The sequence below is a fragment of the Athene noctua genome, chromosome 2 (genome assembly GCF_965140245.1).
Source record: "Athene noctua chromosome 2, bAthNoc1.hap1.1, whole genome shotgun sequence".
Lineage (NCBI taxonomy): Eukaryota > Metazoa > Chordata > Aves > Strigiformes > Strigidae > Athene > Athene noctua.
The window spans coordinates 16,422,235-16,566,413 of NC_134038.1; the positions used below are offsets into that span (position 1 = coordinate 16,422,235).

The 144,179-nt window shown below is 39.0% G+C and overlaps 2 protein-coding genes across 3 annotated transcripts in view; one reads left to right on the forward strand and one right to left on the reverse strand.

Annotated features, from left to right (window-relative positions):
- Positions 1 to 856, reverse strand: part of UTP23 (UTP23 small subunit processome component) — a 3,477-nt gene extending 2,621 nt beyond the window's left edge. Inside the window, exon 1 of one of the 2 annotated variants that reach the window (XM_074897600.1) lies at positions 632 to 856. In XM_074897600.1, coding sequence (XP_074753701.1) covers positions 632 to 819 — 188 coding nt within the window. In that variant the 5' untranslated portion in view covers positions 820 to 856. Of the gene's footprint in view, positions 1 to 268; positions 406 to 631 lie in introns of those variants that run through there. The other variant, XM_074897602.1, reaches the window with a different exon arrangement.
- Positions 857 to 11,852: 10,996 nt separating this feature from the next.
- On the forward strand, positions 11,853 to 98,069 carry EIF3H (eukaryotic translation initiation factor 3 subunit H). Its single transcript, XM_074897603.1, has 8 exons — positions 11,853 to 11,996; positions 32,371 to 32,527; positions 81,140 to 81,307; positions 82,798 to 82,897; positions 84,264 to 84,413; positions 92,574 to 92,694; positions 95,273 to 95,405; positions 97,810 to 98,069. Exons 1-8 carry the CDS (start codon positions 11,877 to 11,879, stop codon positions 97,905 to 97,907), a joined length of 1,047 nt encoding a protein of 348 aa, XP_074753704.1. The 5' UTR covers positions 11,853 to 11,876; the 3' UTR covers positions 97,908 to 98,069.
- The last annotated feature ends 46,110 nt before the right edge of the window (positions 98,070 to 144,179 follow it).

Below are 144,179 nucleotides of genomic sequence, written 5' to 3' on the forward strand. Positions count from 1 at the left end.
AAGATACCACAGCGTTTGATTTTTGTAGCCTAGGGTATACATCTTCCTGGTATTTCCGTACTTGTCTCCACGGTGGGCAGTTGGCTATTCTGCCATTGCAAAATCCATGTGAGGGAGACTTTATTATATGCAATATACAAAGCCAAGCGAAAACAAAGCCAACTGCAAGGCAACTTAGATATTCAGAGTGCATGCTTTCCTTCCAGGACTTTGTCTAACACATCTCTGCTCTCCCTTTATAGCAACTCCTTTGGAAACAATCCCTTACTGGCAGGCTGGAACTCCAGCGAAGCAGGAATCCTGCCGGCCCAGAGATCCGAGCCCGGCTCCCTTGTTCCCACACGTCCCTCGCACACCGGGGCTACCCCTCACCCGTCTCATCCCTCAACAGTTTCTGCCATCTTCCGAACGGCGGGTGCTACTGACAGCAGCTGCCCCCCTCCTGCCCCGAACTCCTGCCCACAACGCTGCCCCTCGCCGCGGATCCCGCCCGCGGCCCCGCCACCGCGCGCATGCTCCCCGCGGCCGCCCCGCCCCGCCCCGGGCATGCGCCCTGCGGCTCCCGCCAGCGCGGGCTCCCTCCGCCGCGGGCTCCCGCCGCCGCCCGCCAGGCGCGCGGGGCCGCACGCACCGGGTGGTGCAGAGCTGCGTGGCGCCGCCCAGGTACCCGGGCAGCTGCTCGCGGATCTGGATCTTGTTGCGGAGCGCGGCCTGGCAGAAGGTGCCGTCCAGCAGCACCTGGAAGGGCTCGCGGAAGTGGAAGTTGTGCTTGTAGAAGCCCATATTCTTCTTGGCGTGCTTCTGCCGCGTCAGCTTCATGGCGCCGCCGCCGCCCCCGCCCGGAACGGCCGGCGGCTCCCCCGGAAGCTGCGCCGGGCCCGGCCGCCGCCGCGGAGCGGGGCGGGGCCTTCCGCGGCCCCCCGCCCCCCCCGCGGCGTGCGGGAGCCGGAGCAGCCTCCCCCGCTCGGGCCGCCCTGCGGGTCCGCTCCCGCTGCGGGAGGTGCCGGGCAGAGCACGTGTCCCGCTGCGTTGGGCCCCCCGCTGCCGCCGTGCGTGGCCCCCGGTGCGTGGCCGGCGGAGCTGCGGCCTGCCCGCCGTGCGTGCGGCCTGCCCGGGGCCTGGCGCACCCACCTGCCGCTTCGCACTGATGCCCTGAAGATGAGTTCGTTACCCTGTGTTTTGCAGTGCCACGCCAGCTCCTGCCGTTTGCTAAGATCAGAAACACACGATTCTGTTTTTTCTAATTCACTATAATGATTAAATTGCAATTGCTGTCCCAGAAACTATCCCAGAATCATGCATCAGCATACTTGCCTCGGGAAGGCCTGTTCGATGCCTGCCTGTGTTGTTTGCCGTGTTGGCTGTATCAACGTAAACTCCCTCTGCACGAAATTAAAGTTAAAGGCTTATATTCTACATTTTAATACTATTACTTTTTTTTTTTTTTTTTTTTTTTTTCCATGACAAATAGAAAATTTAATTTCACTATAGCTGGGGGAAACAGCTGTCAGAAAGCTAGATTGCACAAACTCCTCCCTGTCCAACAGAAAACATGAGTGCACCAGACATTTGGCAGTTAAACTGAATTTGATGCCTGTATTTCCAGGCAGGCAAAGAGATATGATGTCTTAGCACCATCAAAATGATAATTGGAGACATCTGTCCTGCTATGCAGGTACATCTGGAGGCATCTTTACCAGGGACAACTGAATTGCAAACAAAAAATTGCAGGTACCTGCCAGTTAGCTGTAATCAGTCAGACTTTATTCTAAATACCCACCTGTCATACTGGTCTTTTTGCTTGCAAACAGACATGGAAAACATCTGCTTCCAAGCGGGTTAGTCAGTGTTAGGAGAAACTGAAAAATAATGCATTTAATTACTATTCTAGAAATTAAAATATTTAAATGGGAAGATATTTTAAAGTACTTACAGGACAAAAAGTGTGAAGAACATGTGATTAAGAGTATTTTCCATGGGATATCATTGCACTGTTGACAGCATTTTTCTGTCATTAAATCCTTCTTTCCAGCTGTCTTCAGGAGACAGTTGCATATGCTCTTGAGTATCATGAACATACATAGATACACACCTTACTCTGTGAGCTAAGTGATGTGTTGAATTCATTGGTCTTTATTAAATTTCAGTCCTGTGGCCAACATATTCCCATACTGGCGTGGTATCTCAGTTCTTCTATCTAACTGCATAGTTTCATTATTTAAAAAATTAGACAAAAACTTTCAGCAAGACTCCAGAGTAAAACCTTATTAATTACTTTTTCTTCAAGTAGTTTTTTTCTTTTTTTTTTTTGTGGGTGGGATGAGGACTAATTAACTGTCCAAAGACAGGCAGTTGTTCCTTATTAAGAACACTTCCCACATTTCACAGCTAGAATGCAAAATCTACAATGATAACAGCTGCTGTTGCAGAATGGAAATAAAGAGCAGAAACAAGTAAATGAGAGCTTGAACTAGCCATCATTTTGACTAAACGCAAAGTAAGATATAATCCAGAGTAGGGTGTTAAATATCGCTGTGATGAGATACTTCTTCCCTGTTCAGTTAGTAAATGGTATCATCACAGAGAAGTTGTAGTGTTAATGGTATGGTGAAATATGTTCAGAAGGCTGGCTGGCAGGCAAAACAACAGCGCAGATTTCTCCTCTGTATTGTGCAGAGGATAGCATTTATTGTATGATAAACTACTTGCAGTACCATTGTGCAAACTGTATTTCACTTTTACACATTTCTTTAGATAAATTTAAAATGCTAGAAGTAATAAGTATAAGAATAGCGGTACAGAGAAGTACAGTTTTTTCTGTATAAAAAAGCATTTTTTATACAGAAAATTGTATTGCATTTTGATAGTTTGACAGTACTTTGCATATAATTCACCATGTTCCTTTCAAGTTTAATTCGTTTACTATTCCCATGAGCCATCTGTAAAGTGGATTTCTTATTAAGTGTAGGGATCTTATGGGAGCTGCTGAATCCAGTGGTCTTCAGGACCCAGTGATGGCTCAGCCAGCCCAGCTGGCTGCTGAAGTCCATCCATGTACACTTTTGGACCCAGGAGGATTCTTAGGTTCATGTGTGTCTTGGACAAGCATATGCATGCACACACACGCATAGAGGGCACTAACACAGCCAGCCATGCAGACTACCATGGCACATTACATTTAACTCTAGCAGAAATCATATATAACATGAGCTCCCTCTCTTCAACTGATGAGGAATGACATTCCCAAGCGACCGCTCACATGCCCTCACTCCCTATACTCCCACACCCACGTTCACAGGTCCCTCAAATACCAGCCATCAGTCAATCTAATACCTGTGTCTGGACCTTGGCTTCCCTAACCCGTCCATGCATGTCCATCTCTTCCTACTCACTGGCTAGTCCATCTTAAATCTGCTAGTGCATTACACATCCACAGGATTAGATTCACTGGGAAAAGATAACTAGTTGAGAAAGACAATTAATTAAGAAAGGGGCTTAAAAAGAGGATAGACTGCTGTGATCAGGCAGAGAGCTCAGTCAGACAAGTGTACTGACTGCTGCCAGCTCATATGTGAGCCCCCTCCACCCCATTGCCTCACACATCTCATTAGATCCACCCTGATCCTTCCTTTCCCTGCCTTTGGCCAGTTCTGTGAACATCTCATAGGACGTTTTACATAATCCCACAAGACCCTGCTGATATCCCTTAAGAAGTTTTACACAGTCCCATATGCCTCCTCAAATATCTTGTGATGCTCATGAAAACCATGTTTCCCCCTTCTTACAGAGATGAGGCTCAGGCTGACTGACCCTCTTCAGGGTGGCTTCCTGGACAGCTCGTTTAATGGCATGAAGAGTTCTGCTCTTCACTATTGTCTTTGTTACCACCTGCTCATTCAGCATTTTATTGTGCATCTGTGTGTGTTTAATATATCACTGTCCTTCTTATTTCTTATTTCTTTCATACCAAACAGTCCTTAAACAGATGACTTAATGAACCAAATGTTCTTACATCCCACATACCCTTACAAAAACTGTAGTACAACAAAGCTTGACATAAAACTCAGAGGAAGATACCTTTATGAAATTGCTTGCTACTATATTTTTAATGAATTCATCAATTATCTGTCTGCACCACTAAAAGACTTTGAGGGTGTTGGTTTGGTGGTGGGTTTTTTTTTGGGTTTTTTTTTTTTTTTTTAAGCGAGTATTTTATTGAAGAACTAACAAACCACTTGTGTTATCAGTAGGCTGCCTATGGGGAAGTGAGCCTGTGGAGGAGGGTGGAAGGTGTTGAAGCACTGCCTTTGCTAATGTGACTTCTTTTTTCCAAAGACAGGAAAAAGAATTTGAAATGGAAACTTCTTTTTCTGAAACCCAAGTCCCTGACCACTGCCAGACAGGATCCTTACTGGTCTAGGGTACTGTTCTGATCTAACAAAACTGTTGCTGTGACATTATTGATAATACCAATAACTCGTGGGTAGATATAAAATATTTATGAAAATAAGTTGTCACACTGAAGGAGATCTTCTATGTATCCAGAGGAAGTTCATACTGAATTTACCAAATTTAAGCAATGATAGGCATCATAGGAAACCCATCTTCATCAGTTGCACTGCACACAAAACTTGCTTCAGCAGAGTATTAGCTCTTTACAGAGACAACTATCTCTTGACATATATGAGTTCAGCTCTGGTTTTGAGATGCTAGGTAATGCAGTAGTAGAATTAAAGAATATAAAATTGCTGTGACATGTGAATTACTTGACATGAAAGATGTTCTTTAATCAAAAGAGCTTTGATGTAGGCCCACAAAGTAAAAAAAGATTTCCCTTAATAGCTGACACTTGGCAAATGCTTGGTAAGAAAAAGATCTTAGCTCCTGATTCTCCCAAACTTGTCCTGTGTCAGACATTTTTCATCTGAATGTGTTGCTTATGGGCAAATGTTGTGCTCTGTGGTTATCTCTAGTAAGTCTTAGCACCAGATATGCTTAAATACAAAAAATTAACTGATTCACAAGAAAGAAGAGGGTAGAGTTTTCAGAACATTTGGTAACAAAACTATAAAAAATAAACATAGGACAGTAAAACATTGTTGAAGTGTGTCTGAAAATATTTCCTTAGGTGTATTTTTTAATTTTTCTGAGGTATGTATTGGCCACAGAATAAGATTCAGCAGCATTTCATATGCAAAATTATATTTGTCAGAATGTTTATTATTCATGGCTGGTTCCTCCTTTCATCGCCTTGGGGCTGGTTTTGAGCTTTTGAATTTTAACCTTCATCATATGCATTCATCTTTTACAGTACCTATTTTTCTATTACCTCATGGGAATGCAGCATCTGGTTTTATAATAAACATGGCTGTGACAAGCTCTGTTTTTTCTTTATGGATTAGTACAAACTCAGCAGATGAGAATTTTCTATATGGTAAAGCTTTCTGCACCTTTCTAGCTCTACTGTTATCATATTCCTTAGTTAGAAAATTGCTTCTGCCTTAAATACCTAACTGCCCATCACAGTATGTCTCACATTAACTGTCTTTTAAATTGTGTATCATAAGAAGCACACATTTAATGTAGAGGTTAGGATATTTAGTTTCACTATATACTGGTGGCTTCCATGGGTCAGAAATAGAATATAGCAGATATCTAACAGGCCTTTAAGTGACTGCTTATAGTAGTAAATACTTTGAGACTCTCTGGAGAATAAAGATTTTGCAAGCAACTTTATCTTTCTTACTAGAGCTGAAAGAAATTATAGGGCTGAAAATAATCGGTGGGATTTTTGACAGCTTCTCAAATGTTATACCAGCTTTTCTTTCTTTTTTGACCTCAAGCTAAATACACATGAATGATGAACAGAATCAGATCTTATCTAATTTAACTACATCTTTTGTCTTTTTGAATAGATACAGATCACTGATACAAATCACTTAGTTTATGCAGCATTTTTGGTTGGTACAGCTCTTTAAGATGTACATGTTAAACAACTGGTTTCATGGTGCTGTATGGACACACAAGGGCATCCTTTCGGAGCGGCCCTTCCTCCCTGTGCTGTTCGTCGAAACCTGCACTAGTTAGATGCCATTCAGCTCCCTCTATACTCACAGAGCTTGCAGAAGCAATTAAGAGTGATGTAAAAGTGCCATAATCTAGAAAAAGAGGAAGTCTCCATGGAGTACCCAGGACTGAAATTGTAACTTGAGTTTGGGGAGCCAGAAGAATGCAGAAGACAGAAAGTTGCCAAACACTGATTATGTGGCAGCTGATATGCTAGGTAGATAGAGGAGAAGATTGGAGTTTGCTTTACGTCTTGTCTTCTGTTGTGCTTATGAAAGTATCCATTGCTTCATTTTGAGCAGAAGGAACATCCTTCCTGCCCTTTTAGTTAGTATTTCTGATGGAAAGTAAACATATCAGGTCCATTTTAAACTACTACATGGTTTTGCTTTGGAGATTATAGGAAACTGGAAGACATAAAACATTTTAGATGTTTGGTATGCTTACTTCCATTTGTTTCCTCATTTCTTGTTCTCCTTAGAGAAGGTTGTTCTTTTGGGTGTGGGATACGTTACATGTCATCAAGAATAAGAAGGTGCATTTGTTGATTATGAAGGTAAGGCAGAACAAATTGACATCAAAAGAGAAATTACATGGGAAGTCTATCTCAGAAATTAACTTTATGGCCAAAATTCTGGTTTGTGCAAGAGAATTCAGTTCAATTGCCTGAGATAGTCTAAATCTTTTTACCCTCTCATCGATTTCAGAGAGAAATCACTTAACTGGGAACAGAGAAGTGGAATTTTACATTGTGGTGGTAAATGATATATATTCTTTATACTTACTTAATTTTCTAACTTTGTACTGTAGCAAGATTCTGGCTCTGCTTAGAAGCATATAAATTTGTGAAAATAACTTTTCTTTGTTTTACAGGCCAAAATTAGCACTTAAAATGTCTCAGTCTTTTTCATCAACTACCAATTAGGTAATTTTATTGTTAATTCCTTCATATTTTTTTTTTCCTTCCTGTTAGCTGTATGCTAAAGGTTTTGAAGTGCTATAATAAATGATCCATTAATAATAAAAAATATAAATACCTGGAACATAAAAAGAGTGGGTAAGAATAGAAGCTAACTGAAAACATTTATTGGAAAACAGTTATTGAAAAAGCAGAGAAAAAGTTGCAGTGAAAAAAAATACAACTTTCTGAAGAGAAGAACTTATATTTTAAAATATTTCCTTCATGTGTAGAAATACCTTATTATGCTACTCTCCAGGATAGCTGATACATTTTTGCAATGCTTTTTACATCTAGTCAAGCAAATGCTAAAAGGTTGCCTGTCTAAGAGCATGGCTGAAACCATGCATGGCCCCTGAAACCTCCATTCTTACAGAAGATAAATTGAATTTTCAAAGCTCACGTTCTGGTCCTGTAGTTCCTTTATTGCATTTGATGTTTGTCCCTGGGGGTTTCTGTACTGTTGCAGCTCCCACCTTTACCATTTTTTCTATCACTCCTGCACCTTATTACTTTCCATTTCCTATTTCAAATTAAAAAATCCAATAAAACCAATTTCTTGACTTTCTCTTGAAGAAAATTAGAAAAAAATTATGGAATGGCATTCTGTATTAGCACCAGTAACTTCTAAAATCACAATTAGGCTCATGACAAATACTGGTACTTAGAAATTCTTTGACACAAATGGCACATGCTGTTATGTAGACTGATCTTAAATTTTCACATTGAGCTCCTCTGTGTAAAGTAGTAAGCACTGGAATATTTGACAGTAAAGGTTATTATTTATCAGTGAAACAGAATCCTGCACATGCTGTAGACATAAGTATACAAAGGGCCTCAGTTCAGTGGCTTGCATCTGGTGAAGTGATCCGTGATCGGTGAAAATCTGAACAAGGTGGGTGTACAGTGCTACCTTATTTGTCAGGGACAACCTTTTTAACATGGAGTTGATACGCCAGGGGATATTTAGTTTCCTTTAGATTTAAAATGTTGTTGTCAGCAGAACACAAATGGCTAAAACCTCTGAATTACATGGGATTTCACACAGTGCTGCTTCCTGCAGTTGTAGTTGGTATTTGGAATTGCCTGCACGTGGCACACAGTGCTACTGTCACTGTAGTTAATGGAACAGTAATGCGTCTGCTGGAGACCTGAGGGTCCCTGATACATCTTCTCCCAACTGCTATTTTTTTTGTAATCAAAGAAAATAAAAGAATGAGCATTTAAGAAATCTTGTTTGTCCCATGGATTCTGAAACTTCATTCACAAGTCTTCTTGCCTTCGTCCTGTTCTCTCCCATCCCATGGGAGAGGGGAGTTAGTGAGAGCCTGGGTGGGTGTTTGGCTGTTGGCTGGGGTCAACCCACCACCGATACCTTGAAACAGAGTCCTTGAAACTTCTTGACATAAGGATTTTCACTGGGGGTGGTATGTATGTGAGAGGCTAGTATCAAAAGGCATCCACTGAATAAGAAAGGGATTTCAAAAGGAGCAGGGAGACCATGCCATGTGTAGAATTATGTAGAATAAGCTTTTTACTTGAACATAGGGATTAAGTACAGTCTTATATTCACTACATTTCTTCCTAATACAAGCCTTTACTTTACACAGAAAAGATGTTAGATACTCCACGCACTCGCTTGCTCAGGCAGAGTAGGTATGTTACATATAATTGCACACTGAATAAGGTCAGTGGATATTTACATGGAGTTGTGCCATGTGCCTGTGTTCTTGATGTTGTGAAGTTTAAGCCTGAATAGCTCATCTCTTTGAGAAAACTCAGCTTTTCCAAATTTCAAACTCCTGCAAGGGTGTATGATATCACAACACAATTTTAAGTCTGTGTTAGGAGAAACTGTTGAGCCACGGAGGTTTGGAGATTATTTTACTGGAAACAATTTCTTTTTGTAGGTAATTAATGTTGTTTTAGGCAATTGTAGTTATTAGTGCAACTTTGTATTTGGGCTGTTATGTCTCAGTGCAAGTACAGACTGCTATATGTGTATCCTAAGTGATTCTTCCCTATTCCTCCATACTTTGTGATAATGAAATTAAGGTGTTCGTCATGCTTAGAAATATTTGGAATTGCTGAGAGGGTAGAGAGGAAAAATACAGAATTCAGACATGACCCACTTACCAAGTGGTAACAAGTCATTGCAGGTTAGCCAATCTCAGGTAACTATTCATGTGCATGGTCTTAGCCTGCAGCATACACAAACCTAATTCAAGTTGGTTTAGCCCTTAGGGTAAAGTCAGTCTAACAATTTGGAAGGGATTACATCTTTGAACCCTTAATCAGATAATTTCCATTTAGCAACACTAGTTCTGCTCATAGCACTGATACGGTGCAGCAGTGCTGTAGAGAGAAATGACACATCTGACTTTGACCAAGGTTTTTACTTTAGGACTGGGAAATAAAAAGGTTTTGCTTGGTTCCAGCTTTTGATTTAGAGTATCATTTAAAAATGATTAACGGAGTTTGTGCACTACTTGAATTTTCTAAAATATTTTGTGATGGAAGTCATCTGTTTTGTGGTTTTCCTGAGTGGGTTGAGCAACATTACTAAAATTTTTTGGTCTGACACCCTTTTTATGGCCTCCTCTTCAATAATTCAGTATTTTCGATGGCGAAATTTTCTATGGCCTCTTGCCTCCAGTGGTCTGGTGTAAAGTAGAAAGTTGATATTTGTGTTTCATTTTTCATGTTAACCATAATTAACCAAATTATTCTGGCAGAGCATTAAGTAATGTGAGCCCTATGCCAGTCCCTTGAATAGGGCTATTTTGGGTGCCCACAGCAACCTCTTTGAACACGCTGATGTTCTGTGCTGTAGCTACTTGTTTTGGGGTGGATGGTGGGGGGTTTTTTTGTTTTGTTTTTGTTTTTTTCCTTTTAAAATTAACATTGCATTTCTATTGAAAAACTGATAGGCAGGAACATCTGTCTTGTCCCAGGAGTTCTCATTCATTTTCAGATCCCTAAGAATTTGCCAGTGGTAAAGCACTGTGCGTTTACTGACAGAAGTTGTTTTTTCTATTTAAATACCTTTCACCAGCATCTTTGACGTAGTCCACAGATCTCCAGCAGAAAACTACTATATTACCATAATACTGTTTTCTAATTTTAGTTTTCTTTAATTAATACTATTTGATCATATTTGTAAATTAAAACTGGATATGTATGTGTATATAACAGCAAAGCAAAATATTAATATTGAATCAACCAATTTTTTTCTCTAGAAAAACTTCAAAAGGCAGTGCCAGTGGGAGTGCAACATTCAGTCATGGAAACCTGTGAAGGGTTGGACTCAAATTTGCAACACCTACGTGATGTTTGAGCTCATTGGCCACAGCATACTGCTGTGAAACTCTGGGTCCCTATTGCATCAGCCTCTCTACAAACCTATTTTTTAGAACAACGCCCTAATCCCGCTCCACATGCACACTCAGTCTCTTTGCCGCACAAGACACATTTGACCTCAGTGGTGCTGCAATTCTATGCTTCACCCTTAATCTCTATTTAACGGATTTTTCCTAAAGGGAAATCTAAAGTGGGATTCATCACAGCTAACTTTAGACATCTATCGTGAGGTGTTCTTAGCTAAACTGGGTATCTAGGTTTGTTGTTAGTCCATGCAGATCTGGTCAGTGGTATCAGTGCTCTTTAGGTTTGCCTGGTGCAAATGATTATTATTATACTAGATGCTTTTCTTGAATGTGTTGCAGTCCTGATGCAGGCAGCTGCAGTGAATACTCTCATGATGTTAAGGCCATTTTATAGGAACAGGCAAACGCTGGGCCTCTGCTGGCAAATGCAGCTACATTTTTGTATTGGTTTTGTTAAATATGTTCTCCTCCCCCAGCAAGAATTTAGTGTCACCTACACTGTTGAAAAGGTTAACGGTGAATTTTTATGAGGTCACATACTTGGCATAGTGTCTGGAGAGCTTTGGAGTGTTTGGTATGTCTACCTTTCACAGCCCACTCCATGTTTCAGAACAATGTGTAGGGTTTGAAATACTTGAAAAAAACCCACAACACTGAACAGAAAAGATCAGCAAAGCAAACCCAACAGTTAACTTCTAATACAACACTTAAACCCTTTCCTGGCATCAACCTGAGTAGTTGAGAGTTAAGGGTTTTGTCTGTATCTAATGTTAAGACTTTGTATCCCTTCGCAGTGCACTGAGGACTTATTACTCATCCTCAAGACAGATACTTGCCTAACTCCATAGCAGGCTGCTTTTTTTTTAAAGCTAAAACTCAAAGCTTTCAAATCTATTCATCGCTTGGAAGTGCTTCTCCCTCAGTATCAAGCTGGTTTATTAGGTGTAAATGCTCCCCTTGAGCAGAGCCTCCCTCAGCCCTGCTGGGGGACCCTCACTGCACACCCTGGCCAAGTCTGGCCCGGTGGCATAGCTGTAACTTTACAGGACCGTTGCCATCAGAACCGCCCGATGAAGCCATGCACAGCCTGAGGTGCCCAGGTTGTCAGAAACGGTTTGCCAGGCGCCAGCCGCCATGTGGAGGCATGCGGAGAGGAAGGGCCCTCGGCCCCTCTCCCGCCCCAGGCTGGGTGAGTCGGGATGGCCACCGACTCCTTACACAAAGCACAGGGTTCCTCCCGCTCCAGCCGTGGAGCCTGCGCCCGGGGCCGCCGTGCCGGCTGCCGAGCCAGGGCCGACCCGCCCCGCCCGGGGCCATCACAAGCCGCCGCCATCGCACCGCCCCGCGCCGCACTGCGCACGCGCCTCCCGCCGTCCAGTTTCCGCCCGGCGCCGCGTCCCTGCGCGCGGCCGCGCCGCCGCTTCCGGTGTTTCGCTTTTCTCTTTCCGGCCGGTGCGAGGGGAAAGATGGCGTCGCGCAAGGAAGGCTCCGGGGCTGCCGGTAGCGGCTTCGGCGCCTCGAAAGGCAAAGGCAAGGCCGCCGCCACGGGCGACTCGGCCGTCAAGCAAGTGCAGATCGACGGGCTGGTGAGCGGAGGGGCCGGGGCCACCGCCGGCGGAGGGGCGGGCGGGCGGGCGGGGCAGCCGCGTGGAGCCGCCGGCGGGGCTGGTCCTGTCTGTGGCGTGGTGATGCGTCCGGGGGACGGTGTCGCTGTGGCGCCCCGAGGGGCAGAAGCGGTTTCATGCTTCCCCCGAGCTCCCCAGCCCGTGGCCTGGCTCCCCGTATGCTCATCCCTGCGCGGGGAGCGACTCCCTCCCCTGTGTGAGCGAGGGCTGGGACAGGGCAGGAGTTTATTGCTTTTAAATATTCCCTTTCTTCCTTCAGCTCCCCTGCTCTGGTTTTCTGTTTTCACCTTTCGTAGCTCAGACTGTTGAAAAGTTGTAAGAGGTGACGAGCACGGTGGGATTTTTCCCTCATCCCTTGTGTTGTTTGCCTCCCCTGTTAGGACTGCTAGAACCTACTGTGTGTTATTAGTAAGAAATATAAGAAAACGGTGGGTTGAAGGAAGCCATCCTAATAGAGGTGACCTTAAGTGGAAGAGTGTCTGCTGCAGTTGATTTTGGTTCTTGGCTTTGCAGCTGGACGTTTTTGTGTCAGTTCATGTCTCATACAATTGGTATTACTCACAATAATATAAAGTGGGGAAAAAATGGTTACTTGAACTTCTCAAGGATAGAACCATTGTTTGTTACTTCTTCTTTATCTTTCCTAAGTGTCACCAGGACACTGTATAGGTGAAGCGTGAAGGAGACTCAGTATACTGGTAATGAGAAGGAAGATCATAGTTTTGGGGCAAGCTTTGAAGCCTAGTTGGCATTTATTAGTGACAGTCCGCAGTCATTATCCTGGAGTTACACACTATAGTGAATGCTGTATAGTAAATGTTTGGGAAGAGGAAGAATAACTTATTTGTGTATAGTGGTTCTTATGAAAGAGAAAATTTGAATTAATTAGAGTATTTCTGGATTATTCTGTTCAACTGCCCGTGTATCTCTGGCTCTGGTGCACACAGCAATTTCAAGAAGCGATGAAAACTGACTGGTTGTGAAACATAGCACTAAAATACAGTAGCTGACAACAGACTGCTGCTGTTAGAAGCAGGCTAGAGCCAGATAGACAATGAAGCATGTGTGGCTTTTTATTAGCAAATTTGAGGGAACAATGAAAAAGAATACTTAAGAGCAGGATATGGGTCGGCACTTTTAATTCCATTTCTGTGGATGTAAAAGCTGTTTTATCATTTTTGTACTTAATAACTGTTAACTTTGATTTCTTTTGTTCCTATTTAATGAAATAAAGGGTGAAATAATGAAATAAAAGATGTTTCAAAACTGTCCTCTATCAGATGTGCAGTCTGCTTTGTGAACTACTGTTCATTCAAATCGACTGTTGAGTGGCCCTGATGGTCTGCTTCTGACAGTCCAACAAAGACCTATGAAGACTTTTTTTGCTTTATGCTTTTTTTTTAAAGTCTTGTCCTTGTGTATTTTTCTGGTACAGCACAGTGGTGCCTCTTGCCTGGAGTTTGTATGAGTAACTTACTGAAAACGGTGGAAACATTTCCACCTGCTGAAGATGTCTCTCAATGGATCTTACACAAAGCATTTTCAGGACACTAACAGTGTGGTTTGCAAACTTCTATGACACCTGTAGTGAAGAGAAGTGTTGGCATGAATTTGCTTGCTTGGTAAACAAAGTGGGTCCCATTGCACGTCCTCAGAATGTGTTACTGAAATTCTGCTAAAATATTTCTAGTGTCTTACTGATTTAAATGTGTTGTCTGTTCTCTCACAAGACTACATCAGTCAACTTCATGATGTCCAGGGTGATAATGTGCCAAAACTGGGGATGGATTTTCGTGGGTGTTAAGGAAGTTATTGATCTCTTTCTCTCCACTGGTGCCTCATCTTTGGCAGCTGGCATAAGCAATCCTTTCAAATGGGACTGCTTTGAATGCCGTGTATGTTTTGTGTCTGTATATGCAAAATAGAAGATGCATCAGTCTTCTGTATATGAGAGAGTGTGAAAATACTTTTAGAAAGCTTGTTATTTCAAAGGAACAGTAAAGGAAAAGAAAATAATACTAATAATTCTCTTCATTACTAATGAAGAGAAGTTCTGAATGTCAGTATGTTACCTTAAAACATAATAGATAACAATGCAACAATACCTACTTTTCTGGCCTCCTTTTAAAATTTGGTACAAGTAGAGCATCCTATAGTTAACTTCTTACTTTAATCTGATTAATTTCTTAATTTATTACATAATGATGTAATTTGGATATAGATCAAATGCAGTTTTGTTTCAGGTAACACAATAGTAAATTAAAAAGCCCTGGTGTATGTCAGGAGTAAAAGCCAACAATGAAACCCTAACTAATAAGATAAGCTAAATTTGCTTAAGTCTTAAAAATGTTTGCACTGTTATTCTGCAAAAAATAATAGCCCCAATGTTTAGGAAGATTGAGGGAGAACTCTGTCATGCTGTAGACACTTGATAGATTGATTGAAGTACCTGAATGTTTGTTTATAAAATGCTTCTGAAATGAAATGTGAATGTAGATTTCTGATCTTTACAGTTCGACAAAAAGAAGAGGAAAAATACAAGTCCGTACCCTCTTCTGTCAGCTTTTCTGCTAGACAGTTAAGGTCTCAGTCATCAAATGATAATATGGCTAACTACTGTATCAGAATGACAATGAGGTTCCAAGGATTGTACTATGGTTTTGGTAGCTTGAATGTGGTTTTGTTTTCTGATTCATTTTTTGAGAGATTTGTAGCAGACGTTATCTGTGCATGCAGTTATATTGGCAGTTTCAAATTTGGAATGCCATTATGTTTTTGACTAATCCTGAAAAAAAGATCAGAAGATGAGTTCAATCCATCATGTTTTGTTGTCTTTGCTTCCTGTTGCAGAACTTTAAATGGAGATTCCGTTGTGTTCTCTCCACTTCAGTAGCCCAAAGAAAACTGGTGTTCACAGTTGCGGTGATCACATGCATAGGATGTTTCTGGATTTGTTTCTGTATGGCTATGGCACATAGGCAACCTTTTAATGTTTCTGCTTTTTTGAGAGATTAGCAGTTAACATGATCACTCAAATTTGTGATGATTATGACTACAAGGATACAAGGAGCTTTATGAAGACTCTTAAATGCCTTATGGAGTTCTTAGAAACAGTAATTGTAAATTTTATAGTGAGTGTCCATGTAAATTAATCACAGAAGAACTAATTATGCTTTTGGTGCTTTTAATGTAAGAACTGTTTAAAAAAAAAACCAAAAGCAAGACTTAGTTTTTGCAGCTTGGTTTGCATTTGGCTTTTGGACTTAATTAGAGCTCACACCCTCTTAAAACCGTTTGTCCATTTGGAGTGCTGTAAGCTTTTTTACCTTGTGCAGATTGCTTTCTAAAGTCATTTTTAGAAGTTGAGTGAGCTTATTCTTCAAATAGTCTCTTCACTCAGCTATCTACTTGGATGGCATCCCTAAGAAAGAGAGCTCTCTTGTAGAAATAAATTTAGCTTCTGAAGTTTACTAAAATCACCAGCAACTTTGGAAGACATGAGCATGGACATCATAAGTTTTCCTCTGTAGGGAACAAGACTAATAAATCTACTGACTTAGGATCTTATGTTTTTGGGATGTGTATCTGATGTGGTCCCCTCAAACTGTTTTGTAGTTGTGTTTTAAAAGAAATACATGGTTAAGATCACCTTATGATCATCTTTCGCTGTTTGAGAATGTGACTTTAAACAGAATTTGGGCATATGAAGACTAAAAAATTACGCTGGTTTATTATTAGTTCTGGGACTTCTGTATACTGTCACCTGCTTGGTGATAGATCAGGGCAGCTAGTTCCAGATGTACCAGCTGTATTCACAGTTGATTGCAACTCTAATTAATTGCAGTTATGCCACTCACATTGGAAAAGTTGTTGTGGCCAGACATCTAGGAGTTTGTTATAGATAATTGAATTTTGTCTCTGTTCACTTTTTCATTGAAAGAAAGGATATATAACATATGCTTTTTATAAGCTTTATATATGGAGGAGAGAGGGTAGCACAGCGCTGGGGGGTGTGTGTGTGAGGAATGCATGGAAGGAAAGAACATAGGCTTTCTTCCCAGTTGCTTCTTTGCACCAGATTGATCCTTTTTTCCTGCTGACTGGGGAAGTGGCAACAGATACAAAAAATGTTGTAACTTGTAGCTTTTACTTCATTTGCTGGAGGCTCTTCTGAATTTTTTTTATCAATAGTGGGGTCCAGGTATAGCTTGAACTGACAGAACCATGTTATAGCTTGAACAGGCTATTTCTGACAAAATTCATGGGCATAGTTTAGACTAGGTTGTGCATGACTTTGCAAGAAATCTTCAATGCTTATAAGCTTGCTAGATTTTCAGTTTCACATTTGTATGGCACTTCATAGCAAGGGACTCAAAAGCCACTCTCAGGATCTTCCCCAAAGGGGTAATAATTATCACATGCAGTCTGAAATAAATGTAAAGCAGTGCCATAATTTGCTTACTATTTTGTTTTTTTTTTTGCATGAGGTGTTAATGGACTCTTGTTTATTGTATTTCTAGAAATTCTTTAGTAGAATTGAATTTTTTTTTTGAATTAGCTGCTGAAATTAATCAGATTTGGTTCACTGACCTTATATTTTCCTTCAGTAAGGTAAAATAAATTTCAAACTATAAGCTGATGGATTTTTAGAACATAAGCAGTAGTTATTCCTTTGGAAAGAAATTTTCAGCTTAGCTGAACAGACGTGGCGGTTTTCTTTTATGAGTACCTACCTGTGCAGTCAAGTGACCTTCCGTGTTAATGTACAAAAAAGAAAGATGCTTGTGCATTCATGTTTCTTGTAAGAAAGCAGGGAGAAGGTTAGGTTACCAAATGATTGCATTTAGTTATGTCAAAATGCAGAGTAAAATCCATACATCTGCTGGAACTTTTACTGGACTCTTGTACCTACAGTTATTAGTCTGAGTGGTCTGAATTTGTAGATTTGGGTATAAATACTAATTTTCCTTATTTGTATGAAACTGATGTTAAGTCTGAAGTTCAAACTTCAGTTGCATACCCAAAACTTTTGTAGCTGTCTCTAAAAATCACATATTTTCTGGGAGTGTGGTTGATGGGGCTGTATGGTTGATTTATACATATAGCTATATTGAAAATAACCTCATAGAATCACGTGAACAACTGCTTTAGGTTTTTTCATATCTTGATGTTTATTTCCTTAAAGCTAACAAACATCATCTTTCCTCTTTTTCATTTTTTGTCCTATAAGCATTTAGGCTCTGCATTACACCATGAAGATAATGTAACAACAACAACAAAAAATTGTTTTTGTTTGGTGTTATGGCTGTGCTATGAAACACTACTCTGTTGCATAGGGTTTCAGACACAAACCCACTTGTGGAACATTGCTGTTTTCTTCAGAACCCTGTTATTTGTTTTCCAGGGGAAGATTTCAAATGAGAGAGGGTGAAAAGGAAATACTGTGTTAATTTTGGGTTTATTGGATTAAGGATAAAGGTACTTTGATTTCTCGCATCTGCAATTTTAAATAAGAGCCATTATAATCATAGAAGAGTGTGTAATGAACAATTCTGATCAGCTGCATTTCCTGATAGTTATTTATTATCTCTTAAATTGTAAGGGTTTTTTTCCAAAATTACTATTCTGCTGTTGCCATTTTTATTTGGCCTCTTTTGCATATGCAGTGGATTATAGCCTTTAACTGTATAAGTGCCAACTGTTTGCTCTGCAGTACCTTTACATCCTTTTCTCACACAGCAAAGTGAGTAAATGAGGCGAAGAGTACAGAGAAACCCTGTTACTAAAGTAACTGTACTGTGACCATGAGAGCAGATGGAGCGCGTGTTTGTCATTAAAAAAATCTTCCAGTTTGCTGCATTAGTACAATGGAATTTTGCAGGGTAACCTTGTCTTGTGCTTATAGTAACTCTTTAGCATTTCCTTTTGCAGTATTAGTGTTCTCTTCAACAAAGTAATGAAATGTATATTAACATTATTTAGGCTCGGTGTTACATAGTTTTATTGGAAGCAGCAGGTTGATGGCTGTAGGGTGGTGTGAGACTGGTTTTCTTCATTTATAGACTGGTTTCCTATTTCTACATAGCCTACTCTTGCGAACTTGTATTCTTGGGAAAGCTCATGCGTGGAATACCTGACAGTTTGGTTTTGTATAAAGAAGCAGCATACAGATTCTCCAGTTTTTAAATTGTCAGCTGTTGGAAGTACTGGGAAACGGTGTAGTCCTAATAAGAGATTCAGAATTTCCATCGAAGGTGACTTTTCTAGAATGCTTTTTTAGTGACACTTCTAATCCTACTCAACTACCTGAAATTGCACTTACCAAGGGCCTCCTCAGCATATTTCTGCAGTTCTCACAATTTTAGTAGTGATATCAAGCAAGATACAAAACTCTGAAAGCAGAGATGATATACCTGGTGTATCACTTGGAGACATAAGATCAGGCAGAATAAGTAGCAATTTTACTAGATGAGCATGAAACCTTTTGTAATACAGAAATTGAGCTAATACTCAAAACCAGTGTTACTCCATGTGGTGGATTATGGGTTGTGTCTGGTCGTATGTAGATAATATATGTAAACTTTCTTTGGGAAAATAACAGCTGTGGGTTGGGAGTTGGGGGATCTGTTAGCAAGGCAAGTGTGCTGGCTGCTAGGCCAAATAAGTGGGTTTTTTTATTGATCAAGTTTGCCTTCAGAGTAGTCACAAGGAAGTTATGTTTTTACTTGGATGCTGTTTCATTCTTTGCAAATCCTCTGTGTGAGGATATTCTAGGAAGAACAGCAAATGTAAAGGAAATTCCTCATCTAAATTTTTAAGCACTGATACATGACTTTTTTTTTTTTTTCTTTTTAAAATTCTAATCTCTTGAATTTAGGTATGCATTCAGAAAATTATATCCAGTAATGCTTTTGGTGAACACAGTGTTGACTGTGGGAATTGTTCCCACATTAATGGGAATGATGTTCCCTTCTTTATTAAACACCACCTATGAATTCTTTTTACACTTTATGTGCCCATTGCACACAAATGTTACATATTGTAGAAAGTAGCAAAAGTTTTGAAGGCTTCTTAAAATGACTCTAGGTTTCTATTCCTTTATCTTCATAGCTGCTAATGTGGAAAGCCTTACTACTAGTTATAAATTGCCAGTTTGTAGTTATTGAAAATTGCTAGAGCTTTGAACAGAAGCCTTTATTGTTAGCAATGTGTGAGGGATACCTGAATCTTTAGGCCATCAAACTGTGAGATGAGATGCCATGTTAATACTCAAGATGATCTTCTAATGCCAGGTTAATATTTGTTCCAGTGACTTAATACTGTGAGTCTTTGAATATATACTTAGATGTACTTCTTAAGGTTTAACTTATATTCTATACAAACTTTAAGACATCCTTGTCAGTTTACTTATATTAAGTACATTGGCTAAAACATAAATATGTCAAGAAGATGGTTAGAACTTCTCACTGTCTGCATTTGTATTTGCACCAGTGTGGCTATAGTGTAGATATTTGTCTTGTCAGATATGACTGATTTAATCAAAGATTATTACTTTAAGCTTCATTATATCATCCCTGATTTGGTGATGGTATAGTGTGCCTAACAGTTTGTGTTTTCTTCTGTGGTATGTAGAGGTTTATTTTTTTTATTATTTCGAATGTAGATAAAAACATGTGAATCTATGTTTTTTAAAACACCATAACATTATTTAATTGCTTTTCAATAGTTAGTCTATCCATAGTTGTGGTATTTAAGTTGCTTGTGCCTTGTTTTCTCATTACCAGTCACTTTTGTCCTAAAGGCCTATGGTAGATAGGATTGTATCCCCAGCTGTTAATAGGGAAAGACTAGTTAGCTTCTTGAGTGAGGAGCTCTTTTGGATGGTATGTTTGATCACAGTAAATGAAATAAGGTACCACGTTTACTGAAAATTAGTTTTTGAGACTCATCTTGCAAGTGACTGTTTAAGGACTTTTTATAATGACAACTTTTGACACTCTTGGAAAGAAAGGAATAAATTTCTGTAGTATTTGTGTATTTGGTAATAATAGTGAAGCCTGTGAGCTGGATAAAAATCTCTGACATTTCTTAATTTGTGAAGATTGTGCTTTCTGTAGCTTTTCTTGTGGTTTCTTCTCTTCTCCTTTGCCCTTTGTGAAGACTTTGCAAGAATGCCCGGACTACGTGTTCTGCCTGATGTTCTCTGTACAGTTCCTTGACATTGCAGAGCTGTGGAATGGGGTTTTAGGATATAACATCCCTCAGGCTTTATTGTGTTTTGTGTGTCTTCCAAAGGAGTTCATATGGAATTTTAAGTTGAAGTTTAATCTCTTTCACTTTTCCTTGACCCGTTTCCCTAAAAATTTAGATCAGATTATGCTGGCACTGAGAGTTAGTGTGCAAATTGAATACTAGCTTGATGGATATCTTGAACCATGGAGAAGACAGAAGCATTTTGTATTAGTAGGGTGATACATATATACTTTCTATTAATCTTCAGGTACATTGAGTTGCATGAATCTAACCCAGAGGGAAACTTCTGACATAAAAATCCATGCTTACATTTCAAAGAGAAAGCCTTGATGTGTACTAGTAAGTTGAAAAGTCAAGAACCTCCTTGGACTTTTCAGGCTTAGTGAAGATTTCTTAACCCGAAATGGGTAAAGTACCCACATTGTGGTTGTTTGAGGATTAAAGTTTCAGTATTTTTTGTCAATGGATAGCAGGTATGCTTGCTAACAGAGCACAAACTTTAAATAATTTGTAACAGTGCATTGGTGTGCTCAGCATCTACTAAGTATCATAGTAAGTATACTCTAGTGAGGGATTTAAAACTACAACATCTGGTATCACTTCATACCATGAAACTAGTGTGCTGACAAAAGGAGTTAATCTAAATGTGGAGGTGACTTAAATGTGTTGAGCAGTGTTATACTTAAAGACTTGAAGGGGAAAATATTATTTCAAAACAGTCTTTTTTTGCTCTGTGCAAGGAGAAATAATGTGTTGCCCTTTACACTGCTGTCATTAACAGTTAAACTTCTCATTACTTTTTGTTCCAGTTTTGTGCATATCAAGTTGGTCTTTTGCCTTGTAATTATGTATGTGTAACTGTTGAAAACAGTAAATCGTGCTCTTGTGATACCTCCTTGGCTGTGTTAATACTAAGGAAAAGAGTATTTCCACCAAGTATCTTTCAAATAACTTAGTACATTTTAATGATTAAAATGTTACATCAGAAACAAACGAGATAATAAGCATTACTTTTTTGTCTTGTTAGGTGTTAAATTGTTGTATCTGTGAGTGGAGAGGTGACAATTACTGGCTTTGTTGCTGAGACAATTAATTATTCCTATTGCACACTGAAACATTGTTAAATATTCTTCTTTGGTTTTCAGTTTATTGTAACAAATTTAGACTTTTGCACCTGACATACAGCATGGTGCAGTTGAGAGAAGTACACAAGATATGCCAGGCCACAGGTAGAAAACCAGCAGGTACGGAGGCTGAAAGGCCCTTTGCAGTATGTATAAAATTAACCTCTTCTGTGCCCTATTATGTCTTAGGACTTTTTCTTCCACCTTTTAAATAAAACTTACAGACCTTATGAGAGGCCTTGTAGGAAGAGAAGTATTTTAATTTTTTCCTAATATTTGAAAAAAGATAATGTATTTTCAACTTAGCATTGCTATAGGCTTTTTTTTTTTAAATTTATTTATCTTTGCTAGGGACATTTTTTGGATATGATTATTTTGTGTGTTATTTTTCCATATTTGCACACACTTAAAATACATTCTCAGGTGATGGTACAGTTTTGAGTGTGCTGTTCTTTTTTTTTTTTTTTTTTTTTTTTTAATTTTCAGGCAGTGTTGAGATTGCGGAGATGTGATACCTGCTTTAACAATAATGCTTAGGAGTTCAACTATGTATAACATAATGGTATCATCTTAATGGAAAGTACATAAATTGTTAATGTAATAAATCGGAAAATTTCAGGCTTGTATAGTAAGTATTTGTGTTGGCATTTTGTAAGATTATTCAATAATATAAAATCAGGAGTCCAAAACAAAGACAGTATAACTTATTTAACTTTGATAATGTCTTTTCTAAGATGCATACATGAAGTTATTTAGGAATACATGTGGGAATATGCTTGAATGACTTGTATGTGGGTGCTTATTTCAGATAAACATTTTATTAATTTATTTTGGCTTAATCTAATTTTAAAGTTACTCACTGGAGTTTGAAGATGCACCTGAATTTTGCTGTATGCGTGCAATAATGGGCTAATTCTCTCTATAAATATTTGGTCTTTTACTGGAAAAGGAGGATTAGGATGTTGCTTTGAGCATACAAGGCTTGTCAGTCTCTGCCTTTGTTCTGCTTAAACATTGTATCCTGCTTTGCAATCCATTTGCTGAGCATCCTTCCTTTTCCATGGAACCCCATAACTGTGCAATACGCAATATACATACCTATTCAAGTTAAACAAATGTTGTGACCATTTGGTGTTTAGGATCTTAGTTGGATGTGTCACTCCTTGTCAATGTTTGGGGTTTTTTATGTGTATCTGAGGAAAATAAGCAATCTCCTTGACAAAATTATTCATTAACATAGGGCTGAGTTTTGAGCACTTAGGACAGTTACTTTTTTACTATGACATTTTTATCAATGTAAAAAATGAACTGATTAAAGCTTTTTAGACTTTAGATGACGTATAGGGTATTTACTGCAGCTATCATCACTTTTTGGGAACAATTTAAAAGCCATACTGCCTCATCCATTGGCACTCTCAGTGATAGAATGGTTGTTTTTAATCTCGCTATCACAGTAGTGTTACTAGCAATGGAGCCCTCTTCTGGAAGTGGTTTTCACATGGACACGTTCAGATGGTGATATGAAGGGAAGTCTTATCTCTGTTTGAAAGATGGGGAAGATGAATCTTAGCAGCAATAACTGACTTTCGTGTTTTTTCCTCAGTTTTATACTTTTAAGTTAGCAGGAAAACTGAGATTCAGTCCACGCTCAGTTCTCTGGATTGCACTACCTGTTACTAGGAGGATCTGTCTCTGTTGTAGCCCCTTAGCATATAACCAAGCATTTTCCAGAAGGGATAAGTGCTTGAATGTGGAAAAAATCATGCACAAAAGGTTATAAATTATTAAAATGATATGGAAGTCGTGTCCAGTAGGGATTATACTGGTTACTTGGAAGGGTCTATTGAATGCATATGGAAGTCATGATTTTAAGGCACACCCTTAAATAGTATATGTATTCCAGTTCTGTTGTGCGGCTATGGTCTTTGGAAAAAGATCATTAGCCTCAAATCAGTCCTCACTCCCTCCTCCCCATCTAACTCTGCCCTATTTTACTAATTTTTGAAGGTCAAATAGATAAAGGTAACGGTCTTGCAGTTTTTCTTTAGCTTCAAAATTATAGTTTGGTACAATCATTAAAAAATACGCTGTTAAATAAAATTTGCTACTGCTGCTTTTGGCTGTCATCTTTAAATCATTTTATGGGAAGCTGCTAGAAGCTGATGCTGAACAGAAAACCTTTTACTTGCAAATACACGACTAGCTTAGTGAGTGTTGTGACTATTTGAATGATGGTGATTCACTAATACACAGAACATATGTATCGACTGTATGTTGAAGTATAAGCATAAGGCTCTGGTGTATCAAGTGGAAAATATTGAAACTGTGACTGCCTTTACCACTTCTATATAATTTCCATATGTTGTGCTCTAAAGGAGTATATTCATCAGCTTTCATTCTTGAAATGATGGTTAGGTACTGAATTCATTAAAAATAATAAATATAAATTGTATTGGCAATTCCCAAAAACTAGCTAAAGTACTGAATGTTTTCAGAAATATTTGAAATCAGTGAGATTTGTGAAATAAGAGAAATAATACACTAAGTAATCCTGGGGAAATGCTCTGTCCCACTTGGAACTAGGGGAATTTTGGATGTTAATCTTATTACAGCCCTATCACTGCCTCATAACAATGTGCTAATAACATCTAATGCCCTGCTGCTGGAACGATTGAAATACTGGGGCTGCCTTACAGAAATGTTTCTGCAAGGAAGTGATTCAGCAGTGCCTGTGGCCCTGATGGTTTCCATGGGAATGAACATGAATCCATGTACTGTGAAATGTGCTATGAAACTTTGTATTGCAGAGAAATGCATTATAGAAGTGTGTGAACAGGGTAATGGAGAATTAAAATGCACCATTACATTTCTGTATTTATACTTACATCGCAGCAATATTTAAAGTGTACTAATGGCTTGTGAACAGCCATGGAGATGATTGTTAACCTGAACTGTTGTACAGTCAAAAAAACCCCCCAAAACAAACAAAAAAACCCCAAACAAACAATAAAACCCCCCAAAACAAACAAACAAAAAACCCAAATGAAAATGTAGTGGGACAAAAATCAGGAAGAGATTAGTCTGGTAAAATACACCTTGATTAACATTTGGTATTTTTCTATGTTTCTTTGTTTAACAAACTTAGCACTGTTTAATGACTTTTTCCTTTGGTGCACTGCACTTTGTGTTTAACTTCTTCCCTTTGCAAGAGCAAGCAGCTCACTTGGGCATGAGTAAATAAATGACTTAAACAGATGTTTCATGGTACCTACAAGACATTAGCTGATTAATGTAAGTTCCTGACAGACTCAAGGAAAACCGCAGCCTATGAAAAACCAACAGGCCTCTAACCAAAACCCAGTAATCTCCGTTTCTAATGTTGTATTTGTACAGAAACAGGCTTAGTGTCTGCACTATTTCAGTTCTTCATGTAGAATTCCACCACCTATTTATATCAGTAGCAAAATCTTTTTCTTTTTCTATTTTAGATAATTACTAGTTTTAGTTCTAGGTACTAATTAATTGTTTGTTTTCATGTGTCTGGTTTTATATAAAATCAATTATTTTTACAATTTGGAGTAGCTTTTTTTTATAGGCTTTATGGGTTTTGAGGGGCTTTTTCTTTTTTTTTAAGTCCCTGCAGCTTTTGAGGTGTCCCAGTAATAGAATGCAAAGGTGACCCATGTGTACAGCAGCTGGATGTGCTTCCGGTAAATATAGTGTATGTGTCAGTCACTTGGCAGTGTATGTAGGAAGCCTGGACTTGCACTGTGTGAGCAACCACCTTTGCTGGAAGACTGGGATTGTGGGAAGGTGTGGGCAGGCTGTATCACCGTAGAGGAAGGCCCTCCTCTACTTAGACTTGTTTTCCCTCTTGCTTGAAGGGATGTTCTAGAGCTCTTGCATCACAGCAGTTTGGAAGTAGTTCTTAAGAAGAGAAATAACAAAAAAACTGAAAGAGAAGATATTTATGAAATATTTTATATGGGGTATTACCTGATGATGGTTTAAGCTTTGCATTCAGTTTACATTGAATGTGTTGCTGAGATACACGTTATCTGTGTAATGGAGTTAAGGGAAGTGAAAAAGGAACTGAATGTTTACTTTCTAGACTGAGCTTCAGGGTAAGCAAGGTACATCTTTTCCAGCCATGCCCTAAAGAGTGCACATAACCAGTTGATGTTCAGGAAAGAGCGATAAAATGCTTCTTGGCCTGTTGCTGAGTTTGAGTTGTGCTTTGAGTCAGCCACTTACTGAGATAAAGTGGCAAGGTATATTCTATCTAGCTTAATGCTATGTGTGGATGTTGTTGCCTTCTTTGTGCTGTTGGAAAAAAAAAAAACCCACACAGGAAAGTGTTCGAGTTAGATGGCTATAAGCACTTTATGAGGCAGGAGGTAATGCAGAAAACCATTGAGGTTCCTATAATTACAGAGTGATAGGATTCCTAAACCAAGTAGAAGTGACTGAAAATATTGACGTTAGATCAATAATCTGTTATGGCTTGGGTAATTTTCTTCAGCCTAATGTGGGTCTTGTGGAACTGCTCTCCTTTTTGAAGGTTATGGATGGTTCCCTTTTGTACTATAATAATCTGAAATCTTGAGGTTTACAAACTGAGTGGGTGATAACGGTAGCAACTGACGTAATCAGTCACCCAGGGTACAAAAAGCTTTGTATGCTTTTCATATACTTTCTGATACTCAGAAGTATTCAAATAGTACAGGAGCATATAACATTCCCTCCCTCCTCCACCCCTTAAAACTGCCCTACAGTTCAAGGTGGAATCCTTTCCATTCAATGTAACATGGACTTCCAAAATTATTTGGTACTGAGGACCTACATGAGACAAAACCAACAGAGCCCTATATAATTTTTGTGTGAAAATGTATGTAGGTTCCCCTACTTGAGGACCACCTCACATCAATATGCATTGTTCTTAAGAGTTGAATTCAGGCTCAGCTCCAGGAAACTTCCACACTCATGTCAAAAAGGGATTTTGATATTTGTAACCGATGGAGATAGTATGAAATGCAATGCATCATTCTGTTATGCCTCCTATATAATTATTGTTTTTAAGCCCCAAATTTCTGTCAAGTTCAGAAATAAGATTTTAACATCTGGTGTTTATTAGCCGTTGAGTGACATAAAATATAAGCTTACTCTTCCAAGAACTGTATTTTCAAAGGCTTTGTAATGTTGCTGTTAGGGCTCTAGCCAGTCAAGATAAAGATAAAACATTGTAGGCTGTTTGAGGCCTTCTGTCCAAAGAATGACTATTATATGTGCTAGACAGAACAGTGAGAGGTAAGATTTGTTATTTCTGAACTTGTTCAGAAACAGTATTTCTTAAAGTTACCTTGTTTTCCAGGTCCTCTTAGTCTTGTCCTTTTGGCTTTAGATTTTGTTCAGATTAACTATCTTTCAGATTACTTGTCAGGGAATTAAAATGCCTTTTCTTTTTGGCCACCAATTTTAGGATTGAAGATATCTGTCAAAACAATTATTTAAAGATGTTGAAGGTCTTAATAGAAAACGATGGGGTTTTTTACTTCTCCTGAGATAAAATTGATCTAACAGTTATAAACGCTTTTATTCCGAAGTTAAGTATGAGGAAGAAAGAATAAATGTTTAGACATCAGTCATGTCAGGAATGGTCAAAAAATCAGCACCCTTGAATAGGGAAATCTAGAAAAATTTAAAAGATCTCTACAGATGATCTAGAATATGCATTTAAGTGAATTCAGGTTTTGATTGTCAGTAGAGATTGTCATATTTCTCAAGATTAGTATAACATGGAAAATTCAGTTTTACCTCTCATCTTCAGTTCACCTCATGGCATGACTGTATATACCCAAAAGTTTAGGGTATCAACCTGCTGATTTTGTGCTTTTGACACATTATCTGTCAGACAGTGCTTTCTAGAACATGTTTCTGTGGACTGCACTGATTAAGTTGGAATTTTTTGTGTGCCTGTAAACATCTGTCTCCTTAATCATTTGGAGGTGAGCGTTATATGTATTAGACATTTGGTTTTTTTACTCTTAACTGTTGCAGTGGTGTCTTTAATTTACTTCAGAGTTCCTTCTGACAGGAAAGTTGAGAGACTTTGTTACAGTCTTATCAAGTGGTGCTATAGCCAGGAGACAAATCGGGTCAAGGCAAGTTTTCGCTTGATCGTCTTCCAGAACTTGTCTTTTGTTAGTGTAGGATAAGCATTTATCTGTAGTGTTTTTTAAAAAAGAAACAAAGCAAAACCCAAAAAACCCCTCATGTGGAACTATTAAAAAAATGTTAACATTGCCTATGTTTCTCTATATCTTGCTCCAGTTTTATTTTTTTCAAGTCTTTGTTTAAAAACAAAGTCATTCTATGCTTACCTGAGGATTTCAGAACTGTTAATTAAATTTAATTTTTGTGTAGCTAATTGGTTAAGTTTCAATATAACGCACGTTGTAGGTTTGCTTTTGGTGTAGTGTGTGCTGGGGAAGCAGGCTGGGCCACTAAATTAGTGTAAAATTTGATATGTCTTCATTTGGATATTACTAAATAGGTGAACTAGCTCTCTTTTTCCAGAGGTGCCATATATGCATTTTATGTGTTCTGGTAGATGTCTTAATTTTAGGCATCTCAGATTTTAGCACAGTTCAAACTCAATTACATGAGTTATTGTTAGTCATGATAGTTGAGATCTATCCATTTACAAAAATACACTAATGATTCTCTCTGTGCTAGGATTTTAAGTAAAACTGCTCATACTGTAGTGCCTAAATCTAAAAGTGTATGGTTTGAGTTTTGAGAATTCATTTGGAGAAGGCTCCATATGTGATATGGATGTATCCAAAATATATCAGACACTATTAGCAGTAATAGCTTTTAAGGCTCTTTTGCCAAGCTAAATACTGATCACACTTTCACTAGTGTTAAATATTGAGAGGATGTGGGCGTTGTGGCACCTTCTACATTTGATGTACATGTTGGTTATGGTTGGTTTGAAAACAGCTACATAACACGGTGTTATTTAGACTCTTTCCCCAGATGCTGGCAGGTGGTGCTAGTGGTTGTGCTGACAGTGCTTTCTTGGGTGGGAAAAAAAATGTTAGGCATTCAAAAAGATTTAAATACTTGATTTAAGACTGTAAATCAGCTTGTTACATCATATATCCAGTGGGCCAACAGAAACTCTCTCTTCTTTGATATTGCATCTGTAAGACAGCACAGGTACTGGAAATCTGGTTTCAGTGTGGTGACTCCACGGCTCTGCTCTCTGGAACACAATTGTAAATATATCTTCAGTGCTTTGATTTGCTGATGTCTTTCTTCAAAGAAAAGGCAGAAATTTGTATCTTGGCATATTCGTGTCTTTACAGAGGAATCTTCCCAGGACCCCCTCAAAGGCTTACAATAATTTCAGCTGATGGTTCATGTTATAGGTATTTCTGTAGTGAGATACAAACTTTTGAAATTAACAACTGTGATGTCAGGATGTAGCCAAAATTAAAATTTGGCATTATACTCCTACAGCTAAAATATGTATCTTTGAAGTTTTTAATAGTTTCAGAATGTTTTTTTTGTAATATGACATCATTCTTAACATCTGAGTAGTGCTTTGAAGATCTGCAGATTAGAAGCACTGCTGAATTGCAAGTTTGTGGGGGTTTTGTGGGTTTTTCTTTAAAAATTGAGGATTAATGGCCATTAAAATCTGGTAGGTGGCTACTCCAAGTGATTAAATAATTGCTTTGGTATTTTGAACACTGAATTTACAAGGCTGGGGGACTTGAGGGTTTTTTAGGAGTTACTTGTATATCCTTTTCTAAAGGGTTTTTGTGTACCTCAATATTTCTTACATACTAATTGTATTTACTAAATTAAGCTTCATGTGATTGTTGACTTATGTGCTCAGAGGTATCAAATTTTGAAATCTGATTTTTTTTTTTCTTAATGGTAAGTCAAATTAGTTTATACATTTTCTACTTGAGTACATAGCATTTCCTACCTGACCAGCTGCATTATGTAAATAACTGTAATACATGAAATGTGGTTTGGTTACTGTTAATTTCACATAGCAATGGTATGTATAGCAGGGAAGTGTCTAATGGTATTTTAAAACAATTGCAGTTTGTACACAGAGACAATATCTCTTAGTAGATGAATAGGTGGATGGGAGTTGTAAATAGTATTTGGAAAGTGAATTAGCATTGGATGAAAGATAGGCTGTTCGTTTTGGTTTCTTTGGAATATTTTTTTCTGTGTCATTTGGAAAAATGGATTTGTATTTCTCAGTGTGTTGTGTTACTTGCATTATTTATCACTTCTTGCATTTATTTTCAGACCAATAAAACTATTCATAAAACTATTCTGATTTTGTTCTGATGCTTTATAAACATATCTTTTTTTTTAAATGTCTAGATACAAGTTAGTGTTCATTTTTTTGGAGTGTGTATGGTTTACTCAATATGAAGTATTGGTTTGTGCAGTCAAATCAGGAAGTATCATGGCATTGTCATTTGTATAGTGATCAGCTCCTGCTGTATCTAGACTAGCAAACAAATGGAAATGACATTTTTAATGTTTGAAACTGGTCTTGTTGTCACTAGAGAAATAGTTCTACTTTACACCTGAATGTCTGTTTTTAGTACTGAAACACAAGTTCTAGTGCATGTTTGCTTCTTGGTCATATGGTAGTATTTTGATGGCAGGTTTTTCAATCAAATTCAAGAGCCTGCTGCACTAAAGACTTGTGTCTTATGTGCTAAATAAAACTCTCCAGAACAAAGAACAAAATGAAAATAAGAATCATGTGTCATTGGATGCATTTCTCAGATTTGTTCGTTTATCTTTATAAATGATTTCGGTAGCTAATGTATTTTCCAGTGCAGTCATAAACCTGAACTTCTGCAGCTTGCTAACGGGTGTGAAATTTAGAGTAGTGAGTTCATGACCTTCTCTGCTAACTTTCTCAGGCTCCATTAGTAAACAAGCTTGCAGGTAGGCCTAAATGGGGCTCTGTATCTCCTTGGATAATATCTGCTGTGGTCTTAGGCTGGTGATTGGAAACTGCAGGCTTGTGTAATAACTTCATTATGTATTGAGATATTTGGTTAGCATTTAAGGCTTTTGAACTCATATTTTTATGTCCCAGAAAAGTCGTTGATACGCTATGACAACCCATGCTCTCTTCATTTATTGCTGCTTTCTGTGAGCAATTATCATCAGAAATGCTGTGATAAAATTGGCATCGTATCACAAATGCTCCTGGAATGGAATCAAACAGGCAAACAGGATTCACAGTAACAGGGACAGTCAGCGTGCATAGAAAACTCACATCCAGGTGATCTTGAACTGGTGTTTGCTGTTCTGCTTTCATGGCTACATTCCACTTCACTGCCCAGTGATCTTAATTTCCTTACTGTTTTCCCATGAAATGAGTTTTATATAACCAAAGTATCTCTTTGTCTCTCTGCTCTGTAGACCTATTTTAACAAATTGGATGAAAAGGTATGGCTTCGAAGGACTTGTGGGGCAGATGTGAGGGTGTATTGGGGTGAAACGGTATTATCTACCCATGATTGAGAAGCTTCAGTGCAAGTATGTTTAGATGCAGGAGAAAGCATCAGTGGTACTGTGAATGAACAAGGAATCTGTGTATGTTAGTCTTGTTTGATACTTATATCCAATTTATTTAGAAAAAAGTATTCTTTTCCATTCTTCCCCCACCCTCCCAAGCAGGCTGTATGTGAAGCTCTTGTCTTCTCATTTTACCCCAAGAAGGCAGTGTATTTGTAAATAATTTATTTTCTAGTCACCCATTTGTTCCATTTAACCTCTATTGCAGTACTTTAATTCATTAATGATGGTTTTAAAATTATGACGTAAAGTTCTGCTAAACAACCAAGGAAAAAGCTAGGGACAAATACATGTTCCTGATGTGTAAATATGGTCTTAACTCCCTCCCCCCCCTAGAATGTTCACTAAATACCAGTATTTGTATAAAATCTCTTGTCAGTGTGGTTGAGCTGAAATCCATTAGACTAGCCTGTTTGCCAACAGACATTAAAGTGGTATTGCTTTAATGACACCATAGTCATCAGACATTTTCTGTTGTATTTTGCTTGGATGGATTAGGGTTTAGTGAAATAAAACCCACTTATGTTGGACAAAGCATAAGCACTTTCAATTCTGTGTTTGTGGTTAGTGTTTTATCTTGTTCTGGTTTTTCTTGTTAAGCATAAAATTTTATTTAAGTGTAAAGCATTTCTATCATATGATTGGCTATTTTTGAGTGGTTTTCTTCATAGTCTTCTAATTTACAGTATCATCTCATGAGAATTATTGTAGAGTTCAGATTTAGGGAAGGAAGTGAGAATTATTAGAAGTATGATGAGTAATTTGTGTTCCCTTTTTCTTTTATGATTCATTATCCTTAAATATCCTATGACACAGTTTACAGAAATATAAATTACGTTATTGTCTGAAGTAAAACTGCAATGAGATATAATCTTGAAGGTTAATGAAACTAAAATTTGATGCATTTTGTGCTTTAAAAAATTTCCTACCAGTTTCTGCAGTTACTTTCAAGGTGTTTTGATAGTTTCTTGTGCAATGTTTCCCTCAGAAGGGAGCTTATTGCCCCTGCAAGATAGCTTTGAACAGTTACAGCAACAACGTAAAGTAAAAAAGAAAATCAATATTTCATTTTAGAAGGGTATTTGAGAAAATTGGTCTAAAACTGCATTTTGACCATTCATTTAATGGTGGTCTTTATTCTCCTGTAATATTAGGATGGCCTCCAGTTCCTCAACCTATATTAAAATTGCTGGTGTTTAAGCCAGTAGCTCACTTGGTTTGCGGCTCTAATTCATGCAACACTTCAGCAGTTTAGAAGTTCTAAATATATCATTTGAGGACAAAGAAACCCCATTGCATAATATGGTTTTCTTGTCTTTCTGTTGTAGGTTGTGTTAAAGATCATTAAACACTACCAGGAAGAAGGACAGGGGAATGAAGTGGTCCAGGGAGTGCTGCTGGGTCTTGTGGTGGATGACAGACTTGAAATCACAAACTGCTTCCCTTTCCCTCAGCATACAGAAGATGATGCAGACTTTGATGAAGGTAATCTATACAGTTTTGCAAAAATTCAGGTTAAAAAAAAAAGCCACATGCAGAAAAGGATTTTTCTTTTCCATAATGACCAGAAGCTTGTATGTGATCAGCGACTGCTTTTGTTTGACTTGAGGTATCAATGAGTCCAGCTGTAATCTTGTCAGTGTAAGGAAAGTTATAGGCATAAATACTGTATTATATGAACACACTTACTTTAGAATAAGACTGTCCACACAGGAAATTACATGTTTCCAGTCTAGCATTTATATAGACTTCAAAGCTTTTTATGAAAATGGCTCTCTGTGTGTGTATGTGTATATATATACATGTATACATATGTAGTCAGGCAGGTAGGTTGCCTCTCTGTGGATTTATTTGTATGTATTTAGTACTCCTTGAAAGCCTGGAGACAGAACTTTTTAAGCTTAAGAAGTACTGGTTAACTTGAAATCTGGGTGATATTTTTGCTTTTCCAAGTGAACTAGAAGTAACATCAGTGATTTCTACCTGTCTTGGTGTTTCCTTGCTGGTCCTACTAATGTTTTGTAATTGCCACTGTAAGTTAGTCTAACTGGCTTGACACAGACTGATATAAAATTGATAAAGTAAACTTAAAAGGCTTGCAATTCTAATCTTGGTGATATGTGTGTGTGTATGTAATGATATTAGTAGAAACGCTTCTTTGTTAGGGCTTAGAGAGACAGATTAACTTCGAGAGTAAGTAAAGAGGCAATGTAGTCAAAGTAGTTGAGGTTGGAAGCTTGATTTTTATCTAATTTTGATAATTCAGTTTGAGCAAGATTCCTTAATCTTTTAAGCATAAACTGCTTTTTCTTGTTTATAATGAGATTAGATATTATTCAATTAATCTTTTATCTTATTACAAAAGCATCTCAGACCTTGCCTTTAAAACAGATTGTTTTAAGAATTCTTTGGAACTTGGTAAGGTTTCTTAGCTGCTTATTGCTCCTGTTGTGGGATTATACTATTTGCTATATTAAAAAAAAAAAAAAGACAAAATTCAAGGGAATCTTAGTTGTCCTACATTAATGTGGTGCTTGAGTCATACCTATGTTTTATTAAAGCCTAAAAGATGTTTTAAAGATTCCTTCTCTTCTGGAGCTCTTCAAAGGGTTGGAGTAATCTAAATTTTTATTTGGAGCCTATGTTTCAGTTTTTCCTGTAGAAAATGGCTGCATTATTTCCATGTAGTTGACAGGCAAACAAGGAGTGAAATAAATTCAGTTTCAGAAATTGGTTATCTCACCATATAATGACTACCATGCTGAAGCTGTAAGCCTGGGATCTGGTATGCAAGGTCCAACTGTTCCTGCTTGGGAGAAACTTCATTCTAAGAAAGTGACTCTCGTTACCAGTCTGACATTTTCCCTTTTCAACAAGTAGGCAATAATCCTGGAATTAATTAAGGTGCAAAAGGCAATGCTTGTGGAGCTTCCCTCACCTGGATGCCTCAGCTTGTCAACCTTCTGTTCCTGTGCTGCAGGCACAGAAAAATAGCAAACTCTAGCCAGAGTGTTGAAGGTTAAACTTCTAGAACAATGTAACAATATTATGCTTAGGTCAAGAAAGATGTCTCTGTTAAAGCCAAAGGTATCCCTAATCAGAGCAAGTAGATAGCCTTCTTTGAGCAAGGTTATCCCAGAGCAATTAGCCCTTGCAGAGGGTACCTTGCCAACTTGGCAACCAAACTCAAGGTCCATGTATCCTCAGCTGAACTACCCTCATTATAATATTAAAAATCATGCCTGTAGGTCAAGAAGACCCTTGCCCAGGTGAAGACCCTTCCCCTAAGCATGCATAGTAGTAGAAGTATTGTGTCAGCAGTATTATAATTGTATGTAAATTGCTAACCAATCATCATAGGCCTGGAAAATTGCTAACTGTGCAAGTTTTGTGTATAAATACAGAGCAGAAAGTCTGGAAAGTGTGCATGTTAAGAGGAGAAATCCCCCATGCACCCAGCACTGTAATAAACCAACGTCAACTTTCTAAACTAAACTATCATTTGGTTTGGAGAGTTTTCTTGGTTATGGTTTTTCGGTAACAAGAGTGGAAAGTGAACCTGTCACAGTGATGTTGATGCATGCCTCTAGCAGTGGTAGGGAATTTACAGCCAGGTCAGGGGAGCTTGCCTGTGCTGAACCCTATAAGCCAACCTCAAGAGCCATTTTGTATTGGTTTTCATCTTCCCTAGCCTCTACTGTATGGGTCACAGAGAGGTTCCCTCTCTATTCTTCTCAGTGGAATACAGTTAAATAGACTGAACCATTCAGAAAACTCACAGCGCTCGTGTTCATTCTGCCTTCTCTTTTCTTAGGGCTTGTTCAGCCATTTGACCTATGTGGTAGAGTCTAGGGAAGATGAAAACCCAAACAAAATGGCTCTTGAGGTTGCTAGCTTGAGTGTTAGGTACCTTATTAGGCTCTATACAGATTTATCTTCTGTTTTCCCATTGTAAAAACCAATAATATTTTATAAATACTCCTTGTTTGTTTTCCCTGGAGCTGTGTTTCCCTACACAAGCATCCTGCCAGATTTTCAAAGATTCTTTTTTCTTCTAGATGCAGATATTCCAGCAGAGAAATCTTGTTATATGCCAGAATCTTAACATTCAGGATAATAAAAACCAAACCAAGCAAGGCATTTCCTTCCCACCAAGATTTGTATGTTATGTCAGTAGCATAACTGGCTTTATATGTTTGCACAAATTCAGATCCAGAGATTTGGAAGGGAAGTATAAGGATCTTGGCACTTAAGTACCTCCATCATCTAGAACATCACTTAACGTTGTTCTCTTTGGTCAGAATAATGTTGTATTGTCTTCTTCCTTTCTGTGTATATTTCTTTTTGTAAATTTTTTTCCTCCCTTGTCTAAGATTCTGGAATAGGAAAAATCCTATTGAGATTCCAGGTTTCTGGGCCTGTTTCTTAATGGACTTTGGTCATACTTGATCTTACATTAATGCAGGAACTGTTGCACTGGCTGAGGGGCCACACTACCCCAGCTGCCCTTCTCCTGAGGGCTGGAAATGAGGAAAAGCTGTGGTGTGGATATCTGCTGGCAAACTCCTAATCTGCTATGATGAGAATTGAATGAATACACCCCAAAATATAATTTCTTCTATATCATTTTGCAGGAGCTCTAGGAACATATCACCTGAAAAATACTGATTTGCCTTGTGGTCTTGAGGTGATCATTAAGAGAACTGAACTTATGTACAGGAGGGTGATACTTGAGCAAACAACCTGTTGGATAATTGGAAAGACACATTTAAGCTAATGTTTTCCTTTTTTAAACTGAGAAAATCTAATAAAAACATATTTTTGAGGATGCTATGAAAATGTCCTTAATTTGAACTTGAAATAGGTATGCATGACATCTAAGAATCAGTTTGATAAGGAGGTATTTCTAACTTTTTAGCAACAACAGTTGCTTCAGATATGCTCAAATATGCTTTTGTTATGGTGCCATTTTGTCTCTTGCCATTAATACCTGAGTTAATATTAAAGTTTTTGCTATTTGCTGCAACAGAATTCCTTCAAAATCAAAATTTTTGATTTAAAAAAACCCCCCACGTACCCTACAAGAACGACTTGTTCTTTTAGTGCAAGAACATTTTTAGTGCAGTTTGAATTGGACTATTTCTAGAAACTACTGAAAACATGAGAACTTTTTTTTAGCTTTAAGTAATTGTTATCACAAATCTGGGAGGATGGTTTACCATTTATGAATCCACAGGTGTTTTTCATCTTAGTTCTCCTGCAGTATCATCTTCCGAAGATTCTTTTTGCAAAGTGTAATCTCTTCTGGTAAGATTTCCCTGTCTGGAAAGGCTTAAACACTTAGTTGACTTGCTGCAGCACAAGATTTTTAGAAGGAGTGAGAGGGTTTGACCCAGCTCTCTGTGTTAGAAATCTGTAGGTGAAGTTTAGTTGATGAAGTGTGAGCTAATGGAGGAAAATTGCAGAACAGGTATGTTGTTGAGTCTTCAGCAAAAGATGCTTTGGCTTAAATGTTAGATATTTTGGGGCCGCACTCTGGATTTTTGGTCAGGCATTTACTTTTCAGATAACTGTTATTACTGGTGCACTTACATTCAATACCTATGAGGGTTTATTTCTCAAAACACAGATCTTTAAGAAGATACTTTGTTATCTACACGTCCAGTCCCTATTCCTGTGCCACCTCCTCACCGCAATGGATTCAACTTCTTGTTTAGGAAAAATCAGATTTCTGCTGTAAGGATTTTTGACTTGGGCACTTCTGTGAAATGATGCAGTACCCCAGCTTGTCTTTGTGAGGGTAGTTTTCTGACAATTACTTTCACTTTAGGGCACTTGTAAGCTTTTGTCCAAATGTAGTTCTTTGCTCTCTTTCAGTTAAGGTTTATAAGAAAGGTGTAATGCATGAAGTATATTTTCTTCCTAAGAAATAAATGTATTATTCTTGACTATAAATTGTGTCTCTAAGTGACATGTTAAGTTCAATGCTTTGCACTTCATTGTTTTTATCTTCACTGCTATTCACTGAGTAGCTTTTCTCCTTGTTAAAAGGAAATTTGTATTCCTTTCATGGAAAGCAACAGTTAAAGTAGTACTTACAAAGCTGAGATAATAAATTAAGTGCTGTGGTAATTATGCCAATAGAAACTTTGAGACAGTTATATAATTATACATCAAAATAAGTTCTAGAATGTTGTAACTTTTCCTTCTTTTATAACTATTCAGTTTTTATTAGATTCCTTCTGAGATGCTACAGATGAAAAGGTGATGCCACCTTCCCTCCCCCCACCCCGACGTGATTTTTACTTTCTTACCTGAGAAGGTTAATTTTCTTTTTCAGTTTTCAGGTTAGAAGTATCTTATATAGATGATTAAAGATCCTAATGCCTGTATTTTTCTGTGCTGTAGGTTGTATTTAGTTGTATCATCACTCAGTAGCAAGTAAAGTAACATAATGCAACATTTCCACAAAAACACTCACCATTTTCTTTGTTTTGTGGCTTTTATTTAACCTCAAACGAATGCAGTTGTCAATGCAATAACATGTTGTAGCTCCTATATAGTGCTTTTTCAGAGTTTTTATCAGCCACGTGTAGCAGCAGTTTGTACTGCTGAGCCTTACCTCTAGTGTTGCCAGTACAGTGACCTGCTATATGTGGTCATTGCAGAAATGGAGGGCTTCAGGTAGCTAAAAGGAACACATTTAGATAAGTTAATTTAAGATAAAGCAACAAACTGAATGTGTGCTTTTGAACTGTTGCCTACTGCAGTGAATATTGGCTCTTTTAAGGCCCCTCCTGTTTTACTGGAGGACTTGGTCTTGAGGTTGCGTTTCTTGAAGTGAAGCCTGTGGTCTGCTCCACTGGTTTGGCATTATAGGGACTTCAAGACCAAAGTCACATGAGTTCTTTCACTTTACAGCATACTGTCTCTCAGTGCATAGGTGGGGTGCTGTTTGGTGGACTGTTCTGGCTTTTTAGAAAGCATCTTAATAAAAAAAGCTACTGTGTTCTAAAGGTTTTTTTTTTTTTTTTCATTAAGTTAATAGTGCAGGTCCACAAACAACCTTGTGAGTACAACTGGAGAGGTAGTGTGAACCCCTAACATGCTTGAAACCCCTTTATGGTCAGACCAGAATTCTCCCAGACAGTATGTAGATACCTATGGGGACCAAATGGACTCTCTGAAGTTTGATTTCCTTCGCTGGGATTGCAGAAGTCCTGATGTCATTAAATCACAGCTCACTAGCAGTGTTGATTCATGTACTGTCTGTAAAAGCTTCTGTCAAGGCTAAATTTTGTCAGTTTTTCTTGTGGAACAATTTCTAGTTATTCCCATTTTAAATCTTCTGGTATTATAACTCAGAGGTTTATCATTGCAGACATATCTTTTATTTCTCTTCTATTGTTGCAGAACAGAACTTTAACATGCTGTAGCTCAGTGGTCAGATGCAATTTTAGCTGACAATTCTCTGATTTTTTGTTTAGGCTTATTCTCTTTAGGTATAACAGTTGACAAAAAAAGAGGTGGTCATGTATGTTGTCTTTTATTGTAAGAAAATGGAATGTTTCTGAAATGCTGAATCCAGTTAAATGAAATGTAAGTTTCGTTTCACTAAGGACAGGAACAGATGACCTAAAAGCTCCTAAATCACAGCCTTGGTTCTGGCTCCAGTTGTAGTCTGTTTATCTGAATCCTTCAACTGTGTTTTTCATAAGTTCTTGTAGTAATTTAGGAAGAAAGCTATACTGTGTAAATGTTGACTTTTCAATTACTAAGTGCTGGCAAAAGCCCATCAGGTTTGTGCGTGCATTTATGAAGTTTCGCTTCGTGCTCTATGTAAAAAGAATATTGAATTTTAAGTTGGATTTTTTTCTTTATCATTTCTGTGTAAAGAATTCGTTAAATAATCCGTAAACTTGATAAGGATGAATTTAAAAGGATTTCAGATGATTATGTCAGACGGTGGGTAGTCAATTGTTAAACACACAAGACAGTCTTATCTAGTCTTCCGTATTTAGGGTTGTTTTGGTGGGCTGCCAGAACTGATATTGGAATATACTTATTGACAGATGCTGGTTATTAGTGTGCTTAATTGTCATGTAGTAAGATGTATCACATAATCAAGGCTCTTTAATAAAGCTGCTAATCACACCTGAGTCATTTTATACTTTACCTGTCACTAGTGCAAGTTCTTGATTTGTTTCCTAAAAGGAAACTAATATTGACACAGTTCACATAATTGTACTGGTTCAGTGGAGTAGCGGGCATGCAGCATGTGTAAGGTTTTGTGTGTGTGTGTAAGTTTTCAACCTGTGCAGACTTATCTCTACTGGAGGGTGTTGTCTTTGTTGGGACAAGAAGAAATCCAGATTGAAAACTACTTTTCAGGGCACAGTCTGAAGTGCCCTGTATGTGCAGATACGTGGATTTGTCTAGATCAGATACAGCAGCGTATCCCAAAGTATGCTTCTGTAATAAAAAGTCCTAAGAAAAAGTGCTTTTAATTATCTTAAATGCAGCAGAGAAAGGTGAAGAGTGGACGTGCGAATCATCATCCCGGTTTTCAAGCTCTGTCAGCTGAGGCCGCGGGCTGGGAGCGGCGTGCCGGCGGGCGGGCTGGGAGGAGCCCCCATTAGAGGGCACTCGTACCCAGCACACGGCCGCCGCCGGGGCTGCTGCTGAGCCAGGAAACCTGGGGCTTGCAGACAGGAGAGGGATAAAAATGATTTTCATCTGATAAGGTTCATGTAATCTTTTATACAGCTGAATTCCGAAAATATGTTACAAAGTGCTTTGAATTAAATACGGCTCTACTGACTCAGTGTTTTTTTTTTGTTTCTTAAATCAGCCTAAATGTGCTGCTTGTTCTGAGGAACTATATAGCTTGGTAGAATTTGATTCAGAGACTTTTGTGTGTGTGTGTGTGTGTATGTATCCTAAAAGCAGAACAGGAGCTTTCTTGTTTTGCAGGTTCTTCACTTCCCAATTCTACCACATGTAACTAAGAAAGAGGAGGTAGTACTTGTGGTGGAACTTCTTAGCTTATTTAAGTGGGTTTATACTGCTGGGCTGTGCAGACTTAAAAAAACCTCACATAAACTATTCCTTCTCTGGTAGTATTACACAAAATGCCTGAAATGCTTTGTTTATTGCATTTCTGGATTTTCAATTTGATTTTTACTGTAGAGGCAGTGCTTTGACATGGTAGGTAAATCCTTTTGTTCAATGTCTAATTTTGAATCAAAAAAGAGAAATCATTTTGCTCTTTAAAACACGAGGCATATTAAAGTTTTATTTAAATCCAGTTCCATTAATCTTTTTCTGCAAAAGAAGTTACTGGAATTTGCTTTTAAATGCAGAAATGTTGTACTGTCTCTTTTTTAAGACAACATATTTCACGACACTTCTTGAGTAATTTTAAACATAAAAGTCTTACATCTGCCTACATTCTGATAAATCTGTATTAAAAAAGTGTTTTTTTAAAAAGAATCCATGATTGCAATGGATATTGTAATATCTAATAAACTTTCATGATGAACTTTGCTGAAAATTATGCTTAAGTATAATCATTTGTTAATCCTAAAAATGAAATTATAGAAACATCTATTTTAAATAAGTAGTTTGCTGTATGTAACTTTTAGCAGAATTAGAATGAGTTGGAAGATTGTATCCAGCTCAGTTTTGCATTTAACCATTTCACTATTTACAAGTTTTGAATTTGAAGCTAGGAGATTTTTATAGCATTGTATGTGTTCTATCTTAGCTGTATTCCTTATTTGTAGTCATGATACATGATTGCTTAGTTTCCTATATGGATATTTCATATAGTTCTGTAACACTTGCAGAAACTCATTAATTTTTATGTAATCAGCAATATGAATGTCCAGTTTTTAACCTGCAATTTAGGTAAAATATTATAAATTATCTATTCTGAATTTGATTTTTCTTTCTAATATAATCAGCTCAACTTTCTCTAAAAAGTGCACAGAAAGAGGATAACCAATTAAATAATAAAAGTACATTCAGATGTTTAATATGTGTTCTATGATTCCAGGCATCAGTCTGAATTTTATGCCTGTATTGTACTTTGTGATAGTGATTTGAAAACATTAAGCCTTATACTTACTGTTTATTAGGGGAGAGAAAATGTACAGGTTTGAGTACCCCGAGCACTCAGATGTTTTTAAAATAATTTTTTGTGAGTAACAAAGAATCTGAAGGTTATTTGATTTTTAAAAATTCATTTAATGTATTGCTTGTTCAGTTTTTGGAATATGGAAGAACTCTGAAATATGAAATTATTTTATGTTCCCCATACTTCAAATTGCACAGATGCAAATGACTTCGTGTTTGTATTTTATCATTAATTTGTGGAAATATGGTAAACAATGTAATGTGTTTGTTCCTATTAAAAGCAGACACTCCCAAGTAATTTTTTTTAGCTGTTCTAGTTTATAAAACAATATTGCCGTGGATATATGCAAAGGTGAAACTTGCTGGCTTTTTTTTTTTTTTTCCAGATGTACTCTATCTTTTACTAGGCATTTGAATTTTGCTGTGCCACAATTCAGGAAAAAAAGTCTGGATATAGCCATTTGTATTTTAAGGAAAAAGTGGTGGTTTTTTTCAGGCAATTGTTAGAACATATATATTTTTTATGTATATATATAAAAAATAATCCTGGTAGATCTTGTATTCATCTTACCCAACTGAGGTACATGCTGTCTTGGGTGCCTAAAAGTTAGAAAATTATTAGTTTTAAGCTACCTCTGCGATTGGAGGAAGTGAAGATTCATAAAGAAGGAAGCTCGGACCAGGTAAAGATGGCATTGTCAGTTCTGCTAAAAACTTTCTACTTCATCCTTGGTTATGATTCTTTGGTCTTGGACAGTGTGCTACAGGAGTAGACATTTCCATTGGACTGCCTGGATCACACTTTGTGCTTTTTGCGTGTCTTCTTTGCGTCTGTAGCATGTCCTTTCTTAAGAGACAGCTTGCTTGTGGTCTCCCATAGCTTTGGCCAGGTATCTTGACTTTACACTCGCTTCTTCTTCTGGTAACACTTCTCCTAGTGTGAATGGACCAAGAGGAAGAGAGTGTTCTTTTAACACCTTATTACCTCTTTCCATTCCACCTCCTTTCCTTTTTTGCTAATGGGTGTATTTGGCCATTTCCTTCCCTAAAGAACGCTGTAATAAACTTGAGGAAGCTGAAGAAAAGCACAGCAAAATGAACAATATTTTTTTCTGAGATCCAAAATGAAGGAAGTGCACATAGTTCCATTGAACAACAATTCAAATCGATACATCTGGCTGAAAAATAATAGAAACTGATTGAAGTAAGTAGTAGTAATAAATTAAGAAAAATATTTTTGTTTCTCCATAATGTTTTATGGATTTCTCAACTGCACAATCTGGAAAAATTATGTAGCATTATTCTCTTCTAGAAGAAAATTATATATACTCAAGATACAGAACACATTAAACTCAAGTCACACCTTTTTTGTTTATAGTATTTATTTTATTGATGGAAAGACAGAGACATATTACTGGCCCAAGGTTCAGTACTGAATATTGAATACTTGAGGAACAGACTTGAAATCTGTTTTGCTAACAGGAAACCTGCTGCAGCAGTGGAGTTGAAGGGATAAGAAATTGATTCACAAAGCTTATTAAACTTAAAAATACTTTCTAGCAAAATACTAGTCTTTGATAGAAAAGAGAACAATCCTTAGTAAAGTTTGTTTAGATCTGTATTTTAGCATTATTTATAATTAATGTATGTTGTTAAATCCAGTGTTGCAGTGAAAAATATATGAAGAAACTGAGAAAGCTCAAACTGAGTAAATCTTGCATTTTTCTGTAGTCTGGTAAGTCAGTGTATAGAATCTTAGTAACAGCAAAATTGAAGGAAATAAAAACTTCTTTAAAGCTTTACTGAAGACAAGTAGTCTGCGCATAGCTGCAAGTGTAATAGTGTATAGTAGCTTATATTTATATAATTCCATATTGACTGTATCTACAAAATGTATTTATTGCAGATAAGGTTGTTCTCACCCATCTAACTTCAAGACATTTACTGTATTTTGGTTTGTGGTGTGTTGGTTGAAAAGTTGCTGTAGTATGCAGCTTGTTTTTTGTTTCACTGTTTGCTGAATACACAGTTTGATTTCTTTTATTGGATTACATGCTTCAGTTCAGTGTAAATTCATGCAGTAGAAAAATACACATTAAAATAGATTGTTTACCCTTCAGTAAAATACTCATACTTTTTGTAGGCTTAGTGTGATAAATCCTTGATGCACATATTTATAGCCAACATGCGGCATTGTGGAGTTTTAGTCAATAATAGAAATGGAAAGATTTCTTAAAACTTTTTTAGAAAACAAGACAGGCATGTTCTTTGTCGATATATTTAGGTCATAAGGGACATCTGCTAAGGATAATTTTTTAACACTTGCTAACAATCCTAATATAATATGGCCTATTCATCAGTCATATTGTTCCTGACTTGGCTGGTGTGGATTTTAGTGATTCCCGATGTGCATTCAGACTCACTTAATTGCTAGTTTCTTGCTGTTCTATCTTATTGTTTTGTAGGACAATGCATAAGTGGGCACAGAATAATCAAAATGGTTTCCCTGGCCATATTCGGCACCTAACAGATATATTTGCTGTGCAATGTGTGCTTGTTTTTGCAAGTGGAAGTCTTGTGGAAACAAAATAAATCTTAACGGGGAAGTAATTCAACAAGATTTGAACATGCTATTCAATATCTGCGTGTGAATGTATATATTAAAATATATATTTATACGTGTATATACATCTTTTAATATATTAAATTTAATCCCTGCGATACATCTTGGAGCTCTTACAGCATGCATTTGTGCAGCAGAGAAATTAGAGGGGTAAATTGGGGAGGTACTACAAACATCAGGATTTTAGAGTTCTCGATAAACTGTTACATTGTGCCATTTTTGTGCATTGGGTTGAGAAAGAAAAGCTGCTTCAGAGATATTTGCAGTGTAACTGAGATCTAATCTTTTACGTTGTCATGAACTCAGAATTTCTCGTAGCTGTAAGGCATTTGACTCCTGAAGAGGTGCATGTAATGTTCCTTGAGTAGCACATGTGAGGCAGATAGCAAGTGAGATGGACAATGCTTCATTGTTTGAGGGGAGGGAGGTTATGGTGGCTTTTAGGTTTTGTTATTAGTGAAACAGGAAAAATGACCAGTTGAAGTCTGGCAAAATACCGAAAGGGGTATTTGCAATTTGACTTCCACATGTAGATGGAAATAGAATTTTTTTTCTTCCCTCCCCTAGCATGTTTGTTTTTCTTTTTTATTTGTAGCAGTTTGTGTTGCTCCATACAGTGTTTTTACCTACTGATAGAGTAATAACTGTTTAATGCTTTAGGAAAATAGTTTTAATCATTAAGTGTTTTATCTTAATCCAGTTTGTGTAACACTGAACTGTCTGTGATAGTGAAAGAAAGAAAAGCAGAAATTGTAGCTTTTGCAGCAGGTTGGGGGAGGCTTTCTTTATAGCTTATTCAAGGTGTTGAATCTTGTTTAAACCTAAGTCTTACCTCTCTGATCAATTTTAGGAGGAAACAAAAGGACTTTATTTGCTGTCTTTGTTACTCTCGTTTTTACTCTGTTTTCTTAGATGATCTCTAAAATCCTGCATAGCTGCCAAAAAAGTTGGAATTTTTTCTAATTCAGTGATTTTTAGTTCCACTTTAACAAAGCATGTGTAGGAAAACTGATTGAGACTATTAAGCAATACCAGTGATTGGGAATAAATCAACTTGTGGCTGTTAAGTCAGTTGTTGAGTACAGTTGAAACGCCATAGTCTATGCAAATATTGATTTCATTCGGAGTTTAAATCTATAGCTGTATGGCTTAATTGAAGTATTTTATTGTCTTTGATAGTTGTTCTCCACATGAAGAAGTTGAAAATTTGATTCATCTACGCACTGTTGATTAAAAGAGTTTGGCACAAACTTTATGTAAACTGCTTTAAGTACAGTACACTTTATGAAATGTACAGTTTAAGTATAGAGCTGCTGATTTTCTGTGGCTGCAGCCTGGGAGAAAGGAATGAGGGAACACTGAAAAGGGAATTGAAGACGCTGTTGTAAGGATGCAGTTTGGACACTGGGTGCCACTCCTGGTACACACTGAGGCTCGAAAGCCTTTCTCGTGCAGTGGAACAACAAGCACTCTTAAAAATGGAGGCCTTTGTTACTAAGGAAATTCTGAAGGTCTTTGTCCCCTGAGCTTAGTGGTTCTTCTACTTGAAAAACATGTTCCTGACTGCTACAAGGAGTAACTAAAGCTACAAGGGCAGGACTTTTTAAAAAATTATTTTCATTTTACTGAGGATGATTTTCTAGACTTGATGTATTGCGCTCGAGTTATGTAGTTCTCATCATGTACAAGAAACACGAGGTTGCAGCACCAAGTATTTACGAATTACACCAAGCATGGCAATTCTCCTCAGGAATAGGAAGAATAATTTCAAAACAAAAAAAATAGGAATGAAATATCTCTTTGCAAGTGTGTATAAATATATATATTTATATTTTGTCTTTTTGTCATGTGCTTGTTCGAATAGTACAGTGTCAGAAAATCATTGATTAATGTGTTACTGATGGAAGACTAGATGAAAAGACAGTTGAGGATCTGTTTGGGATTGATCAACTTACAGAAACTAGTATTGGAGGCATATAGTGATGGTTCCCAATAAGCACCAAGCACTGAAAATCAGAGGAGTGCTGAGGAGGTGATGAGGAGTGGGAGTAAGAAGTGCTTAGATGTGAATTGGAACAAGGTTAGTGCTCCCATCCTGAAAGCTGTGTAGCTCTCAAACTAGGAAGTGCAACGTGATTTATGCTTTACTGTGCTCATGCCCGGAGGCATCAGCTGGCTATGGGTGTCCTAAACTTAGTACAAACATATACTTGCTCAAAAATTTTAGAAACGGCATAGGAGTTTCGGTGTCCAGGTCTTAAATGGCTTTCAATAGAATATTGGCATCTCTACCTGGCTAATTTGGAAACTGAAATTTCAGTTATAACTGAAAGGCATATGTGGGTTTGGAAGTCTAAATGCCATAGCATTTAAAAAATGTTAGACTTTTAAATGTGATTTCTGTGCAAAAATTTTTATTCTCTCTTCTGCTTGGAAAGGAATTGAAATAGTCAGAAATAAAAATGTGCTTGGAGCCGGGGGAAAGCAAGACTTTACTTGAAATAATGAATGTCAGGGTGAGGGATGACAGAGTTCCCTGTAAAATTCTACTTCGATGCAGTGGTGTAGAATTAAAAACAAAAAGTCTCCATCCTCAAATGTAGAAATTTAAGCTCTTGGTTTTACTTTGTACAAATACTTTTGAAGATGGATTCCTGTTATTCACAATGTTCCGTTCTGTGACGTTTGTCTGAATCTTCCAAGCCACTTTTCTTATAATGATGTTTTAACTGAAAAATTGATACATTTGGATGCATAGAGTATGAAGTTAAAATGAAAAATAAGTGTCAAATCATCTTTTTTTGTCTGCTGTTAGAGCTTATACTCCTTTTGAAGGTAAAGACTCTGGAGAGCAGTTAAATATATTGACTGTTTTTAATTGAAACTTGCAGGTTAAGTCTCTTAAAGTTGCCGCTAAATTTTTTCAACTTTGCAGGACAAACACATTGGCCCACTGAAAACGATGGCAAACATGAGTCATTTGGTATCTTCTTTGTAATTAGCTAAGCTTTATGCAGATAGTGAGTAATACAAAAGCACTTTGGTTTCCATGGTTTTGCCAACTGTGGCAAAAAGTCTGACTCTGAAAATAAGTATTTTTAAACTTTTTTTTCAATAGACCTTCTTATCAAAATGCACCAAATACATAAGCAGAGCCAGAAATTAAAGAATTGACACCAAACTGTCTTTTGTTTTCACCTGAAAATCCATTAAATGGGCCACTTGAAGTAATGGGTATGGCATATGATAATCTAGAGCCACCTGGCTTTTATTTGCTACTTAATGCTTTGATCACAACTTCATTTAAAGAGTTGTCTGTCTGTAGTGTCAATGTTCCTTGTCATTGCTCTGATTTAGATTTTGGTCTGACACAATACAAAGAGGGATTGCAAAGACCAAGACAGTACTCAAATCAGATATTGGTATGGGAGAGCTGCTAGTTCAACATGTCAACCTTGGAACAAAAGCACCTGTTAAACAAGACCTGTAATCTGACAGAAAGCCACTAGAGGATTTTCAGTGGATGTGGGACACATCTGCATGATGCCATGGAGAGCAATAGTAGTAACCCATGTTTGCTGGGAGCAGACAGAGGAGTTCACACGGAGTGGCGCGCTGCCATCTTGTGTGGAGGGGTCATGGTGGACATCAATAAGGATGTGTGTATGTTGGCGTGCTGCAGCCAGGTCTCTTAGGAGCTAGTGCAATGAGTAAGCACGGCTGTAGGCCATGTGCACAGCTCTGCATTGCACTGTGAAACAGCTGGGTTCTGGTCCAGCCTCAGCTTCCCAGCACTGCCTTCTGCACCATGCAGACTTACTCCTTATGATTTTCCTTTGCTTTCTCTTCACCCATTTAAGTGGCACTTTAACACGAAAGAAGGAACATTTAGGTCCATCCTCTGATCCTGCTCATTCCTGCTAATAAATTAATAAAATCTGATCCATCTCAATACCGAATATGGGAAATAGCTGTCTTTATTCTTAGTAAATTATTGATGCAGACATTAAATAAACCCATCACTATATACAAAATACCTAGGCTGTAACTTTTCGAGGCCTTTCTGATTGGCAGAGCTAGGAGAACTGCTTGTTTGATAGCAGCTGTTTATTTGGTTTGGTCATGGATAGCTAAGCATATTATTCGGCCTTTAACAATACTACTTTTTTTGCTGTGTTTATCTGCTCCTGAAAATTCTCCCCTCCCCTTTTTAGTTTATAATAGTGTTTAATAAACACTACCTGTTTATTATTATTAATGACAGTAGCTTTTAGGATTTTCTTTGATTCTCTTGTGTGGTTTTGGGCTCTTAAGAGCAGACAGGGTGAAGGGATGTTTCATTGTCTCCATTAAGAAAAAGATTTCTGCAAACAAAGAAGAAAATATTTTTTCCTGTGTCCAAATGGCTGCAAGAAGAAGCAGTGGGTTTAATTTTTGTCAGGGGTGAGTCATGAGGAGAAACACTGCAAGGGTAGTGGTACACTATTGCAGGTTGAGGGGAAGTCTGAGGAAGTCTGGAAGGATATGTTAGCCAAATGCTCACTGTGAACAGTATATAATGGGAGGAAATGGCTATCAAATGACTTCTAGCTCTGTCCCTGTGATTTTGATATCCTATTTATCCTGAATTTGAAAGAGACTTAAATTACTAAATTCTGTACATTTCAACATCTGTAATTTGATCAAGTTGTTTGGTAATATTTTCCATATACCCCCTATATGTGGAAGTCTCAGTTTTTGCAGAGGTTGATGTGAAGGCGGTTTGATTTCATTAAAAATATTTAGGGTTATGAAATGGAAAACCAGAGTTTGCATGAAAACAGTTAAATGGTGTACTCAGGTATCTCAGAACAGTATAAAGAAGAAATAATGCGTTGCTTTTCATTATTTGGCATGTTACTCATTTATATGTGTTGCAGTTTTTTCTCTTTTGACACAGAGGAAGGTAGTTGATGTGAACATGGTAAATTTAATTTACCACAGTGTAATGTCCAGATGTGTTTGAGATCTACCACGTTATAAAATAAGAACAGGTCACTTGGAAAGGATTATTGGGATTGGTGTGTTGGGGGAAATAGGGCAAATACTCCCCACTTTTAAGTTTCTGAATTTTTTTGTTTGTTTGTTTCCATATTATGTACAAAACTTAGTTTTCCTGTAAAATCTAATTTTTCCTTGATATTTTTTAGCAATTTCAGTGTAAAATTGAATGTTTATTAAATATTTGCAACTGTTTCATTAATCCATGTGTTCTCTTTCAGCACAAAGTTTAATTATTAAGCTGTATTTTTAATTAGTTTTACTGTTGACTTTTTTGTGTTGAAAGAAATGCTATAATGTTAGTTAAAATAGCAGTAGGTCTGTATTTTCAGGTCATGTGCATGTAGTGTATATATAACCTTCTTGCTTATTTCACATCTGCTTTCTTCAGAAGTTCTCATCATTGTGTCACTGTCCTTAAACTCACTTCAAAGCTTAAGCCAGCCTCTTTAAACATGTGTCCGCAGGACTGACTCGTATGGACCTAAGTCCTGTAACTCCTCCTACTTCGCTTCTGCATTTAGCAAGGGCTCTGGCTGGTTTGTAAGTGCTGCTGCGGGGTCCTGGGCAAGCAGTGGTCCTGCTTGCACAGTTTGTGTGAGCAGTTACTCCAGCAGATCTGTAGCCAAGATCTTGCTTGTACAGGCGTATACTGGAAAGTGCCATATAAATGGGAACAGATCTGTGACTGCCTGTGGTTATCTGGACCTAGCCCATGTATTTAGGAGACTTCCAAATATAATTCACAGTGAGTCCATTTCTATCTGGATCAGTTCTCAAATGTGGTACACTTCTTAATGTTAAAAAGGTATTGGCCAAATAAAGCAAATGGTAGTGGTCAATTTTTATATTCAAGTGTCAAAGCATAATATTAATGTAGACTCCCAATCCCCATTAACTCTGTTTTAAAGTTAGTTAAAATAGTGAGACAGCTTCCAGGACACTCTTAAGTCTTTCTGCCAAATGTATGCATTTAAGTATAGAAACTAGTTGATCAAATGATTTGTTTATTGCAAACTTGGATAAAAATAGTGGTAGTTACTTTTAACAGCACACTTTTGTATAAGCTGTTGTTAGGAAATGTGCTGCTAAATTCTGGGCCTTCAGCTCAGGTAGACTTTGTTTTCATTTGCTAGTAAGGTCTTGAAAAGGCCCATCCCCGTGGGTGGGTTTTTTTGTTTGTTTGTTTGTTTTAATTTCTGGAAACTGTTACAGGAATAAAGTAATACAGCGTCCACTCTCATGAAAGATCATGATTGTATCTTGATAAAGACACGATCACCATTCTGGTTTTATGACGAAATGGCTAGAAGTGTTAAGAGAACTGTAGGTGTGGACTAAAGTTTTCACTAAATTTATTTACTAATCTGTTTATTTACTAAATCTGTTCAAACTCTTACAAGCTAACAAAATGACTCATTTTTGTTATATAGGAATACAATTAATATATTGGGACATGAACAACATAATTGATCAGGTGTTTTTAAACACTTCAGCAGTCTTCCAAAAAGTATTAAATATTTAGAAGAACCGTTGGTATTTTTCTTCCCAGAATACTTTTCTTCTCCAGTCAAGACTTATGTAAATATATATGTGTGCTTCTTTTTGTCTCTATATAGCAGAAAGGTGTATAGCGCACTGAACATCCATAAAACACTGTTGCTGTTGGCTCTCTCAAAAGGGAAAAATATTCAAAAGAGGCTTGGAAGAAAAGAATGGAAAGGGACCTTGGTTTCAGGCCTGGGGAACTGCAAAGCACTTCTGAGCTGCTGGAAGGAAAAAAAAAAAAAAAGGCTTTGTTTATACTAGTAAATCATAACTAGAAGCTATAGTGAATGCAGAACTAAAGTGGATTTAGCCAGTGTTGTGTAACTTTGATCATCATTAGGGTTTGTTTTGCATTTCCTTCGTAGTGTCCCACCAGGCTGTCTTTGAATCGGCTTTGTTGTCATCATGTCATCCACACGTGCAGACTCCGAAACTGCTGTTCTTCTATCCAGTCTGGAACCTTGCAAATGCTCTATTTTCTTTAACTTTCTGAAGTGTCTTGCTTTTTCTTCAGACTTTTTGTATGGAATATCACTTGATGGTAAATGCATTTTTACTGTCACCTCTTTTCTAAAGTCTCTCCCATCTCCCATCCAGATTATGACATTAGGGTAACAGTTGTTTTATGACTATTTTTGTCTTTCTCCTTGATCTTTCTCTTTCCTTCCCCCAGCTTGTCCTATTAACATAGAGCAGATCTGCCCTTGCTTGCGCTGTTGCTCTTTTTCCCCTCCACTTCCTGCTTTGAAACCTTTTCTCTACTTGATCTTCTGACCTGTAGACCAGGCTGATTAAAGCACTATCTCTTTGCTGCATTGTCCTTTTTGCTACCTCTGCTGCATCCGTATCACTGGTGAATCATGACTGTGAATTTTCCAGTGTTTATGTTACTGCCTGCTCCAAACTTAACACCATTTTATTAATTTAGAAGGAAGTCTTCATCTAATATTTAAATAGCATTATGATGAATGAAGTGTAAACATTCAAACGTTATAGAATCAATGAATGTTTTAAAAAGCATGCGATTAGAAGCGAAACTTACAAAGATGGCTAGTGGTCCTTTTGCTCTTTCTATGCTACAGCTTTTACTCAAGTTAGATGGTATCTGGCAACATATCTGTTAACATGCAGCTGACAGAAGTTTTCATGGATCTTGTAGTACTGCAGCCAAAAACTCAATGTCTGTATGAAGCTCGCAGGCTGTGTATTTGGGCAGTCTACCTGAAGCTACAGATGTCTTGAACCAAATGCCTTGTTTTATGCAGGAAAGTGTAGGTAGCTGAACCACAAAAGTGCACTGTGTCTAAGGTGTCTGCTGTGGGGAACCTAGCCAACGTGTGTAGTGGAGAGTTTAAATGGTTGTAAAGCTGCCAACGCTAGGTAGAAGGTGGGATAAGAGAATGATTTGTACCTAGACCGTGAGATTAATACCCTGCACTTGCATAGCACCTTTCATTTGAGGATCCTGGCACACTTTATGATCAGTTAATTGCCTCATAACCTCTCTGTGAGGTAAACTATCACTAGTTTACAGTTAAAGAAATGATGCATACAAGAATTTAAGTAACTTCCTTGGGATGCCTCGGTAGTTGTGGGAGAAATTGTGAACCTTGTCTCATGCTAATTTTGGGATGTCTAACATCACAACACTTAATTTGCCTAAACAAAAAGCAGTAACTGATTCTCTTTCTTGCTCCTCTAGCTCTTCAGTTGTGTGGGTTCCTTTCCTGTGTTTTTTTTTTTCTAGGTGATCCTTTGAACTGTGGTCTTACAGGTGACAGCTGTAGGGAACTGTTGGAAAGGGAAGTGCTCTTTTAACTATAAGCATTGCAACTTGTCTGTCTTTTTTAGATGCTGAAGAGCAGAGTTTTACCATTAGAAGTATTGAAGTCTTTTGACTTTCTTCCTGTTCTCTTCAACATACAGCTGTCTTAAAGCTTCTCCTTATGCTCCTTATTGTTCTTGTCACTTAGAGTGATCATGAACCAGTAATCCAGAGTGCCTGAGTTACCATTTGCTAAATGTGTGTATTGCTGATGTCGGTCTAGTAATGGTGAGCTAGAGACTACTAACCAGTAATGCTCATGTTAAGGCATGGCTTTGTCTCTGGTAGAACTTAAAAACATTAAATAAAATTGCATTTTGGTTTTAGTGTATAAATGCACCTCTCTGTGGTCCAAAGAGAACTTTTAACAGTCAATTTTATTCCTAACATGAAAAAAGGCCATTTAGGACTAAACTGTCAGAACTATCTTTCTAATTGTTTTAACCATGTCCGTATAAAATTCCTGCTTGTCTATACAAGACAGAAGTAAGTGCAAGTTAATATGTAATGGAAAAGGTAACATCGGGTATTTGGTTGAAGGGGTGCTAGAATATGAAAATTAAATTTATCTTTTAGGGAAACAGTGCTACAGGCTTCATCCTTCATAGTAGTATATATAAAATCTCTCTTTAGAAGGGTGACTGAGAGTGGCAATTCTTAAGACAGAAAAGTACTTCAGGATTTTTTGAACTGTGAGAATTTATGGTCTGGTTTAAAGTACACATGGATAAAAATGGACACTGCAGAGACACCCCCCAGCTTCCTGAAATGTGATTTCCATGTTACATGTACCAGTTCTTGCTAGTGGAGACCACCTTCTGGTTGTAAGACACTGAACTTGTGAAATGGTGAAAGAAGGCTGGTATTATCTATATGCTCAATAAGCAAAACACAGTTTTTGACCTCTGCTTTGGAAAAGAAAAAAGTAAACAGGACTTTCCCTTAAGATACTTCAGACTTGACAAGACAGATAATTGGTTTTAATCTTTCATTTCGGCTGCTGTTGCCTCACAAGATAAGGTATTTTTTCTTATGCTTCTTAATAGGCAATAATGCATCTCATTCTGCAATGCAAAATCATGAGGTATTCAAGATAGACAAAATTTTTGTTACATATTTTTTTACCCCAAACCTACTGTTTAATTGTTCTGTTTTTCTGATCTGCTTCTCATTTAGCAAAGCTATACAGTACTTCTTCCTTCAAATAAGAGCAACTAGAGCTGAACATAATTTAACTAGTTTTTTAAAGAGAGATCTTTTGAAACAGATGTACAAAGCTTGTCTTTGTTAAAGGACAACTTTTTAGAAGCTTTAGATAGTAGGAGGACTACTGTTGTGATGGGAAAGGTAATGGATTGTTTCCAGGGAGAAAACTTACCAGCTTTAAGTTCAAAAAACATGTTGAGTGGTTTTGGGTTAGATACATTTGGTGATGCTGTTTTAAAAATGATGCTTTTACTCCTGTAATGTATTGTGTACATGTAATATTAACCAGCTCCCTCTAGCTTATTTTAACTCCAGGAAAGTTAATTAGGGTCACAAATTTCAGAGGTTCATACTGGTAGGTATTCAAACTTGCATGATAGATAGCTGAGCAGAATTAATCCCTTGTCTTGTAAGTATACCTGCAAAGCTTCTGACCATGTCTGTTTTCTTCTGATGTTTAATGACACTTGTTCTGCATTTGGGATGTAAATAAAGAGCAGGTGTTACTGGAGTACCTGTTGCTGTAGCCTCAGTAAAGTATGGTTGTCTTAAACAACCAAATATGCTTGTTTTTCTTCTTCTCATCTGTGTAGTACAAAATGTATGGTGGTGTGGAGGTTTTATTCATTTATGTGATTCTTTCTGTGTGGGGTTTCTCTCCAACTGACTTGCATACATTTTTCATTGTTGAAATGGTATTGATGCATCGCCCATTTTCAGTGCTCAGTTAATTTGTCACACGGAAGATAACTGACTCTGCTGCCCATAAAATGTCTTTTATTGCCAATACATTTAAACACTTCTGATTAACTTTTATTGGGGTCATTTTATTAAATTTGATGCCTGCGAGTATCATGCTGAGGTAAAGATTGCTACTTCAGATGATGCGGATTTTATTAAATTGTTATCTGAGAGCATGGTAGATCTTCATTCCTGGCCTGGTCATCAAGTTGATTTGGAAACTGGCAATAGAACATGTTTCTTTCTTTTAAATTGGTATCAAGCTAAGTAATAGGGCCTCCCAAATGCTTTAAACAATTATTTTTAAAAGATGCAGAAAACCCCAGAAATATGAAGAGACTTCTTTTAAAAGCTTGGATGGCTCATCTGAAGGACAGATTTATTTGCTTTGCCTCCTATAAAAGAGATCACAGAATAATAATTCCCCAGAAATGTACCTCTTTGTAGGTAGTTTTATTGTCTTTACAGAAAATAATCCAGTTGACCTATTTGAAACACATATTTGCTGTTTCACAGTGGGCTAGAAATGAAGTTTTTAGTAGTTAATGATTCAGCCCTGGAGGAGATTTCCCCCCCCCCCCCCCCACTGAACTGGTTACTTTTAGTGCAAGTTAATTAGATTTTAATCCCAAGAAAAGTAAGACAGTAGTAGTCTCACTGCAACTCAATATTGATTTGAAGATTACGGTTTAGTAATTTATATTTTAAAAATACGTTTTCATTATTTAAAAAAACATTGCTGTTAGAAGTAGATGTTCTTATTTTTATTGGTAATAAATAATTTTTATATAATGTAATGGAAGTTATATGATTCTGTATCATGAAGATTTTATGTGGCAATTAATTGGTATCATAGCAGTCAAATAGTATTACAAGTCCATTCTGCTGAGGAATAGAGATGTGCCAGACAGTTACATACTGAGACTTGAACAGGCCAAGTAGGTAATTTTAAGTAGTGAATGGGATACTAGGTAATGTTTACCTGCAATTTATACTGGGAAAAAGAATGTCTTTAAGTTTTTCAAGAAAATTTTAGATTAATTAGCCCTGGTCCCTAGCAGTAAAGAGAAAGGCAAAGAAGGGTTAGTAAAATGTATCAGAGTAAGTTTGAGATGTGCAGATGATGATAGATTACTACTTTCATGTTTACAAGATGATAATTTACTACTTTTGTATTTACTTGGTGAGAGTTGCATATGTAAACAGGCAATGCTTAAGCAGCAGGGACAATGGAAAGAAATATGGGCATTAAATTGGCTGAGAGAGATCACAGCAGTAAGAGGTGGAGAGAGAGAATTTATGCATGTAGAAATAAGGTATTTACTGTGGTGTGAGCTGTAATTTGGTGTTACTGGGAGTGAAAAGGTGATGGGAAGTAGAAGTTACAAGGCAAAGTATCGTCTGTCTTTTTGAGCATAGTCTCTCTTTTCATAAGCATAAGGCTAATATGGGTAAATTTATTTCCTACATTGTAAAAATTGAAGGATTTGATTCAATGCATAAAAACAGCATTTGAGAAATTTGATGAACTGTGTGCTAAGTGATTATTTTACCTCCACGAGAGACCCTGAAGACCTGCAAGTTTTTGACACTGAGGGAAATATGTAATTCTTTAAAATAACTCCTGCTGCTAACCTAAGTAAAGAGAGAAATTTTGTATGGAAACCTAATACGTGTATTCCCTTAGTCATGGCAGAAATGCAGATATGGTGTTTCATTCTGTGGCTCCCAGTAACGCAATTGCTGAAAATCTGACAGCAGTGAATGTATTTCACTGTAAATTGGTAATAATTTGTGCTCTGGATGAGAAGAGGATAGTAATCTTTTGCTTGTGTCACGTAATCTGATTTTCAGTTCTTCAGTTATGTAAACACTAGAAAATAAAAGCGTGGACATCTGTTCTAGAACATTTGGTGATTTCTTTTTTAACAGTAGTATCTATCTTCAGTTTGTGTCTTCTGTTAAAAAAAAGATTCTTCTCCCCCCCCCCCCCCCCCCCCCCCCCGGCTTTCATGGACTAATTCTCTCCCTTCCTATTAAACCATGGCTTCCCTTTTCTAAAAATTAAGGAAATAGCTGAGAAATGTCTAATTTCTTGAGCATTAAGTAGTTCTTCATGTGAAGGACTAAAGCATACCAGCCCCCTCCCTTTTTTTCAGAGGAACATGCTTTGTGTGCTTTCAAAAAATTACTAAAAATGCTTTATCCATTGAGTGCTCCATCATGGTATGTAGTGATAAACACATATAAGGTACAGATTACAAACACTTAGTGTACTTAAATATTATAGAAGGTGATCTGTCTACATACTAGGAAAGGTGTTTGCTTCTACTCAACAAAACTGGTTTATTTTTTTAAGCAAGAGAGCTGTTTATACAAAATATTGTCACTTCAGGACACATAAGAAGTTAATGATCAGATGAATCTGTTTGAGATGCCATCAGATGGTGGTATGCATATTTGGCATGCCGTACTTACTAGTATTCAGATGTTTCAGGCCAGATTTTATTTTAAACTTTAATTTATCTGAAAACTGGGCGTGTAAATAGTGCGTTCTCTCCTCCCCCTTTTTAAGAATTGTGTCTGAGATGTTTAACTATGTCATTGTAAAACCAACTGGAGAGCAAGACCTGAACAGATGTGAGGGTCACAGTACGTGAAGTTTGCTCTGATATTTTTTGTAAAAATATTTTTCTTTATAAGCAAGAAGAAAATAAATTGCAGTAAATTACTGTATCTGGATGGCCTTCACGGAAGTTGAAAAAGAAAGAAAAACAGCTGACTTGCAAATAGATTGTATAATTTGTTACTGAAAAAAAGGATACTTCACAGCTATTAGAAGACAGTGGACAATATTATAACCAGCTAGAGGAAAATGGCTTGTAAGTCATTCCAAAATAAATAAAGCTTGTGGTTCTTACTGTGATACTGAAGGGGGAAAAAGTAGTCTTTAGAAATATTTTAACGTTTTGTTTTTCTAAATGTAATTAATTAATGACTCCTGAGTTTTTTTCCATGTAATTTGTACAAGTCATTTGACTAATGAAAAAATAAGCACAAACAAACCTCAGATTTTCTTTTATTTTGTATAAAATTCCACAAAAGATGATCAACTGAGTTGGGTAACTGCACTGTTTCTTGCAGTGAGCAGACTGAAGAAGGATTTTAAAGCATTTCTTTAGAATAAGACAGCTACCCTACCCAGTCCTGAAAATTTTACTAGTCTCAGATAATTGAGGGAGAGCACTGTCAAATTGAGTTGACCTAGTCACACTCAACACTTAACACTGTGGACAGGAGTCCTACTGTTTTTCAACCCACTTTTTTGACTTTCTTAAATTACATGAGAGTAACATGTAGGTTTTTCTGATACTTCTGGTCTTTTGGGTGTCTAGCTATAGCTGCTGTGGAAGTGGTGGGCAATTGCAGTCAAAGGGAGCAGTTTACAACTGTGGAGGAAGGATGGGGTTGTAGCTTGTGAATGTCCCTCGACAGTATCTCAGAGGCCAAATTTATTCTATTGAGACAGATCTCCCGAGGCTTGCTTTTCATTTATGAGATGGAGAAGCTCAAAGAGAGCAGCTAGTTTGGTGGCAGGGAGGATCTCAACTGACATTTCACCCCAGATTGAGAAGGTGAGTATCTGTGATCTGGCCATAATAATGACACATCACAGAATGGAGTTAAGCAACAAATGGTAAAAGTAAATATTTAAAGCAGTGCATAGCTAACCTGTTGAAAGTATGTGCTGAAGGACATGATAATTTTCCATTCCAAGTTTATAAGTCAGTACTATGTTACACTCTCACAGAAACATGCAAGTGAAGAGAGGATAAGGCGAGATGAGACAGGAATTACTTTTCAAGGTATAACAAACTTTGCATAACACCGCTTGTTTTAAAATAAGGTACTAGCTTTTAATTGACTTTTTTTCCTGTGCTTTAGCTGATACATTTTGATTTTTTGCAAAACCCCTCATGAGTTCTTTGTTTAAGCACATTTTAAACTGTAATTGTACTTAATGTTCTGGTGAGATGGAAGGGACTGTATCTATGAGGTTTTTGTAAAATTATACACTGAAACAATTTTTTAGAAGTACAATTTGTGTTTTTATGGTACCTCAGCCTTCCTAGTATCCAATTTAATGAACTGTCTCCATTCAAACACAAGCATATTTTCTCTGTTGTTTCTTACATGCCTAAAAGCTGGGTATCTCGAAGGATTTTTAGTCATTCATAAACTGCTCGCTAATTTTTCACAGGATTCAGACTTTTTCCTGTAAGTTATGTTTAAGTGACTCAGAAGTTATAAATGGATCTCCAGTTCCTAAGTGTATAGGGAAGTGTCCTCTTCCCTGCAATGTCCATTCAGTGGTGTAACAGTTAAAACCTGTATTAGAAAGGTGGGCCCAAAGGGGTTGCTAATATTTGCTTATGTGTGTTAAGATACTTGTCAAACCAGAATGTGGTCGCATGGCATTTGTGTGATGCACCAGCTGCCATGTTTCCCCGCTTGGAAACATTAGCAACTTCAGCATCGGTATTAAAATAAACCTGGTAACTTCATAAAAGCCTATTAATTTTTCTTAAACATCCTGACAGAGGAATGGTTTTTTAAAGAATAATGAGAAGGATTTGCAGCTGGTTTTAGACAACTCTTCTAAAGTTCAGTTGAAATACTCCAAAAGGTAATGTGGATGGGTATTGGGTGTGGGAATAGCAAAAAGGCAATGAGCCTTTTTTCTCAGTATTTACGGAGAATTTACATACAGAAGATGGAAAGACAGACAAAAGCCTTAAAGTGGAGAGATCAACTTACATTTGTTGTAACACCTCTTTCCACTCCAGTCTTCTTTACACTGTATTAAAGTATATTAAAGTGGTTGTATCGATATGAAGAAATTATTAGTATACTGGTTAAAGCCAAAGGAAAGCAAACGTCAGATTTATGATCAGAAAATATCAAGAGACTGGATCATTCAGTTGTCCACTTGTTCCAGTATGTAGGAATGTTTATATTTCATGTTGTGATTGACTTCTCTTAAGGATGGGTCTAGGATAGAACTTGAGAGATTCTCCACCTGCTGACTGTGAGCAGTACATTTAGTGAGCTTTGTGTATAATAATAGCAGATGTATTCCAAGGTGGGATTTTTTAATGTAAAGTAAAGCTTGCTTGGATTGAGAATAAAAAGAGCCATAGGGAATGTCAAACTGAGGAAGAAGGACAACTGGGAAGAAGAAGAAAATATACTGGCTAGCTTTAATCAGCTGTCCTATTTAGAGAGGAAATTAAAAGATTTTGAGAAATGGGAGAAAGGTGATTCAGACCATTTGTGTAAAGCCTGAGCTGGTGAAGTATGTTCATTCAATATGAAGATGCTCAGAGATGTCACTCCTCTAGGAAGGGTATGGAGGTGTTAGTTGGCGCTATGGGAAAACTCATGCTGTTGTGATCTAATCTGAAGGATCAAACTTTGGGGACTTGATCCTGGAATTTTTTTTTGAAAAATTAAACATATACTTCAGTCCTTCTAGTTCTGCTATTTTACTGATAGCAGTCTCCCAAGAATAGAAACCTCTATTCTCTCTCTCTCTCTCTCTCCTTCTTATAAGAGATGCAATTCACAATTGAAGTTTGAATAATACTCTTTGTGATTCATCTTGTCCATATAGAGTTCTGCATAAGGGAACACATTTTCTTTGATAGTTCCTGTCTTGACTCACTTCATGTAGATGTTAATTGGTTATAGATGAAACATGTACAATTATTTCCTCTGCATGATTTAATTCTATTCGACCTGCTGACAGCACCACAAAGCTATGGGTATGGGGGTGTGGTTTACATGCACTGCAGGATGGGGAGAAGAACACAGAGTGACTTAAAGCAACATATGTCATTTCCAGACCCTGTAACTCTACTTGGCGATAAAACTTTTCATATACTATTTCCTGATAATTTTATACAAAAATACTCAAATCTATAATTTTAACTGCAAGCAGCCAGGAGACCTTGAGTATTAACACAGTCTTCTATTGCATGTTTTTTTATTTCAAGCTGTTTTGGAGCTCTCCTTTATCATTAAAGTACTTTCTGTACTGACACACACTATCCCCAAAATACCTATTGACAGTTGACAGAGCAAATGCTGACCCTTTATACAGCTTTTTACACAGAAGACTTTTTTTTGGAAGGAAAAGATTTACTCTTTCAGAATTCTGACACTCCTTTTTTAATCATTCGCTGCATAAGTCCTGTATCTGCACATAGGTCACTCGAGTATGGGTTTGTTCTCCTTCACATTCTAAACTTCAGTGAATTAAAGTTTCCAGTTAATGTCATAGGGCTTTTGCTTTGAGTTTTACAATCCTTTTTTCAGTTTCTCATATGTGAAAAACTAAGTAAGGCTGTACATATGTATTATTTGATAAATTCTGTAAGTTCTGGATGACTTTAAATAATTTTAATGCTATTTAAGTTTCTTGTGATTCTCCTAATTAGTTATAGCTCTTGTTAGGGCACGCATTACTAGGAGCAGACCATTTCATTGCACTGCCACTTCTAAAGTAAATGATGGTTGTTACAGGGAGACCTTTGTAGGTAGTGTTTAATTTAAATATGTTCTTACAGCAGTCTTTTGGCTGTTAAATCTTGTAATTCAAGCATCTGTCATTCAGAGCTCACTCCTTGGCAAAGCAAATCTTAGGTAACAGAGGCATTTATATTGTGGCCTGAAGCAGCAGTGTATTGATTAAGTTGGATGGTTTCAAGAATGGTAAATGAACCGTAACATGTAATTTACCCGTTCTTTGTTATTTTAGTAGGACAGGTTTTTTGAATGAAGTATAGCAGCAGCAGCAAAAAAAAAAAAAAAATTAAAAATTGATTGGGTTTTTCTAGTTAGGATGCTATTCATTCCAGGAGTGATTTGTTGTCTACAGGTGAACTTTCATAATACATGTAATCTAATCTAACAGCCAAGGGATAGGAGGGGTTCCCGACTGTTCCTCTCTGCACTTGGCTGCATGTTCCTGCCTCCTCCGTTGCGTAGGATCCTAGTGATTGCATGGCCACAAAGTGAGTCAGTTTGTTGATCCTCTGGAGTTGATGCAGCTCACGTAGTTGGAGGAAGAGGATGGTTGAGTAGGGACCACCCATTTCAGCAGCAGTTAGGGGTAAAGGATTGAGTCTAACATGAAACAGTATCAGTTTTGTTCCCATCTTACCTACTTTGTTGTGTGTTAACACAGTAGAGAGTTTATTTTATCATAAAATGATCAAGAGCTGTAAACATTATTGGTGTGACTTGTTTTACTCGTAACTAAGTATCTAGATAACATGTCAGACACAGTAATTATGAAATAAGCCTGAAAAAAATATCATCTGATTCACAGCTGTCAAATTGTGTAGAAAAGCTGAGCAACTGTTGTGTCTCTCCTTAAGGGAAGAACTAAATATGAGCTCACAAAGACAGGTTAGCTGAGTATTTATCTTCAGATGGTATTTTGCTTGAGATTCCTTCAAACTACTCTCCATGGAGAAGGTAGTGTAAACAGATAATGATTTACAGACCCTAACATAGAAATTTTGTAGGGCTGTTCATGTCAGAATAACATTTTGGTCATTTGTACTGGTTTGGTTTTTTGGGTTTTGGTTTTGTTGTTTCCCCTCCCCGACAGCTGATTTGAGTTATGAGAAGCTTTTGTATCACACTTGTCTTCAAAGTATTTTGAAGTTACATTGCAAGGTAGACTATTTGTATCAGTTATTTGGAACAGAAGTTGAAACTTGCTTGCTTTTTCTTTGGACAAACGCAAGTGTCCCCTCTGCCTCTAGGTTTTCATTGTGTCAGACAGAGGTGATCCCTTTTTTTATCCTGGAACCTTTCATCACTTTACTGCAGGGTGTCAAGGAGCAGGACACAAGCCTAATATCAACACCTAATAATTTGGTATGCTTGGTATCACAATTCTGTTTCTGTGTGATACATTCTTGGTATTGTGCATGATTATATCACAGCACTACTTGGTTAAACCACGTTTTCCACGGTTCTTAATCTCTGTTTTCCCTAGCTGACTACATTACATTCATCTGTTCCCTGTTTTTGTCTGATGTCTTGCATTAAGTACATGTGAAACTTTTTTGATTATTATGATAAAGGCTATTATACAGAAGTAAGTGGGAGAAAAGGGACCTGTACTGAGAGAGTTCTTTGCAACACAGTTTGTGTTAACGTGTGGTCTTTTCGGTGGAAAAGTTTCAGTGTTCCTGTGATGGCATTAAACATTTTAATTGCATTCAGTTCTACTATGAAATTTTTATCCAAGAAAAGTAAGTTTGGGTCTGAATATCACTTCTTCATCTTCTGAGTTTGACTAACCAAATGCCCACTAGGGTATTTATTATTCTGATTTTTGTCTCGGGTTTGATGTTAGAATTGTTTAGTGACCAAGCTCTGTTTCCACTGTCAGTAATGTTCCTACCATTTATAACACTGTGTAAAATCCAGTCTCTCTTTCATCAGTACTAATGGAAGTGAATGATAGTATGAGGTGATGGAAACATTTTATTTCCTAAACACTTCTCAGTTTGCAGTTGATTTCAGTTACTCTGGAGGACTGATCTTTCACAGCTGTTGCAAAATGTAAGTGGTTTTTTTCCCTGCTGTGCAGATATCTGCCTTTTTCTAAACTCTCCGTAGCACAAAAGGGTCTTTTTAAAATGTCACAAATACAAAGCAGTTTATGTCAGCATTAAACGTAAATGTTTTGCTGTCATTGTTTATGGAAGAAATTGAAACTTCAGGAGTAAATGGGCAAAAAAAGATAAATATTGAGGAACCTTCTTACAGAAACAGGAATAAGAGTTACACATAATTTATTCCTTAGGAAATACATTACATTCATTTTTATCAGTTGCTACTTGAAAATACTTGGGGCTGCACTCTTATGTAATTATAGTAAGTATGCCTTTTACTGTCTAATCTTGTTTTTTAAAAAAAAGTTTTGTCAAATGTAATGATGTATGGATGAATTAATTATTTTCAGTTTGCTTGTGGTCTCATACTAGTGAAAACTATATATATGTATGTATATCCAGTTTTACCTAGATATACATATCTATGTATATAAATATGCCTAGATAAATGCATAAAACTGCCTAAACCCTCCTATGATAAAAAATAATAAGATAACTTTACTTTTAGAAATTATTTTCACTGAGGGTTAGCACTGGACATTAATACATACATATGGAAGCATAATATTGATTCAGATGGAAGAGGAAATATCAATTTAGATTGAGGAATGTGTTCCCTATAATCCTCCCTGTTTTCAGTTATTCTTATAGAGCTTTGTGTAGAGCTTGTAGCTATAGTGCGGGAATACTAACTTCAGTAGCAGATGTGAGCCTGAAGCTTATTACATGTTTCACCAGATGTTTCATTTATCTTTGGGACAACCTTCTGGTTTGTTTTTTATATCAAACACTGTGAGAAATAAAATTCAGAATGTATTTTAAACATGTTCTGGGTATTTGGAGATAAAGGAACCCTTTATAACCTGAAGAAGCATTGGAATATCTCATCTTAAATATATTTTTCTTTTAAACTAATTTCAACAACATACTTTATAATTTCTTGTATTGATCAATTTAATTACACTAAGCTTGCTTGTAAAGATACTGTAACTCTAAATTGACCAGGTTTTGTTTATGTAAGTTCACTGTCTACTTTTTATTATATTTCTTTATTAATGGTTCATGCAATTTAATATCTTATGTATTTGCTGTTAAAATTTGTTTACAGCTTAAAACAATCTCTTGGTTGAAGAAGCCTTAGCATTTTCAGTAACAACTGTGAATCTCAAGAAGAGTTCCCTTAGAGAGGGTTATTCAGTTGGTAGTTGTGGAAGGAAGTTGATCTTTAGGACACTTCTGTGGCTCACTGTCTTTGCACAGTAGCCATAGCCTCTGTGCAGGGTAGGAGGTCAGAAATTCAGCTTCTGTGTTCCCGCACCTGCTCACATGCTTAAAACCATGTGCTGTCCTTGCCATGTTTGAGTTACAAGATTGTCCTAAAGCTGATGTGTGTTTGGTGTCTGTTAATGAAAATTTTAGTGCTTGTGACTTGCGATTCAGGAGGATAAAAACCCCACATCTTGGAAAAGTTTTACTAGTGAAAATTGTAGGGGACATCAAGTGAAATGTCTATAAAGGCTGTTTAGTGATTATTGTTGATCAAGCACGTTTAATGGTGTTGCTCATCAGGCACCATCTCTGCCTTCTGTCTTGTCTGTCATCACTGTATTGTTTCCATGAAAAGGAGATACCCCATTCAGACACTTACTAAAAAGCCAGAGTGAATTGTTAATCAGCTTCAACTAGAAGATAAGTAGGAACCAAGTAAACTTTTAAACCTAACTGTTCTGTAGATCTGAATATGAGTTCTGGAGAATAACTGTCAGACTTCGAAAAATCCAGCAAGGATCGAGTACACTTGAAATGCAGCATTGGAAAACAAGTTCTTTTTTGCCCTTGTCCTTGAAAGGAGAAGTAAAAGAGATAGTCATTTAAAAAACACTTTGGATCAAGAGTTTGTGAACTCTTGTGTAACATGGAACAGGTCTTAACAAAGACTATTCTTTGTGCATACTCTTCCGTTTGTGGATCTCTCCTTTGTGGCTGTGCAAATGTCTCTCCCCTTTGGGACTTAATTACATAGCCTCCTTGTAACAGCTACAATTGCTTACATAGAAAAGTAGTATCAGGAGAGTATTTCATGTATTTATAGCTGTCTTTTAAAACAACAGCTGGCTACCAGAGCCAGCATGATGTGATCAGTGATAGCTCTCCAAAACGGAGTTTGGAAGTCTATTTTAAAAGCTAATTGGCATATCTTTAAGTCCAGGGTAATATTTCTGTTCCTCCTCATTCTTCAAAGTAATGCCTAAGAAAGGAGGCCTTGAAGATAAGCTTTCATTGCCGCATGGCCTTGTGGGGATAGAGGAGTAGGGAGGAGAGAACAGCCTGGGCTCCACTTGTCCTTTAAAAGACAACAGTGAAATGGGCAAAGTTTCAGTTGTGCTGAAGTGATGATATAGCTGATTTAGCCAGTTGCCTTCAAATCTCATGGAAGGGTTGTCCATTGCAGAAATGGTACAGTTTACCGTGGACCAGGTTATGCAGAGACCCTAGCAGAAGTCTGGATTTGTGAAATTGTGGTTTCAGCTCTCCCATGCTGAGGTTCTGGTAGTGCAGTTGTCTGTTTCTTGAGTGTTTCTAACTCCCAGGACTCAGGCTAGGCCATTTCTCACATGTAATCTTCTCTTCCACTTGCCAAGGGAGTGGGACATGGTTTCCAAGACCCCTGAATTCTAAGTGTAAAAAGTCAAAGAAGATTTGTAGAAAAAGTGTATCAGACAGTAACTGAAATGATTTACTGTGTAGAAAAAATCTTTTTTTATTCTGCTACCAACCAACATAATCTAGTCGGTGTTTTATGACCAAGGACTGTACACATAGACCACAAGCTCTGTGCCTACGTGGATACTTTAATGCTCTCTAATAAGCAGTGCTGTGGCTCACAGTCTTCCTACAGAAAGAAGGCATTTTTATTTTTTTTTAGTTCCCTTGAGTATATTCCTATGATAAATTATGGAGGAGGTGTTGGAAACACAAATTGCAATTTTTAAGTAGCTGTTTGGAGACTGAGAATGGTATAAACATCTTTCTTCTGAGGCAGAGAAAACTTTTGACAAAGTTTGCAGTATTTCCTGCTGGCACCTGATACTATGATTGTGATACGTAGAAATAAAATAAATTGGGAAGTTTGAAATAATTATTTTAAATAAACAGAAATTGAGCTTATTGTTACTGAATTGTTATCTTTCTTGATACCTCAAAGTTGCCACTGTTCAGCTCAAAAAACTGTTATTATTCCAAACTGTTTTCTGGTATGAATGTGTAACTATGACACATAAATTTTCTGGTTTTCAGTGTAATACTTCAGAAAATAGCATTCTTTGTAGTATCTTGCAAAGAAAGTATCTTCAACAGTTCATCTAGATTTTATTCTGGTTACATTATTACATTACTGACTGCTGTTGATGACTGTAACAGTATTTCTTGTGTTTCTTGATTGAAATTAAGTTTTAAACAGAGGAGATCATGGTCAGTGTACTAAGATGCTTTTTAATTTGTATTTCTTTCTGCCATGTTTCCCCATCTGTTGAACAAAATGAATTCTCCAGGCTTCTCTTTTCAAGTCCTCTTGACATTGCAGTTCAGTGTTATTCAGTCCTTGGCTTTGTTTCCTTTTTGTCCTTTGACAGTTCTGTATTTTCATGTTTGCTTACCATATTGAACTGCAGTTGCAAATCTAAGCACAGTTTGTGAAACAAAATATTTTCGGACTGACTTGCCCATGTTAATTTTTTGAAACCATTTCTGTTACATTTTTGACATTCAATGAGAGAGGGTAAAATAAATACAGTCTGTGGCTATTAACCAAAGATTTTGTACCTATTGTGACTAGTGTCTTGTTTGCATTTGAAGAAGTATTTGGGCTGAATCCTTTGAGAATTATATAGTGTTCTGCATAATTGCTTTTAACATTTTCAATAACTAACAAAAAGATGAATGCAGAATGAAAATAACTGCTTTTGAAACACAAAAAGTCTCCTTTGATGAAATTTCACACTATGGTTGTTTGTTTCTAAAAGCCTGTATTTTACTCAAACTAAACTTGAATTACTTAGATTGCCATAGTTTTTCTTTAGTATGTAGCAGAACTTTTGTGATCTTGGCCTCTATTTAAAAAAAAAAAAATAAATCCACCAATGTTTTATGTGACTTGAATTAAGGTTTGGTGTGTTTTTTGGTTATATTTTTTTCTTTATCGTGTTCTAACTTATTAAGCCATCTTTTCCAGTCATTATCTCATTGAATAGCTGAGGTTGGAAGGGATGTCTAGAGGACTCTAATCCAGTTCCCCTGTTCAAACCTAGAAAAGGCTGTCCATCACAGGGCTGTCTATTGTAGAGTTTGCCCATCTTCAGAGTTTTGAGGGTTTTTTTAAAAAAAAGGTATTTTGTCTTATGTTTAAGTTGAATTTCCTAAGTATTTATGCACATGGATAAGATCCTTTTCAGCGTTCTCTTCTCCAGGCTGAACAGCCCCAGCTCTCTCGGCTTCTCCTTCTGGCAGATGCCCCCAGTCATCTTCATGGCCTGTCCCTGAACCCTCTCCAGGAAGTCCATTTCTCTCTTGTACTGGGGAGCCCAGTACTGAATGCAGCACCCCAGATGTGTCTCATCAGGGCTGAGCAGAGGGGAAGGATCACCTCCTTCAAACTGCTGGCATCACTCTGCCTAATGCTGTTGGCCTTCTTTGCTGCAAGGGCACATTGCTGGCTCATGGTCCACTGGGTGTCCACCAGGACCCCCAGAGCTTTTTCTGCAGAGTTTCTTTCCAGCTGGTCAGCCCCAACATGTGCTGGTGCCTGGTGTTATTCCTCCCAAGGGGCAGAACTTTGCATTTCCCTTTGCTGAACTTTGAGGTTCCTGTCAGCCTGTTTCTCCAGCCTGTTGAAGTCTCTCTGGATGTCAGCACAAGCCGCTTGTCTATCAACCACTCCTCCCAGTTTTGTATCATTGCAAATTTGCTGAAGGTGCACTCTGTCCCACCATCCGAGTCACTAATGAAGATGACAGAAGAGTATTAGACCCAGTATTGACCCCTGGGGCACACCACTAGTGACTGGCCTTCTGATGGACTTTGTGCTGCTGATCACAGCCCTGCATGCCTCATCATCACTGTGTCTTTTATCTGAAGCCTATCTGGGTAGAATTAATCTTGATAAACTTTTTTTTTCTCCAGCTCTAATTTAGATTTGTAAATATAATTTAGTTACAGAGGCATACAGAGTCAGAAAAATATAGGTACCACCAAGTGATTAATCTTTTCCTCAAACAGGGCTGTTTTGCTCTGGGACTGTGTTCAGAGTAAATGCTGAGTGTTGTCTCGAGGGTTTATAATCTTCAGAGAAGAATCAGGAATGGAAAGAATTGACTTGTCCAGCCTTCATCAGGGGGGTCCTTCAACTGAGTGAGCAGTGGAACCACAGCCTCCTGTCTCCAGCTCTGATGTACTGTGCATTACATTGTGCTTTTACTCTTACTCGTTAGAGAATTGATTGCAGTGGATCTGTCCCTCTGTTTCCCAACTTGTTTCCCACGTACAAAGCGTACTTTAAGTTTATAACTTCCTCCTTGGCACAGAGCACTTTTTCTGCCTCTTTAAACAGGGTGTGAGTTTAGTTCTTGGCTACTTTAAAAGAACAAGCCACACTTAGATATAAAAGTTGCAAGTGCTATGTTGCTGAAATATTAGCTTTGGCTTGCAGAATCCTGCCATATGATGTTACAAGCCCTAGAAAGGGGAAAAATTCACCCTAACTGTCTTGTGTAGCTTGGTCAAAAAGACATGAGCTTTATTTCCTAAATTTAATCTCCTTAAACTGTTGAGGGGTTTAGTTTTGTTTAAATTATTTGATAACTTTTGCATTGATCTCAAATTGTTAGATGCCAAAGGCTGCTTGTGAGAAGGCATGTCTTTCACCTCAAATAACTAACCACTCCTGCTTTTATTGTTCCTCTTGCTGTGCTATGGAAAAGACTTTTTGAAGCTGGCCTGAATTCGTTGTTTCTTTGAGGGCACATTGAAGAAGTTATACTAATGACAGGCTTTGCTAGTGTTAGCCCAGGCTTTAGAAACTCTACTGAGCAATACCAATGGTAATGCTATTCAGCAGATACCATGCAGTGTTATAGCTCCTAACTACAGCACTAATGCACAGTGAAATGGGGATTTCTGTGTTGAGTTACCTTGGTCTGAATTCCCTGTCAGGTTATCTGGGCAGTGATGTGAAATCATAAACTGGATTTTTTGGGGAGGTGGGGTGGGGTGGCTGTAGAGATGAACCTTGTAATGCTGCGAGCAAACACATGTTACCAGGCTTCTGTATTGTTTGTTGTGGAGAAGTTGCCTTTCCATTACTCACTGTTGAACTTGCTTTATACCACCCTTTTTTGATGTATATGAAAGTATGGTCATGTGTGTTAACATTTACCATGGTATGCACCTTCATTCTTGGTTAAATGCATATCTAAATATCGGGGGGTTGTGTATATTCTCTCTCTCCCTCCCCCTCTTACATATGCGTACATACATAAGTGAAAACAAGGTAGCAGGAAGTGATGGTGAGAAATCTGATTTCCTTGGGAAGAAAATGGGACCTGTAATAGGTCCCATTCAGGTTGTCCAAGACAAAGGTTGGAAGTCTGACACAGTTTGGGGATTTGGAGAGTGTTAATGCATCAGCACGGTTGGGCTGGATCTGTCTTGGCCAGTTGAAATGTCATTTAGTTGTACCAGGTTTTACATTCTTCACATCTGTGGAAATCCTCTGAAGACTAAACAATACTTATTTAAGTACTTCAGTAGATTCTTGTGTGTTAAAACAAGGACTGGAATTTTTCCTCCCCCCCCCCCCCCCCCCCCCAAGTGTGGCATGATAAATAGTATTTTTCTTCCCCAAATTAAGGAGTGAACATTCTGGTAGAAAAATATTGAAAACTGGAAAAAAAAATTATTTTCATTACACTTTTGTCAAAATGCTGCCAGTTGAGCCTTCTAGAACTTTAGCTGCTGGCTTTTCATGGCACCTGTGTTGTGAAGTTGTGAACCCTGTCTTAAAGTATCATATTGGAGTTGTTTAGAAAACTGTACCATTATGCCTGAAACTACATTTTAAAACGTTAAGTACCTTAATATTGTTTCAAAATGTTGCATGTGCTCCTTAATCGATAGCTGTTGCGGCAGCAGTCATGTAAGGAAACAATACAATGACGTAGTCATGTCCTTGAACATCTCTGTGTTTGAACTGGCATAAAAACAAGGTTTCACCTAATGAAGCATAACATACTTCCTCAATTGGTTAGCTCCAAAATTCTTAACATCATGTTCTTCTTCTAACATTGGTGCTTAGCTCTATGGGATGAAAATTTGCATGCTGTCAGTTCTGGATGATGACATTCTGACCAGAACATCATGTCTGTCATCACTGTAAACACTTGCTGCCTTCTAGCATCCATGGCCACTAAATAACTTTTTGGTGTCTCCAGTACCCTGCTAGTGCTATTGCCTGTCATGCTGACATTTACGTAATATTATTTATCTTCAGGAATTGAAGGAGGCTGGCTTTCACATGTGGGAAGAGACTGCCTCTATCAGAATTTGATTTAACCTGCAACCAACAGCTTCCAAAATGATTGTGCCATGGCTGTTGGCAGGGAGGACTTAATAAAAAGGCATTAGGTTTTCATGAAAAGTGAAAATGTCTTGTCATCTATCTGCAATAATTGAGGAGTCTTTTGACAAATTCTTTCACAGGGCTTGAACCACTGGTCTTACTCTTCCTCCAAAATTCATCCCTAGAAAATGTTAATCGGGGTCTTCTACTCTTGAGCCTACCTACAATCAGTTTCCTTTATATTGTTTCATAAACTCTAAACTATCCTAAGAGAGAACTGAGAACAACTATTGGTGACCAACATGCTACAATAAAATACTAGTGTAATGTGTATCCCTTATGAATGTTTTAATATCTTTAAAAAAAAAAGTTATTTCAGATACTTAGTTCTGGGTCTCTATCAGGCATCAGCAAAGTGTGGATCCACAGCTTCTATGTGTGTAGCACAGGCCTTTCACTTCATCTATAGTAACATTTAGGTGGAGGATTGTTTAGTTATCCTTTCTGAAACCTGTGTGTTAAGATTTTTTTTGTTAGCACTATGTTAGTGCAAGTTAATTTTTTTCTTCTCTTTTTAAAGAGTTACCCAGTGATAAAGTGATGTTGAATATGTCTGTCTCCTGGGTAGCAGTTGGATCCTTAGCTTGAGAACTACACCAGCAGGGAACCCATCACTCTCAGATCTTTCTGCCTGCAAGCTAAAGAAGAGTAGAAAATTTTTCTGTGGCAGAGATTGCAAGCAAGAGGACTTGATTAATTTTATCTGAAAGTCAATGCTTGGCAAAGCAAATAGTGGAGCGATGTTTTCTCACTGGATAGGACTTTGCCTGGATTCTGACTTACCTGTACCTTGTGTGGATTAAAGTTATGTTCCTCATGGCTTGAGGACTTGGCTAACAGTGATGAGGAGTGCACATAGATGGTAGTACAACAGAGATCCAAATGAAGCTACCCTTAGTTGGAGCTTTCATACAATTTAAACATTACTTGCTAAGCTAGTTGGAATGTCTCAGTCTTTGTGTCATGGACAGTTAAATGGCTACCTACTCAATGGGATGTATTATGGAGAGGTGTCAGGCGGTGTTTTAAGAGTTTTGTAAGAGGTATACTTAAGTGTCCCTGTGATGTTGTGTTCATCTAGGTATTATATAAAGCTCCTAGTTATTGCCTAAAATAGGGGTGAGAGTTAAGTGCTATTCTTACTGAAAAGAAAGAAGTTAATATGGCATTTTACTGCTGTTTGATCAGTGAGTAACAGCACTTGGGCTAGATAAAACTGGTAGACTTTGTAAAACAAATGTGAATTTTGGGTGTTGTTCGGGGTCCTCCTTTCTTCCTTAAAGAAGCAGTAGATGTTAACTGCTTCAAGCCTTCCTGGTACATGGGGAGATCTTGCTCCACACAAATAGGCCCCCGATGAAAGAAAGTGTAAGCCTGAGGGTGAAGACATGTTCCTTGTTTGGTGGTTTGTTTGTTCGTTTTTTTTCCCAAGTGCTCTTAACACATTTGAAAGCTAGATACTTGTGTGTTTTTGATTCAAAAGATGTGTTTATGGGGGTAGCTACCATGTTGTTCTTCTGTTTTGACAAAAATTAGAACTTTTCTTGACTGATTCTCCCTACCAAATACTCAACAGTGTCATCCCTGCATGATGGGCTGAGAGGTCACAGAAAACAAATCAGCTGTGTACCTTTCAGCTGAAGAAACAGTCTGTAGAAATTATTTTTTTTTTAATGAATCCTGATTTACTCTTAAGGACAATTCAGAAAAACTGTTGTATGGGGGCTGTGTCTGCTTCAGGGTTAGCACCATATTTTGTGAAACTTAGGAACAGTATGAGAGATTTTTCAAAACAGATGTGTGGATATTTAATACCAGGGCATCAGAAAACCACTTGCTTCATTGTATCTGTAAGAAAAGATGGGTATTTTGTCTTTATGTAAGCTGTTGAAGATGTCCTTTCTCTTACCCCTTCCCTTTGAATTTTTGCAATGCAAACACTAGGAGAGGTACAAGATACCCAAACTTTGAAGCTTTTCAAAAAAGAAAATATTTTTCTGCTTTTCAAGGGGAGATGGGGGATTTAAAAGCCCCCAGACCCCATATGTGAAGTCATTATTGTTTTTCTTATTGAAAAGTTATTAACGAAATGAGACTGACTTTCCTGTGGTGCGTACTGTATGGCATTACTGATTTTCAAAGTACAGTGATTGCTGAGTTGTTTCCGTTTCAGCATCTGTCCCCATTCTGCTTTCAGATTGTTGACTATGAAAATCTGTGTTAAAATAAAAAACCCCCAAATGACCGTGTAATTCATTTATCTTTAAACATTTCCATTTTTTCCAGGTAATTTAATAACCGCTCTGATCACTTAATGTATTTTTATGAAATTTTATATTATATAATCTGATTGACATTTGTGTAGGAAAGGAATTAGATTTTCACCACACATTTTTGTGTTATTGTGTGCTTAATTGCTTTGTAATTTATAGTGCTAAGGTAGATACATTGATAATATTTTGCAAAGAAAGAGCTTTTACCTGTTAATGTAAACAAGGAAAAAAAAAAATCAATGGCCAGTAAAGAAACTTAAAGAAATATTATTAAACTTCTTAATTTATTTTTTTTTTTAAAAGGAGGTGCTTAGTCAGATACGAGGTTACTCTTAAAAATTGGTTTTTGACCATGCTGATTTCTTTTAATGCCTTTAATCCTACTTTGCATTTTAGCAAATGACAGTTACTGGACAAAAATTGTATAAGTAAAGCCTTCAAGGTGCTGAAGTTCATGGGAATGCATTCCTAATAGAAAACATTTGATGCTTGCTTTAGGCATTTGATGTTTATTAGGAAATGAGTTAGCATCTTCTTGCTTTTTTACAAGGAAAGCTAGAATGAAGTTGTCCAGATGTCATTTTTAGTAGTATAATTTACTGCTGTCATGACAGCGTAAACTGACTGAAACTTTTTTTCTTGGTAAAGATTTTAATCTTGTATCAAATCCATCTTCAGTCAACATAAGAACAGTAGTGCAGTAAGCCAAATGGATGCTTAGATATGTGTAATATTTACCTGCCATATAGGAGGAGATTGAGGATTAAATGGTGAGCATTTGTAAGATATGAGAAGATGGAGCTTTCTATATAAATGAGAAAACTACTCCAAATATATGGCAGAATACCCTTGAAATATTTTGCATTTTCTTCTGGCACATGCTTCTTAAAGATCATCAACAGAATAGTGAAATTATACTGCTTTCAACTTTAATTGCAAGATGCTATTTTAAAATGCATTTTTTAATTAAAAAATGCTTTTAGACTCAAGTGTTTTAATTTTTCTGGAAGGTAGTAGTATAATGCTTTTATCCTTTGGAGTAATGTTCCATACTCTAGAAGAGAATTTTGCAAGTTACCTTGACAGTCCTGCCCATCTTCTTTAGGCTATTCTTGAGTCTTGGGTGTGTTCATTTAAAAACAGGATGGATTTCCATTATCTTGAGTATTACACTGAATTGTGTGGTCAGCGAGATCTGGTTTGTCCAAAGGCTTATTTGAGTGTTTGCTCATGTGTTAATAAAATGACATGATAGTTTGATTGGTTTGATTTCCTCCTAATTCATTGGTTTTGTGCTTAGAGCAAAGCCTTAAGCTCGCTGTCAGAAAACACTGGGTGAGTGCCAGCACATGTGCAGGAAGTGGTGTGCTTCCATTTGCTGCTTTCCCCTTGTACCGTCACGCACATCCCCATGCTCCCCTTTCTTTTGTTTTACTCCTTTCCTCTGAAAACTTGTCCTCACCCTCCTTTATTCCCACCAGCAACAGCTATTCTTTCCTACCTTGCCCTGTTTTGGTTGGAGGTACGTCCTTTTGTTGGCCTATGTTTTGGAGCCACCTCTGTAAAGCAGCAAGGTAGCGATGGGCAGTTACTTGCCTGCATTGGTGTGGTGTTCCAAACTCCGGGACAGTTACCTCTGCCCACGCTGCCAAGCTTTTAGTCATCAGCTCTATTGGAGACTATGCACGGGCAACTGCTGTCTGAACTGGTAATAAATAACAGTCTAGAGAGACATGCTTACATCTTTGGTAAGTATCTCCAGACAGAAGCACTCCAGACATGTTGTTTTATTTTTACTATGTTCCTGTTACTTTTCACTGTTCCTATGCTGATTGTGATACCTCCTCTGGGTGTCCCATACTTTTTCTGTAGAGCACAATTAATGTCACACAGTGCTGTAGCAAAACCAATATTGAATTATAATCAGGGTTGAGAATGAATGTACGTAACATACATAACGTAACATGAACATACATAATGAATAGTTACTCTAAGTTGTCCCTCTTCTGTTTCTCCCCGTCTTTCTCATAAAATGAAGGAGTTTTTGCTTTAGAAAGCATTAAGACACTAGCAAAGCCTCTGTTGCTGCAATGAGCTTGTACTCACAGAAAACAGTTGGGCTTGCTCTTACTAAAGCTGTAGCATCAATGGCATAATAGAGGTGATTGCTACAGATTTGCTTTCAATTTATCCCTAAGTCTATAAAGAAAATGCAGATTTGTGAAGTGTGCTTTTCAGATGGTGTGCAGTTTTTCCACCGCAGTTGCTAACTTTTAAAAATATAACAATTTATTTAGAAAAATTTAATCCACTTTGGACAAATACGTTTTTTTCCCCTTTTTTTTCATTCTTGATTTTAGCAATTAAAATTGAGTTGAACTAAGTCTTTTGATTCACTTTTGTTTTTGCAGTCTTATGGTTGACTATGACTCTTGGACTTTTGCCTATTTTCAGGTGATTTCCCCCCCCCATCCAGCTACTCACAGGTCCTTGTCTGCATAGCTTCTAAGTTTAGAGATCAGGTGCTTTCAGCCCAGTATAGCAGAAGTGCATAAAATAGAGTACTGTTTTGTAACCCTGACTTGATATTTCAGAGGAGGAAATGAATATTATTGAGGAAGGCAATATTTACTTTTAATTTTTTTCTCCCTGAATAGGAGAATTGTTGAGTTACTAAGCTTGTACATTTGTCTTGGGAGAAGTGTGTGTGTGGGGTTGGATTTAGATAAAAATCTGCAAATACATGCATGCATATGTGTTGCACACTTAAGAAATACATTTCAGTAGTATCTGAAGGCTTTTTCAGATAAAACATTGCCTTTGCTGGAATTCACTGTGAATTCTTGTTTCTCTTTGCCGATCCTTTTAATTTGTATTTTTTTAACCAGAATAAGTTGGTTGTGGTACTAATTATATTTGTATCTTCACAATTGGAATTGTTATCAATAGATGCAGTCATTGTGATTCATAGTTTTTTAGACAATTAATTGAGATTGTGTGTGGAGGGAAATGAATTAATCTGTTGTCTCCATAATTCTCTGTGCTTAATTAAATTAAATAAATCAATTTTCTTTCTTTTCAAATGCATACGCTGGCTTCTTGAACTAGCATCTGCTAACTTGTTTTAGTCATTGAAGATACTGTCTGAAGCATACATGTGGTTTGGCAAAGCTTAATATGCATAGAAAAAACAGAATTTTTTGTGCTGCTAAAAAGTACCATGTAGTGTATAGCACTTGTTCAGAATGCATGCTACCACATGGTAGGACTTCAAAAGAGACAAATTATTGCCTTAAAAATACTATCCACATTAGTGGTGGTGCTATAAAAGGAATATTTTAGCTATTTTTCAATATAGTTTGACCAGAATAACGGAAGTTTGCCATGTTCATGTTGCTAGTTAAATTCAGAGAAGTGTTAGCACAGAGTCTAGGTGCTGTTTCTTTTGATGGACTTTTGTGTCCCTTGGAAAATATGCTCAGTCTTGAGTAAATTTTAGTTAGTGACAGCCCTAAGTTTTAGTTCATCTGTCTTCTGCATGCCCCAAGATTCTGTGAGAAAGCAATATTCATCCTCACATACTCCCAGAGAAACTTTTTGAGGAAGCTGGTAAAGGTCTACCTTGTTCTTGAATCAGTGTCCTGCCCTCATGAAGATGTGTAGCTTCTCCTGTTTGAGTTCCTAGATTAAAGACAAATTTGTGAAACATGAATCAAGACAAACAATTGTGAAACCGAAGGCTGCGCAGATGTTAGTGGTTCACGGCATAGAGCTGGTTGTGCTACTCCTTTGGTAGTGCTGCCTGTGTCCAGTGTACGCTGCAGCAGGCTGGGTGAGCAGCAATGTAAAACGAGTCTAGGGCACGTGGTACTGTGGGTACAAAGTTCTTCCACTTTGGTGGGGCATGGGTTTTTAGGAGACACATTGGTTGCTGCTCTTAAAACCAGATTTCTTAAGGCGTATCAACTTAAAATATGTTTTGGAAATTAAGGCCTTGAGCATCTGAGGTGCCATCCAATGTATTGCCTCCAGGCCATCTTTGATCAGGGTTTCACATGTCATAATATTTACAGGCAGTCTGAATGTGGCCAGGCTGAAATGCATCTCATCTGATGGTAACGATAACTATTGAAGGACTACATTTTGGCAACACATACATTGATATGTGACCTCCTGAGAGCTGTATTTTAATGAATTGTTTATAAAGAAATAAAAATAATACAGTTTTAGTGATAACTAAACTTGTATCATATATCAGGTTGTTACAAGAACACTTGTTTTGGAAGCATTTTAGAAATAAGCTGTTATTTCAAGAAGGATGAGAATTTTCCAGTTGTTTATAAACTCTGGTGTCTTAGGTTTGTTTGCATTTTAAAGCATGGGCCTTCTTTTTCCTTTTTTTCAGTGCCTCAGTTGATGTGACCTATTCTTAAACCAGGTTTTCAAATAGTGAAGTTATTGTCCAAGGATATTTGAAGGTATTTAGAGAACATGTGTGAGTTGTCCCAGTGTTGAATGGGTCATCACATTAGTCTTGCCTTGCCTCTGATTTATTACGTAATTTTGTGTATGTTATTTTCTTACTGGTAAAGTAGGTTATATACCTCCTATATGGGAATGCCCAGATAAAGTTTCTAATGTTGCCAGTACTTTTTAGAAAAAGAAAAATTGTTTACATTATTTTAGTGTTTTGTTTAATCTTTTGCAACAAGTTTGTTAAAACGCAGTTGAATTCAGGGGGAAAAAATAGTCACCAAACTACTATAATAGGGTTTACTGTTTTCAGTGAAGGGATTTTGTTAGTTCAGATTCACAAAAGTCAGTCATATGCAGGCAAAACACCCACACTGTACGGTTTTGCACTTTTTCTGCCTTAGACAAATTATAGTAACACTTTCTAGCTGAATTAATCTCCACATTTGTGTGCAAACTAACAAAAAAAACCCTAACCCCTTTTAGAGGAAAGAGGTTTTGGTGTTTTTTTTTTTTTTTTTTTTCATTTTTTGTTTTACTAATAGCGAAAGAGACCACCTTCTGTTAAAAAAAAAATCCACCTCAGAGAGGTGCTCAGGGGATGCATGATGTCTTGGGAGACAGAGGCTGTGCGTTCTCAATGCAAGAAGCACACTGAGAAGTGCAAGGACACTCCTGAACAAATAATTTGCTTAAAAACATAGGTATGTTGTTTAAATGTGGGGGAGAGGGGAGAAGCATCCTAGTCTGGCTGTTCCCGTGCCCTTTTCCTTGCTCACATCAGTTCTGGGCACTCTCAGACTTAGTGGTGCTTTTTAGTGGCACTTTAGTGGTGTGGCTTGGGAAGGACTATGAATTAAAACAGTGAACTTCTTGTTACAAGAAGTGCATGACCATCCCAAGTCCTAACAGATTGAGGACTGGGTAGAAAGAGAGAGCTCTTGCCTACTCTGCTAAACTTCTAGGTAAAAAGGTGATGTGTTCTGTAGGTTGGGCAAAAGATAGAAAGAAGCAGTGGTAACGGTATCAACAAAAGCAACTTGGGGGCTGTTACCCATTTGTGCAAGTTGGCAGCTGGTTGGAGCTATCTAGCTACTAATACATCTTATAAAATATATATGTTTGGTTAAAAGAGTTTCCATTTCCCCCTGGTGGGGGCTGCATCATGTTTTAATTTCTGCAGTTGTTTTCCCAAGGCAGAGATGTTAGCTATTGATGCTTTATTGGTTCTTTGAGATTTTTCCGCTATTGCCTTCATTATCATCTAACTGCTAACAGTCGTGAGAGGAGGAATTGCTGACTTGAAATCTGGATGGCTTTCAGTGAGTCCTTTTTCTTCTAGACAATATTGCTTACATTTATGTTCAGTTACATATTGCTGATTATACTGTGTTTAAGAAAATAAGTTTCCTGCAGCTTGGTTACCAGTTACTTCTAGGGTGAATGCTTTTAAGAGCATGATAGACCTTTACTCACATTTGTAAAAGATCTGCATGTTTTCTTAAGGTATTCCCTCTTTTTAACATTACACCTCTTAAGGAAGAAATTATGTGAATGGGTCAACCACATGATTTCATAGGAATCTATATTTAAAGTATCTTTTTCCTTCCCATTATTATGTGACCACCTCTACTTTGACGGTGTCCTCAATTACAAGAGAATTGCTATGGCAAGGAGCAATCTAGCTCAGCTATCTAAAAATCTACCTTTAACTTCATTCTCAAAAAATGTTTTATCTCTTTCAGCTGCTTTTAAAAATTCCATTCTAGTTTTTTGTTTTCATGACTTCATTTGGCTAGAAAGGATCTAACCATAATTTGATGTTTTATTTAGCATGTTGTAACCCATCATGTCAATAGTAAGCCTTACTTGATTTCCACACAGATATGTCTTTGAAAATCTTACTTTAACCAAAATAGTTTGTTCTAGCTACATTTAATAAATGGATCCTATGCTTTTTCAATGTGAAATTGTGGCCACAGCAGGAGTCTTTTAGTTTATTCTGGGGGAGGTCTGTGTTCTTTGCTTTAATTGTAAAATTTAGAAATTTACCATCTTCCCCCCAAAAAGCCCCAACAACACCTTTAAGTCCAAGGACGGAGCTTCTTTGCTACCTGCTAAAGCACTGGGGCTGCTGTGTAAGGAGTGTGCTTGAAACTGGTCGCTATTGCTGGAAGTTGTGCAATAAAAGTGGGATTTAAATTTATTTTGATCTAGTAAGGGGGAAGGTTTTCATGAAGACTTGAAAACAGTTGTTTGATCAGTTCTACTGTCTGTCCTGAAGAGTCTAGTGACATCTTTAGATTTGCCTTGGTTTAGAGACAGCCAGATGGTGCAGGCCTTTTCTTTGCTTGTATTGTATTATGGGATTTCAGACTGTAGCCTGGATGGTTTAGAGGTATTAGTTTTGGGGTGCTGTATTATCATGGTGTCCTGAATGAAACACATACTGCAAGTAATTTCTGTTAAGATATTATGAAATAGAATGCAAGCACCAACATATGCTTGTGGAAAAAGTCTGCAAGGGTTTATATAAATATATGTAGATTAAAAATACAGTCAGTAAGATATGGCAATATAGAGAAAAGAACCAGCAGACTGCAGAATATAGTTTGTGCTGTAAGGGTGATAAGTTAGAAAAATATTTGTCCAGTCTTGGAAAATGTCTCTTCGTATCTTTAAAGAATATGGTTGGATTTTTTTTTTCCTCTTGAAAGGGTATGAAGAGGGGTCTGAAAACATAGCACATTCTGTTCTCCAATTAATTTATGTTGCCTTCGTCTATAATTAATTTCATATTTTCATCTGCACAAGGAGAAGCCTTGAAAAAAATAAACAATAATGAATGCATAGGAGTGGGTTGTTTTTTATCTTTGTAAATTTTGCAGCTGCAGAAAAAATGTAAGGATTGTGTAGTGTTGTTGCATTTGATTTCCTATAGTTGGCTGTGAGCATTGGTTCATCCAATAATCACGCTGAAATCTGTTTAATTAAATTTAACCAACAGGTACAGTGTCTGTCTGTTTAAAAGGTCTCTGATAAGTGATAAGGTGTGTTGATCTGCTTGATGAGATTATGTTAAACATTCCTGAATAGAATTCTGTTTCATCAAGGGAATCTGTTTGAATGAAGCATTTAGTAGAAGCAGAATTTATGCATTGGTACAATGAAACATTACAGCTCTTGGTGTAAAAAGCCTGACAAAAAATGTTTTCTACTGTTTAAGGTAACTCACTGTATATAAATGTTTGTGCATTATGTATAATATACACATACATGCATACTTATGCATTTATATACCTCTAAAAAGAAGAAAGTCTTGAAAAATTGAAGATAAATGCAATCAAAACTGACATAGCTTCTCCCTTATACTCTAATACTTAGAATGCAGTTTTACATTGTGAAAGACATAAATAGTTCATCTCCATTTCATATACTCATTAAATAAGTCTCCTTTTGATTCTAAAAGTAATCTAATTCTAGGCAGTATTACAACTTAAATCAGAATATTTCCCCTCTTACTAAATGGTGAAATGTTACTGCTTAATGAAACCCAGTGTCAGAATTTTTTTTATGAATGAGCAAGGTAATACACACTGTAAATGACGTGTAACAGTTTGTTGATCACTTTAGCAATTAACTGCAGCTGAAGAAAGTCTGCTTACTCAAGCTAATCACTCTCATTCTCTGAGGAATCTCTAGATTTTAATAAAGACAGTCCAGCAGTGAATAAACAAATGTCTATGCAGTAGCAAAAATGGAAATAATATTAAATACAATTTACTCATTTAATATCAAGCTCTCTCTTGAAATAGTGCAGATTGTGTATGTTTACTTTTAAAACATACTTTTATTTAATCTAGTTCAATACCAGATGGAAATGATGCGAAGCCTTCGCCACGTAAACATTGATCATCTTCACGTTGGCTGGTACCAGTCCACGTACTATGGCTCTTTTGTCACCCGTGCCCTCCTGGACTCCCAGTTCAGTTACCAGCACGCAATTGAGGAGTCTGTAGTTCTCATTTACGGTTAGTATGAGGTTTCCTTTATTATTCTTTTCCCCTCTTAATATTATTACTACTATTTTTGTATTCTGTCTTTTGCCTGTAAGAGTAGCCTGGCAGGCCTTTTCGAGTAAATACCAACCCTGTGTCTACGGCAGCCTCAGCAGCAGCTAAGTCTAGACAGGGTTTCCTTCTTTCTGTTTATTTTTCTTGCTATCAGAGCCCTGATGTGTACGTTTTGGAATGCTGGAGTAGCTGCTTCATTTTTATTCCTTCATCTCCCCTCCCTCGTCGAAGGGGCTGGTGGAACATGACCAGATGTCTAACAAACCCTGCTTGCTAGCGTGTCTGGCTCTGTACGTGACTGACCAATCATCGCACGAATTGCCAAGTTTTTTTTATACCTCTGACAGAAGCATACAAAACCTGGACTGTTTCTTAGCACAAAGATTTTTTTCTTTTCTGCCTATTTAATGGTGTTTCCTCAAGCTCTCCAGACCAGATGTTCTGTGCTGTATCAGAACCGTAGGCAATTTAACAGCTTTATAGCCTCCCCCTCCCCAAACACTCACAGTTTGCCATATCTGGCAGACTTGCATATAGTTTCCAGCTGAGAAGTAAATGTAACGTCCTGAGTATCTGTCAGAAAAAATACTAATGAATACGATCAATCTTATGAGCTGCCCCAAAATTGTTTCAGTATGTTAACAATTGGATTACAGTAAAGAACAAGTTGTTAAAGTATACTTATATTGGCTGGAAACATTGCATCATCAGACCTTGATGAATTTTCCACTTGTTTCAGTCTATTTTGGTTTTCATTTTATCACCGATTGCTAAAAGTTTTACTGTGTTAAGTTTCAGACAACATGAATGTTAACACAGCTTTTATTCTCATGTTGGCATGCTTCAGCTGTTATCATGCTGCAAGTGTTAAGCTTCTTTGTCCTAGGAATGTAACAGTTTGTTTAGAAAATTTTCCCCTAAATTCAGTAGAGTATGTCAAGGCAAAACTGATCTTTTTATATACCAGTTACATTGTTATGCACGAAGCAGCAGGGCAACTTGATCTGAATTAGCTTATTGCTACTCTAAAATTATGATTTTTTTTGTGTGAGATGTAGTTTAATGAATATTTTGATTTACTGCCTAATGACTGGAGGGAAAAATCTTTATTTAAATGAGTTAGCTCTCACATAAGTTACGTGAATGGTTCATATGAAAGAAAAGAAAATGTGAATTAGACCTTTAATGGGGAAATAAAGTTATGAGTAGAATGGGTCTAGATCCCCCCATGTTTTCCAAGTTGAGTTTATTAATTAGCTTCACTGTATGTAGTTGGATGCATTTTACATTTTAATACGATAGGGTTACTTCTACTATAGTCTTTTCTGTGTTGGTTGTCTTAATTTTTCTTAATAGGGCTAATTTGTTATTTTTCTCCTGTTTGTCATTCAGATATTTAAAAAAGAGGAAATCTGGGGTTAGTAATAATATGCTTCCTTTAATTATAGATCCCATTAAGACTGCCCAAGGGTCTTTGTCACTAAAGGCGTATAGGCTGACTCCCAAACTGATGGAAGTTTGCAAAGAAAAAGACTTCTCTCCAGAAGCGTAAGTAACTTAAAAGAATGTTTTGTCATAGGTTTTGCTGAATTATTTGGGAGACAGAAGGGTACATGTATTTTAAAATCTCATATAATATTGCATGATGGGGAAATAATAGAGATGCACTGATACAGCCAGCTGAGAAGGCATGAAAGTCTGTCTTTGGGCATCTAAATAAGGGCTGAAGTGGTGGAACTTAAACTGATTTTGGAGATTGTCAGTGGGCTGACTGTAATGACCAAGGTGAAGATAGCTGTATCTGGGAACAAAAGACAAAAATATAAAAAAAGGAATGGAGAAAGGGAAATAGCTGGTCTGTCTTTAAGCTTTTCTTTTTTTTTCCAGAAGGAAAATTGAACAGGTATTCTGGAATAGCTGTTCTTCTGTATTTATTCCAAATTAACTCCCCCATGTAGACACAATGTTCTGGAGTAAAGTTGGATAATTACTGTTTCAGAAGATTAGCCTCTTGTGATAGATGTAGGCCTTGGCTGTCATGTTTTTCCTCAAACAGTTTGGTGTTCAATGGCAAAAGCATAAGCACTTGTTAACCTTTCTTCATTGAGGAAAAACGGAATAATTTCATTGCTCGGTGTCTAAACATAACATTTGCATGATGAACAAACAAGTCGGTGCTTAGTAAAAAAGAAAAAAAAAAAAAAAAGCGGGGAGAGAAGGCAAAAGTTTTTATTCCATAATCTAATATGCATACAAGGAAGTTAAGGATATATTTCCTTAGAAATTTACAGATAATGTCTTTATTTCCAGATTTTATGAAAAGTGTTACTGTTTATTATAAAGCAGTAGAAATAGTTTTTATGTTCTTATTGTAAAAGAAATATACACTGGAAATTTATATTTATATCCACCATAAAACTTAATTCTTTCAAAACACACCCTATTTTGTCAATCTAATTTTTGGTCAGTAAAAATTTTAATTATTCAGCTGTTGGTGAAATTATTTTTCATTGTAGTGTTTAAGATTTTAAAGGTATTTCAATGTCATGTGGCGACTAGCTGGTCACTTCTATTTAAGAAACCCTGATGGCAGGGAAAATCAGTGGAATATTTTGGAAGGGGCAGAGTTAATCCTGTCAGTACAGTCTTTTGCTGGAGGCTTTTTCATGTAAGTAATGTATTAGCAAGCAAACGGCTGCTTGACTTCGGAGAGTTTTTCCTAGAACAGCTTTTTCTAGTCTTTGTAAATGTGAGGTTTTGCCATGCAAATGCTCTCTTACCAAAACTTGATTTTTGTTTGATTGTGGAACTATAAAAATCAAGATATTTCATAAAATTGTCAATTGCTGGAGCAACAAAAAGAACAAGGGAGTTACTGGTTATATGAATAAATATTTTAAAACATTTTTCACAGCTTGAAAAAAGCAAGCATTGCTTATGAAAACATGTTTGAAGAAGTGCCCATTGTAATTAAGAATTCATACCTGATCAATGTGATGTTGTGGGAACTGGAAAAGAAATCTGCAGTAGCCGATAGACATGAATTGCTCAGTCTGGCTAGCAGGTAAGTACTTGTTACAATAATGGATGTATTTTTATTCGCTTTCCCAAACCACAGTTTAACACCTTGGGTGAAATCCCAGCCTCATTACAGTCTGTGGAAGCTTTCCCTTGACTTTTAACAGGGTTAAGACTTTACCCTTCATGTTCTTTTGCTGTAGGAAAAACTGCATGGTGAAACAAAGTATTATATTCAAGGACTAAATTCAGTCTCTAATCTGCATATACCTGTACTGCATGAAGCGTACAATCATTTCAGTAGTGTATATTTTTTAGGAAAATACTGGCATTCAGAAAATTCAGACAAATAGATCTGGAAGTGTAAACTGGTGTTGTTAAATATTCCTTAAGTAATTCCATAAATTATTTTAATAAAAAAATAAATCACATTGGTTCTACTTTGGTAGCAGGATTCACTTGAAAATAAAGTAAAAGAATAAAGGCTCTATCTGAGAAACTGGCAAAAATGCTCAGACTGATTGTCATGACAGCCAGCATTCATGATGTTAGAAATTGTTTAAGAGTTTCTAGAATGATCTTCGCATATCTAAGAATAACTTCTTGTTCTTGTAGCACTTTCCCCTGGCAATACATTTATGATAACAAAGTAGTCATGAACTCTAGCAGCATGATCAGAAATTTGGTGGTGCTTAAATCTTGCCCAGCACAGTACATATATTAATTAGATTATTAATGAGCTGATCAAAATAGCCAGATACACTAAATCATGCAGTATCTTGTTGCATGTTTCTGGGGTGTAACATGAAGGTATTGTCTGACAAGATTCTGATCCCCTCTGACTGATAACCAAGTTAGCTGAATACTAATGGCCTCTTTTTCCTTTTTGTTTTTTTTCCACACATGCCCCCATCATGTAAGGCTGTTAATGGATCCATATTGCTAGTGGTTCACATATTGCCCAATTAGCAGAAATTTTCCACTCTACTTTCTTTACTTGAATTTATGTGGATGTATTGAGGGATCTGATAGCTTTTGGAGAAATTGGTCGAGAGAGAACAGTATAGGGTTGAACTCTGCCAAGAAATTTACAAGTGTTGCAAGAGATACTTAGTCATTAATTTTGTGTAGTAAAGTTGTGACTTTGCACCTTGGAATTAACAAAGTGAAGAATTTTTGACAGGTTGTCAAGTCTATTTGACTTTGCAGGCTTTCTGCCAGGCTCTTTCCTTGGTCAAAGATCACAAAGCTTTTACCATCTGCGAAGGGGATGGGCACTGGCTGTAGGAGATGACGGTGATTCCTCATGAGCTCTACTGATTTACTGTGAAAAGGAGGACCATCATATTTCTCGGTGATCTGACGGCATTGCTCTTGATTGTTTCTCTGGATTTGCTCCTGTAAATATGGTTGGGATTACCCAGCACTCTGAGTCCTAGCATGGGCTACCACTAGTCACATGACACAATTTTGGAAATGGAAATTAATTTAAAGAGATCACAGACCACGGTTGAAGGGTTTTTTTTATCAGTTTTACATCTTACATAGTAACTGTTCCGTACCACTGCCCTGACTCAAGATAAAAGATGAGAACTGTACAAATTAATTTCCTTTCTGGAATGACAGTGTTAATATCATAGTGCAAGACAGGCTTTTGTGTTGCTCCTCATATCAGTAAACAGCATGAGAAGTGAACAAATAAAACATGAGCCCAAAAGAAAAAGGAAACTTCACCATTTCTGTTTAGGAATCCTTCACAAGAGGAAAAAAAAAGGCAAACTTTTTTCTTAGTGAATCAAAGTTTCTTTTCAGTGTGTGTTTTCTTGGAGCAGTGCAGCACTGTTCTTGATGATGACGCAGGTGGAACTGGATTCTTGATAAACATGGTTAAAAGTGCCTTTTCAATTAAGTGTGTTTCTTTGAACTTACCCAGTGACTGTCCTGTATACTGGCAGCAATTTCTTGAGCTTATTGAAGTCTAAAATTTCCCAATAATGGGGAACTAATTCAACAGATACATCAGTTTTCAGAGGTTTTTTGAATTATGTCTCCTGAACTGACTTTCCTGGTGGCATTCTTCTGGCTCACCTGGTGTATTTGAGAAATTTAAGGTGCTATAGTTTGATTTGAAGGAGATAGTTTTGTAAATAACCCCAGTGGGTTTATTTGGAGGTTTTTGTATGTCTGTCTTAAAACCAGCTATAAAATATTTTAAGTTACCAGGCAGATTACATGAAGTGGTATCTTACATTGGTATAATTCATCAGGTGGCAAATGAAAACTTTTTAATGCTCATTTATTCAAGGTAGGGTGAGTTATACTGCATGCTGAAATATTTAACTATTTTTTACTTGAATTCAACAATGAAGATTTCTCTGTCATAGAATATATTGCCTGAAGTAGGGGAGTTCAGACCCCCACTATTCTAGAGTTTTTATTTTCACTTTGCATTTCCTTATTTTTGTCTGTGAATATTTGTGGCTAAAACATTTCAGATACAAACTTTTAATTTTGGCGCATATCCTTCTTACTTAACTTTGCTGTTGTAGAATTAGTTGGCAGTAACTTTAAGGCTACTTTTTTATTTTTTTAGGGTTTGGTTGGGCTTTTTGGGTTTTCTTTGGGTGTTTTGGGAGCATCCCTTAATCTTCTGAAGCAATGGTTTTGGCAATGGATTTATTTACCCATAGTTCTCTGGAGAGTTTGTTACATCAAGATTCTCACATGTTCAGCCACCCACCTTGTCTGAGTTTGAAATTGTACCTATTTGAGGTACTTTGTCTGCACCGTCATGTCTTTCTCCTTTTGAAATACATTTGTGACAATTGGATAGAGTATTTTACTTTTTGGGGCATAAATTTGTATTTCTCCTGTGAAATCTGAATTAACTGGTATATTCTAGGGAAGGAAGTTGAAGGCAGAATAACATAAGGCTACAAGTAATAGCAAGTAAAGGCCTTTTGCTCAAACTCCTCCTGCTACCCTTAAGGACCAAAATGTCTTGAAGACCTTGGAGTACTGCCAGTCTTTTGATAGAGACTCAAGAATTAAAACCCTGTCAGATAATGTTCCAGATCTTCAGAGAAATAATTACAACCAACTTTCCCATTCTCATCCATCTCTTCCCTATTCTATTGATGATCTAGTTTAAATTAAAAAAAGCTTTTTTGTGGTCTAGCTTCATAATAGGGTTGTTCTATAATATCTCAATTTGTCTCAAGCAATTTTTCTAATAGTGTGCGTCAGTAGAAGCAAACATGTGCTGAACATTTACTGCAGTAACATCTACTTGGCAGATATATTTTTCAAACATCAGATGCAGTGTTTTTGCAAAAGTGACATAAGGAGGGTTACTTTGGCTTTTGAAAACAATATTAACCTTTATACATTGTACTGCTTGTTCAAAAATCTCCATGTACTTAACGGATTATTAAGATAATTATGAAAATCTCTAATTTGCAGATGGGGAAAGCTGACAGAGAGAGGGTAAATGTGTTGCCCAAAGGCACACATCAAAGTTGAAACAGAAAAGAGAATGGAGCTCAAGACTCCTGACTTACATATCTCATTCAAACAAAATCCTCTTAAAAAGAGCACAGGTTGAACTCAGGCTGAAATGCTGAGATGTAAACAAGTTTTGCTAAGTGGTGGGAATGTTCCTTAGAAATATTTAATCAAAAAGATGTGCTTTACCCAGCAGTACCTCTCTAATCCACCCAAAGCTGTTCCCACCAGGAGCAGAAACACTGCACAGAGTGGCACCTTTCCTGAAAAACAGTGACTGTGAGAGAGGGGCCTCAGTAGAGCTGATGGGAAGTGGAAGAACGAGCAGCAGATACAGCTTTTTTTTTTTTTTATGCTTCCTCTTGCTTCTCCCTGTTCTCATCTTCCTTAGCAAGGGTACAAGCAAAATAAAATGAAATAAATAAGGGCATCCATTTATGGTGATTGTAGGCAAGTTTAGGGGACCACCTTTTTTGGACACCTTCAGCTTCAGAATTGTTATTCACCAAAATGAGGTGTCTAAGTATAGCACAGGAATTCAGATTTTGGAGGCTGGGTGCCTCTGCTCTGTCACACGGGCCAGTGTAGGTAGGTGGGCTTCTCCAAAAGTGCAAGCTGAGGCCCACGAGCTGTGTGTAGAGACATGGGAAGCTGAGAACAATGTGAAATCCCGCCTTTCTTTAAAGCTTTGGTGTCTGACTTGAGACTGCATTCTGGGTGTTTCAGGCCTTTAGTGAGTGTGTGTCTGGAGTCCTTTCCTGATTAAAGATGCTGAAGTAAATGTGGACTTCATGTGTAGTTCCCCATTATGAATCCTACAGAAGCGAAGCCAGTTTGAGATTCCAGCCCTAGCTGCTTGCATCATTCCTCCCCACTACCCCCATTTCCTCTCTACACCCCTCTCACCCTCAAAGATTTTTATTCCCTCATCTGTTTCAAAATATGGCTGTACAGATAGCTTTGTGGAACAGTCTGGTGGAAAAAGTCAGGCTTCCACTCTTCCCTTCCAGCCTTTTGCTCAGCCTCCCTAAAAAAAAAAAAAAAAAAAATCCCAACAGAGGGTGTTTTTGCATTTACAGTAGACTATTTCACTGAAAGCATTTGAAGTGTGCCCACGCAAACAGCTGAATCCATACAGCTGAGAGTGCTGTAATCCTTGGGCAAAGAGTGAGAGAGAGGCAGGAAGATGCTGATGCTGGAACCTCTTAAACTGGCTTTGCTGGCAGCAGAAAACTGCACCTTTGCTCTCCTTAAAATATATCCTCAAATGGAGCCTCTGGTGGTACAAGCATTACCTCAGGAAGAGGGGGACTTGTGTTCAGGTCTCTTAGCCAGATCTGTATCCTAACAGAGTGTCCTCACGTAGTGAGTGATCTGTGAGTTTAGTTGATCTATAGTTGTTGCTTTGTCCTTTTGTGGGTGCTAATGAGTTAAATGCAAGGCTCACCAGCAGGAAAAACGACAGAAAGGATCATGACTGTTTTCTGCAGATTAGGCTACTCTGTTCATGGGTTTCTACTTCTCACCCTCAGAATCATTTGACCTTTGTGTTTGATAATTGATAAACAAGGAATCAGAACCATATATCAAGGACTTGGTTTTTGTATCTGCCCTTTTGGGTAAAGGATTATACCCCAAAAAATTCACAGCACAAGAAATTGCTTTGCAGGCTATACTTTCTAGTCTGTTTTTTTTTTCTACAGTTTATATATGTTTGTACTTTTTTGGCATTTTTGGTTGTCATCCAAGCTACAGGTGAGTGATCTTAACAATTCTGGTGAAGAAGTGCTCTCATTAGATTATTTCCTCATTAGGTGTGTAAGAATCCACATGTCAGGTATTTTTTTGACTGTCCTAACTGCAGGAGAGGCTCCATTCTGTTTTTTCCCTTTTTATTATCTATATTGCTCCCCCTGCTATCCCACAGTCCACATGTGTGGACTTTCTGATGCTCAGTATGATAGCAGTTCTGCAGCCGGTATTTTTCTCCCACAAAGATTCATTGATAGCTGAGGTGTTGTCTGGTGCTATCTGAAGGTGGAGCGATGTATTTCAGTTCAGTTCAAGAGTGTGCTCAGATCATCACCACTAGGTGATCTCAGACCTGACTCATTTCACATGAAACTAAACTGAAAATAGGCTTTAGGAGCACTTGCTGTGCTTCAGCTGCTAATGGTTATTGGAAGATCACCGGACCACGTCAGAACTAGCGATAAGAAATCCCCCTGAAACACAGGTAGTGTGGACACTGCTTTGTCAGCACCAGCTATTTTGCTTTATAGATCTGTTGCTGTTGGTCTACGCTACTTGCTAATCTAAATGTAAACTCAGTTTAATTGACTCTGTTGAATCAGCTGACTGAAACACTTCCATTGAAAATGCCATTTCTTTATTACTGATGCTATCAGAAGAACAACAAATGCAAGTGCTGAGCTCCACATTGTTTACATTTGACTATCAAAGCCTTGTAGGAAAGTGAATCTTAATGGGAATTAATGTAGCATTTACTGGCACCCCCTTTAAAAAATTTTTTTATTTTTAACATTTTTAGTTGCATTGATGTGCAGGGGGCATTTAGGTACCTAGCAGTGTGATCTTTGAGATCTGCTGTAGGGGAGTGCACAAGGTAAGGAGGTGCCTGAGAGAGACTTTGGGCCAAGTAAGTGTATGCTGAGTCTTATGGGCTGGAGGAATGCGGTTTGATTTCCTAAATCTCACCAGAATAAACTTCAGCTGAAGTAAGCTTGTTTAAACATTGTATATATACATTTTTACAAATGTCTTCCTATTGGTCTTTCTATGAAAACTGGGGAAAAAGCTGGTCCTATATTTACAGCTTACTTATCACTTCATGTCTCAGTTCACATCTGCTTAAGTTATCTGGGTTTTAGCTTTTTGGTTCCCTGGCAATGAGAGCAAACACTATATTACTGCAACTTCTAACAATAACTCTCTGTTTCTCTATTCTGCTGTACTACACTGGTCCCAAAGAGATTCACATAAAATCATTCTTTGTAATGAGCTATGTTTCATATGGACACTATCTGTAAAATAATTATGTATTCCTGATGTCCACATACCCTACAAGGCTATTAGTGTGTACCTACATAGGCATTTCTGATAATATCCAGTTCTAACACTAGCTGTATAATATAAACTCTATAAAAACCTGAAAATATGCACACCCCTAGCCATGGCAATATTCCACAGTTCCAAATGTCGTGTGCTTGAAATGTTCAACCAAAAAAACCCCAAGAAGTTTAAAAATAATTATTATAGTGGCGCCTTTCTTGCTGCTGTGTAGCTGAAGACCTCCTCACCATCTGCCCCTGTATGCAACTGAGATTTAAAACTCTGGCTTGTAAATAAATTGTGCTCTGAAGTTACTGATACAACCTTTTGTTCAGTGAGCAGGCAGTTCAGCTAGTGAAATAACTGTCCTAGTACTCAGAGGTAAGGGTGTCTTTAGCTGCATTCTCTCTATGCAGGTATACTCTAGTGCCTCAGTACATTATCAGCTTCTATCTCCAGCTATGAGTTCTATGGATTTGGGGAATAATTTACACTTAGAAAGGGATGTGCGTAGTATTACGTTGTGGCTCTGTTTTCACTTTGTGCCTGTCTCTTCCAGTTAGAGTTTACCCAGTCCGTAGGCTGTAGGATGGTGGGAATGCAGTGTAAAAACCAGAAAGAATATCAGATAACGTGGAGAAGCAAACATTCTATTTGAAAGAAACTCTCATGAACAGTAGTGGATTTCATTTGAGGAGAAGGATGGAGTTTAGCGTTTTGAGTCATTGGTCTTCAGCCAAGGACTGGGAAAGGCTTAGATCAGAGCTAACAAACTAGGTTCTGATCAGAGGGATCAATAGAGAGCAGTAAGTGTCCTTCTTTTACTGCACTACCCTGTAAACACGATTCAGGATGAATACTGTCTCCATGGGCACCAACCTAAAAACTTCCAAAACTTTAACTTGGAAGCTATACCTTAAGTTGAGCATTCCTGCAAAATACTGAATCCACTGCTAAAAATGGTTACAATAAAACTTGTTTAACAGACTGCATTTGTCTGGCCAAGGCAATAGATCGCGTAACTGGAACTGGACGCACCCAGCCTAGCAGCTTCCATGTTGCCTATGGTATGGAATGTGGAGCTGGCTGGACTGGATGCAACACTCCCTCTCAGCAACTAAGATCAAGTGATGTCTGCTGAACTTCCAGGCGTGGTTTGATAGACTAGTTAATGAGATGGAGTTCTGAAGAGTATTTAACTATTCCTTCAGAGGGATAGTTAAATATTTGTGAAAAATCTAGTAGAAATTTGAAACCAAACTCTTTCAACACAACTCCTGGAACATTGTTCAGGGTTACATGTCAGAAAAGCATCATACTTTTTCTGTTAAACGTTCGACCTGCATCTGTAATATCAGTAAATTCACACAAGGCATTGTTTTTTCATAACTGTGAGGTTCCCTGCAAAGACTAAAACACTTAAATACGCTATTTGCAGTGTGGCAAAGATGCTAGTTGAGAAGATGCCATGTAAATTATCATCAAATAAATATATGAACAGAGATAACCAGGAACCTAAAAATTTGCAAACTGTGCCATTAGTGTAGAAATGCTGGTCAAATGACTTGAAATGAATTTTAAATAGTTTTAAAATAAATTCAATCTTTCATGAATGTTTCTTGTATTTCAGTAATCATCTAGGGAAGAGTCTGCAGCTGCTGATGGACAGAGTGGATGAGATGAGCCAAGACATAGTTAAATACAATACCTACCTGAGGAATGTAAGCAAACAGCAGCAGCAGAAACACCAGGTTAGTAACGTGGAAAACCTGAATGAAAGGATTCTTTTTCCCAAAATATGGTTTGTGTGGTGTTAACTAAGACAGATGAATTTGGTTCTAGTCGAGATAAAATTCTTACAGAAACATATCCACTGAGTAGATTTATAAAATGTGCTAGTCAGTGGAGAATTATCAAATGGGTTCACTTCTGCTGACATGTAGTGTGGATTGGTCTTACTTTGCTATTTTACATGTTTGTTAGGGACTTATGATAAGCCAAAGTAATCGATAAAAATGCTGTGGACACAGGAATTAGAGGTTTAGTAAATGAAATGAAATAGCTGAAACTACAAGTGGATTGTTCCAAAACAAATAATCTTTTAATACCATCAATTGTAGTCCTGCATCTAGAAATAAACATAGTCCCTATTTAAGAGAGCGGACTGTTCTCTGTTTGGAAATGATATTTTAGTCATGTTTTGTATCATTAGATAGTGATATTGGTCAACTGATGCTGACTTTTAATTCCTGATGCCAAAGATCCTCTTTAAAATCCAAAATAGTCTGATTAGAGAATACTGAGAATGTGGAGATCGGCTCTAGGTGGCCCTGCTTGAGCAGAAGGGGTTGGACAAGGTGACCTTCAGAGGTGTCTTCCAACATCAACAGTTCTGTGATTTGGAGACAATATTACTTCATTTGCTGTTGCTGCATTTGATAAAGCAATGCTATGTCTAATTATAAAAGAATGCTGGTAAATTGGAAAAAAGCACTATGAGAATGATTTAAAAGCCTGGAAAGCAGCTCTTAGTGAATGTAATTCACTTCATGTGATAAATTAAGTTAATGAGTGACTTGCTTACTCAGGAAGTACCTGCATGAAAAATAAATTTGAACTCTAATCTAGCAGACAGATATGACAAGATTCAATATCGGCCAACTGAAAATGGGCCAGGCCACTTTAAAGATAAAATATTGCAGATATTGCTACACAGAGTAGCTAATTATTAAAAAGAGCACCTGTAGGTCATGTGAAATGCTTCATCACTGACTATTAAAATCAAAATTGGCTTTTTTCAGGTAAGTAAAGTGTGTCTTGAACTGGGAATGCTTTAGGGAAGCAGTACATGATCAGTGATCTCTCCTGTCTTTGCAATTCCCGAGGACATAAAAACTTCATGAATGTTATCTTTACAAAATTTATTTTCCTTTGCTGCCTAATTTGAATAGAAAGATGGCATCCACTTCAAAGGCTTTTGTTAATAACAAGGGCATTTATTTATTTTGAAAAGCAGAGCAAAGTAGGTTCCATGGTGTCTCACTTAATTTCTTTACTAACTATAGCTGCTTTAGTAGTGGCTCATTGCAGCATAGTTAGTGGTCTTAACTTCATTTTTAAAATGGAGCAATTGTGATTAAGAGCAAGCCGTTTCAATAGAGAATAATAGGCAGACTGCTGAGAAGTGAATGGAGTAATGCAAAGAAAGAAGAAACTACATGCAATTCACATACAAATATGGGCATTTAAGATTTTATTTTTAACATTGTCCAAAAACATGTATTTGTCACTACTGGGAAAAAAAAACCAAACCACTTCATTTGAGTATGCCACCAAGTATGAACTGTTTTCAGACTCTTATGCACAGATACATTTAAGTAAGGGAGAGAAAACACCCTGTACTCTTTGGCCTGTTTATTTTAAAAAATTTTGTATGTTGAATATGAGGGCTTCGATAGACAAACCTTACACCTAATTCCTGGCTGTGACATAGAGTATAAAATGTCACATACACATTTTTGAATGTATGTACTTCTGCAAGAAGAAAAGTTTATCCAATAACCAAGAAGTGGTCTACCTTAATTTTTAGAAAGTTTGAGTAATTTACATGGCAAAGGGATGCGTTGAAAACAAATATCTTCTGGTTTTGTTTGGGTTTTTATTTTACAGCAGAATAGTTTCTACAAACTGCTACTCTAGTATAGCCTCTGGTAACCCACAAAGAAATTACATCAAAGCAGAATATCTAAATAACTGGAATGGAGAAATAAACCACTATGGTCTGTTTCAGCACCTCTTTGGTCTCAGTCTAGAGTTAATATCTTTTGGCTTAAAATACCTTGTTTAATCAGGTTCTCTTTCCCTTTCCTATTAATACTGTTTTGACCTTTAACTTGCAGAAAACTGAATATTTCTGGTTTGTATAACTATCTGATGTAATGGCTTCTCATACCTACATATTCCAACTTCATTTGGTGTTTTTGCATGGGGAAATGGAGGCCTTTATCTACTATGCTGTATTCTTTCTATCAGATACAGTATTTATCTCTATGAAAAAACTTTAAAAATTAACCCCACCATCTCAGTACCACATAATTTTCTGGTGGCTCACCTATTTAAGGGGAGGGGGGTGGAGGAAGAGGAACACTTGTTACCAGTAATTTGAAATAAACTGTGAATTGCATATGCATTATTTGAAAAAAACTAAATTGCATTTTAAAGGTGTATTTTAAAAAATAGCTGATGGTTAGGTAAAGAGTATCTGAAAAGAAGAAACTTTTGCTGCTTTGGAAGTCCTGTTGCATTCTGTTTGTATTGCTTTATTTTCAGTACCAGCAGAGGCGTCAGCAAGAAAATATACAACGTCAAAGCCGAGGAGAAGCCCCTCTTCCTGAGGAGGATATCAATAAACTTTTTAAACCACCACAGCCTCCTCCAAGAATGGAGTCACTCCTTATCGCAGGTAATGTGCTAGCAGCCTTCTTAACCCATTGTTTCATGTGCAAATGTTAGCCAGGGAAAAAGTGCAGATGTTACCTTAGAAAGCATCTTAATTTTTCATTACCTTTGCCATTATGGTGTGATATTTTGGCATTGGTAGTATTCCAAATACTGTCCTTCATTTGGTCAAAGGCAGTAGTTTCAACCTGTGATCTAGAGTGTCTGAAGTATCAAAAAAACCCACTAAAACCTCAACCTTATTACTAGTAGGCAGTCCATGCCTCTGTTAGAAAGTAAGCTTCTACACATAGAAGAATTTTAAACTACCTAGGTAAGTAACAGAGGCATATTACCCACACAGATATGAACATATGTAATTTTTTGAAATCAAGCCAGTATGTTTAACTAGAATGTCTTCGTAAAGCTTCAGACTTGATGTATGGAGACTTTCTCCCATGGTACCTAGCTCCTGCTTCACCATCTGTGCCTCCTGGGTTGATGGGAAAGGGCAGGAGCAGCAGCCAGAGCCTCTTCCTGGCTCCATTCTGAAAGGGTGAAATGGGATTTTAAAGGAGAGCTGGAGAAGTGCCCCATAGAGCAGGTTTTCAGCACAAACGTGTGTAGTGACTACTGCAGCCAGTAAGCTGTTCCCCGCACTCATACCCCAGCTCTTCCCTCAACTCCATAAGTTAGGGGGCTGTACAGAGAAGAGTCCAGGAATAAGCTGTTTGGGCTAAAACTACTGATTCTGAGAAGAGCAGTTGTCTGCAGCCCTGTGTTACTGGTAACATCACTAGGTGTTGAACTGTTGCAGCAGCTGAGAAGATTTTACTTTTAACTTCACATAGAACTGGGATAATTTCTTTGATTTCCACAGCCAGAGTTTTATGGAAACTATCCCCATCTTCCTGTACCCCAAGGTGAATGAAAATGTAAATGGGAACAAAGCATAGTTATAGGTCCCAGCCCCCCAGTTTCTTCATTTCACTGGTATGTTGCAGTATGTAGCTGCAGTTTGGTATCTGGGACCTCGCAATGGCAACAGAGAGCAGAAAACCTGGATGCTCTGATAAGCAATCTAAATTTGTAAAATGTAATGAGAAAGTAAATTGTTTAACTATAGCAAGCTTTTTGGATCAGTTAGTTATCACCTTGTTTTGTACGGAGAGAAAATTAAGCCAAATTCCTAGTAATTTAGTGTACAGAAAAGAGTGCTTTGACAAAAAAAAGTCTGAACTACCATTCAAATTTTGGAGGGACCAAGATATTATTATTTTAATATTAATACTGTTTATCATTGCTCATAAGTGCTGCTTTTTAGAAGAAATAATGTTTTTGATTTATTATTTCTTCCAGACTCTTCAAAAAAACTATTGTTTTGATAGTTTTTACCAGTTAATGAATCCTAGCAGCATTAAAGTATTTAAACATTCAGCTTTAGCGTAGCTTAAAAATGCTACAGAAGTGTGTATGTGTGTACACATGTGTTTTATGAAGCGATAGCTTAGGATGAATCATCTCTTAGAAGAGGAGGAATTGCACACTATTACACTTAAAGGAAAAAACAGTTTTCAGCCAAAGCACTCTCTTTGTTTGTTCTTTTACCATAGTCAGGGGAAGAATTGAAAGCATCCACTTCAACTTGGATGAGGTAAAGTTTGTGGATAAAGAATAAAACTTAGCTCTTTTGTCTCTGAGGCATTTAAAAACTTTTCAAACAGAGCATTAAATTGAGAGTTTATTGGCCTTCTAAACAGTCTTAATTTTGATTAAACTGGCTTTATGTTTTGCTATTTCTAGTTAACAAGGGAAATAACTTGTAGCAGTACGTGTATAAAAATGTTTTGATGGGCATGTTTGATTTGTAAAGCACTGACAAGTCTTCATACCCTGATGATTTTTGAAATAGATAATAAAGTGAAATACTAGGTGGAAAAAAAGTCTAGCAAAGTGTCAAACAGGAGTACTACAATTTTCAATCTGCTACTGAAAAATATTTGTTACAAATATTTTAATAGGGACAGCAGATGCGTGAGAACAGAACTGAAATTCAGTCTTGTAGTTTTTTTATAGCAACCAAATCGAACAGTTAATGTCATTAAGCTTTCAATACAGCAGCAAGAATTGTTTATTCTTTTTATTGCCATAGGTCTTTTCATAAATTGTACATAATAGAATAGTAGAATAATTAAGGGGTTTTTTGAGCATACCAGTTTATTCTGCTAATTTAGTTTCTTCTTCCCAAACCTATTTGCAAGTACTGAAAATGTAAAATCCCTAAGTACAGAGTAGTTGAGCTGTTTTGGTTGCTTCTCTGTATAAATCCTGAATGATTCATGCACGTTTAGCTTTTTAAAAACAATGTTCTAGGATGTCTTTCTGAATTTCCAAACTGACAAGGGCTTATTCTTCTTTTCTATTGACAGGTCAAATTAATACCTACTGCCAGAATATTAAGGAGTTCAACGCACAGAACCTGGGCAAGCTTTTCATGGCTCAGGCTCTCCAAGATTACAACAACTGAAGAAACTTTGCTGTAGCCCTCAACAGGAAAAGTTATTTACAGTTTAAACCATTCATGATCCTCTTGAAAATTTAGTGTACTGGGAAAAGAGTCTTGTAAAAGAGTCACCTTGGTTTGTGTAGAATTCTCCTGTAAGGAAAATAAAGGCAAATTTTAATGATATTTTAGTGTTTCCTTATTTGTTGGCCCTATTGGACTGGAATTTTTTGTGGTCACTCAGGTTTTCTAAATGTTTGGCAGTTATTCGTGTTTAGTCATAGCAAATAATACAGGTTTTATTTAACTTGGAATCTGAAATTTAAAAAAAATATTACAGATGTTCGGTATAGCTGAATTCACAGAAGAAATTTAAGATTTCCCAGTTCTGGTTGAGAACTTACAACCATAATGTGCTAAGTCGCTTGGAGCAGTTGCTCGTTTTAATCTGTTTGGACAGCATAGTATGATGGACCTTCCATATCACAAATATTTCATAAGCTTCACATTCAGAACCTACAAAATTTGTGTTATGTGGAGACTGATCCCCACCATATCATGCAAAGCTGTGTTTTCATTTTCTGTTGCTGCCACCGGCTGTATTGAAATCCAGTGATGCTACTGAAATCTTCATGACAGAAACTGTAGAAGTAGCTAACCTGGAGCAGCAAGTGTGTGGTAAATGGACACCATACCTACTCTGCATTAACGTTGCCATCTGGATGTGCCTTTATTCCTGAACTTGGGCTACTTACCTTTCTAATAAGAATGTTAATTTAAAAGGTTTAATACATGGCAACTCATATGTGTTACTGTCATTGATTTTTTTTTTTTTTTTTTTCCCCCTTGAATTCTTTCTTACGTGTCATGTGTGATGAGTTCTGAGAGCCTAAAATGGCTGAAGGAGTGTGGTTTGGTCTTTCAGAATAAATAACATTCTCTATATATGAACCTATCATGGAATATCTCAGCCTTTAAGGTGTATGTTATGGAAAGTCAGAAGTGTGTGAAAATTGGGGGTTAAACTAAGAACTAATTCTTTGCCAGTCTAAACTATAGTGATTGCAGTATTTATGTAAATAAGGATGCAAATTTTGTTCAGCCCTCGCATATCTGGCAAACTGCCAGTCTTGTTTTTTGCCTTGGGAACTTTGGACACCTTTGTCTTAGCTTTCATATGGTTTGAAATCAAAGTTTAGTTAAGTATCCTGCTACAGTACCACATGATTGAGTTTCATTTCCTGTACAAATGATATTCAAGCCATGTTAATTTTCAAGTTTTCTGAAGGACCAAAATAACTGCCAGGGAACAGAAGTAGAAGCAGGTAATTAGACTAAGATGAGACATTTTAGATAGAAAAAATGATCTTCTGGGTAACTGGGAATAGAAGACTGACTCTAGTGACTGTGTATAGAAGGAAGCAGCAGTAACATTATACCTACTAGAATAGGTCTGCAAAAGGAGGTGTTGCAAAATAAATACTTGGAATAGGTTAAAAACAAGCTGTGTGTTTTGAATTAGTTCTTTGAGGATGTAAATGTGAGAAAAAGGGCAGTAATATTCTACTGTGCTGGAGTTTAACAAGATCAGTGAATTTTATATGGCTAGATTTAATGTGCTAAATGACAAAGTATGAAGAAATACAGAAGACTTCAGTAGAGATTTGTGGCTTCTAGAGGTATGGATCTGAGTCAGACAGGGGAATGAGATACAAAAGTAGGTGAGGTGTAAGTAGACTTTGGAGATGATTTGACTAGTCTGTTCTGAGTCACACTTTGGTCATTTGTCACGGTGTAAATAATTAGAGGAAGCCTTCCTGAGTGAGGGAGGTGGAGTCAAGTTGAAGCTGTTGGTCTAGAAATGAGAATCAAGAGCTGTGGTGATAAGGAATTAAAAGGGATGGGACTGTGTCTCCGTGCTGGGTTCAGTGTGAGCTTTCCCCACTATATTCCTGGAACTTCACTTTTATGTGTTCTTTTCCTAATGTGAGTGAGCTGGCAGCTCATTTAAGACTCGTCCTTTCCATTTCTAACTGTCATAGCATTACCTATTTTTTTTCTTCTTCCTTGGTTGTGAAAGGCTTTTCTGTATACTAATAAAAATGCAGTGACATTAGTCTTTTAAAACCCCCTCTAAAGAAGTTAGAACTTCTTTTCATTCAGCAAGCCTATTGTCATTGCAGAGGCAAGCAAGGCCTCTGCGCTGGGGTTGCAGCTCCATCGTGCATCTTCACGTAATATGTGTGCACTCATGAGATCGAATGTGCACGTAAGGGAAAACCGTCCCTGCCATCATTGCCTGTAGACATAGTCCACGTTTAGCCATCATCTCCTGTCACCCCTAACCACACAGGTCTGTGTTGAGATAACTGTTTTGTAATTGTTTTTTATTTGTGCAGAACAGTAATCCTTGTAAGAGAAGATGCTACTTTGGAATCCAGCTCTAACTGCCATGAGTCTTACAAGCAAGTTTTCTAAGATAGATGCTGTGCAATTCTTTCAAAAGGGGTTTGAAAGGAGAAAAAAAGGGGACAATTATTTTAGTTTTGATGCTGAAGAAAATGAGTATTTTGTCTAGCTGGTCAATACTTGGGATCTTCACCAGTATAGCTCTAATTTTGCTGTGACATTTACAGCCTCTGCTCTACTGTTCCTTGTAAAATGCTCTAATTGTAAAGATAATTTGAGCCTATGTGGGATGTGAAGTGCCATCTCCCTTAATCATAGCACTAGCTTGGGCATACTGCCATAACTGCCTGCTTATGGGAGGGAGTAGTCCTCTGCTTCAAATCCCTTTTCATGTATAGACAAAACATAAGGGTTTTGCTGGTGTGGTGTGGATGTAACTTGGTCTTGCATGAATAGTTGGAAAGCCAGTGCTCCTATAGTTTGAGGTAACGCTCTCCCTGAGGAGTCACAGTAATGGGTGGTGCATGCTTGTTCCACAACACAGAGTGGACTAGATTAATCTCTGAGCCTTTCCAACAGTCTGAAATGTGTGTGGTTATACTGACAGCCCAGAGGTCATCTTTGGGAGAGGCAGTAGGAGAGGATGCTAAACTGTGAACCACCTGCCTGGTTAACTAAGAAAATACGTGTAATTCCTTGGATATGATTAACTGCCACAGTTGTTATCAGAGACTAATCCTTTATATTAATATTTAAGGGAAATTAAACCAAATGGGAGAGCGCTTTTCTGTAATACAGACATACTTGGTGTGCCCTTATCTTGACATCAAGATACATACTGGTATTCCTTTCTCCTTTTGTCATTTTTGAAGTTGGACCAAGTTGCTGTAAGCATTCTGGCACTGACTGCCCCCATGAAGGAAACCTGGGGTGCTTTCCCCAGGTTAATTCTACATGGGGTTATCATGTCCTTTGCATCTCCACATGATATTCCCTCAAATATTTAAATGTTTTAGAGGCTGAACTTCCACTACTCTGCATCCTGTCAAAGTCTGGACTTCAGAGCTGAACAGCGTGAGTGTAAGGTACTGCCAGGTAAGAATGGGTGGCATTTGTGCAGATGTAAGCAACTGCACAGAATAGACAGTAGAGAAGGTCTGGGTGACGTTGGTGTCCTTTTTGGTATTTACAAAGATGTCAGATGGGATTGGCAGTGGCAACCAATAACACTTGTAAAGAACATCTGACATCTTTGTATTTATGTTCTTCATGCTTCGCGAATTTCTGAGCACAGTGTCATTCATTAATCTTGTTGGTCAGTATTGCCTGATTTTTTGCCTTCTGATGCATCTCTGATATGACAAATCACTGGTGCCGATCTGAGACATCTTTAAGAAGCAAGCACTATTTAATGGTTCTGACTTGATAGTCAAAGGACTCCTGCTGCTCTGTTAAGGAGTCGTTAGGAGCTGGTGATGCAAGTAATATCACCAGCCGGAAGATGTGCAATGTGTGCAGTAAGAGGAATTGAATTGCTCTCTGTAGAACTGCTGCTCATCCACTTTGCCAGCCCTTGGGTGGGAGATATGTCCCTCATGATTTTCCCTTCCTCTGCATTTTCTTCCCTGGGTTTTTATGCTTCCTTTTAGTTTTCTTCAGATTTTGCCCACAGCTTGTTGATTTTTAAGCAAAAAGAGCATACTGCTTTAAATCCAATGCCTTCTGTCCTTATGTGCTTGACTTTTCCATGAATTCTTCTGGAAAGCTTTGTCTGCAGTTGGAAAGATGCTTTAAATTTTGTAATCTGAACATCAAGGTCATGATGGAAGTTACAGTTGCTCAGGTGTCAGGTATGGTCCCGAGTTCAGCTTTCTCATGCCCCTAGTCTTCAGCTGCAGGGGACTGAATGCATTGGTGCTGCTCAGGAAGAGGTGGTGCTGCTCCTTGGGACTTTCATACCAACTTTACAACTGGAAGGAGGTTTATACAAAGTTGGGCCTGTGTTTTATTTTTTGATCTTTTAATTGACAGAACAGATTGCTGTTGACACCACTCATCATATGCTGAGAGGTAGCAAATTGCACAGAGCTGTAGAGGATGTCTTTAAAAACAACAGCTTTGGCAAAAGGCTTCTTGGTGAGAGAAAAGTTCATGTCTCATTTCAATTAAAGCAAACATTTATATGTGAGGAAAAATGGCCAGTTTCATTTTATGATGATATTAAAAGGCATTGGGGTGTCAGTAAAACTAAACAGGGAAGGGTAGCAATGTATTTATCCAGCAGAAACATGGTTAAAGACTCCAAAAGCTTTATAAGATTAAAAGAATGTGTGCTGCAAAGATTTCCATTCTAGTTTAAATGATTGATTTATTAATATCTCACCATTATTGAGAGTGGTGTTCCTTAAATGTCATACTATACATCAAGCTTTTGATTTTTTTCTTTTTCTGTATTAGAGCAATACAAATTTAGTCTTATATGCAAACTTGTGTCCTGTTTTCATCATTCAGTATGTTATTTCATCTCTTATTTCAGTAAAACTGATGGAGAGTCACATCCAACAGATTAGAAAATTGAAAGCTGGTTGAAAGATTCAGGGGTCTCATCCCATGTGAAATGTTTGTTTGCTTACGTATCCTGACATTTGAAAATGAATCAAAGGTTTTAAAGTAGGTTTTGTGTGTCACAGGATTGGTTAATTTTTGTGTTCCCAAATCATTCACTTGGCTTCTTTTAACAATTAGCAAAATTTAATTTTAACAAATTAGCAAATTTAATTATTGGCTTGCAGATTGCATCTAAGGCAGGAAAACATAATATATAACTGGAATGCACCAGTTGCAACAGACTTGCCTGTTTCAAGATGTGGTAATAAATATGCCTGAAAGTGAAGTCTAACTAATAATGACCAATTTATATATTTTAGAAGAAGCAGTAAGCAGTATGATGATCTAGGCTAGTCTGTTTTACAACAGATTGTAACACTTGAGCAGTTTCTGCTTTGGACCAAATGTGCAACTTCCACACAGATTTTTTTTATTTTTTAAGAAAAAAAAAGCATGGTCATATTAATTGTAACATTTAACACAGTAGTCAAGAAAATCTGTTGTTACTAGCTATGAAAAAACTCTTTTCCAAAAGGATTAGCAATTATGAGCTTCAACGATGTTAACTTGTTTACATGGACTACAAGGTCATACTCAATCACTTTTAATGTGACTCCTGAAGTCATGTTCTAGGACTGTCTAGGTTTCTAGTACAATCAGGAGAAAAAACCCTAACTTACAGTTCATAGAAGAGCACTTTCTACAGTTATATATGAGAGCACAAGCAGTCATGGACTTCATTTCTTGTGGCTTTTTGGTCTTTTTATTTCAACCACAAATAGCTATTTGCAATGACTCCTACACACAGCTGCCACATTATATCTTCAGCTCCCTCCAGGAGTTTCTTACTCTCCCTCTTTTGAAGGTGTGCTGGTCCAGCGCTCTACCTTGGCTGCCTGGCTCCTGGCGGAGCAGCTCTCTGTCTCTGCCTGCTCCCATCCCCTCTTGGGCTGCATCTGGGACTTCAGCAGGTTGTGCAGCTCTGCTCTGGGACTTCAGCAGCTCAGCCCACTGATCTATATGATCTCATTGCACTTGGCCAATGAGTTTAGAAGTTAAGAGACTGCATAACTGTATAAGCTCTGTTTCTTTAGAAAAGCTCAGTGGAACTCTTCATTTATGCTGATATCAACAGCTGTGCATAGTACTGGGTGTGTGTGTGAAGAGGAAGCTGTGCAGATCTGAGTTTGCATGGACCGCCAGCATCTGTCCTGGAGTGGATTGCAGTTGAACAAGCTACTTGGAAATGAAAAATTCTCTCATTTGATAATTGATTTTCATAAGACTTCGATGAATATTTAATGATCCCCACTCTCAAAGGAAAAATTTCTACTTGGGAAGGATACCCAGATATTTTATATATCTGTAGAAGGGAAATAAGGTGACTTATGAGAGGAAAAGAGGCTTCTGAATTGACCACTAAACCAGCTGTGTGGTCACGAAGTGACTGGATTGTGACTGCAAATTACACATGCTGGCATAAAAGTCAAATCCTGTAGCGTTTGTTGGTACGAATATTTCTTAAGTCATAAGACTCTCCATTAGATTGCAGCACTACTAAAGAGACTCATTTTGCATATTTCTGGTATTTTTCAGGTATCTTTAAATGACTAAAGCAGTATGAATCAGGCATCTGTCTGAAATTTCTCATCCTCTTTGTAGGTGGCTGCTGCTACTTCTCTTGGCACAACCAAAGCTTTGCTTTTTGCCTATAAAATGTAGGAGGGCTTTCCTCACTGAAGGAGGCAAAAGGGGACCTGGGCTATGGGCTGAGCCATCCCAAAGGAGGAAACCACCATGCCTGGAGAGAAGCCTGTCCCTGTCCTGTGGCCCACTAGCCACAAGCTCTACTTGCTGTCTCCTTGCCTGCCACAAAGGCAATGGCTGTGAACTTGCCACTGCTGTTACTAGAGCATAAGTAGTGATGCTGGTACACACAGGTGAATAATTTCCTTATGTAAAGAGCGGCTCTTCTTGATGTGAAACATATGAGCTGCTTTATCATTCACAAGTGCCTGGCAATGTAGATATGGGGCTAGCAAGAATCCTGTGTCTAAACCTGGATACAGCAGATCCAGATAAATGCCCTGAGTAGGTCCTTGAATCCCAGCACTTAACTCCTCCAGTGCAATAAGCAGCAATTCTGTCTCTTCTGTATTTTCAGAGTGTAAGCTCCTTAAGGCAGATGCCATGTCTGTCATATGCATTTAAAGTGCTTCATATGCTTAATCCAGCCCATGCTCAGCAGGTCCTTGATATCATTTGGAGGATCTAAGTATAATTGCCTGATTATTACATCTTATGGAGAAAATAGTACATGATTAGGCCATTAAAAGGTGGTGTGCTGGGTAACTGGATGAAGATTGCACTGACAATTCAAGTTTTTCCTGTCTCTTGAGGGCTCAGATTTCCAAAGTTCAGTAAAGCAGATTTTATTGTAGACTGCCATGCCAACTGTATTCTGAGGCTGTATTGAAAGCACAGTTATCCTCCCTCAGAGCTAAGAGAGTGGAAAGCACCAGCACAATGCAATTACTTGATATATGTACCTGACAAGAGAGGTGTTAATGGGCTGCTTTGCTATTTCCAAATAGCAAAGCAATGTTGAGGCCAAAATGCGTAGCTGTGATGAACACTCCTAGCCTTGTAACCCTACCAGCCAAAGTTTTTCTACCTAGCCTCTTCTTAGCACCTGCTTTTAATTTCTTTATGTTTCTTAATTATGTAATTAGCTCATCATGTTATTTATTTTCAGCCTACTCTGCTCTTTTTCAGCCTTCACCCTTGGTCATTCTTTGAACTTTCAGCAGGGTAATGATCAAAACTCTTGTTTTACTTTATGGAAGCACCAGAGCTTTTCATGTGAAACTCTAGTTTTTATGTTGGTTGGGTTGGGTTTTTTTTTTCCTTTTCTGTAACCTCAGTCTTGGAAATAGCTGAATCCCTTGAGCAAAAGCTTCCCAAAAAAGATCCTATTAGTCAGACAGCTAACATCAGGAATGTTTAGCCTGAATTGTTCAAAGTTATCCTGAAGTGGAGTATTACAATGGAAAATGTTAAGTAGCCTCCGCATAAATGCGGCTACTTGTGCTGCCATTAATAACCTTGGCCTTGTAGAGAATGTTCTTGTGCTAGCTAAATTAGATTAACCAGTAAATTTTCCCCATGTTTAATGTCTATCAGATTTAACACTTCTGGGCTAAAGCCTGCTGTCACTAAAGCTGATGGTAAAGCTGTTGGATTCTCTGTGAACATGAACTTTTCAGGAATGATGTCAGAATTTTGTACTGTTGAAATTAGTGAGTATTGAGAATACAAGAATATAGACATTACAATGCAAAACTACAGTGAATAGCTTTCAGACCAGACTTAAGTGTGAACAAGAATGTGTACGGCATTTCAGTCAGTTTTAACATTAGCTTATAAAAATCTTTAAGTATAATAAGAAAATAGCAGTCCCCATGGCTTCTGGTAAAATTACTTTTTTAATATTATAGAAAAAGAATTGTGTGATGAAGGGTTCAATTCCATTTTTCTGAATGCTTCATATATCTCAAAGAATACTACTCTCAGGAGAACATAATAAAATATCTAAAGTCATACCGGTATTCAATGTTTTATCATTGTAGTTCTGCTTGCAACCTCTGCAACTTATTCCATCACCCTCACATATGCTGTGGCATTATTCACATTTAAGTAGCTTTTACCACTCTCTGGTAAGAAAGCCATTCCAAACAGTATCTGCATTTCTTGCTAAAAAACCTGATAATGTAAGGTGCTGCCCTTTTCAACTGGTGATTGCTGCCTGGTGCCACTATTAAATAGCAGATAAACAAGCGGCACCCTAGGGTCTCAGCTGGCATATTGTCACTCAGTCGCATTAATATGTGCGCTGCTCCTGAGTACAGGTGAGACATTTACAGGTTTAAAATACTAAGCTCTTTTGTCCTGTATTTTGTATGTTCTAAGCAATTTTTTTGTCCACATGAAAGTGTAGAGTGTCTTTAATGCTGTTTTGTGTCAGTTTTGAGCTCCCAGAGGCGCTTTTTTTTTTTTTCAGGCCCAGCACATGGGTCAAACTAGAGCTGGCTTCGGGAGCCTGTAGTCAGTGGTATGAATCTTTGCCTGAGATAACTCACATCGCCGGACTGTTGTGATATCCCAGCTAGCTGGAGTATTTTCATGCTGCTCTGCTCAGGAATAGACAGCCTTCTAAAATAGTAGAATAGTATACTTCAGCCTGAGATACCTGCAGGCAAAATATGCTGTATCTGTGAGCTGAGCCACTCTGCTCAGCCTGCTTCATTCCCCACAACATGCCAGGAAGTAGAGAGGGAGGTGAGAGGTTTTGGTACGTCTGGGGTGGGAAGTCTGTACTGCCTCCTCCCCACTTTGAAAGTGAGAGGTGACGGTGACTGAAGTCAAGAGTTTTACTGACCTTTCCTGGAGAGCAGGAGCCTATTCCTGTCAGAGGAGAGCTGATGTCCGATAAAATGTGCAGGGACAGGAGTAACATCTGGTCCAAAAAATACAAACTATCCACTCACTTGTATCCACCATACAGACAATTCACAGTGAATGCTCATACTTGACTGCCTTACAAAGTGATAATATCAGCTACAAATGAGCATCTCTCTTTTGGATTGCTCTGCTGAGCTAAATAGGAGAACCTCTCCGAAGCTTTTTCGTGGCTGATTTTAATAGCAGCAGTCTCATCCTGGTGTGTGTGGCTTTAATTGTGCACGTCCCATTAGTGCTAATGGAGTTACGCACCTGAAGTCCTGCGTATGGAGATGAGACTATAAATCTAGGGTTACAACCTCATTAAAGTTGTTTATTTCATGTGTAATAGCCCTTTTGCCACCAGGATACCTTAATTCATTAGTTTATTTGTCTCTTTGAATGAAGTCTCCTCATTTCAAGATCATAACTGTCTCTTCTGTGCCATACCCTGAGATGACCACTCATTCTTTTCTCCATCTCTATTGCTCAGCATGGCAAAAAAAGCTAGGACCCATCTCCCAAGAGTTATTAGGACCCTGCTAAAGAGAATTTTTTTTTTTCAATCTTTTAGACCTCACTAATTTCTGTATTGTTTTCCATTATGAGTGCTGGAAGGTGCTTCTAGGTGATGCTGTTTCTCAGGACATTTTACGTTGCTTTCTGAAATCCAGCTGTAGTCAGCACTTCCCGATAGGCCATGAGTGCAGGGTGCAGGGGAAGGAGGGTGTAGCAGCAGCCAGCCAGCCGGTGCTGGAGGAGGTGCATGTGCACATTGAGGAATGAGCTGCTGTGGCACGGCATGGGGGGCCTGGCAAAAGCCTTAAATAAAAGCAGGGGAAAAAGAGAAGGTAGGAAAGCCAGGAGAGGATTTGGGCTTGCAGAACCAAAAGGAAAAAACTTTCCTGAAGAGCAAGTGCCAGCAACTGATGGGATAAAATGATGGGTTTTCCCAAGTATCAAAACTGGGATCAGGTAAGGCCATTTTTTAAAAAGGGTGGTTTTGTGAAGGAAAAAAAAAAGGGAAGGAGCATGCTGATGGCAAGCAGCCTGTGAGGGCCACTGGGCAGAGATGTCTGCTCTGGTCCCACAGGAGGAGAAACTTCTGACAAGTAGGTCAGTGACAAGTGACATTTTAGGAAGGAAGATGGTGCCTTTGTCTTCTGCTGTCTTGTGGTCTTCTCAGCCACAAATCCTGCTTGTCTCTGAAGGGTGATATATACAGGAATAACAGAGCCTTTTCTAATCTATCACAAATAACAGAAGGAAAAAAAATATTCTAATGGCCTTTGTTTTGAACTACTTATTTTTTCAGCAAAGTGATTTTGTTCATGCTGGTCATGAAAAGCTTTGCCATCTCCAGGTCGAGACTTTTTATAGCAGTTAATAAGCTGCATGCCCATCACAGGTTGTCTTAAAAAGACTGCTTTACCAAAAACGTAAAGTCTAAACTCTCTAAAGGGGATGTAACAAGGTTAATGGTTATTTGAGAATATTGGTCTTTTTTGCCATGGAAGGTTTGAAAAACCTGGTTTCGGCCAATGTTTCTTGATTTGCATTTTCATGAGTGTTCTGCTTTTGGCAAAGTGACACTGGGGTTACAGGGAGAACTGTGCGGAAGAGAGTGGCTGTGCTTTGGCCAGCACAGTATGTTAGGGGGCAGTGGAGATGGGGGTGGAAGGGCCAGCTCAGAAATGGGTTAAGTTTCAAAAAAACAGGTAGGAGGGTTATTAAGAGGATAAGCAAAGGGTGGATCATTTAGGAAAGTCTTGATGGGAGACAGAAAAGGGAAGGAATTAGAAAGACACAGAGCTGTGTGCCTGCCCTAGCAAATTAGCTGACTTGAAGAAATGTCCATGTGTGAGGAAGACATTAAAGGCAGATGCAAATGTGGATTTTATTGGGTGGGAAGAGTGCTGCATAGAGGAAGCTGAAACTAGCTAGAAAAATCAAGAATGTGAGCAGACTGGAGCCAGTGATGAGCAGTCTGCTGCAAGAACTCGGGCTATGGTGGTGAGCTGGGAAGAGAAAGCAGACATTTGAGTAGAGGTGATACTAAATAGAAACAAAATTGTTGGAATAGGGAACTTTTTCTCAGGTATTAGTTCACAGATGACACTTCCTTCTGAAGAATTGGAGTGTGTCCTCGCCAGTTAGGTCTGCAAAACCAAAGCCCAACCCCTTCATTGAGGCCCCTGTGCTCATGGCATCCCCCAGCACCATCCTGTGCTGTCCAGTGATTGCTGTATCTGTTTGTGTGTGTGAGTCTTTTTTGGACAAGCTTTAATAGCATTGCAGAGCTTCCACTTCACTTTTGCATTCAGTTTTCAATATGCAACTCACTGAGTTAATTCACAAGGGTAGTTACCACAGTTTGAAACACAAGACAGACTTGTGTTTCAAACACAAGTTTTGAGGTGCTGGAACAAGTTTAAAGAAGGGCAATGAATCTGGTGAAGGGTCTCAAGATCAAGTCTCATGAGGAGTGGCTGAGGAAACTGGGATTTAGTCTGGAGAAAAGGAAGCTGAGGGGAGACCTTATTGTTCTCTATAACCACCTGAAAGGGGGTTGTAGCGAGGTGGATGTCAGTCTCCTCTCCAGTGTAACAACTGATAGGACAAGAGGAAATGGCCTCAAGTTGTTCCAGGGGAGGTTTAGTTTGGATATTAGGTAAAATTTCTTCACTGAAAGGGTTGTCAAGCATTGGAACAGGCTTCGCAGGGAAATGGTGGAGTCACCATCCCTGAAGTTATTTAAGAGACATGTAGATGTGGTGCTTAGGCACATGGTTTAATGCTAGGTTAATGGTTGGACTGGATGATCCTTAAGGGTCTCTTCCAACCTAAATGATTCTGTGATTCTATGATTTAGAGATGGATCCAGGTGAGACAGCAGCAGGTATTGAACTCAACGTTGTGCATCAAAATAATAACCTAAATGAAACTTCTTCACCTTGTTCTTTCCATTTTCATTTTAATTTATATTCATTTAAGCAAATAATTAAGATATAGGTTGCCTCCAAGGACCTATTTCACCTGGGTTGCAACCTGATCACTTGGACCGACAGAAACCACCTTAGACATGTTTTAAATTAAAGACTCAGTTATTTGAGACAGCTCTGAGATTTCAAGTGTGCTGAGTGTTTTTGTTTGTTTCACTGTGATAAAGGTATGCCTGCCATTGGTACGCTTTCAAGCTATGGCGTCGCAAACACAGCCAGTATCCAGGCACAGCTCTCCCTCACTTCATCTATAACTGAGACCATCATTTCTCAGGCATCCCTCGGTGCCCCTCTGGCAAGGCAAGCAGCTAAGCCAGCCTTTCAGCCATTCAGTGTGTGCAAGGCTAGGGAGAGAGTGAGGACCCTTCAGTCAAGGACTCTTCAGTGAAACTGCTGGCTCTACTGCTTTTGTGATAATCACAGGCATTTATCTATTAAAAGAAACAAATTCAGACACTGTGAATTTGTAGCAACTTTTTGTTCTTCCATGCTGATCTGGTTTGTTGTTTCAGAGCTTTGTATTTTTTGTTGGTTTTAAGGGGTTTTTATTTTTGACCAAATCAGCACAAAGTAGTAGTGGCAGTCAAAATCAGGCCATTTTATTTCAACATCTGGCTTTAAGTCATGTTTGATATTGGCAGGGAATAAATAAAGGCATTCTGTTGTTTCCTGGTGAAACAAGATTTTTTTTTTTTTTTTTGTCTGTGCATTTCGGTGTGTACTGTGCTTTGCAGAAGGTGCATCCCATAGTCCCTCACAAAACTTTCCTAATTGTGAGCTGCGTAGGATAAACATTTAGCAGTCATCTTGGCAGGGGAAGCACTGCCAGGAGCCACCACCCAGGGAGCACCCCACCACCTACTCCTAGCCCAGATCCAGCAGTTCTGGTAGCACCAAGATCCTGGCTGCCATGCCACCTGGGCAAGCCCTTAGATGAGGCCATACAAGCTGGTTTTCATCTAGAGGCTACGACCTGCAAAGGTGTTCTTGCCTACAGCATGATTCATCTCAGCTGGCTTCTGCCAGATTCAATCTTCTGGCACCTCTTGGTGAACTGTGCGATGGTCAGGGGATCGGTTATCAGCATCTACTTTTGGATGAGAAGTTTGTGCCCTGAATTCTGCTGACTGCAGAGGAGGCATGGGGTTACCTGCTCAGGTGCACATAGACTGTCAAACGACATTGCCTCTGGTACCTCCAGTGAGATCACATCAAGGTTGAGGGTCCTACCACATTTGCCCTTGCTCATCTGTATCTTCTGTATGACCTTTATATGTAGATAAGATCCATCTCTTCATCCTGGATACGTGCTACTGTGAATTTCCACCTGGAAAAGGAAACAGCGCAAGTCCTCACGCAAGGAATGTCTTTGCTGAGCTGTGCTGCCCTCAGCTGCGTCTACCAGCAGGTGCTTTGCATGTGCACTCCTGTGTGCTCTGACAATCAAGTCTCCACTGATAACCGAGCTTTGAAATGTGGTACGTGCCCATCCTAGGGAGAGAATCACGCTGGTTACATGAGGTGTATCATGTTGCTGGCTTTGTCGATATTTTTGTATAGCTACAAATACTTTCTCTCAAGTTTTATTAAGTGAGACCCACATACTTCTTCCAGCTGTGACCGTGCGGTCTGTTCCTACATAACTGTTCACCCCGCCCTTGCTCAGCAACACTTCACAGTCATGCTGTGGTGCAGATGAAGAATTTGGGTTTGAAGCTGGCAATCTGATTCCCATTAAAGCTGTATGGAAATTTGCCACACACCTGCCTAGGAAGCTGGAATAAATAATTTGATGCTGCGCAGTGATACCTAATGACAAACAAGTAACTTGAATAACCTTGTACTGGGTTAAGCTCTTCAGTGCTCTGTCCTTTCATGACAACAGAAGGAGAAAAATGCCAAGACAGACTTGGAGAGGTTAGAAAGGGCTGTGGGCTTTCTCTATCTTGGAATGAGCTTTCAGCCTTTCCAAGAGGAAGGGACTGACATCTGGTACAGCTGAGGAATGCAGCGAGGAGAGCAAACTGTGAGACCCACTAACATTGTGGAGAGTCAGCAGCAACAAGAACGCGGCTAAAATAATTGCTACATGTTAATAACCATACAAGGCAAACAAAAGCACTTGTAAATCTTTGCGTCTGACTCCCATTTTCGGAAACACCTTTGGGCTTTAGGAGCCAGTGTCGTAAGTAGAGTTTGGATTCTTCATTGCATGGATCACATCTGCAAGGAAGGCCATCTTCATTATGTACATCTATTAACCATTAACTGTTGGAGCAGCTCTTGTACAAGCATGACTGAGTTGGGTGCAGCTACAGGAAGTTATTTTGAAAGTTAGGCATGAAGGAGCTGTGGGCAGAAACTTCTAGTTTTAGATCCTGTACTTCTTAGGATGTCAGCTGGTTGTATTGTTTTCCCAGTGCTGTCTCAGGTTTTTTGCTATGTACATGCCTATGGACACCTGGTGATGAATATCTGGAGTTAGGGAAAGTGTCATCAGATCTAACTGCTGTTGTTTCATTTTATATTTTATAGCTCTAAAAGGTTAGGCATTTTGCATGAGAGATGAAGCCATCATGTTTTTCTTTCGGAGTTCACAAGCTGATCTATGAGAAAATAATTTTAACAAATACTGTTTTACGTTTAAAAAACTTTGATTTGCATAAAATCATTTTAGCAACATCTTTTAATTACCATTGTTTCTTATTCTTGAAAGCAAAATAATCCCTGCCTTCAGGCTGTTGGTGATCTGTAAATTACATTGGAAACAATATAGATCTAATTCAGCAAGAATGATGTACTAACTCCAATACATGATTAACATACAGCCTGTTAAAAAAGATAATCTAATCTCACTAAATATATGAATAGATTAACAATGCAGTAACTTTAACTGAAATTTGTGACTCTGGGCTTATGGACAGTGACAGTTCTCTCCCTCCTGCCCTGTTGCCAAGCCTACAACTGTGCCCAATGCACAGCAGTCTGCTTCTGTTCATCATCACCAAAAGCTAACACTGTGTAGAGACACCTGTTAATCCTCTGCAGCACTTTTACCTGCAAACTTGTCATTGCAGGTTTGGTCTTGAATGGGAGCAGGGGGAATACATCTTGGATAGCATCAGGTGTGCCAATCCAAGCTGAAGAGGTGCCTCACTGCACACCTGTTTGCCCTGCCCTGGTGGCGGTGGGATCCTGTTCCCACTGAGCTTCCCCAGGTCCCTTGCAGGGAGTGACACCCTGGGAGGAAGAATAAACTGCATCTACAAACATAGTTTTGCTTTCAGAGCAAGCAGAATAGCTGTAGGTGCAGATATGGAGATCTGCTGCACAGGAAAGTGTCATTCTTATAGTGTCACTTTCCAGTGCTGTAAGCTCTCTGGGCTGATGTAAATAATATCAGTGAATTAAACAGAAGTGGTTTCTACTGTTACGTAGTTATTGCAATTATTTCCAAGTTGTATGGCAAAGAGATTTTTCTGGCATGTCTGTGCTTGGAGGGAAACTGTAGGTAGGTCTGTGTACTCAATTTCAGCATTTAATCTTGGGACAAGTAGGTTAACAAGTAGTCTCTCAATGACATTACAGTATATTGTGTTTACGATGTCAAACTAAGGCCATTCTGATTTTTTGACTTCTATAAAACACCCCATATACTGTACTAGGAAATAGTCACTTTTTTACGTATGATGTGCCAGGTTGGTATAGTGAGACAGTTTTGGTACATTTCCAAAGAAACTAGACTTCTGGGATTTTTTATTTCATTCCACCCAATGCAATCTGATCTACTGCTGGTCCCATGTGAAGTCAGTTTATGTACCTTTGGCCACACAACCCCACATGATTACTAGCTGACTTTCTTGGCTCTTAGAAAAGATGTCAGGCAATTTTTTGATGTTAGCTCCAAACAAGGAGACACAGGGAGTTTGCTGGTCCTGATTCTGCACACAAATGGTGGGATAAAAAAAGCACATGTTTTCTTTAAATATAGGATAATTAAAAAAAAAAAATCCCTGAACTACATTTTTCTTTTGACTGAGCAATTATAAGATGCTGGTTTCTTTACAGGGGAGAACCGATATACTCATAGCCCTAATTGGAGCCTGGAACAGATCTTGAAACAGAAAAATCTGCTTTACTAATAAAATCTATCAATCAGCTAAACATGCATACCCAATAACTCTTAGCAGGTCATGCTAACTGCTCACTGGAAAACTGTGGGGTCTGTAGTACTTGAAATTATTTTTTATATGTTATTATTTCTCAATCTTTTTTTTCATATGGTGATGTCAGGATGCCAAATTCATAAATAATGGAGTTCTTTCACCTTTTATTTAACTACAGGATGAGCCACATCTCTCTGGTTGCAGCTATGGTTTAACTCCTTGCACTGGAGACCCTTCAGGTTCAGGCATTTCTTGTCCTGCTCCCAGGCAGGGGACTGTGAGGGGGCTGATCCTGCAGAACGTAGATGAAGCAGCATCACTGCTGGAGTGGTAGCATTGTCTACTGGGCATCTCAGCACAGCTGGGTCCCATCCTGCTCCCTGCTGATATTACTGACCAAGGGATTTGGGAGCAGTGTGGGGAAGAGTTTTGAGGAAATTTGACTCAAGGTGTAGATTTTGCAGCTTGGACCTATTTCTGTGGCTGGCCAGGGAAAATACTGCTGGAAAATACAGAAAATACTGTGTGATGGAGGGACAGGGGGTAGGAGGTAACACATTCCTGACTGCAGTGAGAGAAGGCGCAGGCTTTGGGAGCCAAAGTCACAGCTCTGCCCGATTTCACAGAAGCTAAATGAGTATTTTCAATCTTTTAAAATCAAAGGACCTAAAAGCCTTTTTGATCTGAGCACCAGCAGCCGGGGAGTGAATGGTGCCTGTGGGCAGGCACTGACATAAGTGCCTGCCAACTGCATGGGATGGCGTGTGTGTGTTTTGCTTTAGTTTCTTAATTATTTTTCTGCAATCAGTTCACAGACCACCTTCTGGTGCCTTATGGATTGTGGGTTGCCCATGGGCCCCGCTGAGCAATGCTGAGCTGGATGACTATTACTTACGAACTTAGGCTGCACCAGAGGCACATAGATGAAGGATTTATGTGCTGTTACGTACATTCCCTGAAATAATCACCTCTGTCTCAAGTACTTTGATATTGATAAGTGTCTGAGTAGAATCTGTGTTCCTATCTAGTCCTGCATGCCTTGTTTTGCAATTATCCACCTTCACTGGTTTCCTCATATAGGCTTAAATTTAGCAATTATATCTTTGCAATGATCTACATTAATTCAGACATTGCATCCAAGGGTTTAATCTAATGTGTGCGTTTCAGGTGAAACATTAGAAACCTTCCAGCATATGTAATAATTTTTCTGTATTAAATGAAGGAATTTTTTAATTTAACATTAAAAAAATACACTTAAATAATATGTGCTAGCTTCAAAGTGGCTGCAGACAGGAAATTGGAAGCTAGATGCTCTCTTTTTAGCCCATCTGAACGTAAAAATAAAGTTTCACAGGAGCTGGACTTCAAGGCCAGCTCAGTGTGGTCTTGGTTTACTGAGCTTGCTGCTTCACTCAGAATATGAAGTCCTTCCTGGGAATGGTTGAAACTCTGATGAGAGACTGGCAAGCACATCTGCATGACTTTGCCCTGCAGAGAACTGGATGCTGCTGCTGCCCCACACCCCCATTATCTGGGGTCCTTCTGGGGGACGCGTGTTTCTTTTGCATCAAATCAGGTGGAGTTCATGGGCGTTGGAGTCAGTAGGTGTTAGCTGGTGGTCACCAGCTTAAACTGAAAATCCCATCTTCCCTTGAGGAGGAGTTGGCAGATGCACTGGGTGTCTGCCTGGGGCACAGAGTGGAAGTGCCCAGTTTACATCACTGTATTAACCACTGTTAATTCCTGTGACGGATGCCTCAGGCAAACACTAAGAAAAAGCTGCTCTTGCCTCAAAAAGGCATCGTGTACCAGTGTTTAATTCACTGCTTGTGGCTTCAGGCTGAGACTTGGTGGTCCTGTAGCAGTGGTGGGGTCCCACTCCCTATGTCCACCTACATGTGGGGCAGTTCTCAGAGCAACAAAGGGTGAAGGTAGCCCAGGAAAGGTGGGTAATGATAGGATATTGATAAAGAAAAGGTAAATCAATTATTGTTTGAAAAGGGTAAATGGCGAGAAGGATACCTCTTAGCAGCCAGGCTTTCAATCTGTTTGGCCAGGCCAATTTTTTCAGGAGTGGCTGACAGGCTGTAATACTTGATCTCTTGGGTACATATGTCTTGTTCTGTGGGTAACTAGCTGAAGTGATAAATCTGGCTACGCTGCAGTAGAGCTTAACCCTGCTTGTGAACAGCCACTATAAAAATATTTGGGGCATGTGCTGCACTTTAAACATTGATATTGTGGCCATTTTTGTTGCTGTTTCAAAACACTGGAAGAGACAAGGCAGAGGGTTGTATAGTTCTCTGGCTCTTTTTTGCTTGTTCTTAATCTTAAAGTGATTTTTTTCAGTCATAAGTAACATTCTTTTCATTTTCTTTTAATTTTGTCTGCCGCTTTGGATGTCAGATCTGGTTTATATACTCAGTGTACACACACATTCCTTAAAACAGAGGGATCCTGCTATTTTGCCTCAGGCACTTTACAGCCCATTCCTGGTTATAGCAACAGGAAATCTGACTTGAAGAGCAATATGCTTCTGCCCTGCCAAGTACATGACTTGCAACAGAGTTGGTGCAGGCAGCATTGGACTTCGGTGCTCTTCTCATACTCTGCTTGTCCCATAGGTAAGGAAAACTAAATCTTCCCTCACAGCTGAATAATTAGGATTTCTTTTGTCAAAGGAGGGAATGATGAAGGGGGAACCTCCTCACCTGCCCTGTAGGAACGTGGACTCTCCTGTAGTCACTTGGAAAAACGATGGTGTGTCAATTTTCTTATGTGGCTCCTGATGCTGATTATTTTCTTTAAGTGTAATTTTCAGTGACTGCAGAAGAATATCAGGTTTCATTTTGTATTAGAAGAAGGTAATTTTCTAACTCATGATTCAAGTTTGTTGTAGAAAATCTTGAGAGAAAAACTTCAAGGCTCAAAACCGAAAAGGTGAACAAGAAGAAACCCACAGGGTATTATTATTAAGACAAACAAACAAGCCAACCAACTAACCAACCCAACAAATAAAGACCGTCTGGCCTGGTTTCTGATTGGGGCTGGCAGTGCTGTGCACGTCTGTCTGTTATACTGACGTTGTCAATACTTCTTCTGTTCCTCCTCCTCCCCCTTGTCTTCTAATTTTGTGAGTGATATTTTTATAACTGCTTCTTCTTGGATGTGTTTGGTGTTAATGAAGGGAGAAATCAGGAGAAACACCATCAGCTGATCCGTTCTGGGCTTGGTTGTGTTTTTCTGTGCATGTTTCTTGCTTTTGGCCATGCTGCATGCCTCCCTGATTGCCTCTGTTCTGGGTCAGTGGATGTCAGTGGCTTGGGAGGGCGCCAGGTCCTCATAAGGCTGATCTGCTTGGTCAGGACACTTTTACAAATATGCCTTACATCGACCTAATTGTCCTTTGCCCTGACAGAGCTGACAGCCTTCAGACCTCCCAGGATGTCCCCTTCCCTGCTTTGTGGCTTTCCCTCCATCATTTTCCATACCACGTCTATCTCTTTCACTGCTAGAAGAGCTCAAAACTGAGCTGGAAATGCAGATACTGTGGCTTTACTAAAGGGATATGCTATTGTTATTTACTTTCCCTATGGTTCCTATACTAATGGCCATCACAGCTCATGTTTTATTTGTCTGACATTTGACAATTCATTTAGGAATAATGAATGCTTAATTTCAAACTTTGCTTGAAAATATTTACAAGGCTTATGTTAGGAGTTACCAAAACCAGTAGCCCTACAGAGGGGATGCTGCTGCAGCTCCACGTCCACCGGCCCAGCCAGCAGTGACACTGAGCACATGTTCCCAGTAGGCACATGAGTGCACACGCTTACCTATAATACCAAATAAATCAGACAGATAGAAATACGCACACACAGATAGCACAAATGGCCTAATCCTGTCCCCTTGTCTGGCTCAGCAGAACTGACGTCCATTAGTAGGAATATATAGATGTACATATATACAAGGTGGACCCCTCCAGCAGCTGGGTTCAGACTGGATCCCAGTCTCCCAGTTACTGGACCCTGCACAAGTGAAGCCCCAATGACACAGCCCCGTTCCAGTTGCTGCACTGAGACCCCCTTGTGCACATGTGTGTGCAGAAGAGGAAGCCCCACACCTATATAAGAGTTAGAAATTGAGTTTTTGAAGAAGACAGGGCAGACTGCTGCATGGCCAAACATGCTGACTTTTTATGTGCAACTTTGATGCCCTTTTCCCTCTATTTTTCCACATCCGTTCCTCCCCAAACTACATCAGTCACTCCCTTTCCCAGCCTTTGGTTCCTCCTCTAAACATCTCATAGTAAGTGTTGCACAATTCCACCATGCTCTTCCCCTGCACCCCATAATGAGCCCTGTTCCCCAGGGCAAGGACCCCAAGTCTGTGCAGCACCCCAGAGAGAGAGCTGCTCCCATGGACTCACAGTGCTGGGCCTCACCCAACCCATGGGGCTGACGCTCCCCTGGGACAGCTCTGGAGGGGCTGGGACAGGGTTTCATGTCTCTGACTGGGGCTTCCCCAGTGCCTCTGTGCTCTTCTGTGTGGGTAGGGGTCAGCCTTTCATCACATAAGTTAACAGGTTATTTCTGGAACAAGAAATTGTCCAGAAACACTAGAGATTACCCCTAGATCAACAATGGCTTAGGCATGTTCAGAAACGTCTGATTGACTTAGCAGCCTCGTGTCCTTGCTTGATATTTAGGAACATAAAACTGATTCAAAAATGGTTGCTCTTCATGGTCTCAAGTTCCTTTCAAACAGGGGACTGAGGCTTTTCTCTGCAAAATATACTCCTGTTTTGACTAGTATTGCATTAAGCCGTAGATTTTGTACTATGCAAACTGTTCCCAACATAACAATTTATGGTGAAACTGCAGCACATATTTTAGAAAGATAGAGACTTTGAGTCAGGACTGGATAAATAATGGAAAATGCATCACACCATTTAGCAACTCATTCCAATAGCAACTTTGTTCTAACAGACAGTGATTTGTCAAAATCCACTGTCTAAAACTTAATTGAAATGTGTTGTGCTGATTGAAAGAGTTGTAGTCAACAACATTCAATGTAGAAATAAGAGGATATTTTCTTCCCCATGTGCTTGTTAGATTAAAGAGCTCTCAAGGATCAGAAGACGTGTCTCTGTCTAAGGAACAGAGGCATCTGTGAATGGTAGGGGTGTAATTTCCTACCCACCTCCAATTACACTCTCTTGTGATCCATCTGTCTAGGAAGCTATCAGGTATTGTGTTTTATAATTACTGCTTGTTAAAAATATCATCTTTGTTGGAAGTTTAAAAAAGGAAATCTCAAAAGACCCTCAAAAAATGAAAGCAAAGCTACTTTTCAAAAAAAAACAAAACACCAAAACCAAAACCCTTTTAATGAGAAAGAGATTAAAAATGGGAATGCTTTACACAAGGATTGGATTTGAAAAAGCCCCAAACAGCCCATGTAGAGCATTTCAACAATAAAAGAAATGTACATATTTATGAAAATGTTTTCTTTCAAGAAAGTGCGTTAAAATGTTTAGATGAAGATGTCTCAGTATAATTGTAGGATTACATCTAGAGGTGCCCTTTGCTGTTCAGGTGCAAGACTAAACTCCGAGTCTGACCTTCAAGGTAACAGCTGTGCTCAACTTCCTTCATCTGGAAGAAAAGTGGTACATCTAATTGACAGGAAAGATGGATGTATTTGCTAATGGGATCTAGGTCTCCTTAAATAAGTGTCTGATTTCCCCATAGAGCTGAATTTAGGAAGAGCAGGTGCCTCACAGCCCCAGTTTTCCTGAGAGGGGACAGCGCTAGCTGTTTAAGCAAGAAAGAGCATTATCAGGTAGCAGGGACCACAAACTCATGCGTAATCTTAGTGATTGTGATGGCCTGATTTAACAACAGAATTTGGCTTCTATTGATGAAATTATGACATTTTGATACTGGTCACCCAGTTTAGGAATCAGTCATCTGGAGTTGTAGAAATGCAACATGAGTTTGTGTGCTCTCTGTTACAGGAGATACATACAGACCCATCTATACCGCTAAAAGCCTGAAAGGGCACCTAAGTGCATCTGGACTTGCCCCTTCCTGTGGTAGTACATGCCAAGGATGCTCACTGAGGCAAGCAAGCTGACTCCTCATGTCCAGACATATACAGGAAGACTGGAAAATGCTGGGCTGACCTGCACTACAGCAGTACAGGGTCTTGAATTTATGCAACCAAAACTGGGAGACAAGAAAGGGAAATGATCAACTGTGGTTCATGACTAATTGTTATTTTGGAACTAAGGCCATAAGCCCCAATGTTGCATCTCTTCAGCATGGCACCTTCAATGAAGCCATACCATGATGTAGCTTAGTAACTGCGTGGCTATTCCTTCCTCTGCAGATGGTCAGCATGAAGGGAGAAAGTGGTGTGGATTTTCAGACCAGAGTTCAAATTGGCTAGTCAGCATTAGAAAGAATAACCCTAAGCCTACATAGGCAGCCAAAGAGTTAAAAAACAGAATTCCACTTTGGCTGTCAAGTGGAATCATGACTTTTACTACATCCCTCTGCCCAGCAAGTATAGTAACAAACTGGGTGGATGAGGATCTCTCTCTGTTTGTAGAGACTGAAAATTATGGTATTTGCACAGCAATAAACTGCTATGGGAATAAAAACAGCTCTCAGATGTTTACTTCTGGCAGACAGGGGGATCCTGAAAAAAAGGATCACGTAAGGATTTATGTTTTGTGGTGCAGACACTGACAGTAAAATAGATTTTTAAAAAAAGCTAGTATTCTTACCTGATACGATGGGCAGGGTCTGCTTCTTCATGATTTCACCCTGCCGGACTGTATTTCACAATCTCTGCAGAGGCAGTACACTTTCTCTGCAGAATGAGAGCATGACAACCTCTCTCTCATCCTCTGCCCTGTAGCTTGTTAAAAGGAGGAGGAATAAGTACATCTGGAAAGTGACAGGCTAAATTACCCAGGAGCCAAAAAATTGGGGATGTGCGTAGGGGTTAAAGTTCAGTTTGTGAGTTACTCTAGCTGATATCTCAAATCACTCATCCTGTGGAGTTATGATGGGGTAAGAAGAGTACTCTTTTAGTCACAATACAGGTGTTGCCCCTGTGGATCCCTGTGCATCGAATGAACTATTTTTCCTAAGGAAAGTCTATAATTAAAATACTCCTTAAGCTCTCATGTATGTACCTTGAGTCCCCGGGGGAACCTCTAAAGGCAAGTGCCCAGCCATAAAACTCCTGGGATTTCCTCCACTGGCCACGCGCATGTATTTCTTCCAGGGTCATATGTGGCTTTTCCCGTACAAGTGGTCTGAGCCAGGGCTGTCAGGGGGAAGGGATGAGAGGGATGGGCATGCTGTCCTGCAGGGATGCTGGGCATGGCCCATAGCCATCAAGACTTTCTGGTGGTCAGGGTGCCTGAGGAGGGACTGTAAGACCTCCCTGTGGTAGTGGCTGGAAGCAGAGGGAGAATTTCTGCATCCACAAGGGAGCCAGCTTTGCATAAGGAAATGATCTTGTATGACAGTGTGATGAATTTGTGTGCATGTATATCCCTGTTCACTGCTGGAGGCAGTCCAAGCTACGTGTCTGTGTGCCATAGGCCCTCCACGGCTCAGAGCAAACAGAGGATCCCTTTCAGCCTCCATGGTGGGGAACCGTCCTCCTGGCACAAAGCATCCCTGGGTCATGGGTCATTTCCCAAGCTGGGCATTTCAGCTTAACAATGCTCAGGAAAGAGACTTTGATTTTTGCTTTTTTATACTAGTGAAAGCTCTGGAGAAGGAATGGTTGATTTTGTGCTCTTACGCTTAATTTAATTTGATAATGGCAGAGATTTATTGGTGAAAGCCCTTTTTCTGGGGTAACCCAGAGAACCTGCCCACATTGCTCTCCCCCAGCAAGCCCCCTCTACACAGGTAAGACCTGATGTGAAAGGGTGCTCCAGATCCAGCCGGTGCCATCCACTCTTCCATGGAGAGGTCTGGCAGAAAATATCCATCTGCTTCAGCCCAGGAATGCGCCGCAATGAGAAACAGGTCGTGGAGCATGCGGGCGATGGTGCGGCAGCCACTCGCAGCAGGAATGAAGGCATCTGTCCCGAGTGGGCGGCGGGAGGAGAGCGGCTCCCTGCCAGCGGAGCCGGCGCGGGGCGGTGGGACAGACTGAGCGATCTCTGTTCCCCCACGCCGCGGCCACCCCGGCCTCCCTCTTTCCCAGTAGTTACGTCAGAGCCTGTGCACTTCGCCAGTAGGTTTGATACGACTGACTAAAAGCACCATTTTCCTGGTAAAACAAACACAGACTCCTTTTTAAAAACACCTTTTGATACTTTATGAGCGGGGCTGGTATATGTAACCTATCAAGCCCAACATATGGCTTATTATGACATTTAGCTGATTAAAATAGTCTAGACATAAACTTGAGATTTCAGAAATGTTTAAGCTAAGTCCGAAATACATTTTAATGTACAGTAGATGTATACTGCAATTTGGGCCACCTGTGTCCCTGTAGGAATTATGGAGCAGGAAGTACTTTTGACTCAAGAAGTGTGTCTGAAAATTGAGGCTGTAAATTAACAACAGCTTGTCTATTAGATTATTTCACCCATAAAGGAGTCTGTATATTTCTAAATGCCTCATGATTTTCAATACCTTGCTGTTGTTACTTTTATTAAAGAAGGAGGTTGGCAACAGTCTGGGCTTCTAGGCCGAGGCCCATTTTTAGAAAATTGTGGGATAAATTGCAGCAGCCAGCCAGACGGTGGTGGAGCATACCTGTGGCCACAAAAGGAGGAAACCCCAGGTTGGCCTGTTAGTGGGCATGGTGGTGCTGGTGTCCCCTGGCATTCAGGAGACTCAGCCCTGCTCACTCAGATGATGGGTCTCCTGCTTCCTGGACATTCAAAGCTGAAGGCGGGGTGTTGTGTGCACACCACTATTAGCTGTCCCTGCAAAAGGCCACATAATTTACCTCTTTGTCAACTTCCCGGTCATGCTGCATAACTTCACGTCATCATCTCACTTGCCTGCCTTTCTTCTTTATTTTCCCTCCCTTCCAAGAGTTTGGTCTATTTATGGTTGTTCAGCTGTCTCTGGAAAATTCAGAATGGGAAACTAAGGGGGAAAAAAATGAGACTTCTGCCACATGATCTGTCCTAGGCTTCCCTGAGGCAGCTCTCAAAGTGAGGAGTAATGAATCCCGAAGGCCGTGGAGAGGGGTCCCTGTCTGTAGACTCCTAGCAAGGGGCACGAGAGTAAGGCTGAACAGAGGTAAGAACATTGGCAGCGGAGGGACAGGGCTAGGGCAGAGGAAGAAATACCTACAGGGAAATTTCCATGAGGAGGAAGTTATTGGACAATATGCATCCTATCCCCCATAAATTGCTCTGTAATTGCCATTTTGCTGAGCAGTTCTGCCACATAAGTTAGGTCTAATGACTTGCACAGAGCATGAGAGAGTGGCCTACATGCGGGTGATTATTTTGGCAAAGAGCTGTGCAATGTTCAGTCTGGTCATTATGGAGAGGGCTAGATACATTACCCCTCTGTGGTTCGTCCTCAGGAGAGGTCTGTAACCCCTGCATGGACTCCCCGCTCCTGCTGAAGGGAATAACACATTAGATGAGGTACGGGATCCTGTTACAGGGACAAATGTTTGGTCCACAAGAAAAATGAAATCATGGGTGACAACTCATGGAAAATCTTGGTTCACTTGGAGAGCGGAGGGCTGTGGTTTGGTAGTTGGTACTCCCATGGTCTTGCAATGTCCCATCTGCAAGGTGGGTTGATACACAACTGGCAGATGAAGGAAGTGGAGGATGTGTCCTTGCTCCAGATTTGGGCTAAGATACAAGTGTCGTTTGTCCAGCCAATGCTACTTGATGGTGGAAGGGTCTTGTTCTGTCTGCAATGAGGTCTCCCTGTTGCATTAGAGCTTGTGGTAAGTGTTCAGGCTGCCTGCAGCACAGATGCCCTGCCTAGCAGCCCTTCTGATATGCAAGAGCGTGCTGAGTTCAGACCTCAGGTTATCTGAGGTGTTCCGCAAAGAAACCTACTGCAAGTTGAGTTAAGGTAAACACACATGCACAAAACTGAAAAGTCCTCTGAATCTCCTCTCCTCTCCTCTTCCTTGGTTTCTCCCTTTTGCAATCCCCTTGCCTTGTTGGCTTGGCATTGCCCCCATGCCTGCTCTTCCAGGCTTGGTCCACCTGGCACATTGGGTGCTAAATTACCAGTAAGCAGGCTTGCCAGGGCGCTCTATAGCCCGCCTGAAGGCCTCTTGCTTGCCTTTTAATCCATGAATGAAAGTGAGCCAGGCAGAGGGGAATATTCTGGCTTTGCCGCAGGGTGCTTGGTGTGACTGTGTCAAGCGCATAACGTAGTTTCTTCTTTGCACGTGCAGAGTTGGGTCAAACAGGCCGTCAGGGGCTGCAGCCAGAGCCTGCTTGCAGCACAGCCTTGGCGGGGAGCGGGCAGTGAGCAGGGGCCGCCGGGTGGGTGAGGATCCTCATGCTCATGGGTGAGGCTGGGGAGGGGGCAGTGGCAGTGCCAGGGGGAGGGAGCAGTTGTCACTCTGGATCAGCTTCTGCTGTCCCAGAATGCAGCATATTAAAGCAATTAAGAAAAGCTCTGCTCAACGTGGGGATTTTGAGGGGAAATATGAATGTAAGGATACAGCATTCCTCGATCAGAGGGGAGAAATAGCAGAGGGTAAATTAAACACAGCTGGAATGAGCATAAGAAATAGATTAATTCCATGAGATTTTTTTTCTTTCCGTTCTTTACAAATTATAGGAGCTAGGAAAACTAGCACTTCTTAATTCCACTCGGTATGCAACCCTTTAATCCTCTAGCCTGTCAGCCAGCATGCACTGAATTCAAGTGTAAGCCATTCACCCCACAAACCCTTAACTGGGGACACCTCTGTTCTCCCCCACGCACCCTGCACATATCCTTCTCACCTCCTCTTGTGCTGCTGTGAGACAGGGGAACACTGGAAAATATAAAGGGAAATTTTATTTGCCAGTGTATTTTAATACCGATTCAGAGCAATGAACGTTGCTTATTTACAACAACAATGTCAGGTTTTCCTCAAAGTATGCTTGTCAGAGTGGGGCTTATCCCTCAGTTCTGAGGCTGCACAGCACCTGACACAATGGTGTCTTGGTCCATGGCACAACAAGGCCTTGGGGAAGCCCATTTAACCATTGCTTTAGGACAGGGATCAGCTTCATGTTAGTGCCTATGGGGCCTGGAGCATACGCTGAACAGGTAGCTGAGTCCAGGGATCTGAGTCCAGAGATGTTAAGGGGAGGGAGCTGGTGCCCAGAGCAGCTCAAACTGCAGAAGTATGAATCCTGCTCCCCTGTCCTTGCATGCAGGTGCAGGCTGCTACAGAGTCCCACAGCCCGGGGTGCTCCCTGCCCCAGGACGCACTGGCCCCTCAGCTCAGCCTGCCACCAACCCACAGCCTGCTCCTCCATCCCTCTGTCTTCTGGGAGTTTGCATCTCCTGGGAAAGTCTGTCTTTGGGTTTGGGGCCAAGCCATCAGATATTGCTCCATCACTGAAGGGCTCAGCCCCACAACTCTGCCTGTGGCACCTTCCCAGGGATGGCTGGACTGCAGCAGCTTTTACTTAAAAAAGACAGAAGATAAAAGAGTCAGGAAGAGGATACTGCTGGGTGCTTATTGTGGGCACTGCAAAAGCAGAAAAGGGTTTGACAGAGCAGCTGAGGCCTGTTTCTATAATGTACAAATTGGTACATTAACCAGTGCTGGACAAGAAATGCAAGTTATGGCTGGCACTCAGCTCTTACCTCATATAGCTGCCGGGTAAAAGCATAAAGGATAGCCTTGACTTTGAATCTCTTGGCTTCTCTTAACTTCTGTTGCAGCCATAATATTAAGTAAATATATGTTTTTCTTCTGGGAAGATATTTTCTTTTTTTCTTTGGCAACAACGGTTTTTGTTATTTTTTATTTAATAAAATAACATATGGTCATAAACTGCATATCATTTACCTCAACTACATGGATGACTTTGTTGGAACTTGTCCAGTCTTCAGTTAAAGATATATTTAAGCAGGTTTAAAATACAGTATGTATTTAAAATGAGGTGAATAATCCTTGAGGCATTTTGAAAACGGTGTTTAAGAAAAGTCTGTTCACAGTATATTTTGGTATCTTCCCCCCACCCCACAGTTAAGTATAATGTCTTCAGTGATGCACTCAGGCTATCGTAAATGTTAAACTCAGCAGGTATGTATGGAGTCCCATGAAAGAGTGTAGTATGGATAAAATACCCTCTGGGAAGTCTGGGAGCCATGGCTGCATTTCCCAGTGTTCTGGGGCACTGTCTGGGCCCTGCTGGGTTTCTAGAGCAGCATCCTTCAAGCTGTGCTGGGGCATCCAGACACCCTCATGTTGTCCATGCTGCCCTCTTCATAGGTGCTTCTCCCCTTCCCTGTCCTCTGCCCTGGACTTCCTCTTGCTCTTCTCACCTGTCTTCAGGGCCACCGCCTTGAGAGGACCAGAGTCATTACACCATTATCAAGCCAGCTGGCAAGCTGTTTTATACAAATGATATTTCCTAGCAGAAGAGTTCTGATGCCTTAAAGGTTGTTTTTTTTTTTGTTTGTTTGGTTGGTTTTTTTAATCAGCTGAGCACTATAAAGAAGCCTTAAAGGAGGAGAACTGGCCCACACTTCTGGAGTGAATGGATATAAATGTAATGTAATGTAGTACACATCCCATAGATGCAACTGCTGAGTTTTGGCACGTTAGACTGTCTCTTCCACTTCCCTGAAGACGCTGAGTTTGTTGCTTTCTGCTCTGTATGGAGGGTGCTCCAGAAACCTTCCAGAGCAATCAGAGGAAGATTTTGCAAGACTGGCAGGAAGTTTAAGGGATGTTCAAAGCATGCATTATAGACTTTAAACAAAGCTGTGCAGATAATTTGGGCTGCAGGACTGTAATTAGATAGAGGAAAATGTATGCTGTGATAAACTCAGCTGCTTTTCTCATAACATGTGATTGATATAATGGGCACAAGGCCAGGACCAGAAAAGGTCATAGCCATTGTTTAAATGCTACCTTCTAAAATGTATAAGATCTGATGTGCTTCTTCAGGACGATGACACACTGGTTCAGATTCTCCTCTCACCTCATTTGAGGAGTCCAGGGAAGATCTTTCCCAAACAGGTTGCTTGGTCCTCTTGTAAAACCTAGTCAGGGAGTTTTCAAGATTGGAGCTGACAGCTTGTGCAAAATATGGGTAAGCAGAAGAGCTCCTGATGAGATATTTGCACCAGCATAAATTCTGCATGTTTCTGAACATCTGAACATCTGAAGGAACCTTCTGTGGTGGCTAATATCATTGCATGGATCTTGATCAATGGCACTTCTAAAGCTTGGATCTTGCAACTCCTTCATGACCTTTGTAATATAACAAGGAGACCTCCAAAAAGATGTAGTATGTCCAATAATTAAGACATCGTATAATCTACACTCTTGTCAAGAACAGGCAAAAACTCTATCCCTGTCAGGATTTTGGTATAAAATAAATGAAAGAGTCACAGTGAGATCACTGAGAGACATTCAATTTTAAGATCTTATTTCTCGAGTCAGACTTGTAACCACTGCCAGGTTGCAGTAAAATAGATTAAATAGAAAAGCTTGACATTTAACATCAGAACTGAAAATGAAGCAGTCATGCTCTCATCTTATCTCTGACTTAGGCTTGCCTTGGCAAACTTAACATGTCACCTAGTGTGCTGATATTTTAGTTTTGCCATATGTAAAATGGTGATATCTATTCTGTTTCCTAAAGGGGCATGGGCGATGCATGTTTAGTAGCTGATAAATGTAAAATTTATATTTGGAAAAAAATATACATTTAATTGTATAAGAATTCAGTGATAAATCAGTGAATTAAAAAACCTGATTGCGATGAAGGCAGGGGCTGAGTGAGACTTGCAGGCCTGTAGATCAGCCGTAAAATATGATGGTAGGACTTTATTTCTGTTTTTAAACTTTTTTTTTTTCTCTCTTCTCTGATACTCTCATTTTTTTAAAAAACTAAATTATATCTTAGGGTTTTGAAATAGCATCAAAGGCATAGTTGGAATGCTTATAAATAGCTGTATCTTTTCTTGAAGGTGTGGTGTCCAAGTTTATTTCAGGTTTTGAGGTAGGGAAGTGCTACGGGCTGTGGATGCTGCATGGGCCTGGCTCCCTGGCAAGGTCTGTATTTACCCTCCTCACTTGCTCATGTGCCCAGGCCTTGCTCCTCCATGGCCACCCTTCTAGGGTTTTTTTTTCCCCGCTGGTAGCCAGTGCTACATGCCCTGTGGGATACCAATGTATGTGCTGGCTTGTCCCAAGGCCTCCCACCTTTGTCATCCACCATTTGCCTCCACAACTCCCTTCCTCCTTCCTCTCCTCACTTGCTGCTCCCATAGGGCTGCCCCTTTCCCCTGGCTTTAGACACATGGGCAGAGCACAGTTCCTTCCTGCACGTCTCCTAGGAAAGACCTAATAACACGTCCCCTCCCTCTGTGGGGGTCTGAAGGCTCCATAACCACAGCCCCAAGCACTGCCGCTGGCGAGGCACCACCTCTGCGGCCAGCACGCTGTCTCTGTGCCACACACAAGCTTGCAGTGAGCTTCAAGCAGAGGGGAGATGTGTCTGACAGCAGGGCAAAGCCTCTCCTTTGAAGAAAAGCACTGGAGAGCCATGGATGCTGATCTGCAGAGGGGCCTCAGATGCTCCCTGCAGCCTCGGGGAAGGCGACTCCCCGGGGATGGATCCGGAAGAGCCACAGGATGGCATCTCATGGCCTGGCGGCACAGGGGACAGGCTGCTGGGAGTAAAACCCAGCGTTTCTTGGCTCGGAGTTCATGGAATGAACTGTAACCACCAGCCTATAAATGAGAACATCCAAACAAACAGAAATAAGACCAAATGCAAAAAAAGAAAAAAAAAAAAAAAAAAAGAGGAAAAAAAAAGATCCAGGATGGTGCTGCTTTGACTCTGGGCCCTGTCGTCTTCTAGGACTGATGAAGCGACTGGGTGGTTCTTCAGATTCCTGTGGTCTGAACACACACCCTAGTCATCACTGAGATGAGCTCGGAAAAAAACAGTAATGAAAGAGGGCTCTGATTTATTTCCTGATAAAATAACCTTTGCTCTCAAAGGCTAACATTTCAGCTCCAGCTTGCAGAGAATGAGCTTTTATTTCCATCCATCAAAGCCTACATCATGCTGGATATCCAGAGAGTATTCTTCACACACAGCCATGTGTTGTCCAATGAAGGAAAATTACTACCTATAATTTTTTTTTTTTCTCTGAGGGAGGAGAAAAAGGAGGGTGGCTGAAGTCTGTATTAAAGACTGGAATAATTACTATCCATTGCAACCCTGTGACTACAGTGCAAGGAAAATTGCTTAAAAGTACTGTGCAAGCCAAAGTTTTTCTTTGCAGTGTAAATAATCTGCATTTTTTTCGGGCTTTGATCTGAATCATCATCCAAATAATTCCTGTTTATTTTTGCCCAGGTAGACATCTTGAATGAGTATTCAGGGGCTTTCTACTCTGCTGCTGTGTTAGATATACACCAGTACATCATGGTTTTGTCCATTACAGGTGTCATTTTGGCATGAAATAAGAGCCTGCAATCATGACTGACACCGACAAGAGTAAAAGTTAAGGTTTCCAGTTCACACAGACAATTTCATATCATGTTGTACTGCAAATGGCTACAGGGAACAGTCAGCACAGGTGAGTTAAAAGCAAGGCAGATATTTATTTGCAATCAAGACATTAGCTGAACTTGATACATGAAGAGCCAGAGGCACCTGCTATGTAAAGGAATTGGTTGAAATAATTAATTTTTCTGAAAGTATAACCTTTTTATGACAGTGGGCTATACTTGGGTAGAACATAGGGCCTTGCAGTGTTCGTACGATCACCAGAACTAGCAATGCTGAACAGCACATCCCGGTGTATGATTGATCAGGGTTCACACGGCCAAATGACTCAGTACTCCCTACGTATGAGAGAACTCACTGGGAGTGCCAACTCAGATGTTCGCCCAGGGTAATGCCAGGGCTTTCCTTGGGTTGTGATGGTGGGTTTGTGGAGGGTTTGGAGCCTTCTGAGAAGGCATATCTCACAGCTCTTTTATTAGCCCTGAGTCTTTGGAGGGTTGGCAGATCCTCTCTGCCACACGGGTTTGCTGGTGTTTACAAAGATCTGTGAAGAGGAGATGTTGCAAGAAGCAGCTTGTGTGGGTGATGAAAGCATCAAGGGACTGTTTTCTGTGAAGATGGATGGAGGATGTCTATGGGTGCATGCACTGTATGCTATCTAGCATGTGGGAACAAATATTTCTACCTACAGAGATCAATACACAGAAGTGAAAGGCAAGAGGAGTGCAGAGGCCATGACCCGAAGTCTGGAAGTCAGCAGGGATTTCCTTTTTTGCTAGTACCTGAGCTCTGCTTTTTCCTGGGAGAGCTCATGCTATCACAAGCTGACAGAGGAGGTCCAGAAAGGAAGGGGAGGGGGGGAGAGAAAAGTCTTTTTTCCAGATGAGTGAAGAGATGGTCCCACAGGTCATCAGTAGGGACTGACACCCCCCACCCCCCTCACTGCAGAAAGTACAAACTTATTTCCTTGGAGCTAAAAAGAGTAGCATTCCATAGTTGGTAAGTATAGAGATGCTTCCCATGGGGACCAGCCATGGCAAAGAGTGGTGAGCAAAGTTACCTTGCAAATGGTATAACAAGGCTAAAGGTAAGTATCCTGTGTGGGTGCCTCCAGCAACAGTCAGCAGAAGTTTTAGGGGCTGAATGTTCTCACTGCAGTCAGTTAAGGCTTTGATAAGGCAAGTTAATATTGGTTTTATTATGAGACAGTACAATAATGGAATGGGCCATCCAGCCATTACTGTATCTACCTTGGCTATAGGGAAACATTCATGGCCCAAAACAGGAGCCGGAAAAAAATAACAGTAAAGAGCCATAATTCCGTCATTTTCAGGTTCTGGTGTTAAGGACCTACAGGATTATTCCCCAATTGTCAGCTAACCAGTCCTCCCAGCTCTTGCTGTAAGCACTTTTCACATAGCCTAACTTTCCTTCTAAGTGTACCCTTCATCCACAAGGACCCCATAAAAAGTATTAGGCAAAGATTAAACATTATAAGCATATAACCAGCTCATAAAATGAGTTTTAAATGCTAAGCATGAAAGGGTGAATTTGCCTAAGGGGGCTGCTCTGAGCTCCATTGGCTCAGGGAAACTTGTTCCTCAGGAGACATATTTATCATTATAGTTTATTTGTATTACAAGAGGCACCACTGGAGACTGGGGACTTCACTGTGTGAAGTGCAGCTCAGGCATCCAGTAAGAATCAATTCCCCCTGAATATTTTATATCAAAGCTGATAGGAGAGGCCTAGGTCAATAATAAGGGAATGTTTTCTATCCCCATTTCACAACTAGGAAACTGAGGATGAAGAGCTTTTCCCAGGGCATGTGGTGATAAAGTAAAAGCAAAGGAGCTCAGCCCAACCCTACAGCATGTCCCACCACAGATCCTTAGCAGGATCAGCCCCTGACCTGACCTTGCAGGTGATCAGTACAAGATCTGAGCCCTCTGCACCATTTCCACCTCATGCCTTCCTATGACAGACCACTTTTATGATCAAGATCAAATATGGACAAGGGACAATAAAGCTCCTGAAATATATTCTCCCTTCACAAGTGCAGCCGATGACCTAGTCATTAGCTGGAGAAGTGAAAATTTTGTGTTGTTTATGTGACTTACCGAGCCAGAAAAGAAAAGAGGCCACAGAGAGGCTATGGAAAGAAGATGCATTTTTGCATGGATGATTTGCGATCAGGGATGGTGGGCAAAAAAAATGCAAAATGGAGATAGATCTATGTTTATAGTCCTTAATAATTGACTTGATTTTTCGGGCCTGCCAAACCCCTGAGAGTTTTCCCAGAAGAATTTATTTTTCACCTGACTCCTCAACAGATAGCCTTTATGGCTGTCAAGTTTGCAGCTAAAGAAGCATTGAAATTTGCATGCGTCAAAAGAAGAGTTAAATTTTGCATTGAATTCCAAGCCTTTCCTTTCCTCGAGGCTAGCTAACATTTCCTATCGTCATCTCACCAGAGTTTGTTTTCATGTCTCATTTTCTTTTTCTATTGATATATTAGTCTGGTAGGCTGAATTTTCTCAGAGGGTGGACTTTTGTGCAAGTTTCATTAAAAATATTTCACAACACTTCTCTCAAATGTGATCTGTACTTTTGTGCTGATTGAAAATGGTACAGCAGCTTGTTATAGCATATTCTTTTATATTTCATCAAAACAGATATGTTTTAAATTGAAATCTCAACTATTATGTTTCTCTGTGGAGATTAAAGTGAGGTTTTTCAAACTGTCAATACAATTGCTTTGAGTCTGATTCTCTTGTCAGATGTACCTCAGTAAATAAGGAGAAATTCTTCTGAAATCAGTGGAATTATTCTTCTGAAAAACTTCAATGCATGATCTAGCAAGGGCCCTTGTTTTTATTATGTATCAGCCAGTCTGTCTGAGCTGTCCCAGAGCTGCCCGTTAGTAGTGTATATTTAACTAGAATATTAATGAAGGGAAAAGTCTAAGTATTTGCAGTTAATGTATTTCTTTAAAACTTCACAATAGGAAACAACATGTTTCATATTACCACTTACCTCCTCTAAGGCAACAAGTTGTTCCATTGGGTAGACTGTGTGAGAAATTCTGTTGCATGCCACCACAGAGCTTCATGTATCTCTAAGCAATCTGAAATTCTTTAAATCTGCAAATCAAAATGCTGCTGTGTATTATAACAAGCTGTGCTGTACCATACCATATCCTCTCAAGTCACAAGAGATGAATAATTCACTAGGGTGTTTTTTAATTTCTAAAATAAATACTTTAGTGGTGTTCGTTTTAATAGGTATTGCAGAGGGCGACTGTTGTTTTGGAATCCAAATGTTCTTATCGTTGCATCAGAGTAAATACTTTGCACTTTTTGTCTCCCTGATTCGTGCTGTTTGGTTTTGGTTTCTGAAGCTGTCCAGAATCTTGAGATTTGTTATGCTTGTCTGCGCCACGTTGCCTTGAACACTCATCATTTTCTTTCTGTTGGTTAAGCAGACTTCGGCCTGCTCAATACATGTATGGGAAATCTCCAAAAACACGTGCTGTAGGAAACAGTGTCATATATTCAGGTCCTGACTCTCCTCTCCCTGATTTAGCCTGGAACTGGAGGCCTCTTGTAATACTAGAGAAAATTTTCACTGCTGGACTTTTCTGAGTAGCTGGATTGCTTATTCCAGCTTCTTGATTAACTCATAATTATGGTGATTACGCTCTGCTCATCCAACAGTCTCCTGTATAGGAGCTTCATTTTAACAGTTGGCTTTTCTCTCTTTTACCAACCGCAAGTATTAGAACAACCCACAGGTGCAAACTTTTGCTAAATCAAGCTTAAAGGAGATGGGAAGTTCAAAGATGATGCAAAGTCTCCTCTGTCCATTTCTCCTGGGTTATGTAAACAACAGAGAACAAAGGCTTCAGGCTCATTATCTTTGTCCTGATCAGCTTGCTGAGTAGATCTGGTTGGAAAACAGGATTTCTTTTCACGGGAAATTTGACTCTTCCAGATTTGTTTTTGTTGTCAGTGAGAAAGTTAGTTCTCCATTTTCTCATAAACCATTCATTAAGGGGGAAAAAAAAAGAGAATAATTAGGAAATGTCACGTTACTTTATTTTCAGTATGGGAAATATATTTTGTTTTGGTAATATGAATGTTTTGTTTTGATATGCTGGAGAAGTTTAGTTTTTCTGAAAAAAAAACAGAGAAACTGACTTCTTTCTTTCTGATTTCTTTGGAGATTGGCTTATATGTCCAAATGAAATTTTTTTTATTAAAACAAAACCCAATTGTCCAAAGAAAACTGTTCTGTGGAAATGTTTATTAATCCTAACTTGCTTTTGCTGTTGCTGAATGTTGCTCAAAATGTATCATGGCTCCAGTTTTCAGTCAGTAAGCAAACCAATCTATACACACTTACCTGAGTGTGTGTATATATGTTGCACATGTACATGTACATGTATGCATGGGACTAACTGTCTGCCCTCAACTATGTATGTAAATCCCAGCGGAGATTTCCATCAGCCTTGTACGTATATGAATGAAAGCAGAATTTGGCCCAGGATTTGTAATCAATATATAAGGCTTACTGAGTGATTTGAGATGCTTGGATAAAGCTGTTACATAAATGTTAGTCATTATTATTTGTAATAATTACCTACAGCTGTAACTATGGCAAACCTCCACATAAAAACAGCTAGCCCCTGACATATGGCTTCTGTGCTTCAGCTCCAGATTCCATCAAAGTGCACAATAAACTCTTTCTTTAAAAGCATGTGCCTAAAGGGAACATGTAAACTCTGGCACATGATAGCAGCCATAACGTCGAGGAGAGAATTATGCCATCCTTATTAGCAGCAGCAGTCTGACTCTCACAGAAAGGAATGGGTGTTGGATTGGACCCTATCATGTGAATAACATGCTCCTGAGATGCATTACAGCCATGGGCAATGTAGGCAGCAAATTAAAGTCAGGTTGTAACTGGGTCAGGGCTGAAGAACCTTTTGTAACCATATTTTTTCAATGTGGCTGCAGATGAGCTGGATCCTTGTTTTAGGGATGTCTTCATTCTTTTTGGGTTTACTTTTAAACTAAATAAATAATAATTACAAAAACCAAAACAATAAAAAAGCCCCCACAAAGATCCTCCCAAGGCAAATAAAACCTTCCAAGTGTCCGCTTACCTTTTCTGGCTTTTCCCATTTCTGCCATGGCCACTACAGCCATTTAAAAGATGAAACACAGAAACTGTTGAGCAGTACACAATGCTGCTACTCAATACTCTCAAGAGGAAGCAAGGAATATGGCATCTGACTGGAACTGCTTGGGAATTTAGGCAAACAGCCTGTAATTGCCAAATTGATTTTGGCCAGGAGACCAGGGCTAACACCCACAATAAGTATAAAGTGCCATGGGATCTTTAATGACCCCACTGCTTTGGACACAGTTTTACATTTATTTAATGCACATTTTATGTTTGTGAATAATATACTCCATAAAATATATACAGTCAGGAAATGCCAAACATTGCCAGTTTCCCAAAGGCAATTTCAGAGCTTGCAGAGAGCACTCTCAGGCCTCGATTCATGATCGTGTTAAACTTTGTTTATATGAGGTAATCCAATATTTTATTCATTAAAATGCACCATGCACCTAAGAAGAATTAAACAAATGTTTTACTATGCACTAAAATTGTTCTTCCCCCTTCACTAAGGATTAAGCAGGAATAGTTTGTGGAACCCTGGGCCTGCGCAGTCAAGGAGGCTGCTGGCGCTGGCTCTGCCGGTTCCACAGCAACCCTCCAGATCTGCCGCTGGGTCATTGCTGGCAAAGGCAGGGCAGAGAAGCCTGGAGAGGGCAGAGGGAAACTTGTGTAATATGCTGCCCAGGACTCTGAAAGTCCTTGGTGTCCTCTTCACCACTGGGGAGAAACTTTCATTCAAAGACAGCAAGTGGAGATCCTGCCTTGCCTTAGGATGCTCTGAGGCTGGCGATAGCTCAAGGTAAAGAGAGATGGTGGGTGCCATACAAAGGAGGAGAGACACATAGCGGTCACCTAACACAACATAGCACTGGCTGATTAGTAATGAAATGGGGGAAACATCTGCATCTTTGAATTCAGAGTGGTATCTTCTACAGGCTGCTCGGCTCGGGACTTAATTACCACTGAGTAGCTATGATGAGAATTCAGGTTTTTCTCTGTCTTTAGGCCAGCTATAACAGCCTTTTGTGTTATACTGATGGTAATTTTGCTTGTGTGCAAACAGACTAAGAATTTCAAAAATAGGTCACTAAACTTAGGCTCCAACAAGTTTATATGTAGACACTTAACTCAGTGATCTGATTAAAAAAAAGCGATCTGAGCGCCCAAGGTCTCCCAAAGTTGTCAGATCTGCAGCCAGGCAAACACAGAAAGCTATAATCAGGTCTGCACAATTATGTACATATTTGTAATTTTAAAGATTATGCTTCTATTCTGGTAATGACTGGGGTTTTAAACAGCCTTTTGTATTTACTCTTTTTTTTTTTTTTTTTTTCTTTTAAAGGAAAACGTTGGTGATGTTTTCCTGAAATCCAGATCAGGTCTCTTTTGGAAAGACCACAGTCTAGTCCAGTTCACCTTTAGCATCCTGATCTGTGTTCTGCTCAGCACAATGCACAGCATCTGGATTCAGTAGATCTTCATCTGCCTTTAAAGATCTCACCTACTATCAGTGCTAAGAGCTGCTCAGACAGTCTGCACTCAGCAAATGGATCAGATATGACTGCAAACACCAGACATCTGAGAATAAGATTTCATAGTTCCATGTAATTTTTCATGCATGAATTCCAATGCTTCTAGAAAAATATTAGCAGCATGACAACTTGTGCAATACTTTTGGGACACAAGTGAGCATTGTCATGAGAGCCACTTCGGCATAGGTAACTTGAATTCTCTCTTTAAGATTTATCTCCAGGAAATCTTTCTAAAGATTGACAAATGAAAATGTCATCTTGTGGTTTGGATTAATGTAAGTAAGGAAGGGGCTTTTTTTTTCCCTCTGGGGGGGTACTGAGTCTAGGTTTTTGATGTCAACCCCCATTGCTGGCACAGAGCAACTAGACTTTGAGAACCATATGTAGTTCTCAAGGATCACAGACTTGCAATACCCGAGGTGCACTTCTGACATGGATGTGCCATTAGGAAGACGTCTGTCCCACAGAGCCTCAGCATCTGACCTTTCACTGAAGACTTGGTTGTCTGATAACAACTGCATCCAAACCAATCTGATATGTGGAAATGTGTGTGTGTGTTATCCATTTATGCTGGTGCTTTATGCTGGTGCTTCGCTGTTGCTCTTTGCAGCCACTCCACCTCCTGCCCACCAAGCACTGTGGGCTGCTGGAGGGAAGGGAGCATTGCCAGCGCCTACGTGGTCAGGTGCTGGAGCAGCTCTCTGACGGAGGCTCACTTCTCATGTTTCTGTCTAAAGAGACCTTCTTATGCTGGACTCAGCCTTTGCTTGGAACTCTGTGGCATGCAGCACAGAGGAGGTCAGGGTAGGTAATCTTAATAATTTATTTGGCCTAAATATCTATTACTCTCCTCTGCTTCGTTAGTCACAGCCCCAGGAGCATTAAGACAGGGTGTTGCCATGATGATGTCTGGTGTCAGGAGACTCATACCAGGAAGTGAAGGCCAAGACTGTCAATTTCCAAATTTGATATAAAGCAAAAGGGTGTTTCTGTAAAAATTATCAAAGCAGGGACTGATCTGGTGTGGATATTTCAAAAAGTGTATTTGCAGCAAAGAGGCTGCGGAGCACCCCTCACATAGTAGCGATGCTTGAAACAGATCATTCCCCTTTTTCAAATGTCAAGTCTCCAATATATCATTCAGCAGGAGATCCTCCTAATTAGTTTAGACTTTTCTCTCATGGGTCACACCCTTTATCACTTCCCACTCCGTATGACTTGACTTATGGAACACTTGGCTTCAGACGCAGTCTCAGTCCTGCTCTTTGCATGCTATTTGCACACAAATTACTTACATCCCTGTATTAGTCATTCTTCTGTTTCAGTGATACATTTTTTGTATGTTGTGAGTCTGAGGCAGAAGGAGTATGGTTTGGCTATCCGAAATCACTCTCGATGTGGGAATAAGTCCTAGCTCTCGATTAAAAAGTAACACTTCAGCGCATGTAAAATAGCATGGCTCAAGTCAGCTAGACCTGAGCTGTTTTTTTTCCTCTGTGCAGCCCAGCTCTCAATCTGAGCATGTTTGCTCTTTGAAGCATTGGAAATACAGGATGAAAAGGCACATTTGGTGTTGCTTGTGTCATGTCTGTAAAAGTATCTTGGACCAGGGGATAATACCTGTGTCTCTTCGAGCCCAGGGAAATGCCTTAACCACTAGACTCAAAATAGTTTCCAAAATAGAGCAATATGTCAGCAGTAGGGTTGGAAGATCACCTATGCTAACCAGCCCTTAGTCTGCTGGGTAGGGTGTCTGCTGGGTAGAGGACATGGTGTGAGTTTGAAAATTTTTGGCTAGAGGGATGGACATGAACTCAGGTAAGTGGACAAGATAGCTACCGAAAAAAAAAAAAAAAAAAAGACAATACTTCTCTCCTTTTCCTCCTTCTGCTTTGTTTTGTTGTAGTGCCAAAACCTACAGTATACTATATCAAGCTCAGATATAGGGTTAGAGCATTGCCATTAAAGTGGCCATTAGAAGGACACAGCCAAAGTGATGAAAATATTAGGATCTTAGCTGGGGTTAGGAAAAAGAGAGAGACACACACAGATCCTGAGAAAGCAGAAGGTCTTCTTACCCCTGTACTCGGCACTGGTGAGGCTGCACCTCGATTCCTGTGTTCAGTTTTGGGCCCCTCACTACAAAAAGGACATTGAATGACTCGAGCGTGTCCAGAGAAGGGCAACGGAGCTGGTGCAGGGTCTGGAGCACAGGTCGTACGGGGGGCGGCTGAGGGAACTGGGGGTGTTTAGTCTGGAGAAGAGGAGGCTGAGGGGAGACCTCATCGCCCTCTACAGCTGCCTGAAAGGAGGGTGCAGAGAGCTGGGGATGAGTCTCTTTAACCAAGTAATAAGCGATAGGACAAGAGGGAATGGCCTCAAGTTGTGCCAGGGAAGGTTTAGTCTGGATATTAGGAAGCATTTCTTTCCAGAACAGGTTGTTAGGCGTTGGAATGGGCTGCCCAGGGAGGTGGTGGAGTCCCCATCCCTGGAGGTATTTAAGAGTCGGGTCGACATAGCACTGAGGGATATGGTGTGGTTGGGAACTGTCAGTTAGGTTAACGGTTGGACTAGATGATCTTCAAGGTCTTTTCCAACTTAGATGATTCTGTGATTCTGTGAGATACAAGATTTTTGATAGCCAGGGAGATCTATTGGCAATGAAATTATTTACATCCAGGACAGGGGGTATTATATCAGTGGAAATAAGTTCCTGACTTATATCAGGAGCTGAGGGACAGCAGAGATGAGACTCACTGTGTCAGGTCCTATGCTACAGTCCCAGAATCTGGGCCTCTGCTTTTCTGGAGTCCTGTGGTACAGGGCTCATCCCAGCCCCTGCATGTGGGAAAGTCTTGGGAATGTGAACAGAAAATACCACCCTTGCAGCACTGTAAATCAACAGGCACATAAAAGCAATTAAAAGTGCAGGGCTTTCCATATCGTGATTTTGGGGAGCCCTCACTGAAGATTTTTAAGCACTCAGGCTGACAGTACTAGTGACACTATGTAGCAGAGACTGGAAATGGGCCTTTACGAAATCTCTACTTTGAGATAGCTGTTCACCAGAAACAGCTGGAGATAATTCTTCATCTTTCACTGGAAACAGCTATTTCAGTTTAGGATCGGTCTGTGGAGGGGAGGGTGGCTCTGCAGCTCCTCTGACTTTCTTGTGGTTCACGGCTGACTGCAGAGCAGTGGTGGGTTCTCTGCTGGCATCCAGGTGAAATTGTAAGGAGGTAACCATGTCCAAAGGCTTGGTGGGTCTCTGCACTGCCTGCAATACCGATACTTGCCTGAGGCTCAGAGGTTTCATCTCTGGGAAAAATTAGAAGGTCTTGACAAATAATTGTAACATGCTGTTATAGAGAATCACAGGAAGGAATGACAAAATCCCCAAATGATTGGGTATTCTGTTCCTTTGTAACATTTTGCTTTTATTAATGAAAATTGCGTGCACATATGTTATTCAGTGGTCAGTTCGCAGCATCCTATGTTTGAGTCCTTTGTAACATACATAAGAATTAATATATTCTTCTGCTTTGACCTATTCTGTCTTCACCTGCAAAAACAGAGACACTGAGCTATAGATAATCTGCATAAGATCATGCAAATTTTTCTTATGTTTCAGCTGATGACGTTCCCTATCATATGAGTTTACCTTCTGTTTTGGCTTCAAATGAATCCCATGATGCAGAGCAAAACTCAGCAGAAAGAACGAAGTTTTCCACCCCAGATGGTAAATTGGTCCAGTTTCACTTGAGACTTGGCGTCTTAGCAAATGTTGTTGCACTTGGCCTTGTAGTTATAATGAAATTTCAAACTAGGATTGTTTCACTATGTAAATTGAGTATTGGGCATATTCCATTCCTGGATGGAGTAGGACTTTCCAAGCAATTACTTCTCTTATCTCCAGGGGCTACTGTGATATTTGGAGCTTAAAACATGGAGATTGCCTCTCTTGGGCTCTCACTCACTGCTGGCACTGAGATAATATGGAAGAGAATGATTGGAAACAATCTGCCCCTAACACCATGTGGAGCACTGCTGAGCCTCTTGGACAGGAAAGGGGACGCTGGATGAAGGGGCCGATGCAAGAGCTAGGTTGGAAAGTGGAGTGAGTGGAGAAAGGAAGGTGGAGATCCAAAACTTTTGAGAATGAGGGTGGGAGGGGCAATTGGAATGTGGGTGGAGGTGGGACAACTCCTGAAATGAATGAAGGGGAAGGTGGGGTGAGGACAGCGTAGGGTGAGAAGTGATCTGAATGCAGAGGAGAACATCTGTGGGAGTAGCGAGGTGTGCTGTCCTTGCATCCCAGCCCAGGTCTGCCCCAGGAAATATATAAACTTGGAAATGACTAGCAAAGGTGTGTCAAATGTTTGCCATGGTGGCAGGCCTGTGCATGGGGTGACAATGCACTGCCACCAAGCACTGTCAGCTGAAGCAGCCAGACCTATGTAGGAGCTTTCAGACTGCTCTGCTTGTACCCTTCATGGTACTAACTTTGGTTACAACATCTCAGCTTGGGACATCCACTGAAGGGCTCCACTGTTTAGAGCCAATGTGGATTGGCTCTGCAGGTCAAAGAGCACTGGACTTTGCAAGCTGACTGTAGTTTTTATGTGTAATAATTTATACATAATTGTTACATAGTAGCCTGGAGGAAACCTTGATCTCTGCTACACTTTTGTTTACTGACAGGAATTTCATCCCTGGCTTCAGTGCCAGAGATGATAGTAATTTTTTTCTTGACTTTTGCATCAGCAATTCTATGTTTTGGGATAGGAAATTAGGTCTTGTTCTTCTTGGACATTGAGGAGCCAGAAGATGCCAAGATATTTCTAAGCCCCAGAAGTAGAGGCTATAGAAATGAATCAGAAGACAAGCCAAAAGCTTCTCTTTTGGACAACTGCAGCTGCTGCTTTCCTCGAGCCCAAGCAGACACTTCTGAATAGGCTGTCCTGAGCACTTTCCATTTCATCTGGCATATGGGGTCGAGATTTCGTACCAGACTTGCACTGATTTTGTCTAAAGTTTTATTTTTTCTTTTGCCAAGATTAAGATCCACTCAAGAGTTCTTATCCAGCCAGCTCTCCTGCAGGTGCCAGGACATGACTGGATGCTTTAAAGGCTTACTCTTTCTTATAAATGGCATGCCAGCCAAACTTCATCACTGTTCCAGAGAGGTCCAGAGGAACTCACAGCATCTTAGGGAAAAAGGGCTGGAAGGCATGTGAAGTGACTCAGTGTATCTCCTCCCTCAAGCCACTGTGGCTGTGCTGTCCACAGGGGGTAATGTCTTCAGAAGCACTGAAGTCCCATTTTCAGTCACCAGTTCCCTTTGTTACCTTGGATGCAGAGACTTGGCAGGCAAACTGTCTTGAACAAACGTGTTCATCATGTTGAGTCTACTGACACGTCTCTGGTTTTGGAGCATTTTTTTTTCAGTCACATGCAGAAGTCAAAATACCTTTATTTAAAATCAGAAATATACATTACATCCTCTATATTTATCTTAAGTCAGTTCTGCTTGTATGAGATAAATCTACCTCAAAGCTCCTGTAAATTATCCCCAATAAAATGCTGAGTTATGTCATTAAAATAATAGGATTATGTTCTTATTTTCTGTTGTTTATAGGTCAAGTCATGGCTATGTTCCATCAAAACATGCCTTGAGATTCAGTCGTTAGCTGCCTACTTGCTATTTGAAGTTATATTCATCTTGCTTCTTACAAATGTAGAATGGTTTTAAGTGCAAGGAATACATAATAGGATGGAAAATTTCACATCATATCTGAGTAATACCAAAACCCTTTTGATTTGAAAGGTCACAGAAAACCAGTGTGGTGCAATGCACCTCTCACAGATTCTTCAATATTTGCCTGTGGTTTAACTTCCAGCCTCTCTATTGTTGTGCTACTTTCTAAGCACTGTTTCCCCAGTGCCTCTGGAAGACACTCCCTCCACAGCCTTACCCCTGTTCCTCCCAGCAGCCCTGCTTCCTTGACAGCCTTCAGCTCACTTGGGTTGAGGTGACAACATAATGGAGCTGCTGACGGTCAGGTTTCAGAAAACAATCAAGCACGTTATGAGAAACAATCACTAAAACACAAGCACTTAGAGGAGCCAGAGATAAAAGAGTCTAATTTTCTTGGCAGCCCACGTAGATGTTCTGCAATGACTGATGATATGACTGTTATCTTGACACCATACTCTCCCATGTTGAAACTGTTTATGGGAAACAAACATCATGTGAAAAACAGATTGCCAGACACTAAGTAAATCACTCTGATGAGGAACGAGTCAAGTACTGCCAGTTTTACCCACACTGTCATTGTTATGATGTAACACATTCCTCATGACTGATATTGTATCCAAATTAGGGCACAAAACCTTCTCTTGATCAGTTAACCAAAATTCCCTGCCTTGTAACAACAACTGCACACACACACGCACATGCTTGCTCGCTCTCTCTCTCTCTCTCACACACACATCCCACATTAGTGGAGGATTAAGAAGGTGGGCAGAATTTACACAAACTGTAAATTTTATCCCCTGCCCTCTTTAATGAGATGTTGCAATTTTCTGAGTTCTGCTAGTAATGATTAATAAACATTTGGTGTGCTAAACATATGGAAAAATCATCCCATCTGGACCATTTAAAACTAGGACGTAGACTTTATCTTTGTTTATTTCATCCTTAGCTAAAAGGCTTATTATGAATTGCAATAATCCAAGAAGCCAACCATGGAAGACAGACAAGCTCTTTAGATAAAACCAAAAAGGCAAGTTTTCTAACCGAGGACCAGATGTATTTTTGGGTATTGCCCTTGTACATATTTAGCTGAGCTTTTCAAGTGGTGAAGATTTGCATGTTTGTTTTGCAATACTAATGAATATGTTTTAGATTTACATTTTAGAAAATGGAAACTTTTATCTTCTTGGGGCTTTGTAAGTTAATGATTTCCAGAAGATAGTTTGGTATCCTCTTTTAACCCTTCACCATTGAAAACATATCACTTTCCGAGGCACAAGGATCTAGGGCACGCTGGCTGAACTAAACCCGGGAGATATATGTGACTCTTTCTATTGTTTATTTCTGGAATTACATAAAATGTGGGTTTTTAATTTTCAATCTAGTGAAAACATATGTAAATGGCAAA

Bases quoted from the DNA above. Each gene is read 5' to 3' on its own strand.
- EIF3H (XM_074897603.1), top strand. From the start codon at position 11,877: ATGGCGTCGCGCAAGGAAGGCTCCGGGGCTGCCGGTAGCGGCTTCGGC. The intron at 84,414-92,573 runs GTAAGTACTTGT...CTTGTATTTCAG, and splicing joins TTGCTCAGTCTGGCTAGCAG to TAATCATCTAGGGAAGAGTC. The intron at 92,695-95,272 runs GTTAGTAACGTG...CTTTATTTTCAG, and splicing joins AGCAGCAGCAGAAACACCAG to TACCAGCAGAGGCGTCAGCA.